Here is a 144,179-nt window from a genome sequence, read left to right on the forward strand (position 1 = left end):
CTTTTTATCACAGGAAAAGAAATCAGCCCTCGACAACATAACCGACAGAAAAACATTTTTTTGAAAAAATCCCTAAGCCCCGGGGTCACAATTTCAGCAAAAATCTGACTTTCGGCAATTCACTCAAAAATGGGGCCAAATGGTTGCAAATGCTCCCCTGAAAAGTTTGGCGGTCAAAACAGAAGGCTTTTTATCACAGGACAGAAAATCCTTAAACGTCAGAAAAACATTTTTATGAAAAAATCCCTAAGCCCCGGGGTCACAATTTCAGCAAAAATCTGACTTTCGGCAATTCACTCAAAAATGGGGCCAAATGGTTGTAAATGCTCCTCTGAAAAGTTTTGCGGTTGAGACAGAAGGCTTTTTATCTCAGGAAAAGAAATCAGTCCTCGACAACTTAACCGGCAGAAAATCATTTTTTTGAAAAAATCCCTAAGGCCCGGGCTCACAATTTCAGCAAAAATCTGACTTTCGGCAATTCACTCAAGAATGGCGCCAAATGGTTGCAAATGCTCCCCTGAGACGTTTGGCGGTCGAAACAGAAGGCTTTTTATCACAGGAAAAGTAATCAGCCCTTGACAACTTAACCGGCAGAAAAACATTTTTTTGAAAAGATTCCTAAGCCCCGGGGTCACAATTTCTGCAAAAATCTGACTTTCGGCAATTCACTCAAGAATGGTGCCAAACGGTTGCAAATGCTCCCCTGAAAGGTTTGGCGGTCGAAACAGAAGGCTTTTTATCACAGGAAAAGTACTCAACCCTTGACAACTTAACCGGCAGAAAAACATTTTTTTGAAAAAATCCCTAAGCCCCGGGCTCACAATTTCAGCAAAAATCTGACTTTCGGCAATTCACTCAAAAATGGGGACAAATGGTTGCAAATGCTCCCCTGAAAAGTTTGGCTGTCAAAACAGAAGGCTTTTTATCACAGGACAGAAAATCCTTAAACGTCAGAAAAACATTTTTATCAAAAAATCCCTAAGCCCCGGGGTCACATTTTGAGCAAAAATCAGACTTTCGGCAATTCACTCAAAAATGGTGCCAAATGGTTGCAAATGCTACCCTGAAAAGTTTGGCGGTCAAAACAGAAGGCTTTTGATCACAGGACAGAAAATCCTTAACCGGCAGGAAAAAAAAATTTTGAAAAAATCCCTAAGCCCCGGGGTCCCAATTTCAGCAAAAATCTGACTTTCGGCAATTCACTCAAGAATGGTGCCAAATGGTTGCAAATGCTCCGCTGAGGTGTTTGGCGGTCGAAACAGAAGGCTTTTTATCACAGGAAAAGAAATCAGCCCTCGACAACATAACCGACAGAAAAACATTTTTTTGAAAAAATCCCTAAGCCCCGGGGTCACAATTTCAGCAAAAATCTGACTTTCGGCAATTCACTCAAAAATGGGGCCAAATGGTTGCAAATGCTCCCCTGAAAAGTTTGGCGGTCAAAACAGAAGGCTTTTTATCACAGGACAGAAAATCCTTAAACGTCAGAAAAACATTTTTATGAAAAAATCCCTAAGCCCCGGGGTCACAATTTCAGCAAAAATCTGACTTTCGGCAATTCACTCAAAAATGGTGCCAAATGGTTGCAAATGCTCCCCTGAGAGGTTTGGGGGTCGAAACAGAAGGCTTTTTATCTCAGGAAAAGAAATCAGTCCTCGACAACTTAACCGGCAGAAAATCATTTTTTTGAAAAAATCCCTAAGCCCCGGGGTCAAAATTTCAGCAAAAATCTGACTTTCGGCAATTCACTCAAAAATGGTGCCAAATGGTTGCAAATGCTACCCTGAAAAGTTTGGCGGTCAAAACAGAAGGCTTTTGATCACAGGACAGAAAATCCTTAACCGGCAGGGAAAAAAAAATTTGAAAAAATCCCTAAGCCCCGGGGTCCCAATTTCAGCAAAAATCTGACTTTCGGCAATTCACTCAAGAATGGTGCCAAACGGTTGCAAATGCTCCCCTGAGAGGTTTGGGGGTCGAAACAGAAGGCTTTTTATCACAGGAAAAGAAATCAGCCCTTGACAACATAACCGGCAGAAAAACATTTTTTTGAAAAAATCCCTAAGCCCCGGGGTCACAATTTCAGCAAAAATCTGACTTTCGGCAATTCACTCAAGAATGGTGCCAAATGGTTGCAAATGCTCCCCTGAGACGTTTGGCGGTCGAAACAGAAGGCTTTTTATCACAGGAAAAGTAATCAGCCCTTGACAACTTAACCGGCAGAAAAACATTTTTTTGAAAAGATTCCTAAGCCCCGGGGTCACAATTTCAGCAAAAATCTGACTTTCGGCAATTCACTCAAGAATGGTGCCAAACGGTTGCAAATGCTCCCCTGAAAGGTTTGGCGGTCGAAACAGAAGGCTTTTTATCACAGGAAAAGTACTCAACCCTTGACAACTTAACCGGCAGAAAAACATTTTTTTGAAAAAATCCCTAAGCCCCGAGGTCACAATTTCAGCAAAAATCTGACTTTCGGCAATTCACTCAAAAATGGGGCCAAATGGTTGCAAATGCTCCCCTGAAAAGTTTGGCGGTCAAAACAGAAGGCTTTTTATCACAGGACAGAAAATCCTTAAACGTCAGAAAAACATTTTTATGAAAAAATCCCTAAGCCCCGGGGTCACATTTTCAGCAAAAATCTGACTTTCAGCAATGCACTCAAAAATGGTGCCAAATGGTTGCAAATGCTACCCTGAAAAGTTTGGCGGTCAAAACAGAAGGCTTTTGATCACAGGACAGAAAATCCTTAACCGGCAGGAAAAAAAAAATTTGAAAAAATCCCTAAGCCCCGGGCTCACAATTTCAGCAAAAATCTGACTTTCGGCAATTCACTCAAGAATGGTGCCAAACGGTTGCAAATGCTCCCCTGAGAGGTTTGGGTGTCGAAACAGAGGGCTTTTTATCACAGGAAAAGAAATCAGCCCTTGACAACATAACCGGCAGAAAAACATTTTTTTGAAAAAATCCCCAAGCCCCGGGGTCACAATTTCAGCAAAAATCTGACTTTCGGCAATTCACTCAAGAATGGTGCCAAATGGTTGCAAATGCTCCCCTGAGACATTTGGCGGTCGAAACAGAAGGCTTTTTATCACAGGAAAAGTAATCAGCCCTTGACAACTTAACCGGCAGAAAAACATTTTTTTGAAAAGATTCCTAAGCCCCGGGGTCACAATTTCAGCAAAAATCTGACTTTCGGCAATTCACTCAAGAATGGTGCCAAACGGTTGCAAATGCTCCCCTGAAAGGTTTGGCGGTCGAAACAGAAGGCTTTTTATCACAGGAAAAGTACTCAACCCTTGACAACTTAACCGGCAGAAAAACATTTTTTTGAAAAAATCCCTAAGCCCCAGGGTCACAATTTCAGCAAAAATCTGACTTTCGGCAATTCACTCAAAAATGGGGCCAAATGGTTGCAAATGCTCCCCTGAAAAGTTTGGCGGTCAAAACAGAAGGCTATTTATCACAGGACAGAAAATCCTTAAACGTCAGAAAAACATTTTTATGAAAAAATCCCTAAGCCCCGGGGTCACATTTTCAGCAAAAATCTGACTTTCGGCAATTCACTCAAGAATGGTGCCAAACGGTTGCAAATGCTCCCCTGAGATGTTTGGCGGTCGAAACAGAAGGCTTTTTATCACAGGAAAAGAAATCAGCCCTCGACAACATAACCGACAGAAAAACATTTTTTTGAAAAAATCCCTAAGCCCCGGGGTCACAATTTCAGCAAAAATCTGACTTTCGGCAATTCACTCAAAAATGGGGCCAAATGGTTGCAAATGCTCCCCTGAAAAGTTTGGCGGTCAAAACAGAAGGCTTTTTATCACAGGACAGAAAATCCTTAAACGTCAGAAAAACATTTTTATGAAAAAATCCCTAAGCCCCGGGGTCACAATTTCAGCAAAAATCTGACTTTCGGCAATTCACTCAAAAATGGGGCCAAATGGTTGTAAATGCTCCTCTGAAAAGTTTTGCGGTTGAGACAGAAGGCTTTTTATCTCAGGAAAAGAAATCAGTCCTCGACAACTTAACCGGCAGAAAATCATTTTTTTGAAAAAATCCCTAAGCCCCGGGCTCACAATTTCAGCAAAAATCTGACTTTCGGCAATTCACTCAAGAATGGCGCCAAATGGTTGCAAATGCTCCCCTGAGACGTTTGGCGGTCGAAACAGAAGGCTTTTTATCACAGGAAAAGTAATCAGCCCTTGACAACTTAACCGGCAGAAAAACATTTTTTTGAAAAGATTCCTAAGCCCCGGGGTCACAATTTCTGCAAAAATCTGACTTTCGGCAATTCACTCAAGAATGGTGCCAAACGGTTGCAAATGCTCCCCTGAAAGGTTTGGCGGTCGAAACAGAAGGCTTTTTATCACAGGAAAAGTACTCAACCCTTGACAACTTAACCGGCAGAAAAACATTTTTTTGAAAAAATCCCTAAGCCCCGGGCTCACAATTTCAGCAAAAATCTGACTTTCGGCAATTCACTCAAAAATGGGGACAAATGGTTGCAAATGCTCCCCTGAAAAGTTTGGCTGTCAAAACAGAAGGCTTTTTATCACAGGACAGAAAATCCTTAAACGTCAGAAAAACATTTTTATCAAAAAATCCCTAAGCCCCGGGGTCACATTTTCAGCAAAAATCAGACTTTCGGCAATTCACTCAAAAATGGTGCCAAATGGTTGCAAATGCTACCCTGAAAAGTTTGGCGGTCAAAACAGAAGGCTTTTGATCACAGGACAGAAAATCCTTAACCGGCAGGAAAAAAAAATTTTGAAAAAATCCCTAAGCCCCGGGGTCCCAATTTCAGCAAAAATCTGACTTTCGGCAATTCACTCAAGAATGGTGCCAAACGGTTGCAAATGCTCCCCTGAGAGGTTTGGGGGTCGAAACAAAGGGCTTTTTATCACAGGAAAAGAAATCAGCCCTTGACAACATAACCGGCAGAAAAACATTTTTTTGAAAAAATCCCTAAGCCCCGGGGTCACAATTTCAGCAAAAATCTGACTTTCGGCAATTCACTCAAGAATGGTGCCAAATGGTTGCAAATGCTCCCCTGAGACGTTTGGCGGTCGAAACAGAAGGCTTTTTATCACAGGAAAAGTAATCAGCCCTTGACAACTTAACCGGCAGAAAAACATTTTTTTGAAAAGATTCCTAAGCCCCGGGGTCACAATTTCTGCAAAAATCTGACTTTCGGCAATTCAATCAAGAATGGTGCCAAACGGTTGCAAATGCTCCCCTGAAAGGTTTGGCGGTCGAAACAGAAGGCTTTTTATCACAGGAAAAGTACTCAACCCTTGACAACTTAACCGGCAGAAAAACATTTTTTTGAAAAAATCCCTAAGCCCCGGGGTCACAATTTCAGCAAAAATCTGACTTTCGGCAATTCACTCACAAATGGGGCCAAATGGTTGCAAATGCTCCCCTGAAAAGTTTGGCGGTCAAAACAGAAGGCTTTTTATCACAGGACAGAAAATCCTTAAACGTCAGAAAAACATTTTTATGAAAAAATCCCTAAGCCCCGGGGTCACATTTTCAGCAAAAATCTGACTTTCGGCAATTCACTCAAGAATGGTGCCAAACGGTTGCAAATGCTCCCCTGAGATGTTTGGCGGTCGAAACAGAAGGCTTTTTATCACAGGAAAAGAAATCAGCCCTCGACAACATAACCGACAGAAAAACATTTTTTTGAAAAAATCCCTAAGCCCCGGGGTCACAATTTCAGCAAAAATCTGACTTTCGGCAATTCACTCAAAAATGGTGCCTAATGGTTGCAAATGCTCCCCTGAGAGGTTTGGGGGTCGAAAAAGAAGGCTTTTTATCTCAGGAAAAGAAATCAGTCCTCGACAACTTAACCGGCAGAAAATCATTTTTTTGAAAAAATCCCTAAGCCCCGGGCTCACAATTTCAGCAAAAATCTGACTTTCAGCAATTCACTCAAGAATGGTGCCAAATGGTTGCAAATGCTCCCCTGAGACGTTTGGCGGTCGAAACAGAAGGCTTTTTATCACAGTAAAAGTAATCAGCCCTTGAGAACTTAACCGGCAGGAAAAAAAAATTGGAAAAAATCCCTAAGCCCCGGGGTCACAATTTCAGCAAAAATCTGACTTTCGGCAATTCACTCAAGAATGGGGCCAAACGGTTGCAAATGCTCCCCTGAGATGTTTGGCGGTCGAAACAGAAGGCTTTTTATCACAGGAGAAGAAATCAGCCCTCGACAACTTAACCGGCAGAAAAAGATTTTTTTGAAAAAATCCCTAAGCCCCGGGGTCACAATTTCAGCAAAAATCTGACTTTCGGCAATTCACTCAAAAATGGTGCCAAATGGTTGCAAATGCTCCCCTGAAAAGTTTGGCGGTCAAAACAGATGGCTTTTTATCACAGGACAGAAAATCCTTAAACGTCAGAAAAACATTTTTATGAAAAAATCCCTAAGTCCCGCGGGGGGTCACAATTTCAGCAAAAATCTGACTTTCGGCAATTCACTCAGAAATGGTACCAAATGGTTGCAAATGCTCCCCTGAGAGGTTTGGGGGTCGAAACAGAAGGCTTGTTATCACAGGAAAAGTACTCAACCCTTGACAACTTAACCGGCAGAAAAACATTTTTTTGAAAAGATTCCTAAGCCCCAGGGGTCACAATTTCAGCAAAAATCTGACTTTCGGCAATTCACTCAAGAATGGTGCCAAACGGTTGCAAATGCTCCCCTGAAAGGTTTGGAGGTCGAAACAGAAGGCTTTTTCTCACAGGAAAAGTACACAACCCTTGACAACTTAACCGGCAGAAAAACATTTTTTTGAAAAGATTCCTAAGCCCCAGGGTCACAATTTCACAAAAATCTGACTTTCGTCAATTCACTCAAAAATGGTGCCAAACGGTTGTAAATGCTCCTCTGAAAAGTTTTGCGGTTGAGACAGAAGGCTTTTTATCACAGGACAGAAAATCCTTAACCGGCAGGGAAATTTTTTTTTGAAAAAATCCCTAAGCCCCGGGGTCCCAATTTCAGCAAAAATCTGACTTTCGGCAATTCACTCAAGAATGGGGCCAAACGGTTGCAAATGCTCCCCTGAGAGGTTTGGGGGTCGAAACAGAAGGCTTTTTATCACAGGAAAAGTAATCAGCCCTTGACAACTTAACCGGCAGAAAAACATTTTTTTGAAAAGATTCCTAAGCCCCGGGGTCACAATTTCAGCAAAAATCTGACTTTCGGCAATTCACTCAAGAATGGTGCCAAATGGTTGCAAATGCTCCCCTGAGACGTTTGGCGGTCGAAACAGAAGGCTTTTTATCACAGGAAAAGTAATCAGCCCTTGACAACTTAACCGGCAGGGAAAAAAAATTTGAAAAAATCCCTAAGCCCCGGGGTCACAATTTCAGCAAAAATCTGACTTCGGCAATTCACTGAAGAATGGGGCCAAACGGTTGCAAATGCTCCCCTGAGATGTTTGGCGGTCGAAACAGAAGGCTTTTTATCACAGGAGAAGAAATCAGCCCTCGACAACTTAACCGGCAGAAAAAGATTTTTTTGAAAAAATCCCTAAGCCCCGGGGTCACAATTTCAGCAAAAATCTGACTTTCGGCAATTCACTCAAAAATGGTGCCAAATGGTTGCAAATGCTCCCCTGAAAAGTTTGGCGGTCAAAACAGATGGCTTTTTATCACAGGACAGAAAATCCTTAAACGTCAGAAAAACATTTTTATGAAAAAATCCCTAAGTCCCGCGGGGGGTCACAATTTCAGCAAAAATCTGACTTTCGGCAATTCACTCAGAAATGGTACCAAATGGTTGCAAATGCTCCCCTGAGAGGTTTGGGGGTCGAAACAGAAGGCTTGTTATCACAGGAAAAGTACTCAACCCTTGACAACTTAACCGGCAGAAAAACATTTTTTTGAAAAGATTCCTAAGCCCCAGGGGTCACAATTTCAGCAAAAATCTGACTTTCGGCAATTCACTCAAGAATGGTGCCAAACGGTTGCAAATGCTCCCCTGAAAGGTTTGGAGGTCGAAACAGAAGGCTTTTTCTCACAGGAAAAGTACACAACCCTTGACAACTTAACCGGCAGAAAAACATTTTTTTGAAAAGATTCCTAAGCCCCAGGGTCACAATTTCACAAAAATCTGACTTTCGTCAATTCACTCAAAAATGGTGCCAAACGGTTGTAAATGCTCCTCTGAAAAGTTTTGCGGTTGAGACAGAAGGCTTTTTATCACAGGACAGAAAATCCTTAACCGGCAGGGAAAATTTTTTTTGAAAAAATCCCTAAGCCCCGGGGTCACAATTTCAGCAAAAATCTGACTTTCGGCAATTCACTCAAGAATGGGGCCAAACGGTTGCAAATGCTCCCCTGAGATGTTTGGCGGTCGAAACAGAAGGCTTTTTATCACAGGAAAAGAAATCAGCCCTCGACAACATAACCGACAGAAAAACATTTTTTTGAAAAAATCCCTAAGCCCCGGGGTCCCAATTTCAGCAAAAATCTGACTTTCGGCAATTCACTCAAGAATGGTGCCAAACGGTTGCAAATGCTCCCCTGAGAGGTTTGGCGGTCGAAACAGAAGGCTTTTTATCACAGGAAAAGTAATCAGCTCTTGACAACATAACCGGCAGAAAAACATTTTTTTGAAAAAATCCCTAAGCCCCGGGGTCACAATTTCACAAAAATCTGACTTTCGGCAATTCACTCAAGAATGGTGCCAAACGGTTGTATATGCTCCGCTGAAAAGTTTTGCGGTTGAGACAGAAGGCTTTTTATCACAGGACAGAAAATCCTTAAGCGGCAAGGGGGCAAAAATTTGAAAAAATCCCTAAGCCCCATGGTCCCAATTTCAGGAAAAATCTGACTTTCGGCAATTCACTCAAGAATGGTGCCAAATGGTTGCAAATGCTCCCCTGAGATGTTTGGCGGTCGAAACAGAAGGCTTTTTATCACAGGAAAAGTAATCAGCCCTTGACAACTTAACCGGCAGAAAAACATTTTTTTGAAAAGATTCCTAAGCCCCAGGATCACAATTTCACAAAAATCTGACTTTCGGCAATTCACTCAAAAATGATGCCAAACGGTTGCAAATGCTCCCCTGAAAAGTTTGGCGGTCAAAACAGAAGGCTTTTTATCACAGGACAGAAAATCCTTAAACGTCAGAAAAACATTTTTATGAAAAAATCCCTAAGCCCCGGGGTCACAATTTCAGCAAAAATCTGACTTTCGGCAATTCACTCAAGAATGGTGCCAAACGGTTGCAAATGCTCCCCTGAGATGTTTGGCGCTCGAAACAGAAGGCTTTTTATCACAGGAAAAGAAATCACCCCTCGACAACATAACCGACAGAAAAACATTTTTTTGAAAAAATCCCTAAGCCCCGGGGTCACAATTTCAGCAAAAATCTGACTTTCGGCAATTCACTCAAAAATGGGGCCAAATGGTTGCAAATGCTCCCCTGAAAAGTTTGGCGGTCAAAACAGAAGGCTTTTTATCACAGGACAGAAAATCCTTAAACGTCAGAAAAACATTTTTTTGAAAAAATCCCTAAGCCCCGGGGTCACAATTTCAGCAAAAATCTGACTTTCGGCAATTCACTCAAGAATGGTGCCAAACAATTGTAAATTCTCCTCTGAGATGTTTGGCTGTCAAAACAGAAGGCTTTTTATCACAGGAAAAGTACTCAGCCCTTGACAACTTAACCGGCAGAAAAACCTTTTTTTGAAAAAAATCCCTAAGCCCCGGGGTCACAATTTCACAAAAATCTGACTTTCGGCAATTCACTCAAAAATGGTGCCAAACGGTTGTATATACTCCGCTGAAAAGTTTTGCGGTTGAGACAGAAGGCTTTTTATCACAGGACAGAAAATCCTTAACTGGCAAGGGGGCAAAAATTTGAAAAAATCCCTAAGCCCCGGGGTCCCAATTTCAGGAAAAATCTGACTTTCGGCAATTCACTCAAGAATGGTGCCAAATGGTTGCAAATGCTCCCCTGAGATGTTTGGCGGTCGAAACAGAAGGCTTTTTATCACAGGAAAAGTAATCAGCCCTTGACAACTTAACCGGCAGAAAAACATTTTTTTGAAAAGATTCCTAAGCCCCGGGGTCACAATTTCTGCAAAAATCTGACTTTCGGCAATTCACTCAAGAATGGTGCCAAACGGTTGCAAATGCTCCCCTGAAAGGTTTGGCGGTCGAAACAGAAGGCTTTTTATCACAGGAAAAGTACTCAACCCTTGACAACTTAACCGGCAGAAAAACCTTTTTTTGAAAAAATCCCTCAGCCCCGGGGGTCACAATTTCACAAAAATCTGACTTTCGGCAATTCACTCAAAAATGGTGCCAAACGGTTGTAAATGCTCCTCTGAAAAGTTTTGCGGTTGAGACAGAAGGTTTTTTATCACAGGACAGAAAATCCTTAACCGGCAGGGAAAAAAAATTTGAAAAAATCCCTATGCCCCGGGGTCCCAGTTTCAGCAAAAATCTGACTTTCGGCAATACACTCAAGAATAGTGCCAAACGGTTGCAAATGCTCCCCTGAGATGTTTGGGGGTCGAAACAGAAGGCTTTTTATCACAGGAAAAGAAATCAGCCCTTGACAACATAACCGGCAGAAAAACATTTTTTTGAAAAAATCCCTAAGCCCCGGGGTCACAATTTCAGCAAAAATCTGACTTTCGGCAATTCACTCAAGAATGGTGCCAAACGGTTGCAAATGCTCCCCTGAGATGTTTGGCGGTCGAAACAGAAGGCTTTTTATCACAGGAAAAGAAATCAGCCCTCGACAACATAACCGACAGAAAAACATTTTTTTGAAAAAATCCCTAAGCCCCGGGGTCCCAATTTCAGCAAAAATCTGACTTTCGGCAATTCACTCAAGAATGGTGCCAAACGGTTGCAAATGCTCCCCTGAGAGGTTTGGCGGTCGAAACAGAAGGCTTTTTATCACAGGAAAAGTAATCAGCTCTTGACAACATAACCGGCAGAAAAACATTTTTTTGAAAAAATCCCTAAGCCCCGGGGTCACAATTTCAGCAAAAATCTGACTTTCAGCAATTCACTCAAAAATGATGCCAAACGGTTGCAAATGCTCCCCCCTGAAAAGTTTGGCGGTCAAAACAGAAGGCTTTTTATCACAGGACAGAAAATCCTTAAACGTCAGAAAAACATTTTTATGAAAAAATCCCTAAGCCCCGGGGTCCCAGTTTCAGCAAAAATCTGACTTTCGCCAATTCACTCAAGAATGGTGCCAAACGGTTGCAAATGCTCCCCTGAGATGTTTGGGGGTCGAAACAGAAGGCTTTTTATCACAGGAAAAGAAATCAGCCCTTGACAACATAACCGGCAGAAAAACATTTTTTTGAAAAAATCCCTAAGCCCCGAGGTCACAATTTCAGCAAAAATCTGACTTTCGGCAATTCACTCAAAAATGGTGCCTAATGGTTGCAAATGCTCCCCTGAGATGTTTGGCGGTCGAAACAGAAGGCTTTTTATCACAGGAAAAGTACTCAGCCCTTGACAACTTAACCGGCAGAAAAACCTTTTTTTGAAAAAATCCCTAAACCCCGGGGTCACAATTTCACAAAAATCTGGCTTTCGGCAATTCACTCTAAAATGGTGCCAAACGGTTGTATATGCTCCGCTGAAAAGTTTTGCGGTTGAGACAGAAGGCTTTTTGTCACAGGACAGAAAATCCTTAACCGGCAAGGGGGCAAAAATTTGAAAAAATCCCTAAGCCCCGGGGTCCCAATTTCAGGAAAAATCTGACTTTCGGCAATTCACTCAAGAATGGTGCCAAATGGTTGCAAATGCTCCCCTGAGATGTTTGGCGGTCGAAACAGAAGGCTTTTTATCACAGGAAAAGTAATCAGCCCTTGACAACTTAACCGGCAGAAAAACATTTTTTTGAAAAGATTCCTAAGCCCCGGGGTCACAATTTCTGCAAAAATCTGACTTTCGGCAATTCACTCAAGAATGGTGCCAAACGGTTGCAAATGCTCCCCTGAAAGGTTTGGCGGTCGAAACAGAAGGCTTTTTATCACAGGAAAAGTACTCAACCCTTGACAACTTAACCGGCAGAAAAACCTTTTTTTGAAAAAATCCCTAAGCCCCGGGGTCACAATTTCACAAAAATCTGACTTTCTGCAATTCACTCAAAAATGGTGCCAAACGGTTGTAAATGCTCCTCTGAAAAGTTTTGCGGTAGAGACAGAAGGCTTTTTATCACAGGACAGAAAATCCTTAACCGGCAGGAAAAAAAAAATTGAAAAAATCCCTAAGCCCCGGGGTCCCAGTTTCAGCAAAAATCTGACTTTCGGCAATTCACTCAAGAATGGTGCCAAACGGTTGCAAATGCTCCCCTGAGATGTTTGGGGGTCGAAACAGAAGGCTTTTTATCACAGGAAAAGAAATCAGCCCTTGACAACATAACCGGCAGAAAAACATTTTTTTGAAAAAATCCCTAAGCCCCGGGGTCACAATTTCAGCAAAAATCTGACTTTCGGCAATTCACTCAAGAATGGGGCCAAACGGTTGCAAATGCTCCCCTGAGATGTTTGGCGGTCGAAACAGAAGGCTTTTTATCACAGGAAAAGAAATCAGCCCTCGACAACATAACCGACAGAAAAAAATTTTTTTGGAAAAATCCCTAAGCCCCGGGGTTCCAATTTCAGCAAAAATCTGACTTTCGGCAATTCACTCAAGAATGGTGCCAAACGGTTGCAAATGCTCCCCTGAGAGGTTTGGCGGTCGAAACAGAAGGCTTTTTATCACAGGAAAAGTAATCAGCTCCTGATAACATAACCGGCAGAAAAACATTTTTTTGAAAAAATCCCTAAGCCCCGGGGTCACAATTTCAGCAAAAATCTGACTTTCGGCAATTCACTCAAAAATGATGCCAAACGGTTGCAAATGCTCCCCTGAAAAGTTTGGCGGTCAAAACAGAAGGCTTTTTATCACAGGACAGAAAATCCTTAAACGTCAGAAAAACATTTTTATGAAAAAATCCCTAAGCCCCGGGGTCACAATTTCAGCAAAAATCTGACTTTCGGCAATTCACTCAAGAATGGTGCCAAACGGTTGCAAATGCTCCCCTGAGATGTTTGGCGGTCGAAACAGAAGGCTTTTTATCACAGGAAAAGAATTCAGCCCTCGACAACATAACCGACAGAAAAACATTTTTTTGAAAAAATCCCTAAGCCCCGGGGTCACAATTTCAGCAAAAATCTGACTTTCGGCAATTCACTCAAGAATGGTGCCAAACGGTTGCAAATGCTCCCCTGAAAGGTTTGGCGGTCGAAACAGAAGGCTTTTTATCACAGGAAAAGTACTCAACCCTTGACAACTTAACCGGCAGAAAAACCTTTTTTTGAAAAAATCCCTAAGCCCCGGGGTCACAATTTCACAAAAATCTGACTTTCTGCAATTCACTCAAAAATGGTGCCAAACGGTTGTAAATGCTCCTCTGAAAAGTTTTGCGGTAGAGACAGAAGGCTTTTTATCACAGGACAGAAAATCCTTAACCGGCAGGAAAAAAAAAATTGAAAAAATCCCTAAGCCCCGGGGTCCCAGTTTCAGCAAAAATCTGACTTTCGGCAATTCACTCAAGAATGGTGCCAAACGGTTGCAAATGCTCCCCTGAGATGTTTGGGGGTCGAAACAGAAGGCTTTTTATCACAGGAAAAGAAATCAGCCCTTGACAACATAACCGGCAGAAAAACATTTTTTTGAAAAAATCCCTAAGCCCCGGGGTCACAATTTCAGCAAAAATCTGACTTTCGGCAATTCACTCAAGAATGGGGCCAAACGGTTGCAAATGCTCCCCTGAGATGTTTGGGGGTCGAAACAGAAGGCTTTTTATCACAGGAAAAGAAATCAGCCCTTGACAACATAACCGGCAGAAAAACTTTTTTTTGAAAAAATCCCTAAGCCCCGGGGTCACAATTTCAGCAAAAACCTGACTTTCGGCAATTCACTCAAGAATGGTGCCAAACGGTTGCAAATGCTCCCCTGAGATGTTTGGCGGTCGAAACAGAAGGCTTTTTATCACAGGAAAAGTAATCAGCTCCTGATAACATAACCGGCAGAAAAACATTTTTTTGAAAATATCCCTAAGCCCCGGGGTCACAATTTCAGCAAAAATCTGACTTTCGGCAATTCACTCAAAAATGATGCCAAACGGTTGCAAATGCTCCCCTGAAAAGTTTGGCGGTCAAAACAGAAGGCTTTTTATCACAGGACAGAAAATCCTTAAACGTCAGAAAAACATTTTTATGAAAAAATCCCTAAGCCCCGGGGTCACAATTTCAGCAAAAATCTGACTTTCGGCAATTCACTCAAGAATGGTGCCAAACGGTTGCAAATGCTCCCCTGAGATGTTTGGCGGTCGAAACAGAAGGCTTTTTATCACAGGAAAAGAAATCAGCCCTCGACAACATAACCGACAGAAAAACATTTTTTTGAAAAAATCCCTAAGCCCCGGGGTCACAATTTCAGCAAAAATCTGACTTTCGGCAATTCACTCAAAAATGGGGCCAAATGGTTGCAAATGCTCCCCTGAAAAGTTTGGCGGTCAAAACAGAAGGCTTTTTATCACAGGACAGAAAATCCTTAAACGTCAGAAAAACATTTTTATGAAAAAATCCCTAAGCCCCGGGGTCCCAATTTCAGCAAAAATCTGACTTTCGGCAATTCACTCAAGAATGGTGCCAAACGGTTGCAAATGCTCCCCTGAGAGGTTTGGCGGTCGAAACAGAAGGCTTTTTATCACAGGAAAAGAAATCAGCCCTCGACAACATAACCGGCAGAAAAACATTTTTTTGAAAAAATCCCTAAGCCCCGGGGTCCCAATTTCAGCAAAAATCTGACTTTCGGCAATTCACTCAAGAATGGTGCCAAACGGTTGCAAATGCTCCCCTGAGAGGTTTGGCGGTCGAAACAGAAGGCTTTTTATCACAGGAAAAGTAATCAGCTCTTGACAACATAACCGGCAGAAAAACATTTTTTTGAAAAAATCCCTAAGCCCCGGGGTCACAATTTCACAAAAATCTGACTTTCGGCAATTCACTCAAAAATGGTGCCAAACGGTTGTAAATGCTCCTCTGAAAAGTTTTGCGGTAGAGACAGAAGGCTTTTTATCACAGGAAAAGTAATCAGCTCCTGATAACATAACCGGCAGAAAAACATTTTTTTGAAAAAATCCCTAAGCCCCGGGGTCACAATTTCAGCAAAAATCTGACTTTCGGCAATTCACTCAAAAATGATGCCAAACGGTTGCAAATGCTCCCCTGAAAAGTTTGGCGGTCAAAACAGAAGGCTTTTTATCACAGGACAGAAAATCCTTAAACGTCAGAAAAACATTTTTATGAAAAAATCCCTAAGCCCCGGGGTCACAATTTCAGCAAAAATCTGACTTTCGGCAATTCACTCAAGAATGGTGCCAAACGGTTGCAAATGCTCCCCTGAGATGTTTGGCGGTCGAAACAGAAGGCTTTTTATCACAGGAAAAGAATTCAGCCCTCGACAACATAACCGACAGAAAAACATTTTTTTGAAAAAATCCCTAAGCCCCGGGGTCACAATTTCAGCAAAAATCTGACTTTCGGCAATTCACTCAAAAATGGGGCCAAATGGTTGCAAATGCTCCCCTGAAAAGTTTGGCGGTCAAAACAGAAGGCTTTTTATCACAGGACAGAAAATCCTTAAACGTCAGAAAAACATTTTTATGAAAAAAATCCCTAAGCCCCGGGGTCCCAATTTCAGCAAAAATCTGACTTTCGGCAATTCACTCAAGAATGGTGCCAAACGGTTGCAAATGCTCCCCTGAGAGGTTTGGCGGTCGAAACAGAAGGCTTTTTATCACAGGAAAAGAAATCAGCCCTCGACAACATAACCGACAGAAAAACATTTTTTTGAAAAAATCCCTAAGCCCCGGGGTCCCAATTTCAGCAAAAATCTGACTTTCGGCAATTCACTCAAGAATGGTGCCAAACGGTTGCAAATGCTCCCCTGAGAGGTTTGGCGGTCGAAACAGAAGGCTTTTTATCACAGGAAAAGTAATCAGCTCTTGACAACATAACCGGCAGAAAAACATTTTTTTGAAAAAATCCCTAAGCCCCGGGGTCACAATTTCACAAAAATCTGACTTTCGGCAATTCACTCAAAAATGGTGCCAAACGGTTGTAAATGCTCCTCTGAAAAGTTTTGCGGTAGAGACAGAAGGCTTTTTATCACAGGACAGAAAATCCTTAACCGGCAGGAAAAAAAAAATTGAAAAAATCCCTAAGCCCCGGAGTCCCAGTTTCAGCAAAAATCTGACTTTCGGCAATTCACTCAAGAATGGTGCCAAACGGTTGCAAATGCTCCCCTGAGATGTTTGGGGGTCGAAACAGAAGGCTTTTTATCACAGAAAAAGAAATCAGCCCTCGACAACATAACCGACAGAAAAACATTTTTTTGAAAAAATCCCTAAGCCCCGGGGTCACAATTTCAGCAAAAATCTGACTTTCGGCAATTCACTCAAGAATGGTGCCAAACGGTTGCAAATGCTCCCCTGAAAGGTTTGGCGGTCGAAACAGAAGGCTTTTTATCACAGGAAAAGTACTCAACCCTTGACAACTTAACTGGCAGAAAAACATTTTTTTGAAAAGATTCCTAAGCCCCAGGGTCACAATTTCACAAAAATCTGACTTTCGGCAATTCACTCAAAAATGATGCCAAACGGTTGCAAATGCTCCCCTGAAAGGTTTGGCGGTCAAAACAGAAGGCTTTTTATCACAGGACAGAAAATCCTTAAACGTCAGAAAAACATTTTTTTGAAAAAATCCCTAAGCCCCGGGGTCACAATTTCAGCAAAAATCTGACTTTCGGCAATTCACTCAAAAATGGGGCCAAATGGTTGCAAATGCTCCCCTGAAAAGTTTGGCGGTCAAAACAGAAGGCTTTTTATCACAGGACAGAAAATCCTTAAACGTCAGAAAAACATTTTTATGAAAAAATCCCTAAGCCCCGGGGTCCCAATTTCAGCAAAAATCTGACTTTCGGCAATTCACTCAAGAATGGTGCCAAACGGTTGCAAATGCTCCCCTGAGATGTTTGGCGGTCGAAACAGAAGGCTTTTTATCACAGGAAAAGTACTCAACCCTTGACAACTTAACCGGCAGAAAAACCTTTTTTTGAAAAAATCCCTAAGCCCCGGGGTCACAATTTCACAAAAATCTGACTTTCGGCAATTCACTCAAAAATGGTGCCAAACGGTTGTAAATGCTCCTCTGAAAAGTTTTGCGGTTGAGACAGAAGGCTTTTTATCACAGGACAGAAAATCCTTAACCGGCAGGAAAAAAAAATTTGAAAAAATCCCTAAGCCCCGGGGTCCCAGTTTCAGCAAAAATCTGACTTGCGGCAATTCACTCAAGAATGGTGCCAAACGGTTGCAAATGCTCCCCTGAGATGTTTGGGGGTCGAAACAGAAGGCTTTTTATCACAGGAAAAGAAATCAGCCCTTGACAACATAACCGGCAGAAAAACTTTTTTTTGAAAAAATCCCTAAGCCCCGGGGTCACAATTTCAGCAAAAACCTGACTTTCGGCAATTCACTCAAGAATGGTGCCAAACGGTTGCAAATGCTCCCCTGAGATGTTTGGCGGTCGAAACAGAAGGCTTTTTATCACAGGAAAATTAATCAGCCCTTGACAACTTAACTGGCAGAAAAACATTTTTTTGAAAAGATTCCTAAGCCCCGGGGTCACAATTTCAGCAAAAATCTAACTTTCGGCAATTCACTCAAGAATGGTGCCAAACGGTTGCAAATGCTCCCCTGAAAGGTTTGGCGGTCGAAACAGAAGGCTTTTTATCACAGGAAAAGTACTCAACCCTTGACAACTTAACCGGCAGAAAAACCTTTTTTTGAAAAAATCCCTAAGCCCCGGGGTCCCAGTTTCAGCAAAAATCTGACTTTCGGCAATTCACTCAAGAATGGTGCCAAACGGTTGCAAATGCTCCCCTGAGATGTTTGGGGGTCGAAACAGAAGGCTTTTTATCACAGGAAAAGAAATCAGCCCTTGAGAACATAACCGGCAGAAAAACATTTTATTGAAAAAATCCCTAAGCCCCGGGGTCACAATTTCAGCAAAAATCTGACTTTCGGCAATTCACTCAAGAATGGGGCCAAACGGTTGCAAATGCTCCCCTGAGATATTTGGCGGTCGAAACAGAAGGCTTTTTATCACAGGAAAAGAAATCAGCCCTCGACAACATAACCGACAGAAAAACATTTTTTTGAAAAAATCCCTAAGCCCCGGGGTCCCAATTTCAGCAAAAATCTGACTTTCGGAAATTCACTCAAGAATGGTGCCAAACGGTTGCAAATGCTCCCCTGAAAGGTTTGGCGGTCGAAACAGAAGGCTTTTTATCACAGGAAAAGTACTCAACCCTTGACAACTTAACTGGCAGAAAAACATTTTTTTGAAAAGATTCCTAAGCCCCAGGGTCACAATTTCACAAAAATCTGACTTTCGGCAATTCACTCAAAAATGATGCCAAACGGTTGCAAATGCTCCCCTGAAAGGTTTGGCGGTCAAAACAGAAGGCTTTTTATCACAGGACAGAAAATCCTTAAACGTCAGAAAAACATTTTTTTGAAAAAATCCCTAAGCCCCGGGGTCACAATTTCAGCAAAAATCTGACTTTCGGCAATTCACTCAAAAATGGGGCCAAATGGTTGCAAATGCTCCCCTGAAAAGTTTGGCGGTCAAAACAGAAGGCTTTTTATCACAGGACAGAAAATCCTTAAACGTCAGAAAAACATTTTTATGAAAAAATCCCTAAGCCCCGGGGTCCCAATTTCAGCAAAAATCTGACTTTCGGCAATTCACTCAAGAATGGTGCCAAACGGTTGCAAATGCTCCCCTGAGATGTTTGGCGGTCGAAACAGAAGGCTTTTTATCACAGGAAAAGTACTCAACCCTTGACAACTTAACCGGCAGAAAAACCTTTTTTTGAAAAAATCCCTAAGCCCCGGGGTCACAATTTCACAAAAATCTGACTTTCGGCAATTCACTCAAAAATGGTGCCAAACGGTTGTAAATGCTCCTCTGAAAAGTTTTGCGGTTGAGACAGAAGGCTTTTTATCACAGGACAGAAAATCCTTAACCGGCAGGAAAAATTTTTTTGAAAAAATCCCTAAGCCCCGGGGTCCCAGTTTCAGCAAAAATCTGACTTTCGGCAATTCACTCAAGAATGGTGCCAAACGGTTGCAAATGCTCCCCTGAGATGTTTGGGGGTCGAAACAGAAGGCTTTTTATCACAGGAAAAGAAATCAGCCCTTGACAACATAACCGGCAGAAAAACTTTTTTTTGAAAAAATCCCTAAGCCCCGGGGTCACAATTTCAGCAAAAACCTGACTTTCGGCAATTCACTCAAGAATGGTGCCAAACGGTTGCAAATGCTCCCCTGAGATGTTTGGCGGTCGAAACAGAAGGCTTTTTATCACAGGAAAATTAATCAGCCCTTGACAACTTAACTGGCAGAAAAACATTTTTTTGAAAAGATTCCTAAGCCCCGGGGTCACAATTTCAGCAAAAATCTAACTTTCGGCAATTCACTCAAGAATGGTGCCAAACGGTTGCAAATGCTCCCCTGAAAGGTTTGGCGGTCGAAACAGAAGGCTTTTTATCACAGGAAAAGTACTCAACCCTTGACAACTTAACCGGCAGAAAAACCTTTTTTTGAAAAAATCCCTAAGCCCCGGGGTCACAATTTCACAAAAATCTGACTTTCAGCAATTCACTCAACAATGGTGCCAAACGGTTGCAAATGCTCCCCTGAAAAGTTTGGCGGTCAAAACAGAAGGCTTTTTATCACAGGACAGAAAATCCTTAACCGGCAGGAAAAAAAAATTTGAAAAAATCCCTAAGCCCCAGGGTCACGATTTCAGCAAAAATCTGACTTTCGGCAATTCACTCAAAAATGGTGCCAAATGGTTGCAAACGCTCCCGTGAGGTGTTTGGCGGTCGAAACAGAAGGCTTTTTATCACAGTACGGAAAATCCTTAACCGGAAGAATTTTTTTTTAAAAAAAAAAACCCTAAGCCCCGGGGTCACAATTTCAGCAAAAATCTGACTTTCGGCAATTCACTCAAGAATGGTGCCAAACGGTTCCAAATGCTCCCCTGAGATGTTTGGCGGTCGAAACAGAAGGCTTTTTATCACAGGAAAAGTAATCAGCCCTTGACAACTTAACCGGCAGAAAAACATTTTTTTGAAAAAATCCCTAAGCCCCGGGGTCACAATTTCACAAAAATCTGACTTTCGGCAATTCACTCAAAAATGGTGCCAAACGGTTGAAATGCTCCCCTGAGGTGTTTGGCGGTCAAAGCAGACGGCTTTTTATCACAGGAAAAGTAATCAGCCCTTGACAACTTAACCGGCAGAAATACATTTTTTTGAAAAAAACCCTAAGCCCAAGGGTCACAATTTCAGCAAAAATCTGACTTTCGGCAATTCACTCAAGAATGGTACCAAACGGTTGCAAATTCTCCCCTGAGAGGTTGGGGGTCGAAACAGAAGGCTTTTTATCTCAGGAAAAGAAATCAGCCCTCGACAACTTAACCGGCAGAAAATCATTTTTTTGAAACAACCCCAAAGCCCCGGGGTCACAATTTCAGCAAAAATCTGACTTTCGGCAATTCACTCAAAAATGGGGCCAAATGGTTGCAAATGCTCCCCTGAAAAGTTTGGCGGTCAAAACAGAAGGCTTTTTATCACAGGACAGAAAATCCTTAAACGTCAGAAAAACATTTTAATGAAAAAATCCCTAAGCCCCGGGGTCACAATTTCAGCAAAAATCTGACTTTCGGCAATTCACTCAAGAATGGTGCCAAACAATTGCAAATTCTCCTCTGAGATGTTTGGCTGTCAAAACAGAAGGCTTTTTATCACAGGAAAAGTACTCAGCCCTTGACAACTTAACCGGCAGAAAAACCTTTTTTTGAACAAATCCCTAAGCCCCGGGGTCACAATTTCACAAAAATCTGACTTTCGGCAATTCACTCAAAAATGGTGCCAAACGGTTGTATATGCTCCGCTGAAAAGTTTTGCGGTTGAGACAGAAGGCTTTTTATCACAGGACAGAAAATCCTTAACCGGCAGGGGGAAAAGATTTGAAAAAATCCCTAAGCCCCGGGGTCCCAATTTCAGCAAAAATCTGACTTTCGGCAATTCACTCAAGAATGGTGCCAAACGGTTGCAAATGCTCCCCTGAAAGGTTTGGCGGTCGAAACAGAAGGCTTTTTATCACAGGAAAAGTACTCAACCCTTGACAACTTAACCGGCAGAAAAACATTTTTTTGAAAAGATTCCTAAGCCCCGGGGTCACAATTTCAGCAAAAATCTGACTTTCGGCAATTCACTCAAAAATGGTGCCAAACGGTTGCAAATGCTCCCCTGAAAAGTTTGGCGGTCAAAACAGAAGGCTTTTTATCACAGGACAGAAAATCCTTAACCGGCAGGAAAAAAAAAATTCAAAAAAAATCCCTAAGCCCCGGGGTCACAATTTCAGCAAAAATCTGACTTTCGGCAATTCACTCAAGAATGGTGCTAAACGGTTGCAAATGCTCCCCTGAGATGTTTGGCGGTCGAAACAGAAGGCTTTTTATCACAGGAAAAGAAATCAGCCCTCGACAACATAACCGACAGAAAAACATTTTTATGAAAAAATCCCTAAGCCCCGGGGTCACAATTTCAGCAAAAATCTGACTTTCGGCATTTCACTCAAAAATGGTGCCAAATGGTTGCAAATGCTCCTCTGAAAAGTTTTGCCGTAGAGACAGAAGGCTTTTTATGACAGTACAGAAAATCCTTAACCGGAAGAATTTTTTTTAAAAAAAAAAATCCCTAAGCCCCGGGGTCACAATTTCAGCAAAAATCTGACTTTCGGCAATTCACTCAAGAATGGTGCCAAACGGTTGCAAATGCTCCCCTGAGATGTTTGGCGGTCGAAACAGAAGGCTTTTTATCACAGGAAAAGTAATCAGCCCTTGACAACTTAACCGGCAGAAAAACATTTTTTTGAAAAAATCCCTAAGCCCCGGGGTCACAATTTCACAAAAATCTGACTTTCGGCAATTCACTCAAAAATGGTGCCAAACGGTTGAAATGCTCCCCTGAGGTGTTTGGCGGTCGAAACAGAAGGCTTTTTATCACAGAAAAAGAAATCAGCCCGCGACAACTAAACTGGCAGAAAAAGATTTTTTTGAAAAAATCCCTAAGCCCCGAGGTCACAATTTCACCAAAAATCTGACTTTCGGCATTTGACTCAAAAATGGTGACAAACGGATGCAAATGCTTCCCTGAGATGTTTGGCTGTCGAAACAGAAGGCTTTTTATCACAGGAAAAGAAATCAGCCCATGACAACATAACCGGCAGAAATACATTTTTTTGAAAAAAACCCTAAGCCCAAGGGTCACAATTTCAGCAAAAATCTGACTTTCGGCAATTCACTCAAGAATGGTGCCAAACGGTTGCAAATGCTTCCCTGAGAGGTTTGGGGGTTTAAACAGAAGGCTTTTTATCTCAGGAAAAGAAATCAGCCCTCGACAACTTAACCGGCAGAAAATCATTTTTTTGAAACAACCCCAAAGCCCCGGGGTCACAATTTCAGCAAAAATCGGGACTTCCGGGTCGGCGCCATCGCCGAATGGCGGACTCCCTCAGAGCTCCGGAGGGAGCCGGCTTGGCAGGGGCTGGGTCCTACCGCACCGGCGATGCGGGGACCCTTAAAAACCACGGCCAGAGGAGGCCGTGGACATGGAGACTCGGCTGGCACCGTTAGCGCTCTCCCGACTCGTGAAGGAGCCTTTTTAAAGGCTACGGATCGGGTGCCGGGGAGAAGTGTGGTGCTTTGAGTTCTCTGCTATCCCTGCCGAGCGCAGCCGCATGCCATCCGGCGTAGAGCGCCGACTTCTTCTATTGAAAATTTGGCTCTAAAGAAGAACCCGTGAGTAATTGGAATATGGACTAAAAAAAAAAGGGGATAAATTTTTAAAATTCGGAACGAACGGGGGAGGCGGAAAAAAGGAAGTCAGCCCACCCCTAAATTGTAGAAGAGCCAAAACAAAGGACTGGACAACTAAGATCGAGTGTAACCTTATCTCGCTGAATTAGCAACTTCGCGAGGGAAAATTATAAGATTGAGCTGGAGGAGAAAAGTGGAATTGTTTTTTTTTAAAAAAAAAAGCAACCTCCCCCCCCCCCCCGGAATCCCTGGAGCGATTCGTGAAACTGCCTGGAGAAAAGCGATGGAGGCTTTGACAGCTGTCAAAGAGCTGTCAAAAATGAAGATTAAAATAGAGACTATGTTATGAGGACTTTGCCGGTTATATTTGTTACAAATTGAATATAAACTGTTTCAAATATCGGCTAACAAGCTACTTGGACTGGTGGATGTGATTCTGGAAGGGAGCTTTGCTACTGTAATCCATCTAGAGGAGCCGAGGAATATTGCATGTGTTTTTGACAGGAAACTTGAACAGTTGAATGGAACTTTTAATCTCCTGGGAAACTGCAGGAATGGAACATTATTTTGTCTACAGAGGTCTATACACTACAGGAAACAATGGAACTATTTGTTGGAAAATGAAAGGAACATGATGCAATGCTTTGCTCCATGAATAACAAGCCTCTGCAGAGACACTAGAAACTTTTGGAAAAAGAACATTTCTGTGGGAGAACAGAGAAACAAAAAGGAGGAGAATGATTGACAAGAACAAGGAAATAACAAGAACTGGACAGAACTGGGAGAGGGAACATTTGGGATATCCAGGTTTGACAAGCTTATGGAAACAAAATTGGAGTTTTTACTCCTGGATATAAAAACCTGGATAGAAGAAATGGGCCCCTTTTTTGATAGACTCCTTCTATGATTGGACACCCGTAATTAATGACTGGCAAAGAATCTGAGGGACATAGTGTAATGTGGGAACTCCAGGAAGATATTAGAAGTAGAGGGATAGGTGAAACGCAAAGGGGAAAGAGGGGAGGGAAAGTTGGAATCCAAAGGCTGTAAAATTATTACTCATATTTATTTTATTTCCATCTGTACTATGTTTGAAAGGGGGGAACTCGTGGAAGGGAATAGATCGATCTTAGGGGATGGGAATTTGCATAAATTGGGTTACTGATGATGAGTGTAATTTGGGGATAAGAACTTGTTGAATTTAATTGCCTATTTGGAAGATTTGGAACACAAGAGGGGGTAGGGAGGGGAAGTCCTAGTTATTGGCAAAAAGTTTATAAATTGGATTTAATTTGTTTTAATTTGTTTTAATTTGGAAAACCTTAATAAAAATTATTATAAAAAAAAAACAATTTCAGCAAAAATCTGACTTTCAGCAATTCACTCAAAAATGGTGCCAAATGGTTGCAAATGCTCCCCTGAGATGTTTGGCAGTCGAAACAGAAGGCTTTTTATCACAGGAAAAGAAATCAGCCCGCGACAACTTAACCGGCAGAAAATCATTTTTTTGAAAAAATCCCTAAGCCCCGGGGTCACAATTTCAGCAAAAATCTGACTTTCGGCAATTCACTCAAGAATGGTGCCAAACGGTTGCAAATGCTCCCCTGAGAGGTTTGGGGGTCGAAACAGAAGGCTTTTTATCTCAGGAAAAGAAATCAGCCCTCGACAACTTAACCGGCAGAAAATCAATTTTTTGAAAAAATCCCAAAGCCCCGGGGTCACAATTTCAGCAAAAATCTGACTTTCAGCAATTCACTCAAAAATGGTGCCAAATGGTTGCAAATGCTCCCCTGAGATGTTTGGCGGTCGAAACAGAAGGCTTTTTATCACAGGAAAAGAAATCAGCCCTTGACAACATAAACGGCACTAAAACATTTTTTTGAAAAAATCCCTAAGCCCCGGGGTCACAATTTCAGCAAAAATCTGACTTTCGGCAATTCACTCAAGAATGGTGCCAAACGGATGCAAATGCTTCCCTGAGATGTTTGGCTGTCGAAACAGAAGGCTTTTTATCACAGGATAAGAAATCAGCCCGCGACAACTAAACTGGCAGAAAAAGATTTTTTTGAAAAAATCCCTAAGCCCCGAGGACACAATTTCAGCAAAAATCTGACTTTCGGCATTTGACTCAAAAATGGTGACAAACGGATGTAAATGCTTCCCTGAGATGTTTGGCTGTCGAAACAGAAGGCTTTTTATCACAGGAAAAGAAATCAGCCCTTGACAACATAACCTGCAGAAAAACATTTTTTTGAAAAAAATCCCTAAGCCCCGGGGTCACAATTTCAGCAAAAATCTGACTTTCGGCAATTCACTCAAGAATGGTGCCAAACGGTTGCAAATGCTCCCCTGAGAGGTTTGGGGGTCAAAACAGAAGGCTTTTTATCACAGGAAAAGAAATCAGCCCTTGACAACTTATCCGGCAGAAAAACATTCTTTTGAAAAAATTCGTAAGCCCCGGGGTCACAATTTCAGCAAAAATCTGACTTTCGGCAATTCACTCAAGAATGGTGCCAAACGGTTGCAAATGCTCCCCTGAGATGTTTGGCGGTCGAAATAGAAGGCTTTTTATCACAGGAAAAGTAATCAGCCCTTGACAACTTAACCGGCAGAAAAACCTTTTTTTGAAAAAATCCCTAAGCCCCGGGGTCACAATTTCACAAAAATCTGACTTTCGGCAATTCACTCAAAAATGGTGCCAAACGGTTGAAATGCTCCCCTGAGGTGTTTGGCGGTCGAAACAGAAGGCTTTTTATCACAGGAAAAGAAATCAGCCCGCGACAACTAAACTGGCAGAAAAAGATTTTGTGAAAAAATCCCAAGGCCCGGGGTCACAATTTCATCAAAAATCTGACTTTCGGGAATTGACTCAAAAATGGTGCCAAACGGTTGCAAATGCTCCCCTGAGATGTTTGGCGGTCGAAACAGAAGGCTTTTTATCACAAAAAAGTAATCAGGCATTGACAGCTTAACCGGCAGAAAAACATTTTTTTGAAAAAATCCGGGTCACAATTTCAGCAAAAATCTGACTTTTGGCAATTCAATCAAAAATGGTGCCAAACGGTTGCAAATGCTTCCCTGAGATGTTTCGCTGTCGAAACAGAAGGCTTTCTATCACAGGAAAAGAAATCAGCTCTTGACAACATAACCGGCAGAAAAACATTTTTTTGAAAAAATCCCTAAGCCCCAGGGTCACAATTTCAACAAAAATCTGACTTTCGGCAATTCACTCAAAATGGTGCCAAACGGTTGCAAATGCTCCCCTGAAAGGTTTGGCGGTCGAAACAGAAGGTATTTTATCACAGGAAAAGAAATCAGCCCTTGACAACTTAACCGGCAGAAAAACATTTTTATGAAAAAATCCCCAAGCCCCAGGGTCACAATTTCAGCAAAAATCTGACTTTCGGCATTTCACTCAAAAATGGTGCCAAATGGTTGCAAATGCTCCTCTGAAAAGTTTTGCGGTAGAGACAGAAGGCTTTTTATCACAGGACAGAAAATCCTTAACCGGAAGAAATTTTTTTTTAAAAAAAAATCCCTAAGCCCCGGGGGTCACAATTTCAGCAAAAATCTGACTTTCGGCAATTGACTCAAAAATGGTGACAAACGGATGCAAATGCTTCCCTGAGAGGTTTGGGGGTCGAAACACAAGGCTTTTTATCACAGGGAAAGAAATCAGCCCTTGACAACATAACCTGCAGAAAAACATTTTTTTGAAAAAATCCCTAAGCCCCGAGGTCACAATTTCAGCAAAAATCTGACTTTCGGCAATTCATTGAAAAATGGTGCCAAACGGTTGCAAATGCTCCCCTGAAAGGTTTGGCGGTCGAAACAGAAGGTATTTTATCACAGGAAAAGAAATCAGCCCTTGACAACTTAACCGGCAGAAAAAGATTTTTTGAAAAAATCCCTAAGCCCCGGGGTCACAATTTCATCAAAAATCTGACTTTCGGCAATTGACTCAAAAATGGTCACAAACGGATGCAAATGCTTCCCTGAGATGTTTGGCTATCGAAACAGAAGGCTTTTTATCACAGGAAAAGTAATCAGCCCTTGACAACTTAACCGGCAGAAAATCATTTTTTTGAAAAAATCCCTAAGCCCCGGGGTCACAATTTCAGCAAAAATCTGACTTTCGGCAATTCACTCAAGAATGGTGCCAAACTGTTGCAAATGCTCCCCTGAGAGGTTTGGGGGTCAAAACAGAAGGCTTTTTATCACAGGAAAAGAAATCAGCCCTTGACAACTTATCCGGCAGAAAAACATTCTTTTGAAAAAATTCGTAAGCCCCGGGGTCACAATTTCAGCAAGAATCTGACTTTCGGCAATTCACTCAAGAATGGTGCCAAACGGTTGCAAATGCTCCCCTGAGATGTTTGGCGGTCGAAATAGAAGGCTTTTTATCACAGGAAAAGTAATCAGCCCTTGACAACTTAACCGGCAGAAAAACCTTTTTTTGAAAAAATCCCTAAGCCCCGGGGTCACAATTTCACAAAAATCTGACTTTCGGCAATTCACTCAAAAATGGTGCCAAACGGTTGAAATGCTCCCCTGAGGTGTTTGGCGGTCGAAACAGAAGGCTTTTTATCACAGGAAAGGAAATCAGCCCGCGACAACTAAACTGGCAGAAAAAGATTTTTTGAAAAAATCCCTAGGCCCGGGGTCACAATTTCATCAAAAATCTGACTTTCGGGAATTGACTCAAAAATGGTGCCAAACGGTTGCAAATGCTCCCCTGAGATGTTTGGCGGTCGAAACAGAAGGCTTTTTATCACAGAAAAAGTAATCAGGCATTGACAGCTTAACCGGCAGAAAAACATTTTTTTGAAAAAATCCGGGTCACAATTTCAGCAAAAATCTGACTTTTGGCAATTCAATCAAAAATGGTGCCAAACGGTTGCAAATGCTTCCCTGAGATGTTTCGCTGTCGAAACAGAAGGCTTTCTATCACAGGAAAAGAAATCAGCTCTTGACAACATAACCGGCAGAAAAACATTTTTTTGAAAAAATCCCTAAGCCCCAGGGTCACAATTTCAACAAAAATCTGACTTTCGGCAATTCACTCAAAATGGTGCAAAACGGTTGCAAATGCTCCCCTGAAAGGTTTGGCGGTCGAAACAGAAGGTATTTTATCACAGGAAAAGAAATCAGCCCTTGACAACTTAACCGGCAGAAAAACATTTTTAGGAAAAAATCCCTAAGCCCCGGGGTCACAATTTCAGCAAAAATCTGACTTTCGGCATTTCACTCAAAAATGGTGCCAAATGGTTGCAAATGCTCCTCTGAAAAGTTTTGCGGTAGAGACAGAAGGCTTTTTATCACAGGACAGAAAATCCTTAACCGGAAGAAATTTTTTAAAAAAAAAAAATCCCTAAGCCCCGGGGGTCACAATTTCAGCAAAAATCTGACTTTCGGCAATTGACTCAAAAATGGTGCCAAACGGTTGCAAATGCTCCCCTGAGAGGTTTAGGTGTCGAAACACAAGGCTTTTTATCACAGGGAAAGAAATCAGCCCTTGACAACATAACCTGCAGAAAAACATTTTTTTGAAAAAATCCCTAAGCCCCGAGGTCACAATTTCAGCAAAAATCTGACTTTCGGCAATTCATTCAAAAATGGTGCCAAACGGTTGCAAATGCTCCCCTGAAAGGTTTGGCGGTCGAAACAGAAGGTATTTTATCACAGGAAAAGAAATCAGCCCTTGACAACTTATCCGGCAGAAAAACATTCTTTTGAAAAAATTCGTAAGCCCCGGGGTCACAATTTCATCAAAAATCTGACTTTCGGCAATTGACTCAAAAATGGTCACAAACGGATGCAAATGCTTCCCTGAGATGTTTGGCTATCGAAACAGAAGGCTTTTTATCACAGGAAAAGTAATCAGCCCTTGACAACTTAACCGGCAGAAAAACATTTTTTTGAAAAAATCCCTAAGCCCAAGGGTCACAATTTCAGCAAAAATCTGACTTTCGGCAATTCGCTCAAGAATGGTGCCAAACGGTTGGAAATGCTCCCCTGAGATGTTTGGCGGTCGAAAAAGAAGGCTTTTTATCACAGGAAAAGTAATCAGCCCTTGACAACTTAACCGGCAGAAAAACCTTTTTTTGAAAAAATCCCAAAGCCCCAGGGTCACAATTTCAGCAAAAATCTGACTTACGGCAATTCACTCAAGAATGGTGCCAAACGGTTGGAAATGCTCCCCTGAGATGTTTGGCGGTAGAAACAGAAGGCTTTTTATCACAGGAAAAGAAATCAGCCCGCGACAACTAAACTGGCAGAAAAAGATTTTTTTGAAAAAATCCCAAAGCCCCGAGGTCACAATTTCAGCAAAAATCTGACTTTCGGCATTTGACTCAAAAATGGTGACAAACGGATGTAAATGCTTCCCTGAGATGTTTGGCTGTCGAAACAGAAGGCTTTTTATCACAGGAAAAGAAATCAGCCCTTGACAACATAACCTGCAGAAAAACATTTTTTTGAAAAAAATCCCTAAGCCCCGGGGTCACAATTTCAGCAAAAATCTGACTTTCGGCAATTCACTCAAGAATGGTGCCAAACGGTTGCAAATGCTCCCCTGAGAGGTTTGGGGGTCAAAACAGAAGGCTTTTTATCACAGGAAAAGAAATCAGACCTTGACAACTTATCCGGCAGAAAAACATTCTTTTGAAAAAATTCGTAAGCCCCGGGGTCACAATTTCAGCAAAAATCTGACTTTCGGCAATTCACTCAAGAATGGTGCCAAACGGTTGCAAATGCTCCCCTGAGATGTTTGGCGGTCGAAACAGAAGGTATTTTATCACAGGAAAAGAAATCAGCCCTTGACAACTTATCCGGCAGAAAAACATTCTTTTGAAAAAATTCGTAAGCCCCGGGGTCACAATTTCATCAAAAATCTGACTTTCGGCAATTGACTCAAAAATGGTCACAAACGGATGCAAATGCTTCCCTGAGATGTTTGGCTATCGAAACAGAAGGCTTTTTATCACAGGAAAAGTAATCAGCCCTTGACAACTTAACCGGCAGAAAAATATTTTTTTGAAAAAATCCCTAAGCCCAAGGGTCACAATTTCAGCAAAAATCTGACTTTCGGCAATTCGCTCAAGAATGGTGCCAAACGGTTGGAAATGCTCCCCTGAGATGTTTGGCGGTCGAAAAAGAAGGCTTTTTATCACAGGAAAAGTAATCAGCCCTTGACAACTTAACCGGCAGAAAAACCTTTTTTTGAAAAAATCCCAAAGCCCCAGGGTCACAATTTCAGCAAAAATCTGACTTACGGCAATTCACTCAAGAATGGTGCCAAACGGTTGGAAATGCTCCCCTGAGATGTTTGGCGGTAGAAACAGAAGGCTTTTTATCACAGGAAAAGAAATCAGCCCGCGACAACTAAACTGGCAGAAAAAGATTTTTTTGAAAAAATCCCAAAGCCCCGAGGTCACAATTTCAGCAAAAATCTGACTTTCGGCATTTGACTCAAAAATGGTGACAAACGGATGTAAATGCTTCCCTGAGATGTTTGGCTGTCGAAACAGAAGGCTTTTTATCACAGGAAAAGAAATCAGCCCTTGACAACATAACCTGCAGAAAAACATTTTTTTGAAAAAAATCCCTAAGCCCCGGGGTCACAATTTCAGCAAAAATCTGACTTTCGGCAATTCACTCAAGAATGGTGCCAAACGGTTGCAAATGCTCCCCTGAGAGGTTTGGGGGTCAAAACAGAAGGCTTTTTATCACAGGAAAAGAAATCAGACCTTGACAACTTATCCGGCAGAAAAACATTCTTTTGAAAAAATTCGTAAGCCCCGGGGTCACAATTTCAGCAAAAATCTGACTTTCGGCAATTCACTCAAGAATGGTGCCAAACGGTTGCAAATGCTCCCCTGAGATGTTTGGCGGTCGAAATAGAAGGCTTTTTATCACAGGAAAAGTAATCAGCCCTTGACAACTTAACCGGCAGAAAAACCTTTTTTTGAAAAAATCCCTAAGCCCCGGGGTCACAATTTCACAAAAATCTGACTTTCGGCAATTCACTCAAAAATGGTGCCAAACGGTTGAAATGCTCCCCTGAGGTGTTTGGCGGTCGAAACAGAAGGCTTTTTATCACAGGAAAAGAAATCAGCCCGCGACCACTAAACTGGCAGAAAAAGATTTTGTGAAAAAATCCCTAGGCCCGGGGTCACAATTTCATCAAAAATCTGACTTTCGGGAATTGACTCAAAAATGGTGCCAAACGGTTGCAAATGCTCCCCTGAGATGTTTGGCGGTCGAAACAGAAGGCTTTTTATCACAGAAAAAGTAATCAGGCATTGACAGCTTAACCGGCAGAAAAACATTTTTTTGAAAAAATCCGGGTCACAATTTCAGCAAAAATCTGACTTTTGGCAATTCAATCAAAAATGGTGCCAAACGGTTGCAAATGCTTCCCTGAGATGTTTCGCTGTCGAAACAGAAGGCTTTCTATCACAGGAAAAGAAATCAGCTCTTGACAACATAACCGGCAGAAAAACATTTTTTTGAAAAAATCCCTAAGCCCCAGGGTCACAATTTCAACAAAAATCTGACTTTCGGCAATTCACTCAAAATGGTGCCAAACGGTTGCAAATGCTCCCCTGAAAGGTTTGGCGGTCGAAACAGAAGGTATTTTATCACAGGAAAAGGAATCAGCCCTTGACAACTTAACCGGCAGAAAAACATTTTTATGAAAAAATCCCTAAGCCCCAGGGTCACAATTTCAGCAAAAATCTGACTTTCGGCATTTCACTCAAAAATGGTGCCAAATGGTTGCAAATGCTCCTCTGAAAAGTTTTGCGGTAGAGACAGAAGGCTTTTTATCACAGGACAGAAAATCCTTAACCGGAAGAAATTTTTTTTAAAAAAAAAATCCCTAAGCCCCGGGGGTCACAATTTCAGCAAAAATCTGACTTTCGGCAATTGACTCAAAAATGGTGACAAACGGATGCAAATGCTTCCCTGAGAGGTTTGGGGGTCGAAACACAAGGCTTTTTATCACAGGGAAAGAAATCAGCCCTTGACAACATAACCTGCAGAAAAACATTTTTTTGAAAAAATCCCTAAGCCCCGAGGTCACAATTTCAGCAAAAATCTGACTTTCGGCAATTCATTGAAAAATGGTGCCAAACGGTTGCAAATGCTCCCCTGAAAGGTTTGGCGGTCGAAACAGAAGGTATTTTATCACAGGAAAAGAAATTAGCCCTTGACAACTTAACCGGCAGAAAAAGATTTTTTGAAAAAATCCCTAAGCCCCGGGGTCACAATTTCATCAAAAATCTGACTTTCGGCAATTGACTCAAAAATGGTCACAAACGGATGCAAATGCTTCCCTGAGATGTTTGGCTATCGAAACAGAAGGCTTTTTATCACAGGAAAAGTAATCAGCCCTTGACAACTTAACCGGCAGAAAATCATTTTTTTGAAAAAATCACTAAGCCCCGGGGTCACAATTTCAGCAAAAATCTGACTTTCGGCAATTCACTCAAGAATGGTCCCAAACTGTTGCAAATGCTCCCCTTAGAGGTTTGGGGGTCAAAACAGAAGGCTTTTTATGACAGGAAAAGAAATCAGCCCTTGACAACTTATCCGGCAGAAAAACATTCTTTTGAAAAAATTCGTAAGCCCCGGGGTCACAATTTCAGCAAGAATCTGACTTTCGGCAATTCACTCAAGAATGGTGCCAAACGGTTGCAAATGCTCCCCTGAGATGTTTGGCGGTCGAAACAGAAGGCTTTTTATCACAGGAAAAGTAATCAGCCCTTGACAACTTAACCGGCAGAAAAACCTTTTTTTGAAAAAATCCCTAAGCCCCGGGGTCACAATTTCACAAAAATCTGACTTTCGGCAATTCACTCAAAAATGGTGCCAAACGGTTGAAATGCTCCCCTGAGGTGTTTGGCGGTCGAAACAGAAGGCTTTTTATCACAGGAAAGGAAATCAGCCCGCGACCACTAAACTGGCAGAAAAAGATTTTTTGAAAAAATCCCTAGGCCCGGGGTCACAATTTCATCAAAAATCTGACTTTCGGGAATTGACTCAAAAATGGTGCCAAACGGTTGCAAATGCTCCCCTGAGATGTTTGGCGGTCGAAACAGAAGGCTTTTTATCACAGAAAAAGTAATCAGGCATTGACAGCTTAACCGGCAGAAAAACATTTTTTTGAAAAAATCCGGGTCACAATTTCAGCAAAAATCTGACTTTTGGCAATTCAATCAAAAATGGTGCCAAACGGTTGCAAATGCTTCCCTGAGATGTTTCGCTGTCGAAACAGAAGGCTTTCTATCACAGGAAAAGAAATCAGCTCTTGACAACATAACCGGCAGAAAAACATTTTTTTGAAAAAATCCCTAAGCCCCAGGGTCACAATTTCAACAAAAATCTGACTTTCGGCAATTCACTCAAAATGGTGCAAAACGGTTGCAAATGCTCCCCTGAAAGGTTTGGCGGTCGAAACAGAAGGTATTTTATCACAGGAAAAGAAATCAGCCCTTGACAACTTAACCGGCAGAAAAACATTTTTAGGAAAAAATCCCTAAGCCCCGGGGTCACAATTTCAGCAAAAATCTGACTTTCGGCATTTCACTCAAAAATGGTGCCAAATGGTTGCAAATGCTCCTCTGAAAAGTTTTGCGGTAGAGACAGAAGGCTTTTTATCACAGGACAGAAAATCCTTAACCGGAAGAAATTTTTTTTAAAAAAAAAATCCCTAAGCCCCGGGGGTCACAATTTCAGCAAAAATCTGACTTTCGGCAATTGACTCAAAAATGGTGCCAAACGGTTGCAAATGCTCCCCTGAGAGGTTTAGGTGTCGAAACACAAGGCTTTTTATCACAGGGAAAGAAATCAGCCCTTGACAACATAACCTGCAGAAAAACATTTTTTTGAAAAAATCCCTAAGCCCCGAGGTCACAATTTCAGCAAAAATCTGACTTTCGGCAATTCATTCAAAAATGGTGCCAAACGGTTGCAAATGCTCCCCTGAAAGGTTTGGCGGTCGAAACAGAAGGTATTTTATCACAGGAAAAGAAATCAGCCCTTGACAACTTATCCGGCAGATAAACATTCTTTTGAAAAAATTCGTAAGCCCCGGGGTCACAATTTCATCAAAAATCTGACTTTCGGCAATTGACTCAAAAATGGTCACAAACGGATGCAAATGCTTCCCTGAGATGTTTGGCTATCGAAACAGAAGGCTTTTTATCACAGGAAAAGTAATCAGCCCTTGACAACTTAACCGGCAGAAAAACATTTTTTTGAAAAAATCCCTAAGCCCAAGGGTCACAATTTCAGCAAAAATCTGACTTTCGGCAATTCGCTCAAGAATGGTGCCAAACGGTTGGAAATGCTCCCGAGATGTTTGGCGGTCGAAAAAGAAGGCTTTTTATCACAGGAAAAGTAATCAGCCCTTGACAACTTAACCGGCAGAAAAACCTTTTTTTGAAAAAATCCCAAAGCCCCAGGGTCACAATTTCAGCAAAAATCTGACTTTCGGCATTTGACTCAAAAATGGTGACAAACGGATGCAAATGCTTCCCTGAGATGTTTGGCTGTCGAAACAGAAGGCTTTTTATCACAGGAAAAGAAATCAGCCCTTGTCAACTTAACCTGCAGAAAAACATTTTTTTGAAAAAAATTCCTAAGTCCCGGGGTCACAATTTCAGCAAAAATCTGACTTTCGGCAATTCACTCAAGAATGGTGCCAAACGGTTGCAAATGCTCCCCTGAGAGGTTTGGGGGTCAAAACAGAAGGCTTTTTATCACAGGAAAAGAAATCAGCCCTTGACAACTTATCCGGCAGAAAAACATTCTTTTGAAAAAATTCGTAAGCCCCGGGGTCACAATTTCAGCAAAAATCTGACTTTCGGCAATTCACTCAAGAATGGTGCCAAACGGTTGAAATGCTCCCCTGAGGTGTTTGGCGGTCGAAACAGAAGGCTTTTTATCACAGGAAAAGAAATCAGCCCGCGACAACTAAACTGGCAGAAAAAGATTTTTTAAAAAATCCCTAGGCCCGGGGTCACAATTTCATCAAAAATCTGACTTTCGGCAATTGACTCAAAAATGATGCCAAACGGTTGCAAATGCTCCCCTGAGATGTTTGGCGGTCGAAACAGAAGGCTTTCTATCACAGGAAAAGAAATCAGCTCTTGACAACATAACCGGCAGAAAAACATTTTTTTGAAAAAATCCCTAAGCCCCAGGGTCACAATTTCAACAAAAATCTGACTTTCGGCAATTCACTCAAAATAGTGCCAAACGGTTGCAAATGCTCCCCTGAAAGGTTTGGTGGTCGAAACAGAAGGTATTTTATCACAGGAAAAAAATCAGCCCTTAACAACTTAACCGGCATAAAAACATTTTGATTAAAAAATCCCTAAGCCCCGGGGTCACAATTTCAGCAAAAATCTGACTTTCGGCATTTCACTCAAAAATGGTGCCAAATGGTTGCAAATGATCCTCTGAAAAGTTTTGCGGTAGAGACAGAAGGCTTTTTATCACAGGACAGAAAATCCTTAACCGGAAGAAATTTTTTTTAAAAAAAAAACCCTAAGCCCCGGGGGTCACAATTTCAGCAAAAATCTGACTTTCGGCAATTGACTCAAAAATGGTGACAAACGGATGCAAATGCTTCCCTGAGAGGTTTGGGGGTCGAAACACAAGGCTTTTTATCACAGGGAAAGAAATCAGCCCTTGACAACATAACCTGCAGAAAAACATTTTTTTGAAAAAATCCCTAAGCCCCGAGGTCACAATTTCAGCAAAAATCTGACTTTTGGCAATTGACTCAAAAATGGTGACAAACGGATGCAAATGCTTCCCTGAGATGTTTGGCTATCGAAACAGAAGGCTTTTTATCACAGGAAAAGTAATCAGCCCTTGACAACTTAACCGGCAGAAAAACTTTTTTTTGAAAAAATCCGGGTCACAATTTCAACAAAAATCTGACTTTCGGCAATTCACTCAAAAATGGTGCCAAACGGTTGCAAATGCTCCCCTGAAAGGTTTGGCGGTCGAAACAGAAGGTATTTTATCACAGGAAAAGAAATCAGCCCTTGACAACTTAACCGGCAGAAAAAGATTTTTTTGAAAAAATCCCTAAGCCCCAGGGTCACAATTTCAGCAAAAATCTGACTTTCGGCAATTGACTCAAAAATGGTTACAAACGGATGCAAATGCTTCCCTGAGATGTTTGGCTGTTGAAACAGAAGGCTTTTTCTCACAGGAAAAGTAATCAGCCCTAGACAACTTAACCGGCAGAAAAACATTTTTTTGAAAAAATCCGGGTCACAATTTCAGCAAAAATCTGACTTTCGGCAATTCAATCAAAAATGGTGCCAAACGGTTGCAAATGCTTCCCTGAGATGTTTCGCTGTCGAAACAGAAGGCTTTCTATCACAGGAAACGAAATCAGCTCTTGACAACATAACCGGCAGAAAAACATTTTTTTGAAAAAATCCCTAAGCCCCAGGGTCACAATTTCAGCAAAAATCTGACTTTCGGCATTTGACTCAAAAATGGTGACAAACGGATGCAAATGCTTCCCTGAGATGTTTGGCTGTCGAAACAGAAGGCTTTTTATCACAGGAAAAGAAATCAGCCCTTGACAACTTAACCTGCAGAAAAACATTTTTTTGAAAAAAATCCCTAAGCCCCGGGGTCACAATTTCAGCAAAAATCTGACTTTCGGCAATTCACTAAAGAATGGTGCCAAATGGTTGCAAATGCTCCCCTGAGAGGTTTGGGAGTCAAAACAGAAGGCTTTTTATCACAGGAAAAGAAATCAGCCCTTGACAACTTATCCGGCAGAAAAACATTCTTTTGAAAAAATTCGTAAGCCCCGGGGTCACAATTTCAGCAAAAATCTGACTTTCGGCAATTCACTCAAGAATGGTGCCAAACGGTTGAAATGCTCCCCTGAGGTGTTTAGCGGTCGAAACAGAAGGCTTTTTATCACAGGAAAAGAAATCAGCCCGCGACAACTAAACTGGCAAAAAAAGATTTTTTAAAAAATCCCTAGGCCCGGGGTCACAATTTCAGCAAAAATCTGACTTTTGGCAATTCAATCAAAAATGGTGCCAAACGGTTGCAAATGCTTCCCTGAGATGTTTCGCTGTCGAAACAGAAGGCTTTCTATCACAGGAAACGAAATCAGCTCTTGACAACATAACCGGCAGAAAAACATTTTTTTGAAAAAATCCCTAAGCCCCAGGGTCACAATTTCAACAAAAATCTGACTTTCGGCAATTCACTCAAAATAGTGCCAAACGGTTGCAAATGCTCCCCTGAAAGGTTTGGCGGTCAAAACAGAAGGTATTTTATCACAGGAAAAGAAATCAGCCCTTGACAACTTAACCGGCAGAAAATCATTTTGATTAAAAAATCCCTAAGCCCCGGGGTCACAATTTCAGCAAAAATCTGACTTTCGGCAATTGACTCAAAAATGGTTACAAACGGATGCAAATGCTTCCCTGAGATGTTTGGCTGTTGAAACAGAAGGCTTTTTCTAACAGGAAAAGTAATCAGCCATTGACAACTTAACCGGCAGAAAAACATTTTTTTGAAAAAATCCGGGTCACAATTTCAGCAAAAATCTGACTTTTGGCAATTCACTCAAGAATGGTGCCAAACGGTTGCAAATGCTCCCCTGAGATGTTTGGCTGTCGAAACAGAAGGCTTTTTATCACAGGAAAAGAAATCAGCCCTTGACAACTTAACCTGCAGAAAAATATTTTTTTGAAAAAAATTCCTAAGCCCCGGGGTCACAATTTCAGCAAAAATCTGACTTTTGGCAATTCACTCAAGAATGGTGCCAAACGGTTGCAAATACTCCCCTGAGATGTTTGGCAGTAGAAACAGAAGGTTTTTTATCACAGGAAAAGAAATCAGCCCTTGACAACTTATCCGGCAGAAAAACATTCTTTTGAAAAAATTCGTAAGCCCCGGGATCACAATTTCAGCAAAAATCTGACTTTCGGCAATTCACTCAAGAATGGTGCCAAACGGTTGCAAATGCTCCCCTGAGATGTTTGGCGGTCGAAACAGAAGGTATTTTATCACAGGAAAAGAAATCTGCCCTGGACAACTTAACCGGCAGAAAAAGATTTTTTGAAAAAATCCCTAAGCCCCGGGGTCACAATTTCATCAAAAATCTGACTTTCGGCAATTGACTCAAAAATGGTGACAAACGGATGCAAATGCTCCCCTGAGATGTTTGGGTATCGAAACAGAAGGCTTTTTATCACAGGAAAAGTAATCAGCCCTTGACAACTTAACCGGCAGAAAAAGATTTTTTTGAAAAAATCCCTAAGCCCCAGGGTCACAATTTCAGCAAAAATCTGACTTTCGGCAATTGACTCAAAAATGGTGACAAACGGATGCAAATGCTTCCCTGAGATGTTTGGCTGTTGAAACAGAAGACTTTTTCTCACAGGAAAAGTAATCAGCCCTTGACAACTTAACCGGCAGAAAAACATTTTTTTGAAAAAATCCGGGTCACAATTTCAGCAAAAATCTGACTTTCGGCAATTGACTCAAAAATGGTGACAAACGGATGCAAATGCTTCCCTGAGATCTTTGGCTGTTGAAACAGAAGGCTTTTTCTCAAAGGAAAAGTAATCAGCCCTTGACAACTTAACCGGCAGAAAAACATTTTTTTGAAAAAATCCGGGTCACAATTTCAGCAAAAATCTGACTTTCGGCAATTCACTCAAGAGTGGTGCCAAACGGTTGCAAATGCTCCTCTGAGATGTTTGGCGTTCGAAACAGAAGGCTTTTTATCACAGGAAAAGTAATCAGCCCTTGACAACTTAACCGGCAGAAAAACCTTTTTTTGAAAAAAATCCCTAAGACCCGGGGTCACAATTTCAGCAAAAATCTGACTTTCGGCAATTCACTCAAAAATGGTGCCAAATGGTTGCAATTGCTCCCCTGAAAAGTTTGGCGGTCAAAACAGAAGGCTTTTTATCACAGGACAGAAAATCCTTAAACGTCAGAAAAACATTTTAATGAAAAAAATCCCTAAGCCCCGGGGTCACAATTTCATCAAAAATATGACTTTCGTCAATTCACTCAAAAATGGTGCCAAATGATTGCAAATGCTTCCCTGAGATGTTTGGCTGTGGAAAAAGAAGGCTTTATATCACAGGACAGAAAATCCTTAACCGGCAGAAAAAGATTTTTTGAAAAAATCCCTAAGAACCGGGGTCAAAATTTCATCAAAAATCTGACTTTCGGCAATTCACTCAAAAAGGGTGCCAAACTGTTGCAAATGCTCCCCTGAGAGGTTTGGCGGTCGAAACAGAAGGCTTTTTCTAACAGGACAGAAAATCCTTAACCGGCAGAAAAAGATTTTTTTGAAAAAATCCCAAAGCCCCGGGGGTCACAATTTCAGCAAAAATCTGAGTTTCGGCAATTCACTCAAAAATGGTGCCAAATGGTTGCAAATGCTCCGCTGAAAGGTTTGGCGGTCGAAGCAGAAGGTATTTTATCACAGGAAAAGAAATCAGCCCTTGACAACATAACCGGCAGAAAAACCTTTTTTTGAAAAAATCCCTAAGAACCGGGGTCAAAATTTCATCAAAAATCTGACTTTCGGCAATTCACTCAAAAAGGGTGCCAAACTCTTGCAAATGCTCCCCTGAGAGGTTTGGCGGTCGAAACAGAAGGCTTTTTCTAACAGGACAGAAAATCCTTAACCGGCAGAAAAAGATTTTTTTGAAAAAATCCAAAAGCCCCGGGGGTCACAATTTCAGCAAAAATCTGAGTTTTGGCAATTCACTCAAAAATGGTGCCAAATGGTTGCAAATGCTCCGCTGAAAGGTTTGGCGGTCGAAGCAGAAGGTATTTTATCAAGGAAAAGAAATCAGCCCTTGACAACATAACCGGCAGAAAAACATTTTTATGAAAGAATCCCTAAGCCCCGGGGTCACAATTTCAGCAAAAATCTGACTTTCGGCAATTCACTCAAAAATGGTGCCAAATGGTTGCAAATGCTCCCCTGAGATGTTTGGCTGTCGAAACAGAAGGCTTTTTATCACAGGACAGAAAATCCTTAACTGGCAGGAAAAGATTTTTGTGAAAAAATCCCTAAGCCCCGGGGTCACAATTTCAGCAAAAATCTGACTTTCGGCAATTGACTCAAAAATGGTGACAAACGGCTGCAAATGCTTCCCTGAGAGGTTTGGGGGTCGAAACACAAGGCTTTTTATCACAGGGAAAGAAATCAGCCCTTGACAACATAACCTGCAGAAAAACATTTTTTTGAAAAAATCCCTAAGCCCCGAGGTCACAATTTCAGCAAAAATCTGACTTTCGGCAATTCATTCAAAAATGGTGCCAAACGGTTGCAAATGCTCCCCTGAAAGGTTTGGCGGTCGAAACAGAAGGTATTTTATCACAGGAAAAGAAATCTGCCCTTGACAACTTAACCGGCAGAAAAAGATTTTTTGAAAAAATCCCTAAGCCCCGGGGTCACAATTTCATCAAAAATCTGACTTTCGGCAATTGACTCAAAAATGGTGACAAACGGATGCAAATGCTTCCCTGAGATGTTTGGCTATCGAAACAGAAGGCTTTTTATCACAGGAAAAGTAATCAGCCCTTGACAACTTAACCGGCAGAAAAACATTTTTTTGAAAAAATCCCTAAGCCCAAGGGTCACAATTTCAGCAAAAATCTGACTTTCGGCAATTCGCTCAAGAATGGTGCCAAACGATTGGAAATGCTCCCCTGAGATGTTTGGCGGTCGAAAAAGAAGGCTTTTTATCACAGGATAAGTAATCAGCACTTGACAACTTAACCGGCAGAAAAACCTTTTTTTGAAAAAATCCCTAAGCCCCAGGGTCACAATTTCAGCAAAAATCTGACTTACGGCAATTCACTCAAGAATGGTGCCAAACGGTTGGAAATGCTCCCCTGAGATGTTTGGCGGTCGAAACAGAAGGCTTTTTATCACAGGAAAAGTAATCAGCCCTTGTCAACTTAAGGCAGAAAAACCTTTTTTTGAAAAAATCCCTAAGCCCCAGGGTCACAATTTCAGCAAAAATCTGACTTTCGGCAATTGACTCAAAAATGGTGACAAACGGATGCAAATGCTTCCCTGAGATGTTTGGCTGTTGAAACAGAAGACTTTTTCTCACAGGAAAAGTAATCAGCCCTTGACAACTTAACCGGCAGAAAAACATTTTTTTGAAAAAATCCGGGTCACAATTTCAGCAAAAATCTGACTTTCGGCAATTCACTCAAAAATGGTGCCAAACGGTTGCAAATGCTCCCCTGAAAGGTTTGGCGGTCGAAACAGAAGGTATTTTATCACAGGAAAAGAAATCAGCCCTTGACAACTTAACCGGCAGAAAAAGATTTTTTTGAAAAAATCCCTAAGCCCCAGGGTCACAATTTCAGCAAAAATCTGACTTTCGGCAATTGACTCAAAAATGGTGACAAACGGATGCAAATGCTTCCCTGAGATCTTTGGCTGTTGAAACAGAAGGCTTTTTCTCAAAGGAAAAGTAATCAGCCCTTGACAACTTAACCGGCAGAAAAACATTTTTTTGAAAAAATCCGGGTCACAATTTCAGCAAAAATCTGACTTTCGGCAATTCACTCAAGAGTGGTGCCAAACGGTTGCAAATGCTCCTCTGAGATGTTTGGCGTTCGAAACAGAAGGCTTTTTATCACAGGAAAAGTAATCAGCCCTTGACAACTTAACCGGCAGAAAAACCTTTTTTTGAAAAAAATCCCTAAGACCCGGGGTCACAATTTCAGCAAAAATCTGACTTTCGGCAATTCACTCAAAAATGGTGCCAAATGGTTGCAAATGCTCCCCTGAAAAGTTTGGCGGTCAAAACAGAAGGCTTTTTATCACAGGACAGAAAATCCTTAAACGTCAGAAAAACATTTTTATGAAAAAAATCCCGAAGCCCCGGGGTCACAATTTCATCAAAAATATGACTTTCGTCAATTCACTCAAAAATGGTGCCAAATGATTGCAAATGCTTCCCTGAGATGTTTGGCTGTGGAAAAAGAAGGCTTTATATCACAGGACAGAAAATCCTTAACCGGCAGAAAAAGATTTTTTGAAAAAATCCCTAAGAACCGGGGTCAAAATTTCATCAAAAATCTGACTTTCGGCAATTCACTCAAAAAGGGTGCCAAACTGTTGCAAATGCTCCCCTGAGAGGTTTGGCGGTCGAAACAGAAGGCTTTTTCTAACAGGACAGAAAATCCTTAACCGGCAGAAAAAGATTTTTTTGAAAAAATCCCAAAGCCCCGGGGGTCACAATTTCAGCAAAAATCTGAGTTTCGGCAATTCACTCAAAAATGGTGCCAAATGGTTGCAAATGCTCCGCTGAAAGGTTTGGCGGTCGAAGCAGAAGGTATTTTATCACAGGAAAAGAAATCAGCCCTTGACAACATAACCGGCAGAAAAACCTTTTTTTGAAAAAATCCCTAAGAACCGGGGTCAAAATTTCATCAAAAATCTGACTTTCGGCAATTCACTCAAAAAGGGTGCCAAACTCTTGCAAATGCTCCCCTGAGAGGTTTGGCGGTCGAAACAGAAGGCTTTTTCTAACAGGACAGAAAATCCTTAACCGGCAGAAAAAGATTTTTTTGAAAAAATCCAAAAGCCCCGGGGGTCACAATTTCAGCAAAAATCTGAGTTTTGGCAATTCACTCAAAAATGGTGCCAAATGGTTGCAAATGCTCCGCTGAAAGGTTTGGCGGTCGAAGCAGAAGGTATTTTATCAAGGAAAAGAAATCAGCCCTTGACAACATAACCGGCAGAAAAACATTTTTATGAAAGAATCCCTAAGCCCCGGGGTCACAATTTCAGCAAAAATCTGACTTTCGGCAATTCACTCAAAAATGGTGCCAAATGGTTGCAAATGCTCCCCTGAGATGTTTGGCTGTCGAAACAGAAGGCTTTTTATCACAGGACAGAAAATCCTTAACTGGCAGGAAAAGATTTTTGTGAAAAAATCCCTAAGCCCCGGGGTCACAATTTCAGCAAAAATCTGACTTTCGGCATTTCACTCAAAAATGGTGCCAAATGGTTGCAAATGCTCCTCTGAAAAGTTTTGCGGTAGAGACAGAAGGCTTTTTATCACAGGACAGAAAATCCTTAACCGGAAGAATATTTTTTTTTAAAAAAAATCCCTAAGCCCCGGGGGTCACAATTTCAGCAAAAATCTGACTTTCGGCAATTGACTCAAAAATGGTGACAAACGGCTGCAAATGCTTCCCTGAGAGGTTTGGGGGTCGAAACACAAGGCTTTTTATCACAGGGAAAGAAATCAGCCCTTGACAACATAACCTGCAGAAAAACATTTTTTTGAAAAAATCCCTAAGCCCCGAGGTCACAATTTCAGCAAAAATCTGACTTTCGGCAATTCATTCAAAAATGGTGCCAAACGGTTGCAAATGCTCCCCTGAAAGGTTTGGCGGTCGAAACAGAAGGTATTTTATCACAGGAAAAGAAATCTGCCCTTGACAACTTAACCGGCAGAAAAAGATTTTTTGAAAAAATCCCTAAGCCCCGGGGTCACAATTTCATCAAAAATCTGACTTTCGGCAATTGACTCAAAAATGGTGACAAACGGATGCAAATGCTTCCCTGAGATGTTTGGCTATCGAAACAGAAGGCTTTTTATCACAGGAAAAGTAATCAGCCCTTGACAACTTAACCGGCAGAAAAACATTTTTTTGAAAAAATCCCTAAGCCCAAGGGTCACAATTTCAGCAAAAATCTGACTTTCGGCAATTCGCTCAAGAATGGTGCCAAACGATTGGAAATGCTCCCCTGAGATGTTTGGCGGTCGAAAAAGAAGGCTTTTTATCACAGGATAAGTAATCAGCACTTGACAACTTAACCGGCAGAAAAACCTTTTTTTGAAAAAATCCCTAAGCCCCAGGGTCACAATTTCAGCAAAAATCTGACTTACGGCAATTCACTCAAGAATGGTGCCAAACGGTTGGAAATGCTCCCCTGAGATGTTTGGCGGTCGAAACAGAAGGTTTTTTATCACAGGAAAAGTAATCAGCCCTTGTCAACTTAAGGCAGAAAAACCTTTTTTTGAAAAAATCCCTAAGCCCCAGGGTCACAATTTCAGCAAAAATCTGACTTTCGGCAATTGACTCAAAAATGGTGACAAACGGATGCAAATGCTTCCCTGAGATGTTTGGCTGTTGAAACAGAAGACTTTTTCTCACAGGAAAAGTAATCAGCCCTTGACAACTTAACCGGCAGAAAAACATTTTTTTGAAAAAATCCGGGTCACAATTTCAGCAAAAATCTGACTTTCGGCAATTCACTCAAAAATGGTGCCAAACGGTTGCAAATGCTCCCCTGAAAGGTTTGGCGGTCGAAACAGAAGGTATTTTATCACAGGAAAAGAAATCAGCCCTTGACAACTTAACCGGCAGAAAAAGATTTTTTTGAAAAAATCCCTAAGCCCCAGGGTCACAATTTCAGCAAAAATCTGACTTTCGGCAATTGACTCAAAAATGGTGACAAACGGATGCAAATGCTTCCCTGAGATCTTTGGCTGTTGAAACAGAAGGCTTTTTCTCAAAGGAAAAGTAATCAGCCCTTGACAACTTAACCGGCAGAAAAACATTTTTTTGAAAAAATCCGGGTCACAATTTCAGCAAAAATCTGACTTTCGGCAATTCACTCAAGAATGGTGCCAAACGGTTGCAAATGCTCCTCTGAGATGTTTGGCGTTCGAAACAGAAGGCTTTTTATCACAGGAAAAGTAATCAGCCCTTGACAACTTAACCGGCAGAAAAACCTTTTTTTGAAAAAAATCCCTAAGACCCGGGGTCACAATTTCAGCAAAAATCTGACTTTCGGCAATTCACTCAAAAATGGTGCCAAATGGTTGCAAATGCTCCCCTGAAAAGTTTGGCGGTCAAAACAGAAGGCTTTTTATCACAGGACAGAAAATCCTTAAACGTCAGAAAAACATTTTTATGAAAAAAATCCCGAAGCCCCGGGGTCACAATTTCATCAAAAATATGACTTTCGTCAATTCACTCAAAAATGGTGCCAAATGATTGCAAATGCTTCCCTGAGATGTTTGGCTGTGGAAAAAGAAGGCTTTATATCACAGGACAGAAAATCCTTAACCGGCAGAAAAAGATTTTTTGAAAAAATCCCTAAGAACCGGGGTCAAAATTTCATCAAAAATCTGACTTTCGGCAATTCACTCAAAAAGGGTGCCAAAGTGTTGCAAATGCTCCCCTGAGAGGTTTGGCGGTCGAAACAGAAGGCTTTTTCTAACAGGACAGAAAATCCTTAACCGGCAGAAAAAGATTTTTTTGAAAAAATCCCAAAGCCCCGGGGGTCACAATTTCAGCAAAAATCTGAGTTTCGGCAATTCACTCAAAAATGGTGCCAAATGGTTGCAAATGCTCCGCTTAAAGGTTTGGCGGTCGAAGCAGAAGGTATTTTATCACAGGAAAAGAAATCAGCCCTTGACAACTTAACCGGCAGAAAAACATTTTTATGAAAAAATCCCTACCTGGGGTCACAATTTCAGCAAAAATCTGACTTTTGGCAATTCACTCAAAAATGGTGCCAAATGGTTGCAAATGCTCCCCTGAGATGTTTGGGGGTCGAAACAGAAGGCTTTTTATCACAGGACAGAAAATCCTTAAACGGCAGAAAAAATTTTTTTGAAAAAATCCCTAAGCCCCGGGGTCACAATTTCAGCAAAAATCTGCCTTTCGGCAATTCACTCAAAAATGGTGCCAAATGGTTGCAAATGCTCCCCTGAGATGTTTGGCGGTCGAAACAGAAGGCTTTTTATCACAGGAAAAGAAATCAGCCCGCGACAACTAAACTGGCAGAAAAAGATTTTTTTGAAAAAATCCCTAAGCCCCGGGGTCACAATTTCACCAAAAATCTGACTTTCGGCAATTGACTCAAAAATGGTGACAAACGGATGCAAATGCTTCCCTGAGATGTTTGGCTGTCGAAACAGAAGGCTTTTTATCACAGGAAAAGAAATCAGCCCTTGACAACTTAACCGGCAGAAAAACCTTTTTTTGAAAAAATCCCTAAGCCCCAGGGTCACAATTTCAGCAAAAATCTGACTTTCGGCAATTGACTCAAAAATGGTGACAAACGGATGCAAATGCTTCCCTGAGATGTTTGGCTGTTGAAACAGAAGACTTTTTCTCACAGGAAAAGTAATCAGCCCTTGACAACTTAACCGGCAGAAAAACATTTTTTTGAAAAAATCCGGGTCACAATTTCAGCAAAAATCTGACTTTCGGCAATTCACTCAAAAATGGTGCCAAACGGTTGCAAATGCTCCCCTGAAAGGTTTGGCGGTCGAAACAGAAGGTATTTTATCACAGGAAAAGAAATCAGCCCTTGACAACTTAATCGGCAGAAAAAGATTTTTTTGAAAAAATCCCTAAGCCCCAGGGTCACAATTTCAGCAAAAATCTGACTTTCGGCAATTGATTCAAAAATGGTGACAAACGGATGCAAATGCTTCCCTGAGATCTTTGGCTGTTGAAACAGAAGGCTTTATATCACAGGACAGAAAATCCTTAACCGGCAGAAAAAGATTTTTTGAAAAAATCCCTAAGCCCCGGGGTCACAATTTCACCAAAAATCTGACTTTCGGCAATTGACTCAAAAATGGTGACAAACGGATGCAAATGCTTCCCTGAGATGTTTGGCTGTCGAAACAGAAGGCTTTTTATCACAGGAAAAGTAATCAGCCCTTGACAACTTAACCGGCAGAAAAACATTTTTTTGAAAAAATCCGGGTCACAATTTCAGCAAAAATCTGACTTTCGGCAATTCACTCAAGAATGGTGCCAAACGGTTGCAAATGCTCCTCTGAGATGTTTGGCGTTCGAAACAGAAGGCTTTTTATCACAGGAAAAGTAATCAGCCCTTGACAACTTAACCGGCAGAAAAACCTTTTTTTGAAAAAAATCCCTAAGACCCGGGGTCACAATTTCAGCAAAAATCTGACTTTCGGCAATTAACTCAAAAATGGTGCCAAATGGTGGCAAATGCTCCCCTGAAAAGTTTGGCGGTCAAAACAGAAGGCTTTTTATCACAAGACAGAAAATCCTTAAACGTCAGAAAAACATTTCTATGAAAAAAATCCCTAAGCCCCGGGGTCACAATTTCATCAAAAATATGACTTTCGTCAATTCACTCAAAAATGGTGCCAAATGATTGCAAATGCTTCCCTGAGATGTTTGGCTGTGGAAAAAGAAGGCTTTATATCACAGGACAGAAAATCCTTAACCGGCAGAAAAAGATTTTTTGAAAAAATCCCTAAGAACCGGGGTCAAAATTTCATCAAAAATCTGACTTTCGGCAATTCACTCAAAAAGGGTGCCAAACTGTTGCAAATGCTCCCCTGAGAGGTTTGGCGGTCGAAACAGAAGGCTTTTTCTAACAGGACAGAAAATCCTTAACCGGCAGAAAAAGATTTTTTTGAAAAAATCCCAAAGCCCCGGGGGTCACAATTTCAGCAAAAATCTGAGTTTCGGCAATTCACTCAAAAATGGTGCCAAATGGTTGCAAATGCTCCGCTGAAAGGTTTGGCGGTCGAAGCAGAAGGTATTTTATCACAGGAAAAGAAATCAGCCCTTGACAACATAACCGGCAGAAAAACCTTTTTTTGAAAAAATCCCTAAGAACCGGGGTCAAAATTTCATCAAAAATCTGACTTTCGGCAATTCACTCAAAAAGGGTGCCAAACTCTTGCAAATGCTCCCCTGAGAGGTTTGGCGGTCGAAACAGAAGGCTTTTTCTAACAGGACAGAAAATCCTTAACCGGCAGAAAAAGATTTTTTTGAAAAAATCCAAAAGCCCCGGGGGTCACAATTTCAGCAAAAATCTGAGTTTTGGCAATTCACTCAAAAATGGTGCCAAATGGTTGCAAATGCTCCGCTGAAAGGTTTGGCGGTCGAAGCAGAAGGTATTTTATCAAGGAAAAGAAATCAGCCCTTGACAACATAACCGGCAGAAAAACATTTTTATGAAAGAATCCCTAAGCCCCGGGGTCACAATTTCAGCAAAAATCTGACTTTCGGCAATTCACTCAAAAATGGTGCCAAATGGTTGCAAATGCTCCCCTGAGATGTTTGGCTGTCGAAACAGAAGGCTTTTTATCACAGGACAGAAAATCCTTAACTGGCAGGAAAAGATTTTTGTGAAAAAATCCCTAAGCCCCGGGGTCACAATTTCAGCAAAAATCTGACTTTCGGCATTTCACTCAAAAATGGTGCCAAATGGTTGCAAATGCTCCTCTGAAAAGTTTTGCGGTAGAGACAGAAGGCTTTTTATCACAGGACAGAAAATCCTTAACCGGAAGAATATTTTTTTTAAAAAAAATCCCTAAGCCCCGGGGGTCACAATTTCAGCAAAAATCTGACTTTCGGCAATTGACTCAAAAATGGTGACAAACGGCTGCAAATGCTTCCCTGAGAGGTTTGGGGGTCGAAACACAAGGCTTTTTATCACAGGGAAAGAAATCAGCCCTTGACAACATAACCTGCAGAAAAACATTTTTTTGAAAAAATCCCTAAGCCCCGAGGTCACAATTTCAGCAAAAATCTGACTTTCGGCAATTCATTCAAAAATGGTGCCAAACGGTTGCAAATGCTCCCCTGAAAGGTTTGGCGGTCGAAACAGAAGGTATTTTATCACAGGAAAAGAAATCTGCCCTTGACAACTTAACCGGCAGAAAAAGATTTTTTGAAAAAATCCCTAAGCCCCGGGGTCACAATTTCATCAAAAATCTGACTTTCGGCAATTGACTCAAAAATGGTGACAAACGGATGCAAATGCTTCCCTGAGATGTTTGGCTATCGAAACAGAAGGCTTTTTATCACAGGAAAAGTAATCAGCCCTTGACAACTTAACCGGCAGAAAAACATTTTTTTGAAAAAATCCCTAAGCCCAAGGGTCACAATTTCAGCAAAAATCTGACTTTCGGCAATTCGCTCAAGAATGGTGCCAAACGATTGGAAATGCTCCCCTGAGATGTTTGGCGGTCGAAAAAGAAGGCTTTTTATCACAGGATAAGTAATCAGCACTTGACAACTTAACCGGCAGAAAAACCTTTTTTTGAAAAAATCCCTAAGCCCCAGGGTCACAATTTCAGCAAAAATCTGACTTACGGCAATTCACTCAAGAATGGTGCCAAACGGTTGGAAATGCTCCCCTGAGATGTTTGGCGGTCGAAACAGAAGGCTTTTTATCACAGGAAAAGTAATCAGCCCTTGTCAACTTAAGGCAGAAAAACCTTTTTTTGAAAAAATCCCTAAGCCCCAGGGTCACAATTTCAGCAAAAATCTGACTTTCGGCAATTGACTCAAAAATGGTGACAAACGGATGCAAATGCTTCCCTGAGATGTTTGGCTGTTGAAACAGAAGACTTTTTCTCACAGGAAAAGTAATCAGCCCTTGACAACTTAACCGGCAGAAAAACATTTTTTTGAAAAAATCCGGGTCACAATTTCAGCAAAAATCTGACTTTCGGCAATTCACTCAAAAATGGTGCCAAACGGTTGCAAATGCTCCCCTGAAAGGTTTGGCGGTCGAAACAGAAGGTATTTTATCACAGGAAAAGAAATCAGCCCTTGACAACTTAACCGGCAGAAAAAGATTTTTTTGAAAAAATCCCTAAGCCCCAGGGTCACAATTTCAGCAAAAATCTGACTTTCGGCAATTGACTCAAAAATGGTGACAAACGGATGCAAATGCTTCCCTGAGATCTTTGGCTGTTGAAACAGAAGGCTTTTTCTCAAAGGAAAAGTAATCAGCCCTTGACAACTTAACCGGCAGAAAAACATTTTTTTGAAAAAATCCGGGTCACAATTTCAGCAAAAATCTGACTTTCGGCAATTCACTCAAGAATGGTGCCAAACGGTTGCAAATGCTCCTCTGAGATGTTTGGCGTTCGAAACAGAAGGCTTTTTATCACAGGAAAAGCAATCAGCCCTTGACAACTTAACCGGCAGAAAAACCTTTTTTTGAAAAAAATCCCTAAGACCCGGGGTCACAATTTCAGCAAAAATCTGACTTTCGGCAATTCACTCAAAAATGGTGCCAAATGGTTGCAAATGCTCCCCTGAAAAGTTTGGCGGTCAAAACAGAAGGCTTTTTATCACAGGACAGAAAATCCTTAAACGTCAGAAAAACATTTTTATGAAAAAAATCCCGAAGCCCCGGGGTCACAATTTCATCAAAAATATGACTTTCGTCAATTCACTCAAAAATGGTGCCAAATGATTGCAAATGCTTCCCTGAGATGTTTGGCTGTGGAAAAAGAAGGCTTTATATCACAGGACAGAAAATCCTTAACCGGCAGAAAAAGATTTTTTGAAAAAATCCCTAAGAACCGGGGTCAAAATTTCATCAAAAATCTGACTTTCGGCAATTCACTCAAAAAGGGTGCCAAACTGTTGCAAATGCTCCCCTGAGAGGTTTGGCGGTCGAAACAGAAGGCTTTTTCTAACAGGACAGAAAATCCTTAACCGGCAGAAAAAGATTTTTTTGAAAAAATCCCAAAGCCCCGGGGGTCACAATTTCAGCAAAAATCTGAGTTTCGGCAATTCACTCAAAAATGGTGCCAAATGGTTGCAAATGCTCCGCTGAAAGGTTTGGCGGTCGAAGCAGAAGGTATTTTATCACAGGAAAAGAAATCAGCCCTTGACAACTTAACCGGCAGAAAAACATTTTTCTGAAAAAATCCCTACCTGGGGTCACAATTTCAGCAAAAATCTGACTTTTGGCAATTCACTCAAAAATGGTGCCAAATGGTTGCAAATGCTCCCCTGAGATGTTTGGGGGTCGAAACAGAAGGCTTTTTATCACAGGACAGAAAATCCTTAAACGGCAGAAAATTTTTTTTTGAAAAAATCCCTAAGCCCCGGGGTCACAATTTCAGCAAAAATCTGCCTTTCGGCAATTCACTCAAAAATGGTGCCAAATGGTTGCAAATGCTCCCCTGAGATGTTTGGCGGTCGAAACAGAAGGCTTTTTATCACAGGAAAAGAAATCAGCCCGCGACAACTAAACTGGCAGAAAAAGATTTTTTTGAAAAAATCCCTAAGCCCCGGGGTCACAATTTCACCAAAAATCTGACTTTCGGCAATTGACTCAAAAATGGTGACAAACGGATGCAAATGCTTCCCTGAGATGTTTGGCTGTCGAAACAGAAGGCTTTTTATCACAGGAAAAAGAAATCAGCCCTTGACAACTTAACCGGCAGAAAAACCTTTTTTTGAAAAAATCCCTAAGCCCCAGGGTCACAATTTCAGCAAAAATCTGACTTTCGGCAATTGACTCAAAAATGGTGACAAACGGATGCAAATGCTTCCCTGAGATGTTTGGCTGTTGAAACAGAAGACTTTTTCTCACAGGAAAAGTAATCAGCCCTTGACAACTTAACCGGCAGAAAAACATTTTTTTGAAAAAATCCGGGTCACAATTTCAGCAAAAATCTGACTTTCGGCAATTCACTCAAAAATGGTGCCAAACGGTTGCAAATGCTCCCCTGAAAGGTTTGGCGGTCGAAACAGAAGGTATTTTATCACAGGAAAAGAAATCAGCCCTTGACAACTTAATCGGCAGAAAAAGATTTTTTTGAAAAAATCCCTAAGCCCCAGGGTCACAATTTCAGCAAAAATCTGACTTTCGGCAATTGATTCAAAAATGGTGACAAACGGAGGCAAATGCTTCCCTGAGATCTTTGGCTGTTGAAACAGAAGGCTTTATATCACAGGACAGAAAATCCTTAACCGGCAGAAAAAGATTTTTTGAAAAAATCCCTAAGCCCCGGGGTCACAATTTCACCAAAAATCTGACTTTCGGCAATTGACTCAAAAATGGTGACAAACGGATGCAAATGCTTCCCTGAGATGTTTGGCTGTCGAAACAGAAGGCTTTTTATCACAGGAAAAGTAATCAGCCCTTGACAACTTAACCGGCAGAAAAACATTTTTTTGAAAAAATCCGGGTCACAATTTCAGCAAAAATCTGACTTTCGGCAATTCACTCAAGAATGGTGCCAAACGGTTGCAAATGCTCCTCTGAGATGTTTGGCGTTCGAAACAGAAGGCTTTTTATCACAGGAAAAGTAATCAGCCCTTGACAACTTAACCGGCAGAAAAACCTTTTTTTGAAAAAAATCCCTAAGACCCGGGGTCACAATTTCAGCAAAAATCTGACTTTCGGCAATTAACTCAAAAATGGTGCCAAATGGTTGCAAATGCTCCCCTGAAAAGTTTGGCGGTCAAAACAGAAGGCTTTTTATCACAAGACAGAAAATCCTTAAACGTCAGAAAAACATTTCTATGAAAAAAATCCCTAAGCCCCGGGGTCACAATTTCATCAAAAATATGACTTTCGTCAATTCACTCAAAAATGGTGCCAAATGATTGCAAATGCTTCCCTGAGATGTTTGGCTGTGGAAAAAGAAGGCTTTATATCACAGGACAGAAAATCCTTAACCGGCAGAAAAAGATTTTTTGAAAAAATCCCTAAGAACCGGGGTCAAAATTTCATCAAAAATCTGACTTTCGGCAATTCACTCAAAAAGGGTGCCAAACTGTTGCAAATGCTCCCCTGAGAGGTTTGGCGGTCGAAACAGAAGGCTTTTTCTAACAGGACAGAAAATCCTTAACCGGCAGAAAAAGATTTTTTTGAAAAAATCCCAAAGCCCCGGGGGTCACAATTTCAGCAAAAATCTGAGTTTCGGCAATTCACTCAAAAATGGTGCCAAATGGTTGCAAATGCTCCGCTGAAAGGTTTGGCGGTCGAAGCAGAAGGTATTTTATCACAGGAAAAGAAATCAGCCCTTGACAACATAACCGGCAGAAAAACCTTTTTTTGAAAAAATCCCTAAGAACCGGGGTCAAAATTTCATCAAAAATCTGACTTTCGGCAATTCACTCAAAAAGGGTGCCAAACTCTTGCAAATGCTCCCCTGAGAGGTTTGGCGGTCGAAACAGAAGGCTTTTTCTAACAGGACAGAAAATCCTTAACCGGCAGAAAAAGATTTTTTTGAAAAAATCCAAAAGCCCCGGGGGTCACAATTTCAGCAAAAATCTGAGTTTTGGCAATTCACTCAAAAATGGTGCCAAATGGTTGCAAATGCTCCGCTGAAAGGTTTGGCGGTCGAAGCAGAAGGTATTTTATCAAGGAAAAGAAATCAGCCCTTGACAACATAACCGGCAGAAAAACATTTTTATGAAAGAATCCCTAAGCCCCGGGGTCACAATTTCAGCAAAAATCTGACTTTCGGCAATTCACTCAAAAATGGTGCCAAATGGTTGCAAATGCTCCCCTGAGATGTTTGGCTGTCGAAACAGAAGGCTTTTTATCACAGGACAGAAAATCCTTAACTGGCAGGAAAAGATTTTTGTGAAAAAATCCCTAAGCCCCGGGGTCACAATTTCAGCAAAAATCTGACTTTCGGCATTTCACTCAAAAATGGTGCCAAATGGTTGCAAATGCTCCTCTGAAAAGTTTTGCGGTAGAGACAGAAGGCTTTTTATCACAGGACAGAAAATCCTTAACCGGAAGAATATTTTTTTTAAAAAAAATCCCTAAGCCCCGGGGGTCACAATTTCAGCAAAAATCTGACTTTCGGCAATTGACTCAAAAATGGTGACAAACGGCTGCAAATGCTTCCCTGAGAGGTTTGGGGGTCGAAACACAAGGCTTTTTATCACAGGGAAAGAAATCAGCCCTTGACAACATAACCTGCAGAAAAACATTTTTTTGAAAAAATCCCTAAGCCCCGAGGTCACAATTTCAGCAAAAATCTGACTTTCGGCAATTCATTCAAAAATGGTGCCAAACGGTTGCAAATGCTCCCCTGAAAGGTTTGGCGGTCGAAACAGAAGGTATTTTATCACAGGAAAAGAAATCTGCCCTTGACAACTTAACCGGCAGAAAAAGATTTTTTGAAAAAATCCCTAAGCCCCGGGGTCACAATTTCATCAAAAATCTGACTTTCGGCAATTGACTCAAAAATGGTGACAAACGGATGCAAATGCTTCCCTGAGATGTTTGGCTATCGAAACAGAAGGCTTTTTATCACAGGAAAAGTAATCAGCCCTTGACAACTTAACCGGCAGAAAAACATTTTTTTGAAAAAATCCCTAAGCCCAAGGGTCACAATTTCAGCAAAAATCTGACTTTCGGCAATTCGCTCAAGAATGGTGCCAAACGATTGGAAATGCTCCCCTGAGATGTTTGGCGGTCGAAAAAGAAGGCTTTTTATCACAGGATAAGTAATCAGCACTTGACAACTTAACCGGCAGAAAAACCTTTTTTTGAAAAAATCCCTAAGCCCCAGGGTCACAATTTCAGCAAAAATCTGACTTACGGCAATTCACTCAAGAATGGTGCCAAACGGTTGGAAATGCTCCCCTGAGATGTTTGGCGGTCGAAACAGAAGGCTTTTTATCACAGGAAAAGTAATCAGCCCTTGTCAACTTAAGGCAGAAAAACCTTTTTTTGAAAAAATCCCTAAGCCCCAGGGTCACAATTTCAGCAAAAATCTGACTTTCGGCAATTGACTCAAAAATGGTGACAAACGGATGCAAATGCTTCCCTGAGATGTTTGGCTGTTGAAACAGAAGACTTTTTCTCACAGGAAAAGTAATCAGCCCTTGACAACTTAACCGGCAGAAAAACATTTTTTTGAAAAAATCCGGGTCACAATTTCAGCAAAAATCTGAGTTTTGGCAATTCACTCAAAAATGGTGCCAAATGGTTGCAAATGCTCCGCTGAAAGGTTTGGCGGTCGAAGCAGAAGGTATTTTATCAAGGAAAAGAAATCAGCCCTTGACAACATAACCGGCAGAAAAACATTTTTATGAAAGAATCCCTAAGCCCCGGGGTCACAATTTCAGCAAAAATCTGACTTTCGGCAATTCACTCAAAAATGGTGCCAAATGGTTGCAAATGCTCCCCTGAGATGTTTGGCTGTCGAAACAGAAGGCTTTTTATCACAGGACAGAAAATCCTTAACTGGCAGGAAAAGATTTTTGTGAAAAAATCCCTAAGCCCCGGGGTCACAATTTCAGCAAAAATCTGACTTTCGGCATTTCACTCAAAAATGGTGCCAAATGGTTGCAAATGCTCCTCTGAAAAGTTTTGCGGTAGAGACAGAAGGCTTTTTATCACAGGACAGAAAATCCTTAACCGGAAGAATATTTTTTTTAAAAAAAATCCCTAAGCCCCGGGGGTCACAATTTCAGCAAAAATCTGACTTTCGGCAATTGACTCAAAAATGGTGACAAACGGCTGCAAATGCTTCCCTGAGAGGTTTGGGGGTCGAAACACAAGGCTTTTTATCACAGGGAAAGAAATCAGCCCTTGACAACATAACCTGCAGAAAAACATTTTTTTGAAAAAATCCCTAAGCCCCGAGGTCACAATTTCAGCAAAAATCTGACTTTCGGCAATTCATTCAAAAATGGTGCCAAACGGTTGCAAATGCTCCCCTGAAAGGTTTGGCGGTCGAAACAGAAGGTATTTTATCACAGGAAAAGAAATCTGCCCTTGACAACTTAACCGGCAGAAAAAGATTTTTTGAAAAAATCCCTAAGCCCCGGGGTCACAATTTCATCAAAAATCTGACTTTCGGCAATTGACTCAAAAATGGTGACAAACGGATGCAAATGCTTCCCTGAGATGTTTGGCTATCGAAACAGAAGGCTTTTTATCACAGGAAAAGTAATCAGCCCTTGACAACTTAACCGGCAGAAAAACATTTTTTTGAAAAAATCCCTAAGCCCAAGGGTCACAATTTCAGCAAAAATCTGACTTTCGGCAATTCGCTCAAGAATGGTGCCAAACGATTGGAAATGCTCCCCTGAGATGTTTGGCGGTCGAAAAAGAAGGCTTTTTATCACAGGATAAGTAATCAGCACTTGACAACTTAACCGGCAGAAAAACCTTTTTTTGAAAAAATCCCTAAGCCCCAGGGTCACAATTTCAGCAAAAATCTGACTTACGGCAATTCACTCAAGAATGGTGCCAAACGGTTGGAAATGCTCCCCTGAGATGTTTGGCGGTCGAAACAGAAGGCTTTTTATCACAGGAAAAGTAATCAGCCCTTGTCAACTTAAGGCAGAAAAACCTTTTTTTGAAAAAATCCCTAAGCCCCAGGGTCACAATTTCAGCAAAAATCTGACTTTCGGCAATTGACTCAAAAATGGTGACAAACGGATGCAAATGCTTCCCTGAGATGTTTGGCTGTTGAAACAGAAGACTTTTTCTCACAGGAAAAGTAATCAGCCCTTGACAACTTAACCGGCAGAAAAACATTTTTTTGAAAAAATCCGGGTCACAATTTCAGCAAAAATCTGACTTTCGGCAATTCACTCAAAAATGGTGCCAAACGGTTGCAAATGCTCCCCTGAAAGGTTTGGCGGTCGAAACAGAAGGTATTTTATCACAGGAAAAGAAATCAGCCCTTGACAACTTAACCGGCAGAAAAACATTTTTATGAAAGAATCCCTAAGCCCCGGGGTCACAATTTCAGCAAAAATCTGACTTTCGGCAATTCACTCAAAAATGGTGCCAAATGGTTGCAAATGCTCCCCTGAGATGTTTGGCTGTCGAAACAGAAGGCTTTTTATCACAGGACAGAAAATCCTTAACTGGCAGGAAAAGATTTTTGTGAAAAAATCCCTAAGCCCCGGGGTCACAATTTCAGCAAAAATCTGACTTTCGGCATTTCACTCAAAAATGGTGCCAAATGGTTGCAAATGCTCCTCTGAAAAGTTTTGCGGTAGAGACAGAAGGCTTTTTATCACAGGACAGAAAATCCTTAACCGGAAGAATATTTTTTTTAAAAAAAATCCCTAAGCCCCGGGGGTCACAATTTCAGCAAAAATCTGACTTTCGGCAATTGACTCAAAAATGGTGACAAACGGCTGCAAATGCTTCCCTGAGAAGTTTGGGGGTCGAAACACAAGGCTTTTTATCACAGGGAAAGAAATCAGCCCTTGACAACATAACCTGCAGAAAAACATTTTTTTGAAAAAATCCCTAAGCCCCGAGGTCACAATTTCAGCAAAAATCTGACTTTCGGCAATTCATTCAAAAATGGTGCCAAACGGTTGCAAATGCTTCCCTGAGATGTTTGGCGGTCGAAACAGAAGGTATTTTATCACAGGAAAAGTAATCAGCCCTTGACAACTTAACCGGCAGAAAAAGATTTTTTGAAAAAATCCCTAAGCCCAAGGGTCACAATTTCAGCAAAAATCTGACTTTCGGCAATTCGCTCAAGAATGGTGCCAAACGATTGGAAATGCTCCCCTGAGATGTTTGGCGGTCGAAAAAGAAGGCTTTTTATCACAGGATAAGTAATCAGCACTTGACAACTTAACCGGCAGAAAAACCTTTTTTTGAAAAAATCCCTAAGCCCCAGGGTCACAATTTCAGCAAAAATCTGACTTACGGCAATTCACTCAAGAATGGTGCCAAACGGTTGGAAATGCTCCCCTGAGATGTTTGGCGGTCGAAACAGAAGGCTTTTTATCACAGGAAAAGTAATCAGCCCTTGTCAACTTAAGGCAGAAAAACGTTTTTTGAAAAAATCCCTAAGCCCCAGGGTCACAATTTCAGCAAAAATCTGACTTTCGGCAATTGACTCAAAAATGGTGACAAACGGATGCAAATGCTTCCCTGAGATGTTTGGCTGTTGAAACAGAAGACTTTTTCTCACAGGAAAAGTAATCAGCCCTTGACAACTTAACCGGCAGAAAAACATTTTTTTGAAAAAATCCGGGTCACAATTTCAGCAAAAATCTGACTTTCGGCAATTCACTCAAAAATGGTGCCAAACGGTTGCAAATGCTCCCCTGAAAGGTTTGGCGGTCGAAACAGAAGGTATTTTATCACAGGAAAAGAAATCAGCCCTTGACAACTTAACCGGCAGAAAAAGATTTTTTTGAAAAAATCCCTAAGCCCCAGGGTCACAATTTCAGCAAAAATCTGACTTTCGGCAATTGACTCAAAAATGGTGACAAACGGATGCAAATGCTTCCCTGAGATCTTTGGCTGTTGAAACAGAAGGCTTTTTCTCAAAGGAAAAGTAATCAGCCCTTGACAACTTAACCGGCAGAAAAACATTTTTTTGAAAAAATCCGGGTCACAATTTCAGCAAAAATCTGACTTTCGGCAATTCACTCAAGAATGGTGCCAAACGGTTGCAAATGCTCCTCTGAGATGTTTGGCGTTCGAAACAGAAGGCTTTTTATAACAGGAAAAGTAATCAGCCCTTGACAACTTAACCGGCAGAAAAACCTTTTTTTGAAAAAAATCCCTAAGACCCGGGGTCACAATTTCAGCAAAAATCTGACTTTCGGCAATTCACTCAAAAATGGTGCCAAATGGTTGCAAATGCTCCCCTGAAAAGTTTGGCGGTCAAAACAGAAGGCTTTTTATCACAGGACAGAAAATCCTTAAACGTCAGAAAAACATTTTTATGAAAAAAATCCCGAAGCCCCGGGGTCACAATTTCATCAAAAATATGACTTTCGTCAATTCACTCAAAAATGGTGCCAAATGATTGCAAATGCTTCCCTGAGATGTTTGGCTGTGGAAAAAGAAGGCTTTATATCACAGGACAGAAAATCCTTAACCGGCAGAAAAAGATTTTTTGAAAAAATCCCTAAGAACCGGGGTCAAAATTTCATCAAAAATCTGACTTTCGGCAATTCACTCAAAAAGGGTGCCAAACTGTTGCAAATGCTCCCCTGAGAGGTTTGGCGGTCGAAACAGAAGGCTTTTTCTAACAGGACAGAAAATCCTTAACCGGCAGAAAAAGATTTTTTTGAAAAAATCCCAAAGCCCCGGGGGTCACAATTTCAGCAAAAATCTGAGTTTCGGCAATTCACTCAAAAATGGTGCCAAATGGTTGCAAATGCTCCGCTGAAAGGTTTGGCGGTCGAAGCAGAAGGTATTTTATCACAGGAAAAGAAATCAGCCCTTGACAACTTAACCGGCAGAAAAACATTTTTATGAAAAAATCCCTACCTGGGGTCACAATTTCAGCAAAAATCTGACTTTTGGCAATTCACTCAAAAATGGTGCCAAATGGTTGCAAATGCTCCCCTGAGATGTTTGGGGGTCGAAACAGAAGGCTTTTTATCACAGGACAGAAAATCCTTAAACGTCAGAAAAAATTTTTTTGAAAAAATCCCTAAGCCCCGGGGTCACAATTTCAGCAAAAATCTGCCTTTCGGCAATTCACTCAAAAATGGTGCCAAATGGTTGCAAATGCTCCCCTGAGATGTTTGGCGGTCGAAACAGAAGGCTTTTTATCACAGGAAAAGAAATCAGCCCGCGACAACTAAACTGGCAGAAAAAGATTTTTTTGAAAAAATCCCTAAGCCCCGGGGTCACAATTTCACCAAAAATCTGACTTTCGGCAATTGACTCAAAAATGGTGACAAACGGATGCAAATGCTTCCCTGAGATGTTTGGCTGTCGAAACAGAAGGCTTTTTATCACAGGAAAAGAAATCAGCCCTTGACAACTTAACCGGCAGAAAAACCTTTTTTTGAAAAAATCCCTAAGCCCCAGGGTCACAATTTCAGCAAAAATCTGACTTTCGGCAATTGACTCAAAAATGGTGACAAACGGATGCAAATGCTTCCCTGAGATGTTTGGCTGTTGAAACAGAAGACTTTTTCTCACAGGAAAAGTAATCAGCCCTTGACAACTTAACCGGCAGAAAAACATTTTTTTGAAAAAATCCGGGTCACAATTTCAGCAAAAATCTGACTTTCGGCAATTCACTCAAAAATGGTGCCAAACGGTTGCAAATGCTCCCCTGAAAGGTTTGGCGGTCGAAACAGAAGGTATTTTATCACAGGAAAAGAAATCAGCCCTTGACAACTTAATCGGCAGAAAAAGATTTTTTTGAAAAAATCCCTAAGCCCCAGGGTCACAATTTCAGCAAAAATCTGACTTTCGGCAATTGATTCAAAAATGGTGACAAACGGATGCAAATGCTTCCCTGAGATGTTTGGCTGTTGAAACAGAAGGCTTTATATCACAGGACAGAAAATCCTTAACCGGCAGAAAAAGATTTTTTGAAAAAATCCCTAAGCCCCGGGGTCACAATTTCACCAAAAATCTGACTTTCGGCAATTGACTCAAAAATGGTGACAAACGGATGCAAATGCTTCCCTGAGATGTTTGGCTGTCGAAACAGAAGGCTTTTTATCACAGGAAAAGTAATCAGCCCTTGACAACTTAACCGGCAGAAAAACATTTTTTTGAAAAAATCCGGGTCACAATTTCAGCAAAAATCTGACTTTCGGCAATTCACTCAAGAATGGTGCCAAACGGTTGCAAATGCTCCTCTGAGATGTTTGGCGTTCGAAACAGAAGGCTTTTTATCACAGGAAAAGTAATCAGCCCTTGACAACTTAACCGGCAGAAAAACCTTTTTTTGAAAAAAATCCCTAAGACCCGGGGTCACAATTTCAGCAAAAATCTGACTTTCGGCAATTAACTCAAAAATGGTGCCAAATGGTTGCAAATGCTCCCCTGAAAAGTTTGGCGGTCAAAACAGAAGGCTTTTTATCACAAGACAGAAAATCCTTAAACGTCAGAAAAACATTTCTATGAAAAAAATCCCTAAGCCCCGGGGTCACAATTTCATCAAAAATATGACTTTCGTCAATTCACTCAAAAATGGTGCCAAATGATTGCAAATGCTTCCCTGAGATGTTTGGCTGTGGAAAAAGAAGGCTTTATATCACAGGACAGAAAATCCTTAACCGGCAGAAAAAGATTTTTTGAAAAAATCCCTAAGAACCGGGGTCAAAATTTCATCAAAAATCTGACTTTCGGCAATTCACTCAAAAAGGGTGCCAAACTGTTGCAAATGCTCCCCTGAGAGGTTTGGCGGTCGAAACAGAAGGCTTTTTCTAACAGGACAGAAAATCCTTAACCGGCAGAAAAAGATTTTTTTGAAAAAATCCCAAAGCCCCGGGGGTCACAATTTCAGCAAAAATCTGAGTTTCGGCAATTCACTCAAAAATGGTGCCAAATGGTTGCAAATGCTCCGCTGAAAGGTTTGGCGGTCGAAGCAGAAGGTATTTTATCACAGGAAAAGAAATCAGCCCGTGACAACTTAACCGGCAGAAAAACATTTTTATGAAAAAATCCCTACCTGGGGTCACAATTTCAGCAAAAATCTGACTTTCGGCAATTCACTCAAAAATGGTGCCAAATGGTTGCAAATGCTCCCCTGAGATGTTTGGCTGTCGAAACAGAAGGCTTTTTATGACAGGACAGAAAATCCTTAACTGGCAGGAAAAGATTTTTGTGAAAAAATCCCTAAGCCCCGGGGTCACAATTTCATCAAAAATCTGACTTTTGGCAATTCACTCAAAAATGGTGCCAAATGGTTGCAAATGCTCCCCTGAGATGTTTGGGGGTCGAAACAGAATGCTTTTTATCACAGGACAGAAAATCCTTAAACGGCAGAAAAATTTTTTTTGAAAAAATCCCTAAGCCCCGGGGTCACAATTTCAGCAAAAATCTGCCTTTCGGCAATTCACTCAAAAATGGTGCCAAATGGTTGCAAATGCTCCCCTGAGATGTTTGGCGGTCGAAACAGAAGGCTTTTTATCACAGGAAAAGAAATCAGCCCGCGACAACTAAACTGGCAGAAAAAGATTTTTTTGAAAAAATCCCTAAGCCCCGGGGTCACAATTTCACCAAAAATCTGACTTTCGGCAATTGACTCAAAAATGGTGACAAACGGATGCAAATGCTTCCCTGAGATGTTTGGCTGTCGAAACAGAAGGCTTTTTATCACAGGAAAAGAAATCAGCCCTTGACAACTTAACTGGCAGAAAAACATTTTTTTGAAAAAATCCCTACCTGGGGTCACAATTTCAGCAAAAATCTGACTTTCGGCAATTCACTCAAAAATGGTGCCAAATGGTTGCAAATGCTCCCCTGAGATGTTTGGCTGTCGAAACAGAAGGCTTTTTATCACAGGACAGAAAATCCTTAACTGGCAGGAAAAGATTTTTGTGAAAAAATCCCTAAGCCCCGGGGTCACAATTTCATCAAAAATCTGACTTTTGGCAATTCACTCAAAAATGGTGCCAAATGGTTGCAAATGCTCCCCTGAGATGTTTGGGGGTCGAAACAGAATGCTTTTTATCACAGGACAGAAAATCCTTAAACGGCAGAAAATTTTTTTTTGAAAAAATCCCTAAGCCCCGGGGTCACAATTTCAGCAAAAATCTGCCTTTCGGCAATTCACTCAAAAATGGTGCCAAATGGTTGCAAATGCTCCCCTGAGATGTTTGGCGGTCGAAACAGAAGGCTTTTTATCACAGGAAAAGAAATCAGCCCGCGACAACTAAACTGGCAGAAAAAGATTTTTTTGAAAAAATCCCTAAGCCCCGGGGTCACAATTTCACCAAAAATCTGACTTTCGGCAATTGACTCAAAAATGGTGACAAACGGATGCAAATGCTTCCCTGAGATGTTTGGCTGTCGAAACAGAAGGCTTTTTATCACAGGAAAAGAAATCAGCCCTTGACAACTTAACCGGCAGAAAAACATTTTTTTGAAAAAATCCCTAAGCCCAAGGGTCACAATTTCAGCAAAAATCTGACTTTCGGCAATTCACTCAAAAATGGTGCCAAACGGTTGCAAATGCTCCCCTGAAAGGTTTGGCGGTCGAAACAGAAGGTATTTTATCACAGGAAAAGAAATCAGCCCTTGACAACTTAACCGGCAGAAAAACCTTTTTTTGAAAAAATCCCTAAGCCCCGGGGTCACAATTTCACAAAAATCTGACTTTCGGCAATTCACTCAAAAATGGTGCCAAACGGTTGCAAATGCTCCCCTGAAAAGTTTGGCGGTCAAAACAGAAGGCTTTTTATCACAGGACAGAAAATCCTTAAACGTCAGAAAAACATTTTTATGAAAAAAATCCCTAAGCCCCGGGGTCACAATTTCATCAAAAATATGACTTTCGTCAATTCACTCAAAAATGGTGCCAAATGATTGCAAATGCTTCCCTGAGATGTTTGGCTGTGGAAAAAGAAGGCTTTATATCACAGGACAGAAAATCCTTAACCGGCAGAAAAAGATTTTTTGAAAAAATCCCTAAGAACCGGGGTCAAAATTTCATCAAAAATCTGACTTTCGGCAATTCACTCAAAAAGGGTGCCAAACTGTTGCAAATGCTCCCCTGAGAGGTTTGGCGGTCGAAACAGAAGGCTTTTTCTAACAGGACAGAAAATCCTTAACCGGCAGAAAAAGATTTTTTTGAAAAAATCCCAAAGCCCCGGGGGTCACAATTTCAGCAAAAATCTGAGTTTCGGCAATTCACTCAAAAATGGTGCCAAATGGTTGCAAATGCTCCGCTGAAAGGTTTGGCGGTCGAAGCAGAAGGTATTTTATCACAGGAAAAGAAATCAGCCCTTGACAACTTAACCGGCAGAAAAACATTTTTATGAAAAAATCCCTACCTGGGGTCACAATTTCAGCAAAAATCTGACTTTCGGCAATTCACTCAAAAATGGTGCCAAATGGTTGAAATGCTCCCCTGAGATGTTTGGCTGTCGAAACAGAAGGCTTTTTATCACAGGACAGAAAATCCTTAACTGGCAGGAAAAGATTTTTGTGAAAAAATCCCTAAGCCCCGGGGTCACAATTTCATCAAAAATCTGACTTTTGGCAATTCACTCAAAAATGGTGCCAAATGGTTGCAAATGCTCCCCTGAGATGTTTGGGGGTCGAAACAGAATGCTTTTTATCACAGGACAGAAAATCCTTAAACGGCAGAAAATTTTTTTTTGAAAAAATCCCTAAGCCCCGGGGTCACAATTTCAGCAAAAATCTGCCTTTCGGCAATTCACTCAAAAATGGTGCCAAATGGTTGCAAATGCTCCCCTGAGATGTTTGGCGGTCGAAACAGAAGGCTTTTTATCACAGGAAAAGAAATCAGCCCGCGACAACTAAACTGGCAGAAAAAGATTTTTTTGAAAAAATCCCTAAGCCCCGGGGTCACAATTTCAGCAAAAATATGACTTTCGGCAATTCACTCAAAAATGGTGCCAATCGGTTGCAAATGCTCCCCTGAAAGGTTTGGCGGTCGAAACAGAAGGTATTTTATCACAGGAAAAGAAATCAGCCCTTGACAACTTAACCGGCAGAAAAACCTTTTTTTGAAAAAATCCCTAAGCCCCGGGGTAACAATTTCACAAAAATCTGACTTTCGGCAATTCACTCAAAAATGGTGCCAAACGGTTGCAAATGCTCCTCTGAAAAGTTTTGCGGTTGAGACAGAAGGCTTTTTATCACAGGACAGAAAATCCTTAACCGGCAGAAAAAAAAAATTTGAAAAAATCCCTAAGCCCCGGGGTCACAATTTCAGCAAAAATCTGACTTTCGGCAATTCACTCAAGAATGGTGCCAAACGGTTGCAAATGCTCCCCTGAGAGGTTTGGGGGTCGAAAGAGAAGGCTTTTTATCACAGGAAAAGAAATCAGCCCTTGACAACATAACCAGCAGAAAAACATTTTTTTGAAAAAATCCCTAAGACCCGGGGTCACAATTTCAGCAAAAATCTGACTTTCGGCAATTGACTCAAAAATGGTGCGAAACGGTTGAAATGCTCCCCTGAGATGTTTGGCGGTCGAAACAGAAGGCTTTTTATCACAGGAAAAGTAATCAGCCCTTGACAACTTAACCGGCAGAAAAACATTTTTTTGAAAAAATCCGGGTCACAATTTCAGCAAAAATCTGACTTTCGGCAATTCATTCAAAAATGGTGCCAAACGGTTGCAAATGCTTCCCTGAGATGTTTCGCTGTTGAAACAGAAGGCTTTCTATCACAGGAAAAGAAATTAGCTCTTGACAACATAACCGGCAGAAAAAGATTTTTTTGAAAAAATCCCTAAGCCCCGGGGTCACAATTTCAGCAAAAATCTGACCTTCGGCAATTGACTCAAAAATGGTGACAAACGGATGCAAATGCTTCCCTGAGATGTTTGGCTGTTGAAACAGAAGGCTTTTTATCTCAGGAAAAGAAATCAGCCCTCGACAACTTAACCGGCAGAAAATCATTTTTTTGAAAAAATCCCAAAGCCCCGGGGTCACAATTTCAGCAAAAATCTGACTTTCAGCAATTCACTCAAAAATGGTGCCAAATGGTTGCAAATGCTCCCCTGAGAGGTTTGGCGGTCGAAACAGAAGGCTTTTTATCACAGGACAGAAAATCCTTAACTGGCAGGAAAAGATTTTTGTGAAAAGATCCCTAAGCCCCGGGGTCACAATTTCATCAAAAATCTGACTTTCGGCAATTCACTCAAGAATGGTGCCAAACGGTTGCAAAGGCTTTTTATCACAGGAAAAGAAATCAGCCCTTGACAACTTATCCGGCAGAAAATCATTTTTTTGAAAAAATCCCTAAGCCCCGGGGTCACAATTTCAGCAAAAATCTGACTTTCGGCAATTCACTCAAAAATGGTGCCAAATGGTTGCAAATGCTCCCCTGAGATGTTTGGCGGTGGAAACAGAAGGCTTTTTATCACAGGAAAAGAAATCAGCCCGCGACAACTAAACTGGCAGAAAAAGATTTTTTTGAAAAAATCCCTAAGCCCCGGGGTCACAATTTCACCAAAAATCTGACTTTCGGCAATTGACTCAAAAATGGTGACAAACGGATGCAAATGCTTCCCTGAGATGTTTGGCTGTCGAAACAGAAGGCTTTTTATCACAGGAAAAGAAATCAGCCCTTGACAACTTAACCGGCAGAAAAACATTTTTTTGAAAAAATCCCTAAGCCCCGGGGTCACAATTTCAGCAAAAATCTGACTTTCGGCAATTCACTCAAAAATGGTGCCAAATGGTTGCAAATGCTCCCCTGAGATGTTTGGCGGTCGAAACAGAAGGCTTTTTATCACAGGAAAAGAAATCAGCCCGCGACAACTAAACTGGCAGAAAAAGATTTTTTTGAAAAAATCCCTAAGCCCCGGGGTCACAATTTCACCAAAAATCTGACTTTCGGCAATTGACTCAAAAATGGTGACAAACGGATGCAAATGCTTCCCTGAGATGTTTGGCTGTCGAAACAGAAGGCTTTTTATCACAGGAAAAGAAATCAGCCCTTGACAACTTAACCGGCAGAAAAACATTTTTTTGAAAAAATCCCTAAGCCCAAGGGTCACAATTTCAGCAAAAATCTGACTTTCGGCAATTCACTCAAAAATGGTGCCAAACGGTTGCAAATGGTCCCCTGAAAGGTTTGGCGGTCGAAACAGAAGGTATTTTATCACAGGAAAAGAAATCAGCCCTTGACAACTTAACCGGCAGAAAAACCTTTTTTTGAAAAAATCCCTAAGCCCCGGGGTCACAATTTCACAAAAATCTGACTTTCGGCAATTCACTCAAAAATGGTGCCAAACGGTTGCAAATGCTCCTCTGAAAAGTTTTGCGGTTGCGACAGAAGGCTTCTTATCACAGGACAGAAAATCCTTAACCGGCAGGAAAAAAAAATTTGAAAAAATCCCTAAGCCCCGGGGTCACAATTTCAGCAAAAATCTGACTTTCGGCAATTCACTCAAGAATGGTGCCAAACGGTTGCAAATGCTCCCCTGAGATGTTTGGCGGTCGAAACAGAAGGCTTTTTATCACAGGAAAAGTAATCAGCCCTTGACAACTTAACCGGCAGAAAAACATTTTTTTGAAAAAATCCGGGTCACAATTTCAGCAAAAATCTGACTTTCGGCAATTCACTAAAAATGGTGCCAAACGGTTGAAAATGCTCCCCTGAAAGGTTTGGCGGTCGAAACAGAAGGTATTTTATCAAAGGAAAAGAAATCAGCCCTTGACAACTTAACCGGCAGAAAAACCTTTTTTTGAAAAAATCCCTAAGGCCCAGGGTCACAATTTCAGCAAAAATCTGACTTACGGCAATTCACTCAAGAATGGTGCCAAACGGTTGGAAATGCTCCCCTGAGATGTTTGGCGGTCGAAACAGAAGGCTTTTTATCACAGGAAAAGTAATCAGCCCTTGTCAACTTAACCGGCAGAAAAACCTTTTTTTGAAAAAATCCCTAAGCCCAAGGGTCACAATTTCAGCAAAAATCTGACTTTCGGCAATTGACTCAAAAATGGTGACAAACGGATGCAAATGCTTCCCTGAGATGTTTGGCTGTTGAAACAGAAGACTTTTTCTCACAGGAAAAGTAATCAGCCCTTGACAACTTAACCGGCAGAAAAACATTTTTTTGAAAAAATCCGGGTCACAATTTCAGCAAAAATCTGACTTTCGGCAATTCACTCAAAAATGGTGCCAAACGGTTGCAAATGCTCCCCTGAAAGGTTTGGCGGTCGAAACAGAAGGTATTTTATCACAGGAAAAGAAATCAGCCCTTGACAACTTAACCGGCAGAAAAAGATTTTTTTGAAAAAATCCCTAAGCCCCAGGGTCACAATTTCAGCAAAAATCTGACTTTCGGCAATTGACTCAAAAATGGTGACAAACGGATGCAAATGCTTCCCTGAGATCTTTGGCTGTTGAAACAGAAGGCTTTTTCTCAAAGGAAAAGTAATCAGCCCTTGACAACTTAACCGGCAGAAAAACATTTTTTTGAAAAAATCCGGGTCACAATTCCAGCAAAAATCTGACTTTCGGCAATTCACTCAAGAATGGTGCCAAACGGTTGCAAATGCTCCTCTGAGATGTTTGGCGTTCGAAACAGAAGGCTTTTTATCACAGGAAAAGTAATCAGCCCTTGACAACTTAACCGGCAGAAAAACCTTTTTTTGAAAAAAATCCCTAAGACCCGGGGTCACAATTTCAGCAAAAATCTGACTTTCGGCAATTCACTCAAGAATGGTGCCAAACGGTTGCAAATGCTCCTCTGAGATGTTTGGCGTTCGAAACAGAAGGCTTTTTATCACAGGAAAAGTAATCAGCCCTTGACAACTTAACCGGCAGAAAAACCTTTTTTTGAAAAAAATCCCTAAGACCCGGGGTCACAATTTCAGCAAAAATCTGACTTTCGGCAATTCACTCAAAAATGGTGCCAAATGGTTGCAAATGCTCCCCTGAAAAGTTTGGCGGTCAAAACAGAAGGCTTTTTATCACAGGACAGAAAATCCTTAAACGTCAGAAAAACATTTTTATGAAAAAAATCCCTAAGCCCCGGGGTCACAATTTCATCAAAAATATGACTTTCGTCAATTCACTCAAAAATGGTGCCAAATGATTGCAAATGCTTCCCTGAGATGTTTGGCTGTGGAAAAAGAAGGCTTTATATCACAGGACAGAAAATCCTTAACCGGCAGAAAAAGATTTTTTGAAAAAATCCCTAAGAACCGGGGTCAAAATTTCATCAAAAATCTGACTTTCGGCAATTCACTCAAAAAGGGTGCCAAACTGTTGCAAATGCTCCCCTGAGAGGTTTGGCGGTCGAAACAGAAGGCTTTTTCTAACAGGACAGAAAATCCTTAACCGGCAGAAAAAGATTTTTTTGAAAAAATCCCAAAGCCCCGGGGGTCACAATTTCAGCAAAAATCTGAGTTTCGGCAATTCACTCAAAAATGGTGCCAAATGGTTGCAAATGCTCCGCTGAAAGGTTTGGCGGTCGAAGCAGAAGGTATTTTATCACAGGAAAAGAAATCAGCCCTTGACAACATAACCGGCAGAAAAACATTTTTATGAAAAAATCCCTAAGCCCCGGGGTCACAATTTCAGCAAAAATCTGACTTTCGGCAATTCACTCAAAAATGGTGCCAAATGGTTGCAAATGCTCCCCTGAGATGTTTGGCTGTCGAAACAGAAGGCTTTTTATCACAGGACAGAAAATCCTTAACTGGCAGGAAAAGATTTTTGTGAAAAAATCCCTAAGCCCCGGGGTCACAATTTCAGCAAAAATCTGACTTTCGGCATTTCACTCAAAAATGGTGCCAAATGGTTGCAAATGCTCCTCTGAAAAGTTTTGCGGTAGAGACAGAAGGCTTTTTATCACAGGACAGAAAATCCTTAACCGGAAGAATTTTTTTTAAAAAAAAAAATCCCTAAGCCCCGGGGGTCACAATTTCAGCAAAAATCTGACTTTCGGCAATTGACTCAAAAATGGTGACAAACGGATGCAAATGCTTCCCTGAGAGGTTTGGGGGTCGAAACACAAGGCTTTTTATCACAGGGAAAGAAATCAGCCCTTGACAACATAACCTGCAGAAAAACATTTTTTTGAAAAAATCCCTAAGCCCAAGGGTCACAATTTCAGCAAAAATCTGACTTTCGGCAATTGACTCAAAAATGGTGACAAACGGATGCAAATGCTTCCCTGAGATGTTTGGCTGTTGAAACAGAAGACATTTTCTCACAGGAAAAGTAATCAGCCCTTGACAACTTAACCGGCAGAAAAACATTTTTTTGAAAAAATCCGGGTCACAATTTCAGCAAAAATCTGACTTTCGGCAATTCACTCAAAAATGGTGCCAAACGGTTGCAAATGCTCCCCTGAAAGGTTTGGCGGTCGAAACAGAAGGTATTTTATCACAGGAAAAGAAATCAGCCCTTGACAACTTAACCGGCAGAAAAAGATTTTTTTGAAAAAATCCCTAAGCCCCAGGGTCACAATTTCAGCAAAAATCTGACTTTCGGCAATTGACTCAAAAATGGTGACAAACGGATGCAAATGCTTCCCTGAGATCTTTGGCTGTTGAAACAGAAGGTTTTTCTCAAAGGAAAAGTAATCAGCCCTTGACAACTTAACCGGCAGAAAAACATTTTTTTGAAAAAATCCGGGTCACAATTTCAGCAAAAATCTGACTTTCGGCAATTCACTCAAGAATGGTGCCAAACGGTTGCAAATGCTCCTCTGAGATGTTTGGCGTTCGAAACAGAAGGCTTTTTATCACAGGAAAAGTAATCAGCCCTTGACAACTTAACCGGCAGAAAAACCTTTTTTTGAAAAAAATCCCTAAGACCCGGGGTCACAATTTCAGCAAAAATCTGACTTTCGGCAATTCACTCAAAAATGGTGCCAAATGGTTGCAAATGCTCCCCTGAAAAGTTTGGCGGTCAAAACAGAAGGCTTTTTATCACAGGACAGAAAATCCTTAAACGTCAGAAAAACATTTTAATGAAAAAAATCCCTAAGCCCCGGGGTCACAATTTCATCAAAAAGATGACTTTCGTCAATTCACTCAAAAATGGTGCCAAATGATTGCAAATGCTTCCCTGAGATGTTTGGCTGTGGAAAAAGAAGGCTTTATATCACAGGACAGAAAATCCTTAACTGGCAGGAAAAGATTTTTGTGAAAAAATCCCTAAGCCCCGGGGTCACAATTTCATCAAAAATCTGACTTTTGGCAATTCACTCAAAAATGGTGCCAAATGGTTGCAAATGCTCCCCTGAGATGTTTGGGGGTCGAAACAGAATGCTTTTTATCACAGGACAGAAAATCCTTAAACGGCAGAAAAATTTTTTTTGAAAAAATCCCTAAGCCCCGGGGTCACAATTTCAGCAAAAATCTGCCTTTCGGCAATTCACTCAAAAATGGTGCCAAATGGTTGCAAATGCTCCCCTGAGATGTTTGGCGGTCGAAACAGAAGGCTTTTTATCACAGGAAAAGAAATCAGCCCGCGACAACTAAACTGGCAGAAAAAGATTTTTTTGAAAAAATCCCTAAGCCCCGGGGTCACAATTTCACCAAAAATCTGACTTTCGGCAATTGACTCAAAAATGGTGACAAACGGATGCAAATGCTTCCCTGAGATGTTTGGCTGTCGAAACAGAAGGCTTTTTATCACAGGAAAAGAAATCAGCCCTTGACAACTTAACTGGCAGAAAAACATTTTTTTGAAAAAATCCCTAAGCCCCGGGGTCACAATTTCAGCAAAAATCTGACTTTCGGCAATTCACTCAAAAATGGTGCCAAACGGTTGCAAATGCTCCCCTGAAAGGTTTGGCGGTCGAAACAGAAGGTATTTTATCACAGGAAAAGAAATCAGCCCTTGACAACTTAACCGGCAGAAAAACCTTTTTTTGAAAAAATCCCTAAGCCCCGGGGTAACAATTTCACAAAAATCTGACTTTCGGCAATTCACTCAAAAATGGTGCCAAACGGTTGCAAATGCTCCTCTGAAAAGTTTTGCGGTTGAGACAGAAGGCTTTTTATCACAGGACAGAAAATCCTTAACCGGCAGAAAAAAAAAATTTGAAAAAATCCCTAAGCCCCGGGGTCACAATTTCAGCAAAAATCTGACTTTCGGCAATTCACTCAAGAATGGTGCCAAACGGTTGCAAATGCTCCCCTGAGAGGTTTGGGGGTCGAAAGAGAAGGCTTTTTATCACAGGAAAAGAAATCAGCCCTTGACAACATAACCAGCAGAAAAACATTTTTTTGAAAAAATCCCTAAGACCCGGGGTCACAATTTCAGCAAAAATCTGACTTTCGGCAATTGACTCAAAAATGGTGCCAAACGGTTGAAATGCTCCCCTGAGATGTTTGGCGGTCAAAACAGAAGGCTTTTTATCACAGGAAAAGTAATCAGCCCTTGACAACTTAACCGGCAGAAAAACATTTTTTTGAAAAAATCCGGGTCACAATTTCAGCAAAAATCTGACTTTCGGCAATTCATTCAAAAATGGTGCCAAACGGTTGCAAATGCTTCCCTGAGATGTTTCGCTGTTGAAACAGAAGGCTTTCTATCACAGGAAAAGAAATCAGCTCTTGACAACATAACCGGCAGAAAAAGATTTTTTTGAAAAAATCCCTAAGCCACAGGGTCACAATTTCAGCAAAAATCTGACTTTCGGCAATTCACTAAAAATGGTGCCAAACGGTTGCAAATGCTCCCCTGAAAGGTTTGGCGGTCGAAACAGAAGGTATTTTATCACAGGAAAAAAAATCAGCCCTTGACAACTTAACCGGCAGAAAAACATTTTTATGAAAAAAACCCTAAGCCCCGGGGTCACAATTTCAGCAAAAATCTGACTTTGGGCAATTGACTCAAAAATGGTGCCAAATGGTAGCAAATGCTCCCCTGAAAAGTTTGGCGGTCAAAACAGAAGGCTTTTTATCAGAGGACAGAAAATCCTTAAACGGCAGAAAAAGATTTTTTTGTAAAAAAATCCCTAAGCCCCGGGGTCACAATTTCAGCAAAAATATGACTTTCGGCAATTCACTCAAAAATGGTGGCAAACGGTTGGAAATGCTCCCCTGAGATGTTTGGCGGTCAAAACAGACGGCTTTTTATCACAGGAAAAGTAATCAGCCCTTGACAACTTAACCGGCAGAAAAACATTTTTTTGAAAAAATCCCTAAGCCCAAGGGTTACAATTTCAGCAAAAATCTGACTGTCGGCAATTCAATCAAGAATGGTGCCAAAAGGTTGCAAATGCTCCCCTGAGATGTTTGGAGGTCGAAACAGAAGGCTTTTTATCACAGGAAAAGTAATCAGCCCTTGACAACTTAACCGGCAGAAAAACCTTTTTTTGAAAAAATCCCTAAGCCCCGGGGTCACAATTTCAGCAAAAATCTGACCTTCGGCAATTGACTCAAAAATGGTGACAAACGGATGCAAATGCTTCCCTGAGATGCTTGGCTGTTGAAACAGAAGGCTTTTTATCTCAGGAAAAGAAATCAGCCCTCGACAACTTAACCGGCAGAAAATCATTTTTTTGAAAAAATCCCAAAGCCCCGGGGTCACAATTTCAGCAAAAATCTGACTTTCAGCAATTCACTCAAAAATGGTGCCAAATGGTTGCAAATGCTCCCCTGAGAGGTTTGGCGGTCGAAACAGAAGGCTTTTTATCACAGGACAGAAAATCCTTAACTGGCAGGAAAAGATTTTTGTGAAAAGATCCCTAAGCCCCGGGGTCACAATTTCATCAAAAATCTGACTTTCGGCAATTCACTCAAGAATGGTGCCAAACGGTTGCAAAGGCTTTTTATCACAGGAAAAGAAATCAGCCCTTGACAACTTAACCGGCAGAAAAACCTTTTTTTGAAAAAATCCCTAAGCCCCGGGGTCACAATTTCACAAAAATCTGACTTTCGGCAATTCACTCAAAAATGGTGCCAAACGGTTGCAAATGCTCCTCTGAAAAGTTTTGCGGTTGCGACAGAAGGCTTCTTATCACAGGACAGAAAATCCTTAACCGGCAGGAAAAAAAAATTTGAAAAAATCCCTAAGCCCCGGGGTCACAATTTCAGCAAAAATCTGACTTTCGGCAATTCACTCAAGAATGGTGCCAAACGGTTGCAAATGCTCCCCTGAGATGTTTGGCGGTCGAAACAGAAGGCTTTTTATCACAGGAAAAGTAATCAGCCCTTGACAACTTAACCGGCAGAAAAACATTTTTTTGAAAAAATCCGGGTCACAATTTCAGCAAAAATCTGACTTTCGGCAATTCACTAAAAATGGTGCCAAACGGTTGCAAATGCTCCCCTGAAAGGTTTGGCGGTCGAAACAGAAGGTATTTTATCAAAGGAAAAGAAATCAGCCCTTGACAACTTAACCGGCAGAAAAACCTTTTTTTGAAAAAATCCCTAAGCCCCAGGGTCACAATTTCAGCAAAAATCTGACTTACGGCAATTCACTCAAGAATGGTGCCAAATGGTTGCAAATGGTCCGCTGAAAGGTTTGGCGGTCGAAGCAGAAGGTATTTTATCACAGGAAAAGAAATCAGCCCTTGACAACATAACCGGCAGAAAAACATTTTTATGAAAAAATCCCTAAGCCCCGGGGTCACAATTTCAGCAAAAATCTGACTTTCGGCAATTCACTCAAAAATGGTGCCAAATGGTTGCAAATGCTCCCCTGAGATGTTTGGCTGTCGAAACAGAAGGCTTTTTATCACAGGACAGAAAATCCTTAACTGGCAGGAAAAGATTTTTGTGAAAAAATCCCTAAGCCCCGGGGTCACAATTTCAGCAAAAATCTGACTTTCGGCATTTCACTCAAAAATGGTGCCAAATGGTTGCAAATGCTCCTCTGAAAAGTTTTGCGGTAGAGACAGAAGGCTTTTTATCACAGGACAGAAAATCCTTAACCGGAAGAATTTTTTTTTTAAAAAAAAATCCCTAAGCCCCGGGGGTCACAATTTCAGCAAAAATCTGACTTTAGGCAATTGACTCAAAAATGGTGACAAACGGATGCAAATGCTTCCCTGAGAGGTTTGGGGGTCGAAACACAAGGCTTTTTATCACAGGGAAAGAAATCAGCCCTTGACAACATAACCTGCAGAAAAACATTTTTTTGAAAAAATCCCTAAGCCCAAGGGTCACAATTTCAGCAAAAATCTGACTTTCGGCAATTGACTCAAAAATGGTGACAAACGGATGCAAATGCTTCCCTGAGATGTTTGGCTGTTGAAACAGAAGACTTTTTCTCACAGGAAAAGTAATCAGCCCTTGACAACTTAACCGGCAGAAAAACATTTTTTTGAAAAAATCCGGGTCACAATTTCAGCAAAAATCTGACTTTCGGCAATTCACAGAAAAATGGTGCCAAACGGTTGCAAATGCTCCCCTGAAAGGTTTGGCGGTCGAAACAGAAGGTATTTTATCACAGGAAAAGAAATCAGCCCTTGACAACTTAACCGGCAGAAAAAGATTTTTTTGAAAAAATCCCTAAGCCCCAGGGTCACAATTTCAGCAAAAATCTGACTTTCGGCAATTGACTCAAAAATGGTGACAAACGGATGCAAATGCTTCCCTGAGAGGTTTGGGGGTCGAAACACAAGGCTTTTTATCACAGGGAAAGAAATCAGCCCTTGACAACATAACCTGCAGAAAAACATTTTTTTGAAAAAATCCCTAAGCCCAAGGGTCACAATTTCAGCAAAAATCTGACTTTCGGCAATTGACTCAAAAATGGTGACAAACGGATGCAAATGCTTCCCTGAGATGTTTGGCTGTTGAAACAGAAGACTTTTTCTCACAGGAAAAGTAATCAGCCCTTGACAACTTAACCGGCAGAAAAACATTTTTTTGAAAAAATCCGGGTCACAATTTCAGCAAAAATCTGACTTTCGGCAATTCACTCAAAAATGGTGCCAAACGGTTGCAAATGCTCCCCTGAAAGGTTTGGCGGTCGAAACAGAAGGTATTTTATCACAGGAAAAGAAATCAGCCCTTGACAACTTAACCGGCAGAAAAAGATTTTTTTGAAAAAATCCCTAAGCCCCAGGGTCACAATTTCAGCAAAAATCTGACTTTCGGCAATTGACTCAAAAATGGTGACAAACGGATGCAAATGCTTCCCTGAGATCTTTGGCTGTTGAAACAGAAGGCTTTTTCTCAAAGGAAAAGTAATCAGCCCTTGACAACTTAACCGGCAGAAAAACATTTTTTTGAAAAAATCCGGGTCACAATTTCAGCAAAAATCTGACTTTCGGCAATTCACTCAAGAATGGTGCCAAACGGTTGCAAATGCTCCTCTGAGATGTTTGGCGTTCGAAACAGAAGGCTTTTTATCACAGGAAAAGTAATCAGCCCTTGACAACTTAACCGGCAGAAAAACCTTTTTTTGAAAAAAATCCCTAAGACCCGGGGTCACAATTTCAGCAAAAATCTGACTTTCGGCAATTCACTCAAAAATGGTGCCAAATGGTTGCAAATGCTCCCCTGAAAAGTTTGGCGGTCAAAACAGAAGGCTTTTTATCACAGGACAGAAAATCCTTAAACGTCAGAAAAACATTTTTATGAAAAAAATCCCTAAGCCCCGGGGTCACAATTTCATCAAAAATATGACTTTCGTCAATTCACTCAAAAATGGTGCCAAATGATTGCAAATGCTTCCCTGAGATGTTTGGCTGTGGAAAAAGAAGGCTTTATATCACAGGACAGAAAATCCTTAACCGGCAGAAAAAGATTTTTTGAAAAAATCCCTAAGAACCGGGGTCAAAATTTCATCAAAAATCTGACTTTCGGCAATTCACTCAAAAAGGGTGCCAAACTGTTGCAAATGCTCCCCTGAGAGGTTTGGCGGTCGAAACAGAAGGCTTTTTCTAACAGGACAGAAAATCCTTAACCGGCAGAAAAAGATTTTTTTGAAAAAATCCCAAAGCCCCGGGGGTCACAATTTCAGCAAAAATCTGAGTTTCGGCAATTCCCTCAAAAATGGTGCCAAATGGTTGCAAATACTCCCCTGAAAGGTTTGGCGGTCGAAACAGAAGGTATTTTATCAAAGGAAAAGAAATCAGCCCTTGACAACTTAACCGGCAGAAAAACCTTTTTTTGAAAAAATCCCTAAGCCCCAGGGTCACAATTTCAGCAAAAATCTGACTTACGGCAATTCACTCAAGAATGGTGCCAAACGGATGGAAATGCTCCCCTGAGATGTTTGGCGGTCGAAACAGAAGGCTTTTTATCACAGGAAAAGTAATCAGCCCTTGTCAACTTAACCGGCAGAAAAACCTTTTTTTGAAAAAATCCCTAAGCCCCAGGGTCACAATTTCAGCAAAAATCTGACTTTCGGCAATTGACTCAAAAATGGTGACAAACGGATGCAAATGCTTCCCTGAGATGTTTGGCTGTTGAAACAGAAGACTTTTTCTCACAGGAAAAGTAATCAGCCCTTGACAACTTAACCGGCAGAAAAACATTTTTTTGAAAAAATCCGGGTCACAATTTCAGCAAAAATCTGACTTTCGGCAATTGACTCAAAAATGGTGCCAAACGGTTGCAAATGCTCCCCTGAAAGGTTTGGCGGTCGAAACAGAAGGTATTTTATCACAGGAAAAGAAATCAGCCCTTGACAACTTAACCGGCAGAAAAAGATTTTTTTGAAAAAATCCCTAAGCCCCAGGGTCACAATTTCAGCAAAAATCTGACTTTCGGCAATTGACTCAAAAATGGTGACAAACGGATGCAAATGCTTCCCTGAGATCTTTGGCTGTTGAAACAGAAGGCTTTTTCTCAAAGGAAAAGTAATCATCCCTTGACAACTTAACCGGCAGAAAAACATTTTTTTGAAAAAATCCGGGTCACAATTTCAGCAAAAATCTGACTTTCGGCAATTGACTCAAGAATGGTGCCAAACGGTTGCAAATGCTCCTCTGAGATGTTTGGCGTTCGAAACAGAAGGCTTTTTATCACAGGAAAAGTAATCAGCCCTTGACAACTTAACCGGCAGAAAAACCTTTTTTTGAAAAAAATCCCTAAGACCCGGGGTCACAATTTCAGCAAAAATCTGACTTTCGGCAATTCACTCAAGAATGGTGCCAAACGGTTGCAAATGCTCCTCTGAGATGTTTGGCGTTCGAAACAGAAGGCTTTTTATCACAGGAAAAGTAATCAGCCCTTGACAACTTAACCGGCAGAAAAACCTTTTTTTGAAAAAAATCCCTAAGACCCGGGGTCACAATTTCAGCAAAAATCTGACTTTCGGCAATTCACTCAAAAATGGTGCCAAATGGTTGCAAATGCTCCCCTGAAAAGTTTGGCGGTCAAAACAGAAGGCTTTTTATCACAGGACAGAAAATCCTTAAACGTCAGAAAAACATTTTAATGAAAAAAATCCCTAAGCCCCGGGGTCACAATTTCATCAAAAATATGACTTTCGTCAATTCACTCAAAAATGGTGCCAAATGATTGCAAATGCTTCCCTGAGATGTTTGGCTGTGGAAAAAGAAGGCTTTATATCACAGGACAGAAAATCCTTAACCGGCAGAAAAAGATTTTTTGAAAAAATCCCTAAGAACCGGGGTCAAAATTTCATCAAAAATCTGACTTTCGGCAATTCACTCAAAAAGGGTGACAAACTGTTGCAAATGCTCCCCTGAGAGGTTTGGCGGTCGAAACAGAAGGCTTTTTCTAACAGGACAGAAAATCCTTAACCGGCAGAAAAAGATTTTTTTGAAAAAATCCCAAAGCCCCGGGGGTCACAATTTCAGCAAAAATCTGAGTTTCGGCAATTCACTCAAAAATGGTGCCAAATGGTTGCAAATGCTCCGCTGAAAGGTTTGGCGGTCGAAGCAGAAGGTATTTTATCACAGGAAAAGAAATCAGCCCTTGACAACTTAACCGGCAGAAAAACATTTTTATGAAAAAATCCCTACCTGGGGTCACAATTTCAGCAAAAATCTGACTTTCGGCAATTCACTCAAAAATGGTGCCAAATGGTTGCAAATGCTCCCCTGAGATGTTTGGCTGTCGAAACAGAAGGCTTTTTATCACAGGACAGAAAATCCTTAACTGGCAGGAAAAGATTTTTGTGAAAAAATCCCTAAGCCCCGGGGTCACAATTTCATCAAAAATCTGACTTTTGGCAATTCACTCAAAAATGGTGCCAAATGGTTGCAAATGCTCCCCTGAGATGTTTGGGGGTCGAAACAGAATGCTTTTTATCACAGGACAGAAAATCCTTAAACGGCAGAAATTTTTTTTTGAAAAAATCCCTAAGCCCCGGGGTCACAATTTCAGCAAAAATCTGCCTTTCGGCAATTCACTCAAAAATGGTGCCAAATGGTTGCAAATGCTCCCCTGAGATGTTTGGCGGTCGAAACAGAAGGCTTTTTATCACAGGAAAAGAAATCAGCCCTTGACAACTAAACTGGCAGAAAAAGATTTTTTTGAAAAAATCCCTAAGCCCCGGGGTCACAATTTCACCAAAAATCTGACTTTCGGCAATTGACTCAAAAATGGTGACAAACGGATGCAAATGCTTCCCTGAGATGTTTGGCAGTCGAAACAGAAGGCTTTTTATCACAGGAAAAGAAATCAGCCCTTGACAACTTAACCGGCAGAAAAACCTTTTTTTGAAAAAATCCGGGTCACAATTTCAGCAAAAATCTGACTTTCGGCAATTCACTCAAAAATGGTGCCAAACGGTTGCAAATGCTCCCCTGAAAGGTTTGGCGGTCGAAACAGAAGGTATTTTATCACAGGAAAAGAAATCAGCCCTTGACAACTTAACCGGCAGAAAAAGATTTTTTTGAAAAAATCCCTAAGCCCCAGGGTCACAATTTCAGCAAAAATCTGACTTTCGGCAATTGACTCAAAAATGGTGACAAACGGATGCAAATGCTTCCCTGAGATCTTTGGCTGTTGAAACAGAAGGCTTTTTCTCAAAGGAAAAGTAATCAGCCCTTGACAACTTAACCGGCAGAAAAACATTTTTTTGAAAAAATCCGGGTCACAATTTCAGCAAAAATCTGACTTTCGGCAATTCACTCAAGAATGGTGCCAAACGGTTGCAAATGCTCCTCTGAGATGTTTGGCGTTCGAAACAGAAGGCTTTTTCTCACAGGAAAAGTAATCAGCCCTTGACAACTTAACCGGCAGAAAAACCTTTTTTTGAAAAAAATCCCTAAGACCCGGGGTCACAATTTCAGCAAAAATCTGACTTTCGGCAATTCACTCAAAAATGGTGCCAAATGGTTGCAAATGCTCCCCTGAAAAGTTTGGCGGTCAAAACAGAAGGCTTTTTATCACAGGACAGAAAATCCTTAAACGTCAGAAAAACATTTTTATGAAAAAAATCCCTAAGCCCCGGGGTCACAATTTCATCAAAAATATGACTTTCGTCAATTCACTCAAAAATGGTGCCAAATGATTGCAAATGCTTCCCTGAGATGTTTGGCTGTGGAAAAAGAAGGCTTTATATCACAGGACAGAAAATCCTTAACCGGCAGAAAAAGATTTTTTGAAAAAATCTCTAAGAACCGGGGTCAAAATTTCATCAAAAATCTGACTTTCGGCAATTCACTCAAAAAGGGTGCCAAACTGTTGCAAATGCTCCCCTGAGAGGTTTGGCGGTCGAAACAGAAGGCTTTTTCTAACAGGACAGAAAATCCTTAACCGGCAGAAAAAGATTTTTTTGAAAAAATCCCAAAGCCCCGGGGGTCACAATTTCAGCAAAAATCTGAGTTTCGGCAATTCACTCAAAAATGGTGCCAAATGGTTGCAAATGCTCCGCTGAAAGGTTTGGCGGTCGAAGCAGAAGGTATTTTATCACAGGAAAAGAAATCAGCCCTTGACAACTTAACCGGCAGAAAAACATTTTTATGAAAAAATCCCTACCTTGGGGTCACAATTTCAGCAAAAATCTGACTTTCGGCAATTCACTCAAAAATGGTGCCAAATGGTTGCAAATGCTCCCCTGAGATGTTTGGCTGTCGAAACAGAAGGCTTTTTATCACAGGACAGAAAATCCTTAACTGGCAGGAAAAGATTTTTGTGAAAAAATCCCTAAGCCCCGGGGTCACAATTTCATCAAAAATCTGACTTTTGGCAATTCACTCAAAAATGGTGCCAAATGGTTGCAAATGCTCCCCTGAGATGTTTGGGGGTCGAAACAGAATGCTTTTTATCACAGGACAGAAAATCCTTAAACGGCAGAAAATTTTTTTTTGAAAAAATCCCTAAGCCCCGGGGTCACAATTTCAGCAAAAATCTGCCTTTCGGCAATTCACTCAAAAATGGTGCCAAATGGTTGCAAATGCTCCCCTGAGATGTTTGGCGGTCGAAACAGAAGGCTTTTTATCACAGGAAAAGAAATCAGCCCGCGACAACTAAACTGGCAGAAAAAGATTTTTTTGAAAAAATCCCTAAGCCCCGGGGTCACAATTTCACCAAAAATCTGACTTTCGGCAATTGACTCAAAAATGGTGACAAACGGATGCAAATGCTTCCCTGAGATGTTTGGCTGTCGAAACAGAAGGCTTTTTATCACAGGAAAAGAAATCAGCCCTTGACAACTTAACCGGCAGAAAAACCTTTTTTTGAAAAAATCCCTAAGCCCCAGGGTCACAATTTCAGCAAAAATCTGACTTTCGGCAATTGACTCAAAAATGGTGACAAACGGATGCAAATGCTTCCCTGAGATGTTTGGCTGTTGAAACAGAAGACTTTTTCTCACAGGAAAAGTAATCAGCCCTTGACAACTTAACCGGCAGAAAAACATTTTTTTGAAAAAATCCGGGTCACAATTTCAGCAAAAATCTGACTTTCGGCAATTCACTCAAAAATGGTGCCAAACGGTTGCAAATGCTCCCCTGAAAGGTTTGGCGGTCGAAACAGAAGGTATTTTATCACAGGAAAAGAAATCAGCCCTTGACAACTTAATCGGCAGAAAAAGATTTTTTTGAAAAAATCCCTAAGCCCCAGGGTCACAATTTCAGCAAAAATCTGACTTTCGGCAATTGACTCAAAAATGGTGACAAACGGATGCAAATGCTTCCCTGAGATCTTTGGCTGTTGAAACAGAAGGCTTTATATCACAGGACAGAAAATCCTTAACCGGCAGAAAAAGATTTTTTGAAAAAATCCCTAAGCCCCGGGGTCACAATTTCACCAAAAATCTGACTTTCGGCAATTGACTCAAAAATGGTGACAAACGGATGCAAATGCTTCCCTGAGATGTTTGGCTGTCGAAACAGAAGGCTTTTTATCACAGGAAAAGTAATCAGCCCTTGACAACTTAACCGGCAGAAAAACATTTTTTTGAAAAAATCCGGGTCACAATTTCAGCAAAAATCTGACTTTCGGCAATTCACTCAAGAATGGTGCCAAACGGTTGCAAATGCTCCTCTGAGATGTTTGGCGTTCGAAACAGAAGGCTTTTTATCACAGGAAAAGTAATCAGCCCTTGACAACTTAACCGGCAGAAAAACCTTTTTTTGAAAAAAATCCCTAAGACCCGGGGTCACAATTTCAGCAAAAATCTGACTTTCGGCAATTCACTCAAAAATGGTGCCAAATGGTTGCAAATGCTCCCCTGAAAAGTTTGGCGGTCAAAACAGAAGGCTTTTTATCACAGGACAGAAAATCCTTAAAACTCAGAAAAACATTTTTATGAAAAAAATCCCTAAGCCCCGGGGTCACAATTTCATCAAAAATATGACTTTCGTCAATTCACTCAAAAATGGTGCCAAATGATTGCAAATGCTTCCCTGAGATGTTTGGCTGTGGAAAAAGAAGGCTTTATATCACAGGACAGAAAATCCTTAACCGGCAGAAAAAGATTTTTTGAAAAAATCCCTAAGAACCGGGGTCAAAATTTCATCAAAAATCTGACTTTCGGCAATTCACTCAAAAAGGGTGCCAAACTGTTGCAAATGCTCCCCTGAGAGGTTTGGCGGTCGAAACAGAAGGCTTTTTCTAACAGGACAGAAAATCCTTAACCGGCAGAAAAAGATTTTTTTGAAAAAATCCCAAAGCCCCGGGGGTCACAATTTCAGCAAAAATCTGAGTTTCGGCAATTCCCTCAAAAATGGTGCCAAATGGTTGCAAATACTCCCCTGAAAGGTTTGGCGGTCGAAACAGAAGGTATTTTATCAAAGGAAAAGAAATCAGCCCTTGACAACTTAACCGGCAGAAAAACCTTTTTTTGAAAAAATCCCTAAGCCCCAGGGTCACAATTTCAGCAAAAATCTGACTTACGGCAATTCACTCAAGAATGGTGCCAAACGGATGGAAATGCTCCCCTGAGATGTTTGGCGGTCGAAACAGAAGGCTTTTTATCACAGGAAAAGTAATCAGCCCTTGTCAACTTAACCGGCAGAAAAACCTTTTTTTGAAAAAATCCCTAAGCCCCAGGGTCACAATTTCAGCAAAAATCTGACTTTCGGCAATTGACTCAAAAATGGTGACAAACGGATGCAAATGCTTCCCTGAGATGTTTGGCTGTTGAAACAGAAGACTTTTTCTCACAGGAAAAGTAATCAGCCCTTGACAACTTAACCGGCAGAAAAACATTTTTTTGAAAAAATCCGGGTCACAATTTCAGCAAAAATCTGACTTTCGGCAATTGACTCAAAAATGGTGCCAAACGGTTGCAAATGCTCCCCTGAAAGGTTTGGCGGTCGAAACAGAAGGTATTTTATCACAGGAAAAGAAATCAGCCCTTGACAACTTAACCGGCAGAAAAAGATTTTTTTGAAAAAATCCCTAAGCCCCAGGGTCACAATTTCAGCAAAAATCTGACTTTCGGCAATTGACTCAAAAATGGTGACAAACGGATGCAAATGCTTCCCTGAGATCTTTGGCTGTTGAAACAGAAGGCTTTTTCTCAAAGGAAAAGTAATCAGCCCTTGACAACTTAACCGGCAGAAAAACATTTTTTTGAAAAAATCCGGGTCACAATTTCAGCAAAAATCTGACTTTCGGCAATTGACTCAAGAATGGTGCCAAACGGTTGCAAATGCTCCTCTGAGATGTTTGGCGTTCGAAACAGAAGGCTTTTTATCACAGGAAAAGTAATCAGCCCTTGACAACTTAACCGGCAGAAAAACCTTTTTTTGAAAAAAATCCCTAAGACCCGGGGTCACAATTTCAGCAAAAATCTGACTTTCGGCAATTCACTCAAGAATGGTGCCAAACGGTTGCAAATGCTCCTCTGAGATGTTTGGCGTTCGAAACAGAAGGCTTTTTATCACAGGAAAAGTAATCAGCCCTTGACAACTTAACCGGCAGAAAAACCTTTTTTTGAAAAAAATCCCTAAGACCCGGGGTCACAATTTCAGCAAAAATCTGACTTTCGGCAATTCACTCAAAAATGGTGCCAAATGGTTGCAAATGCTCCCCTGAAAAGTTTGGCGGTCAAAACAGAAGGCTTTTTATCACAGGACAGAAAATCCTTAAACGTCAGAAAAACATTTTAATGAAAAAAATCCCTAAGCCCCGGGGTCACAATTTCATCAAAAATATGACTTTCGTCAATTCACTCAAAAATGGTGCCAAATGATTGCAAATGCTTCCCTGAGATGTTTGGCTGTGGAAAAAGAAGGCTTTATATCACAGGACAGAAAATCCTTAACCGGCAGAAAAAGATTTTTTGAAAAAATCCCTAAGAACCGGGGTCAAAATTTCATCAAAAATCTGACTTTCGGCAATTCACTCAAAAAGGGTGACAAACTGTTGCAAATGCTCCCCTGAGAGGTTTGGCGGTCGAAACAGAAGGCTTTTTCTAACAGGACAGAAAATCCTTAACCGGCAGAAAAAGATTTTTTTGAAAAAATCCCAAAGCCCCGGGGGTCACAATTTCAGCAAAAATCTGAGTTTCGGCAATTCACTCAAAAATGGTGCCAAATGGTTGCAAATGCTCCGCTGAAAGGTTTGGCGGTCGAAGCAGAAGGTATTTTATCACAGGAAAAGAAATCAGCCCTTGACAACTTAACCGGCAGAAAAACATTTTTATGAAAAAATCCCTACCTGGGGTCACAATTTCAGCAAAAATCTGACTTTCGGCAATTCACTCAAAAATGGTGCCAAATGGTTGCAAATGCTCCCCTGAGATGTTTGGCTGTCGAAACAGAAGGCTTTTTATCACAGGACAGAAAATCCTTAACTGGCAGGAAAAGATTTTTGTGAAAAAATCCCTAAGCCCCGGGGTCACAATTTCATCAAAAATCTGACTTTTGGCAATTCACTCAAAAATGGTGCCAAATGGTTGCAAATGCTCCCCTGAGATGTTTGGGGGTCGAAACAGAATGCTTTTTATCACAGGACAGAAAATCCTTAAACGGCAGAAAATTTTTTTTTGAAAAAATCCCTAAGCCCCGGGGTCACAATTTCAGCAAAAATCTGCCTTTCGGCAATTCACTCAAAAATGGTGCCAAATGGTTGCAAATGCTCCCCTGAGATGTTTGGCGGTCGAAACAGAAGGCTTTTTATCACAGGAAAAGAAATCAGCCCTTGACAACTAAACTGGCAGAAAAAGATTTTTTTGAAAAAATCCCTAAGCCCCGGGGTCACAATTTCACCAAAAATCTGACTTTCGGCAATTGACTCAAAAATGGTGACAAACGGATGCAAATGCTTCCCTGAGATGTTTGGCAGTCGAAACAGAAGGCTTTTTATCACAGGAAAAGAAATCAGCCCTTGACAACTTAACCGGCAGAAAAACCTTTTTTTGAAAAAATCCGGGTCACAATTTCAGCAAAAATCTGACTTTCGGCAATTCACTCAAAAATGGTGCCAAACGGTTGCAAATGCTCCCCTGAAAGGTTTGGCGGTCGAAACAGAAGGTATTTTATCACAGGAAAAGAAATCAGCCCTTGACAACTTAACCGGCAGAAAAAGATTTTTTTGAAAAAATCCCTAAGCCCCAGGGTCACAATTTCAGCAAAAATCTGACTTTCGGCAATTGACTCAAAAATGGTGACAAACGGATGCAAATGCTTCCCTGAGATCTTTGGCTGTTGAAACAGAAGGCTTTTTCTCAAAGGAAAAGTAATCAGCCCTTGACAACTTAACCGGCAGAAAAACATTTTTTTGAAAAAATCCGGGTCACAATTTCAGCAAAAATCTGACTTTCGGCAATTCACTCAAGAATGGTGCCAAACGGTTGCAAATGCTCCTCTGAGATGTTTGGCGTTCGAAACAGAAGGCTTTTTATCACAGGAAAAGTAATCAGCCCTTGACAACTTAACCGGCAGAAAAACCTTTTTTTGAAAAAAATCCCTAAGACCCGGGGTCACAATTTCAGCAAAAATCTGACTTTCGGCAATTCACTCAAAAATGGTGCCAAATGGTTGCAAATGCTCCCCTGAAAAGTTTGGCGGTCAAAACAGAAGGCTTTTTATCACAGGACAGAAAATCCTTAAACGTCAGAAAAACATTTTTATGAAAAAAATCCCTAAGCCCCGGGGTCACAATTTCATCAAAAATATGACTTTCGTCAATTCACTCAAAAATGGTGCCAAATGATTGCAAATGCTTCCCTGAGATGTTTGGCTGTGGAAAAAGAAGGCTTTATATCACAGGACAGAAAATCCTTAACCGGCAGAAAAAGATTTTTTGAAAAAATCCCTAAGAACCGGGGTCAAAATTTCATCAAAAATCTGACTTTCGGCAATTCACTCAAAAAGGGTGCCAAACTGTTGCAAATGCTCCCCTGAGAGGTTTGGCGGTCGAAACAGAAGGCTTTTTCTAACAGGACAGAAAATCCTTAACCGGCAGAAAAAGATTTTTTTGAAAAAATCCCAAAGCCCCGGGGGTCACAATTTCAGCAAAAATCTGAGTTTCGGCAATTCACTCAAAAATGGTGCCAAATGGTTGCAAATGCTCCGCTGAAAGGTTTGGCGGTCGAAGCAGAAGGTATTTTATCACAGGAAAAGAAATCAGCCCTTGACAACTTAACCGGCAGAAAAACATTTTTATGAAAAAATCCCTACCTGGGGTCACAATTTCAGCAAAAATCTGACTTTCGGCAATTCACTCAAAAATGGTGCCAAATGGTTGCAAATGCTCCCCTGAGATGTTTGGCTGTCGAAACAGAAGGCTTTTTATCACAGGACAGAAAATCCTTAACTGGCAGGAAAAGATTTTTGTGAAAAAATCCCTAAGCCCCGGGGTCACAATTTCATCAAAAATCTGACTTTTGGCAATTCACTCAAAAATGGTGCCAAATGGTTGCAAATGCTCCCCTGAGATGTTTGGGGGTCGAAACAGAATGCTTTTTATCACAGGACAGAAAATCCTTAAACGGCAGAAAATTTTTTTTTGAAAAAATCCCTAAGCCCCGGGGTCACAATTACAGCAAAAATCTGCCTTTCGGCAATTCACTCAAAAATGGTGCCAAATGGTTGCAAATGCTCCCCTGAGATGTTTGGCGGTCGAAACAGAAGGCTTTTTATCACAGGAAAAGAAATCAGCCCGCGACAACTAAACTGGCAGAAAAAGATTTTTTTGAAAAAATCCCTAAGCCCCGGGGTCACAATTTCACCAAAAATCTGACTTTCGGCAATTGACTCAAAAATGGTGACAAACGGATGCAAATGCTTCCCTGAGATGTTTGGCTGTCGAAACAGAAGGCTTTTTATCACAGGAAAAGAAATCAGCCCTTGACAACTTAACCGGCAGAAAAACCTTTTTTTGAAAAAATCCCTAAGCCCCAGGGTCACAATTTCAGCAAAAATCTGACTTTCGGCAATTGACTCAAAAATGGTGACAAACGGATGCAAATGCTTCCCTGAGATGTTTGGCTGTTGAAACAGAAGACTTTTTCTCACAGGAAAAGTAATCAGCCCTTGACAACTTAACCGGCAGAAAAACATTTTTTTGAAAAAATCCGGGTCACAATTTCAGCAAAAATCTGACTTTCGGCAATTCACTCAAAAATGGTGCCAAACGGTTGCAAATGCTCCCCTGAAAGGTTTGGCGGTCGAAACAGAAGGTATTTTATCACAGGAAAAGAAATCAGCCCTTGACAACTTAATCGGCAGAAAAAGATTTTTTTGAAAAAATCCCTAAGCCCCAGGGTCACAATTTCAGCAAAAATCTGACTTTCGGCAATTGACTCAAAAATGGTGACAAACGGATGCAAATGCTTCCCTGAGATCTTTGGCTGTTGAAACAGAAGGCTTTATATCACAGGACAGAAAATCCTTAACCGGCAGAAAAAGATTTTTTGAAAAAATCCCTAAGCCCCGGGGTCACAATTTCACCAAAAATCTGACTTTCGGCAATTGACTCAAAAATGGTGACAAACGGATGCAAATGCTTCCCTGAGATGTTTGGCTGTCGAAACAGAAGGCTTTTTATCACAGGAAAAGTAATCAGCCCTTGACAACTTAACCGGCAGAAAAACATTTTTTTGAAAAAATCCGGGTCACAATTTCACCAAAAATCTGACTTTCGGCAATTCACTCAAGAATGGTGCCAAACGGTTGCAAATGCTCCTCTGAGATGTTTGGCGTTCGAAACAGAAGGCTTTTTATCACAGGAAAAGTAATCAGCCCTTGACAACTTAACCGGCAGAAAAACCTTTTTTTGAAAAAAATCCCTAAGACCCGGGGTCACAATTTCAGCAAAAATCTGACTTTCGGCAATTCACTCAAAAATGGTGCCAAATGGTTGCAAATGCTCCCCTGAAAAGTTTGGCGGTCAAAACAGAAGGCTTTTTATCACAGGACAGAAAATCCTTAAAACTCAGAAAAACATTTTTATGAAAAAAATCCCTAAGCCCCGGGGTCACAATTTCATCAAAAATATGACTTTCGTCAATTCACTCAAAAATGGTGCCAAATGATTGCAAATGCTTCCCTGAGATGTTTGGCTGTGGAAAAAGAAGGCTTTATATCACAGGACAGAAAATCCTTAACCGGCAGAAAAAGATTTTTTGAAAAAATCCCTAAGAACCGGGGTCAAAATTTCATCAAAAATCTGACTTTCGGCAATTCACTCAAAAAGGGTGCCAAACTGTTGCAAATGCTCCCCTGAGAGGTTTGGCGGTCGAAACAGAAGGCTTTTTCTAACAGGACAGAAAATCCTTAACCGGCAGAAAAAGATTTTTTTGAAAAAATCCCAAAGCCCCGGGGTCACAATTTCAGCAAAAATCTGCCTTTCGGCAATTCACTCAAAAATGGTGCCAAATGGTTGCAAATGCTCCCCTGAGATGTTTGGCGGTCGAAACAGAAGGCTTTTTATCACAGGAAAAGAAATCAGCCCGCGACAACTAAACTGGCAGAAAAAGATTTTTTTGAAAAAATCCCTAAGCCCCGGGGTCACAATTTCACCAAAAATCTGACTTTCGGCAATTGACTCAAAAATGGTGACAAACGGATGCAAATGCTTCCCTGAGATGTTTGGCTGTCGAAACAGAAGGCTTTTTATCACAGGAAAAGAAATCAGCCCTTGACAACTTAACCGGCAGAAAAACCTTTTTTTGAAAAAATCCCTAAGCCCCAGGGTCACAATTTCAGCAAAAATCTGACTTTCGGCAATTGACTCAAAAATGGTGACAAACGGATGCAAATGCTTCCCTGAGATGCTTGGCTGTTGAAACAGAAGACTTTTTCTCACAGGAAAAGTAATCAGCCCTTGACAACTTAACCGGCAGAAAAACATTTTTTTGAAAAAATCCGGGTCACAATTTCATCAAAAATCTGACTTTCGGCAATTCACTCAAAAATGGTGCCAAACGGTTGCAAATGCTCCCCTGAAAGGTTTGGCGGTCGAAACAGAAGGTATTTTATCACAGGAAAAGAAATCAGCCCTTGACAACTTAATCGGCAGAAAAAGATTTTTTTGAAAAAATCCCTAAGCCCCAGGGTCACAATTTCAGCAAAAATCTGACTTTCGGCAATTGACTCAAAAATGGTGACAAACGGATGCAAATGCTTCCCTGAGATCTTTGGCTGTTGAAACAGAAGGCTTTATATCACAGGACAGAAAATCCTTAACCGACAGAAAAAGATTTTTTGAAAAAATCCCTAAGCCCCGGGGTCACAATTTCACCAAAAATCTGACTTTCGGCAATTGACTCAAAAATGGTGACAAACGGATGCAAATGCTTCCCTGAGATGTTTGGCTGTCGAAACAGAAGGCTTTTTATCACAGGAAAAGTAATCAGCCCTTGACAACTTAACCGGCAGAAAAACATTTTTTTGAAAAAATCCGGGTCACAATTTCAGCAAAAATCTGACTTTCGGCAATTCACTCAAGAATGGTGCCAAACGGTTGCAAATGCTCCTCTGAGATGTTTGGCGTTCGAAACAGAAGGCTTTTTATCACAGGAAAAGTAATCAGCCCTTGACAACTTAACCGGCAGAAAAACCTTTTTTTGAAAAAAATCCCTAAGACCCGGGGTCACAATTTCAGCAAAAATCTGACTTTCGGCAATTCACTCAAAAATGGTGCCAAATGGTTGCAAATGCTCCCCTGAAAAGTTTGGCGGTCAAAACAGAAGGCTTTTTATCACAGGACAGAAAATCCTTAAACGTCAGAAAAACATTTTTATGAAAAAAATCCCTAAGCCCCGGGGTCACAATTTCATCAAAAATATGACTTTCGTCAATTCACTCAAAAATGGTGCCAAATGATTGCAAATGCTTCCCTGAGATGTTTGGCTGTGGAAAAAGAAGGCTTTATATCACAGGACAGAAAATCCGTAACCGGCAGAAAAAGATTTTTTGAAAAAATCCCTAAGAACCGGGGTCAAAATTTCATCAAAAATCTGACTTTCGGCAATTCACTCAAAAAGGGTGCCAAACTGTTGCAAATGCTCCCCTGAGAGGTTTGGCGGTCGAAACAGAAGGCTTTTTCTAACAGGACAGAAAATCCTTAACCGGCAGAAAAAGATTTTTTTGAAAAAATCCCAAAGCCCCGGGGGTCACAATTTCAGCAAAAATCTGAGTTTCGGCAATTCACTCAAAAATGGTGCCAAATGGTTGCAAATGCTCCGCTGAAAGGTTTGGCGGTCGAAGCAGAAGGTATTTTATCACAGGAAAAGAAATCAGCCCTTGACAACTTAACCGGCAGAAAAACATTTTTATGAAAAAATCCCTACCTGGGGTCACAATTTCAGCAAAAATCTGACTTTCGGCAATTCACTCAAAAATGGTGCCAAATGGTTGCAAATGCTCCCCTGAGATGTTTGGCTGTCGAAACAGAAGGCTTTTTATCACAGGACAGAAAATCCTTAACTGGCAGGAAAAGATTTTTGTGAAAAAATCCCTAAGCCCCGGGGTCACAATTTCATCAAAAATCTGACTTTTGGCAATTCACTCAAAAATGGTGCCAAATGGTTGCAAATGCTCCCCTGAGATGTTTGGCGGTCGAAACAGAAGGCTTTTTATCACAGGACAGAAAATCCTTAAACGGCAGAAAATTTTTTTTTGAAAAAATCCCTAAGCCCCGGGGTCACAATTTCAGCAAAAATCTGCCTTTCGGCAATTCACTCAAAAATGGTGCCAAATGGTTGCAAATGCTCCCCTGAGATGTTTGGCGGTCGAAACAGAAGGCTTTTTATCACAGGAAAAGAAATCAGCCCTTGACAACTAAACTGGCAGAAAAAGATTTTTTTGAAAAAATCCCTAAGCCCCGGGGTCACAATTTCACCAAAAATCTGACTTTCGGCAATTGACTCAAAAATGGTGACAAACGGATGCAAATGCTTCCCTGAGATGTTTGGCAGTCGAAACAGAAGGCTTTTTATCACAGGAAAAGAAATCAGCCCTTGACAACTTAACCGGCAGAAAAACCTTTTTTTGAAAAAATCCGGGTCACAATTTCAGCAAAAATCTGACTTTCGGCAATTCACTCAAAAATGGTGCCAAACGGTTGCAAATGCTCCCCTGAAAGGTTTGGCGGTCGAAACAGAAGGTATTTTATCACAGGAAAAGAAATCAGCCCTTGACAACTTAACCGGCAGAAAAAGATTTTTTTGAAAAAATCCCTAAGCCCCAGGGTCACAATTTCAGCAAAAATCTGACTTTCGGCAATTGACTCAAAAATGGTGACAAACGGATGCAAATGCTTCCCTGAGATCTTTGGCTGTTGAAACAGAAGGCTTTTTCTCAAAGGAAAAGTAATCAGCCCTTGACAACTTAACCGGCAGAAAAACATTTTTTTGAAAAAATCCGGGTCACAATTTCAGCAAAAATCTGACTTTCGGCAATTCACTCAAGAATGGTGCCAAACGGTTGCAAATGCTCCTCTGAGATGTTTGGCGTTCGAAACAGAAGGCTTTTTATCACAGGAAAAGTAATCAGCCCTTGACAACTTAACCGGCAGAAAAACCTTTTTTTGAAAAAAATCCCTAAGACCCGGGGTCACAATTTCAGCAAAAATCTGACTTTCGGCAATTCACTCAAAAATGGTGCCAAATGGTTGCAAATGCTCCCCTGAAAAGTTTGGCGGTCAAAACAGAAGGCTTTTTATCACAGGACAGAAAATCCTTAAAACTCAGAAAAACATTTTTATGAAAAAAATCCCTAAGCCCCGGGGTCACAATTTCATCAAAAATATGACTTTCGTCAATTCACTCAAAAATGGTGCCAAATGATTGCAAATGCTTCCCTGAGATGTTTGGCTGTGGAAAAAGAAGGCTTTATATCACAGGACAGAAAATCCTTAACCGGCAGAAAAAGATTTTTTGAAAAAATCCCTAAGAACCGGGGTCAAAATTTCATCAAAAATCTGACTTTCGGCAATTCACTCAAAAAGGGTGCCAAACTGTTGCAAATGCTCCCCTGAGAGGTTTGGCGGTCGAAACAGAAGGCTTTTTCTAACAGGACAGAAAATCCTTAACCGGCAGAAAAAGATTTTTTTGAAAAAATCCCAAAGCCCCGGGGTCACAATTTCAGCAAAAATCTGCCTTTCGGCAATTCACTCAAAAATGGTGCCAAATGGTTGCAAATGCTCCCCTGAGATGTTTGGCGGTCGAAACAGAAGGCTTTTTATCACAGGAAAAGAAATCAGCCCGCGACAACTAAACTGGCAGAAAAAGATTTTTTTGAAAAAATCCCTAAGCCCCGGGGTCACAATTTCACCAAAAATCTGACTTTCGGCAATTGACTCAAAAATGGTGACAAACGGATGCAAATGCTTCCCTGAGATGTTTGGCTGTCGAAACAGAAGGCTTTTTATCACAGGAAAAGAAATCAGCCCTTGACAACTTAACCGGCAGAAAAACCTTTTTTTGAAAAAATCCCTAAGCCCCAGGGTCACAATTTCAGCAAAAATCTGACTTTCGGCAATTGACTCAAAAATGGTGACAAACGGATGCAAATGCTTCCCTGAGATGTTTGGCTGTTGAAACAGAAGACTTTTTCTCACAGGAAAAGTAATCAGCCCTTGACAACTTAACCGGCAGAAAAACATTTTTTTGAAAAAATCCGGGTCACAATTTCAGCAAAAATCTGACTTTCGGCAATTCACTCAAAAATGGTGCCAAACGGTTGCAAATGCTCCCCTGAAAGGTTTGGCGGTCGAAACAGAAGGTATTTTATCACAGGAAAAGAAATCAGCCCTTGACAACTTAATCGGCAGAAAAAGATTTTTTTGAAAAAATCCCTAAGCCCCAGGGTCACAATTTCAGCAAAAATCTGACTTTCGGCAATTGACTCAAAAATGGTGACAAACGGATGCAAATGCTTCCCTGAGATCTTTGGCTGTTGAAACAGAAGGCTTTATATCACAGGACAGAAAATCCTTAACCGGCAGAAAAAGATTTTTTGAAAAAATCCCTAAGCCCCGGGGTCACAATTTCACCAAAAATCTGACTTTCGGCAATTGACTCAAAAATGGTGACAAACGGATGCAAATGCTTCCCTGAGATCTTTGGCTGTTGAAACAGAAGGCTTTTTCTCAAAGGAAAAGTAATCAGCCCTTGACAACTTAACCGGCAGAAAAACATTTTTTTGAAAAAATCCGGGTCACAATTTCAGCAAAAATCTGACTTTCGGCAATTCACTCAAGAATGGTGCCAAACGGTTGCAAATGCTCCTCTGAGATGTTTGGCGTTCGAAACAGAAGGCTTTTTATCACAGGAAAAGTAATCAGCCCTTGACAACTTAACCGGCAGAAAAACCTTTTTTTGAAAAAAATCCCTAAGACCCGGGGTCACAATTTCAGCAAAAATCTGACTTTCGGCAATTCACTCAAAAATGGTGCCAAATGGTTGCAAATGCTCCCCTGAAAAGTTTGGCGGTCAAAACAGAAGGCTTTTTATCACAGGACAGAAAATCCTTAAACGTCAGAAAAACATTTTTATGAAAAAAATCCCTAAGCCCCGGGGTCACAATTTCATCAAAAATATGACTTTCGTCAATTCACTCAAAAATGGTGCCAAATGATTGCAAATGCTTCCCTGAGATGTTTGGCTGTGGAAAAAGAAGGCTTTATATCACAGGACAGAAAATCCTTAACCGGCAGAAAAAGATTTTTTGAAAAAATCCCTAAGAACCGGGGTCAAAATTTCATCAAAAATCTGACTTTCGGCAATTCACTCAAAAAGGGTGCCAAACTGTTGCAAATGCTCCCCTGAGAGGTTTGGCGGTCGAAACAGAAGGCTTTTTCTAACAGGACAGAAAATCCTTAACCGGCAGAAAAAGATTTTTTTGAAAAAATCCCAAAGCCCCGGGGTCACAATTTCAGCAAAAATCTGCCTTTCGGCAATTCACTCAAAAATGGTGCCAAATGGTTGCAAATGCTCCCCTGAGATGTTTGGCGGTCGAAACAGAAGGCTTTTTATCACAGGAAAAGAAATCAGCCCGCGACAACTAAACTGGCAGAAAAAGATTTTTTTGAAAAAATCCCTAAGCCCCGGGGTCACAATTTCACCAAAAATCTGACTTTCGGCAATTGACTCAAAAATGGTGACAAACGGATGCAAATGCTTCCCTGAGATGTTTGGCTGTCGAAACAGAAGGCTTTTTATCACAGGAAAAGAAATCAGCCCTTGACAACTTAACCGGCAGAAAAACCTTTTTTTGAAAAAATCCCTAAGCCCCAGGGTCACAATTTCAGCAAAAATCTGACTTTCGGCAATTGACTCAAAAATGGTGACAAACGGATGCAAATGCTTCCCTGAGATGTTTGGCTGTTGAAACAGAAGACTTTTTCTCACAGGAAAAGTAATCAGCCCTTGACAACTTAACCGGCAGAAAAACATTTTTTTGAAAAAATCCGGGTCACAATTTCAGCAAAAATCTGACTTTCGGCAATTCACTCAAAAATGGTGCCAAACGGTTGCAAATGCTCCCCTGAAAGGTTTGGCGGTCGAAACAGAAGGTATTTTATCACAGGAAAAGAAATCAGCCCTTGACAACTTAATCGGCAGAAAAAGATTTTTTTGAAAAAATCCCTAAGCCCCAGGGTCACAATTTCAGCAAAAATCTGACTTTCGGCAATTGACTCAAAAATGGTGACAAACGGATGCAAATGCTTCCCTGAGATCTTTGGCTGTTGAAACAGAAGGCTTTATATCACAGGACAGAAAATCCTTAACCGGCAGAAAAAGATTTTTTGAAAAAATCCCTAAGCCCCGGGGTCACAATTTCACCAAAAATCTGACTTTCGGCAATTGACTCAAAAATGGTGACAAACGGATGCAAATGCTTCCCTGAGATGTTTGGCTGTCGAAACAGAAGGCTTTTTATCACAGGAAAAGTAATCAGCCCTTGACAACTTAACCGGCAGAAAAACATTTTTTTGAAAAAATCCGGGTCACAATTTCAGCAAAAATCTGACTTTCGGCAATTCACTCAAGAATGGTGCCAAACGGTTGCAAATGCTCCTCTGAGATGTTTGGCGTTCGAAACAGAAGGCTTTTTATCACAGGAAAAGTAATCAGCCCTTGACAACTTAACCGGCAGAAAAACCTTTTTTTGAAAAAAATCTCTAAGACCCGGGGTCACAATTTCAGCAAAAATCTGACTTTCGGCAATTCACTCAAAAATGGTGCCAAATGGTTGCAAATGCTCCCCTGAAAAGTTTGGCGGTCAAAACAGAAGGCTTTTTATCACAGGACAGAAAATCCTTAAACGTCAGAAAAACATTTTTATGAAAAAAATCCCTAAGCCCCGGGGTCACAATTTCATCAAAAATATGACTTTCGTCAATTCACTCAAAAATGGTGCCAAATGATTGCAAATGCTTCCCTGAGATGTTTGGCTGTGGAAAAAGAAGGCTTTATATCACAGGACAGAAAATCCTTAACCGGCAGAAAAAGATTTTTTGAAAAAATCCCTAAGAACCGGGGTCAAAATTTCATCAAAAATCTGACTTTCGGCAATTCACTCAAAAAGGGTGCCAAACTGTTCCAAATGCTCCCCTGAGAGGTTTGGCGGTCGAAACAGAAGGCTTTTTCTAACAGGACAGAAAATCCTTAACCGGCAGAAAAAGATTTTTTTGAAAAAATCCCAAAGCCCCGGGGGTCACAATTTCAGCAAAAATCTGAGTTTCGGCAATTCACTCAAAAATGGTGCCAAATGGTTGCAAATGCTCCGCTGAAAGGTTTGGCGGTCGAAGCAGAAGGTATTTTATCACAGGAAAAGAAATCAGCCCTTGACAACTTAACCGGCAGAAAAACATTTTTATGAAAAAATCCCTACCTGGGGTCACAATTTCAGCAAAAATCTGACTTTCGGCAATTCACTCAAAAATGGTGCCAAATGGTTGCAAATGCTCCCCTGAGATGTTTGGCGGTCGAAACAGAAGGCTTTTTATCACAGGAAAAGTAATCAGACCTTGACAACTTAACCGGCAGAAAAACATTTTTTTGAAAAAATCCCTAAGCCCAAGGGTCACAATTTCAGCAAAAATCTGACTTTCGGCAATTCACTCAAGAATGGTGCCAAACGGTTGCAAATGCTCCCCTGAGATGTTTGGCGGTCGAAACAGAAGGCTTTTTATCACAGGAAAAGTAATCAGCCCTTGACAACTTAACCGGCAGAAAAACATTTTTTTGAAAAAATCCGGGTCACAATTTCAGCAAAAATCTGACTTTCGGCAATTGACTCAAAAATGGTGACAAACGGATGCAAATGCTTCCCTGAGATCTTTGGCTGTTGAAACAGAAGGCTTTATATCACAGGACAGAAAATCCTTAACCGGCAGAAAAAGATTTTTTGAAAAAATCCCTAAGCCCCGGGGTCACAATTTCACCAAAAATCTGACTTTCGGCAATTGACTCAAAAATGGTGACAAACGGATGCAAATGCTTCCCTGAGATGTTTGGCTGTCGAAACAGAAGGCTTTTTATCACAGGAAAAGTAATCAGCCCTTGACAACTTAACCGGCAGAAAAACATTTTTTTGAAAAAATCCGGGTCACAATTTCAGCAAAAATCTGACTTTCGGCAATTCACTCAAGAATGGTGCCAAACGGTTGCAAATGCTCCTCTGAGATGTTTGGCGTTCGAAACAGAAGGCTTTTTATCACAGGAAAAGTAATCAGCCCTTGACAACTTAACCGGCAGAAAAACCTTTTTTTGAAAAAAATCCCTAAGACCCGGGGTCACAATTTCAGCAAAAATGTGACTTTCGGCAATTCACTCAAAAATGGTGCCAAATGGTTGCAAATGCTCCCCTGAAAAGTTTGGCGGTCAAAACAGAAGGCTTTTTATCACAGGACAGAAAATCCTTAAACGTCAGAAAAACATTTTTATGAAAAAAATCCCTAAGCCCCGGGGTCACAATTTCATCAAAAATATGACTTTTGTCAATTCACTCAAAAATGGTGCCAAATGATTGCAAATGCTTCCCTGAGATGTTTGGCTGTGGAAAAAGAAGGCTTTATATCACAGGACAGAAAATCCTTAACCGGCAGAAAAAGATTTTTTGAAAAAATCCCTAAGAACCGGGGTCAAAATTTCATCAAAAATCTGACTTTCGGCAATTCACTCAAAAAGGGTGCCAAACTGTTGCAAATGCTCCCCTGAGAGGTTTGGCGGTCGAAACAGAAGGCTTTTTCTAACAGGACAGAAAATCCTTAACCGGCAGAAAAAGATTTTTTTGAAAAAATCCCAAAGCCCCGGGGGTCACAATTTCAGCAAAAATCTGAGTTTCGGCAATTCACTCAAAAATGGTGCCAAATGGTTGCAAATGCTCCGCTGAAAGGTTTGGCGGTCGAAGCAGAAGGTATTTTATCACAGGAAAAGAAATCAGCCCTTGACAACTTAACCGGCAGAAAAACATTTTTATGAAAAAATCCCTACCTGGGGTCACAATTTCAGCAAAAATCTGACTTTCGGCAATTCACTCAAAAATGGTGCCAAATGGTTGCAAATGCTCCCCTGAGATGTTTGGCTGTCGAAACAGAAGGCTTTTTATCACAGGACAGAAAATCCTTAACTGGCAGGAAAAGATTTTTGTGAAAAAATCCCTAAGCCCCGGGGTCACAATTTCATCAAAAATCTGACTTTTGGCAATTCACTCAGAAATGGTGCCAAATGGTTGCAAATGCTCCCCTGAGATGTTTGGGGGTCGAAACAGAATGCTTTTTATCACAGGACAGAAAATCCTTAAACGGCAGAAAATTTTTTTTTGAAAAAATCCCTAAGCCCCGGGGTCACAATTTCAGCAAAAATCTGCCTTTCGGCAATTCACTCAAAAATGGTGCCAAATGGTTGCAAATGCTCCCCTGAGATGTTTGGCGGTCGAAACAGAAGGCTTTTTATCACAGGAAAAGAAATCAGCCCTTGACAACTTAACCGGCAGAAAAACCTTTTTTTGAAAAAATCCCTAAGCCCCAGGGTCACAATTTCAGCAAAAATCTGACTTTCGGCAATTGACTCAAAAATGGTGACAAACGGATGCAAATGCTTCCCTGAGATGTTTGGCTGTTGAAACAGAAGACTTTTTCTCACAGGAAAAGTAATCAGCCCTTGACAACTTAACCGGCAGAAAAACATTTTTTTGAAAAAATCCGGGTCACAATTTCAGCAAAAATCTGACTTTCGGCAATTCACTCAAAAATGGTGCCAAACGGTTGCAAATGCTCCCCTGAAAGGTTTGGCGGTCGAAACAGAAGGTATTTTATCACAGGAAAAGAAATCAGCCCTTGACAACTTAATCGGCAGAAAAAGATTTTTTTGAAAAAATCCCTAAGCCCCAGGGTCACAATTTCAGCAAAAATCTGACTTTCGGCAATTGACTCAAAAATGGTGACAAACGGATGCAAATGCTTCCCTGAGATCTTTGGCTGTTGAAACAGAAGGCTTTATATCACAGGACAGAAAATCCTTAACCGGCAGAAAAAGATTTTTTGAAAAAATCCCTAAGCCCCGGGGTCACAATTTCACCAAAAATCTGACTTTCGGCAATTGACTCAAAAATGGTGACAAACGGATGCAAATGCTTCCCTGAGATGTTTGGCTGTCGAAACAGAAGGCTTTTTCTCAAAGGAAAAGTAATCAGCCCTTGACAACTTAACCGGCAGAAAAACATTTTTTTGAAAAAATCCGGGTCACAATTTCAGCAAAAATCTGACTTTCGGCAATTCACTCAAGAATGGTGCCAAACGGTTGCAAATGCTCCTCTGAGATGTTTGGCGTTCGAAACAGAAGGCTTTTTATCACAGGAAAAGTAATCAGCCCTTGACAACTTAACCGGCAGAAAAACCTTTTTTTGAAAAAAATCTCTAAGACCCGGGGTCACAATTTCAGCAAAAATCTGACTTTCGGCAATTCACTCAAAAATGGTGCCAAATGGTTGCAAATGCTCCCCTGAAAAGTTTGGCGGTCAAAACAGAAGGCTTTTTATCACAGGACAGAAAATCCTTAAACGTCATAAAAACATTTTTATGAAAAAAATCCCTAAGCCCCGGGGTCACAATTTCATCAAAAATATGACTTTCGTCAATTCACTCAAAAATGGTGCCAAATGATTGCAAATGCTTCCCTGAGATGTTTGGCTGTGGAAAAAGAAGGCTTTATATCACAGGACAGAAAATCCTTAACCGGCAGAAAAAGATTTTTTGAAAAAATCCCTAAGAACCGGGGTCAAAATTTCATCAAAAATCTGACTTTCGGCAATTCACTCAAAAAGGGTGCCAAACTGTTGCAAATGCTCCCCTGAGAGGTTTGGCGGTCGAAACAGAAGGCTTTTTCTAACAGGACAGAAAATCCTTAACCGGCAGAAAAAGATTTTTTTGAAAAAATCCCAAAGCCCCGGGGGTCACAATTTCAGCAAAAATCTGAGTTTCGGCAATTCACTCAAAAATGGTGCCAAATGGTTGCAAATGCTCCGCTGAAAGGTTTGGCGGTCGAAGCAGAAGGTATTTTATCACAGGAAAAGAAATCAGCCCTTGACAACTTAACCGGCAGAAAAACATTTTTATGAAAAAATCCCTACCTGGGGTCACAATTTCAGCAAAAATCTGACTTTCGGCAATTCACTCAAAAATGGTGCCAAATGGTTGCAAATGCTCCCCTGAGATGTTTGGCGGTCGAAACAGAAGGCTTTTTATCACAGGAAAAGAAATCAGCCCGCGACAACTAAACTGGCAGAAAAAGATTTTTTTGAAAAAATCCCTAAGCCCCGGGGTCACAATTTCACCAAAAATCTGACTTTCGGCAATTGACTCAAAAATGGTGACAAACGGATGCAAATGCTTCCCTGAGATGTTTGGCTGTCGAAACAGAAGGCTTTTTATCACAGGAAAAGAAATCAGCCCTTGACAACTTAACCGGCAGAAAAACCTTTTTTTGAAAAAATCCGGGTCACAATTTCAGCAAAAATCTGACTTTCGGCAATTCACTCAAAAATGGTGCCAAACGGTTGCAAATGCTCCCCTGAAAGGTTTGGCGGTCGAAACAGAAGGTATTTTATCACAGGAAAAGAAATCAGCCCTTGACAACTTAACCGGCAGAAAAAGATTTTTTTGAAAAAATCCCTAAGCCCCAGGGTCACAATTTCAGCAAAAATCTGACTTTCGGCAATTGACTCAAAAATGGTGACAAACGGATGCAAATGCTTCCCTGAGATCTTTGGCTGTTGAAACAGAAGGCTTTTTCTCAAAGGAAAAGTAATCAGCCCTTGACAACTTAACCGGCAGAAAAACATTTTTTTGAAAAAATCCGGGTCACAATTTCAGCAAAAATCTGACTTTCGGCAATTCACTCAAAAATGGTGCCAAACGGTTGCAAATGCTCCCCTGAAAGGTTTGGCGGTCGAAACAGAAGGTATTTTATCACAGGAAAAGAAATCAGCCCTTGACAACTTAATCGGCAGAAAAAGATTTTTTTGAAAAAATCCCTAAGCCCCAGGGTCACAATTTCAGCAAAAATCTGACTTTCGGCAATTGACTCAAAAATGGTGACAAACGGATGCAAATGCTTCCCTGAGATCTTTGGCTGTTGAAACAGAAGGCTTTATATCACAGGACAGAAAATCCTTAACCGGCAGAAAAAGATTTTTTGAAAAAATCCCTAAGCCCCGGGGTCACAATTTCACCAAAAATCTGACTTTCGGCAATTGACTCAAAAATGGTGACAAACGGATGCAAATGCTTCCCTGAGATGTTTGGCTGTCGAAACAGAAGGCTTTTTATCACAGGAAAAGTAATCAGCCCTTGACAACTTAACCGGCAGAAAAACATTTTTTTGAAAAAATCCGGGTCACAATTTCAGCAAAAATCTGACTTTCGGCAATTCACTCAAGAATGGTGCCAAACGGTTGCAAATGCTCCTCTGAGATGTTTGGCGTTCGAAACAGAAGGCTTTTTATCACAGGAAAAGTAATCAGCCCTTGACAACTTAACCGGCAGAAAAACCTTTTTTTGAAAAAAATCCCTAAGACCCGGGGTCACAATTTCAGCAAAAATGTGACTTTCGGCAATTCACTCAAAAATGGTGCCAAATGGTTGCAAATGCTCCCCTGAAAAGTTTGGCGGTCAAAACAGAAGGCTTTTTATCACAGGACAGAAAATCCTTAAACGTCAGAAAAACATTTTTATGAAAAAAATCCCTAAGCCCCGGGGTCACAATTTCATCAAAAATATGACTTTTGTCAATTCACTCAAAAATGGTGCCAAATGATTGCAAATGCTTCCCTGAGATGTTTGGCTGTGGAAAAAGAAGGCTTTATATCACAGGACAGAAAATCCTTAACCGGCAGAAAAAGATTTTTTGAAAAAATCCCTAAGAACCGGGGTCAAAATTTCATCAAAAATCTGACTTTCGGCAATTCACTCAAAAAGGGTGCCAAACTGTTGCAAATGCTCCCCTGAGAGGTTTGGCGGTCGAAACAGAAGGCTTTTTCTAACAGGACAGAAAATCCTTAACCGGCAGAAAAAGATTTTTTTGAAAAAATCCCAAAGCCCCGGGGGTCACAATTTCAGCAAAAATCTGAGTTTCGGCAATTCACTCAAAAATGGTGCCAAATGGTTGCAAATGCTCCGCTGAAAGGTTTGGCGGTCGAAGCAGAAGGTATTTTATCACAGGAAAAGAAATCAGCCCTTGACAACTTAACCGGCAGAAAAACATTTTTATGAAAAAATCCCTACCTGGGGTCACAATTTCAGCAAAAATCTGACTTTCGGCAATTCACTCAAAAATGGTGCCAAATGGTTGCAAATGCTCCCCTGAGATGTTTGGCTGTCGAAACAGAAGGCTTTTTATCACAGGACAGAAAATCCTTAACTGGCAGGAAAAGATTTTTGTGAAAAAATCCCTAAGCCCCGGGGTCACAATTTCATCAAAAATCTGACTTTTGGCAATTCACTCAGAAATGGTGCCAAATGGTTGCAAATGCTCCCCTGAGATGTTTGGGGGTCGAAACAGAATGCTTTTTATCACAGGACAGAAAATCCTTAAACGGCAGAAAAATTTTTTTTGAAAAAATCCCTAAGCCCCGGGGTCACAATTTCAGCAAAAATCTGCCTTTCGGCAATTCACTCAAAAATGGTGCCAAATGGTTGCAAATGCTCCCCTGAGATGTTTGGCGGTCGAAACAGAAGGCTTTTTATCACAGGAAAAGAAATCAGCCCTTGACAACTTAACCGGCAGAAAAACCTTTTTTTGAAAAAATCCCTAAGCCCCAGGGTCACAATTTCAGCAAAAATCTGACTTTCGGCAATTGACTCAAAAATGGTGACAAACGGATGCAAATGCTTCCCTGAGATGTTTGGCTGTTGAAACAGAAGACTTTTTCTCACAGGAAAAGTAATCAGCCCTTGACAACTTAACCGGCAGAAAAACATTTTTTTGAAAAAATCCGGGTCACAATTTCAGCAAAAATCTGACTTTCGGCAATTCACTCAAAAATGGTGCCAAACGGTTGCAAATGCTCCCCTGAAAGGTTTGGCGGTCGAAACAGAAGGTATTTTATCACAGGAAAAGAAATCAGCCCTTGACAACTTAATCGGCAGAAAAAGATTTTTTTGAAAAAATCCCTAAGCCCCAGGGTCACAATTTCAGCAAAAATCTGACTTTCGGCAATTGACTCAAAAATGGTGACAAACGGATGCAAATGCTTCCCTGAGATCTTTGGCTGTTGAAACAGAAGGCTTTATATCACAGGACAGAAAATCCTTAACCGGCAGAAAAAGATTTTTTGAAAAAATCCCTAAGCCCCGGGGTCACAATTTCACCAAAAATCTGACTTTCGGCAATTGACTCAAAAATGGTGACAAACGGATGCAAATGCTTCCCTGAGATGTTTGGCTGTCGAAACAGAAGGCTTTTTATCACAGGAAAAGAAATCAGCCCTTGACAACTTAACCGGCAGAAAAACCTTTTTTTGAAAAAATCCGGGTCACAATTTCAGCAAAAATCTGACTTTCGGCAATTCACTCAAGAATGGTGCCAAACGGTTGCAAATGCTCCTCTGAGATGTTTGGCGTTCGAAACAGAAGGCTTTTTATCACAGGAAAAGTAATCAGCCCTTGACAACTTAACCGGCAGAAAAACATTTTTTTGAAAAAAATCCCTAAGACCCGGGGTCACAATTTCAGCAAAAATGTGACTTTCGGCAATTCACTCAAAAATGGTGCCAAATGGTTGCAAATGCTCCCCTGAAAAGTTTGGCGGTCAAAACAGAAGGCTTTTTATCACAGGACAGAAAATCCTTAAACGTCAGAAAAACATTTTTATGAAAAAAATCCCTAAGCCCCGGGGTCACAATTTCATCAAAAATATGACTTTCGTCAATTCACTCAAAAATGGTGCCAAATGATTGCAAATGCTTCCCTGAGATGTTTGGCTGTGGAAAAAGAAGGCTTTATATCACAGGACAGAAAATCCTTAACCGGCAGAAAAAGATTTTTTGAAAAAATCCCTAAGAACCGGGGTCAAAATTTCATCAAAAATCTGACTTTCGGCAATTCACTCAAAAAGGGTGCCAAACTGTTGCAAATGCTCCCCTGAGAGGTTTGGCGGTCGAAACAGAAGGCTTTTTCTAACAGGACAGAAAATCCTTAACCGGCAGAAAAACATTTTTTTGAAAAAATCCGGGTCACAATTTCAGCAAAAATCTGAGTTTCGGCAATTCACTCAAAAATGGTGCCAAATGGTTGCAAATGCTCCGCTGAAAGGTTTGGCAGTCGAAGCAGAAGGTATTTTATCACAGGAAAAGAAATCAGCCCTTGACAACTTAACCGGCAGAAAAACATTTTTATGAAAAAATCCCTACCTGGGGTCACAATTTCAGCAAAAATCTGACTTTCGGCAATTCACTCAAAAATGGTGCCAAATGGTTGCAAATGCTCCCCTGAGATGTTTGGCTGTCGAAACAGAAGGCTTTTTATCACAGGACAGAAAATCCTTAACTGGCAGGAAAAGATTTTTGTGAAAAAATCCCTAAGCCCCGGGGTCACAATTTCATCAAAAATCTGACTTTTGGCAATTCACTCAAAAATGGTGCCAAATGGTTGCAAATGCTCCCCTGAGATGTTTGGGGGTCGAAACAGAATGCTTTTTATCACAGGACAGAAAATCCTTAAACGGCAGAAAAAGATTTTTTTGAAAAAATCCCTAAGCCCCAGGGTCACAATTTCAGCAAAAATCTGCCTTTCGGCAATTCACTCAAAAATGGTGCCAAATGGTTGCAAATGCTCCCCTGAGATGTTTGGCGGTCGAAACAGAAGGCTTTTTATCACAGGAAAAGAAATCAGCCCTTGACAACTAAACTGGCAGAAAAAGATTTTTTTGAAAAAATCCCTAAGCCCCGGGGTCACAATTTCACCAAAAATCTGACTTTCGGCAATTGACTCAAAAATGGTGACAAACGGATGCAAATGCTTCCCTGAGATGTTTGGCTGTCGAAACAGAAGGCTTTTTATCACAGGAAAAGAAATCAGCCCTTGACAACTTAACCGGCAGAAAAACCTTTTTTTGAAAAAATCCCTAAGCCCCAGGGTCACAATTTCAGCAAAAATCTGACTTTCGGCAATTGACTCAAAAATGGTGACAAACGGATGCAAATGCTTCCCTGAGATGTTTGGCTGTTGAAACAGAAGACTTTTTCTGACAGGAAAAGTAATCAGCCCTTGACAACTTAACCGGCAGAAAAACATTTTTTTGAAAAAATCCGGGTCACAATTTCAGCAAAAATCTGACTTTCGGCAATTCACTCAAAAATGGTGCCAAACGGTTGCAAATGCTCCCCTGAAAGGTTTGGCGGTCGAAACAGAAGGTATTTTATCACAGGAAAAGAAATCAGCCCTTGACAACTTAATCGGCAGAAAAAGATTTTTTTGAAAAAATCCCTAAGCCCCAGGGTCACAATTTCAGCAAAAATCTGACTTTCGGCAATTGACTCAAAAATGGTGACAAACGGATGCAAATGCTTCCCTGAGATCTTTGGCTGTTGAAACAGAAGGCTTTATATCACAGGACAGAAAATCCTTAACCGGCAGAAAAAGATTTTTTGAAAAAATCCCTAAGCCCCGGGGTCACAATTTCACCAAAAATCTGACTTTCGGCAATTGACTCAAAAATGGTGACAAACGGATGCAAATGCTTCCCTGAGATGTTTGGCTGTCGAAACAGAAGGCTTTTTATCACAGGAAAAGTAATCAGCCCTTGACAACTTAACCGGCAGAAAAACATTTTTTTGAAAAAATCCGGGTCACAATTTCAGCAAAAATCTGACTTTCGGCAATTCACTCAAGAATGGTGCCAAACGGTTGCAAATGCTCCTCTGAGATGTTTGGCGTTCGAAACAGAAGGCTTTTTATCACAGGAAAAGTAATCAGCCCTTGACAACTTAACCGGCAGAAAAACCTTTTTTTGAAAAAAATCCCTAAGACCCGGGGTCACAATTTCAGCAAAAATCTGACTTTCGGCAATTCACTCAAAAATGGTGCCAAATGGTTGCAAATGCTCCCCTGAAAAGTTTGGCGGTCAAAACAGAAGGCTTTTTATCACAGGACAGAAAATCCTTAAACGTCAGAAAAACATTTTTATGAAAAAAATCCCTAAGCCCCGGGGTCACAATTTCATCAAAAATATGACTTTCGTCAATTCACTCAAAAATGGTGCCAAATGATTGCAAATGCTTCCCTGAGATGTTTGGCTGTGGAAAAAGAAGGCTTTATATCACAGGACAGAAAATCCTTAACCGGCAGAAAAAGATTTTTTGAAAAAATCCCTAAGAACCGGGGTCAAAATTTCATCAAAAATCTGACTTTCGGCAATTCACTCAAAAAGGGTGCCAAACTGTTGCAAATGCTCCCCTGAGAGGTTTGGCGGTCGAAACAGAAGGCTTTTTCTAACAGGACAGAAAATCCTTAACCGGCAGAAAAACATTTTTTTGAAAAAATCCGGGTCACAATTTCAGCAAAAATCTGAGTTTCGGCAATTCACTCAAAAATGGTGCCAAATGGTTGCAAATGCTCCGCTGAAAGGTTTGGCAGTCGATGCAGAAGGTATTTTATCACAGGAAAAGAAATCAGCCCTTGACAACTTAACCGGCAGAAAAACATTTTTATGAAAAAATCCCTACCTGGGGTCACAATTTCAGCAAAAATCTGACTTTCGGCAATTCACTCAAAAATGGTGCCAAATGGTTGCAAATGCTCCCCTGAGATGTTTGGCTGTCGAAACAGAAGGCTTTTTATCACAGGACAGAAAATCCTTAACTGGCAGGAAAAGATTTTTGTGAAAAAATCCCTAAGCCCCGGGGTCACAATTTCATCAAAAATCTGACTTTTGGCAATTCACTCAGAAATGGTGCCAAATGGTTGCAAATGCTCCCCTGAGATGTTTGGGGGTCGAAACAGAATGCTTTTTATCACAGGACAGAAAATCCTTAAACGGCAGAAAAAATTTTTTTGAAAAAATCCCTAAGCCCCGGGGTCACAATTTCAGCAAAAATCTGCCTTTCGGCAATTCACTCAAAAATGGTGCCAAATGGTTGCAAATGCTCCCCTGAGATGTTTGGCGGTCGAAACAGAAGGCTTTTTATCACAGGAAAAGAAATCAGCCCTTGACAACTTAACCGGCAGAAAAACCTTTTTTTGAAAAAATCCCTAAGCCCCAGGGTCACAATTTCAGCAAAAATCTGACTTTCGGCAATTGACTCAAAAATGGTGACAAACGGATGCAAATGCTTCCCTGAGATGTTTGGCTGTTGAAACAGAAGACTTTTTCTCACAGGAAAAGTAATCAGCCCTTGACAACTTAACCGGCAGAAAAACATTTTTTTGAAAAAATCCGGGTCACAATTTCAGCAAAAATCTGACTTTCGGCAATTCACTCAAAAATGGTGCCAAACGGTTGCAAATGCTCCCCTGAAAGGTTTGGCGGTCGAAACAGAAGGTATTTTATCACAGGAAAAGAAATCAGCCCTTGACAACTTAATCGGCAGAAAAAGATTTTTTTGAAAAAATCCCTAAGCCCCAGGGTCACAATTTCAGCAAAAATCTGACTTTCGGCAATTGACTCAAAAATGGTGACAAACGGATGCAAATGCTTCCCTGAGATCTTTGGCTGTTGAAACAGAAGGCTTTATATCACAGGACAGAAAATCCTTAACCGGCAGAAAAAGATTTTTTGAAAAAATCCCTAAGCCCCGGGGTCACAATTTCACCAAAAATCTGACTTTCGGCAATTGACTCAAAAATGGTGACAAACGGATGCAAATGCTTCCCTGAGATGTTTGGCTGTCGAAACAGAAGGCTTTTTATCACAGGAAAAGAAATCAGCCCTTGACAACTTAACCGGCAGAAAAACCTTTTTTTGAAAAAATCCGGGTCACAATTTCAGCAAAAATCTGACTTTCGGCAATTCACTCAAGAATGGTGCCAAACGGTTGCAAATGCTCCTCTGAGATGTTTGGCGTTCGAAACAGAAGGCTTTTTATCACAGGAAAAGTAATCAGCCCTTGACAACTTAACCGGCAGAAAAACATTTTTTTGAAAAAAATCCCTAAGACCCGGGGTCACAATTTCAGCAAAAATGTGACTTTCGGCAATTCACTCAAAAATGGTGCCAAATGGTTGCAAATGCTCCTCTGAAAAGTTTGGCGGTCAAAACAGAAGGCTTTTTATCACAGGACAGAAAATCCTTAAACGTCAGAAAAACATTTTTATGAAAAAAATCCCTAAGCCCCGGGGTCACAATTTCATCAAAAATATGACTTTCGTCAATTCACTCAAAAATGGTGCCAAATGATTGCAAATGCTTCCCTGAGATGTTTGGCTGTGGAAAAAGAAGGCTTTATATCACAGGACAGAAAATCCTTAACCGGCAGAAAAAGATTTTTTGAAAAAATCCCTAAGAACCGGGGTCAAAATTTCATCAAAAATCTGACTTTCGGCAATTCACTCAAAAAGGGTGCCAAACTGTTGCAAATGCTCCCCTGAGAGGTTTGGCGGTCGAAACAGAAGGCTTTTTCTAACAGGACAGAAAATCCTTAACCGGCAGAAAAAGATTTTTTTGAAAAAATCCCTAAGCCCCAGGGTCACAATTTCAGCAAAAATCTGCCTTTCGGCAATTCACTCAAAAATGGTGCCAAATGGTTGCAAATGCTCCCCTGAGATGTTTGGCGGTCGAAACAGAAGGCTTTTTATCACAGGAAAAGAAATCAGCCCTTGACAACTAAACTGGCAGAAAAAGATTTTTTTGAAAAAATCCCTAAGCCCCGGGGTCACAATTTCACCAAAAATCTGACTTTCGGCAATTGACTCAAAAATGGTGACAAACGGATGCAAATGCTTCCCTGAGATGTTTGGCTGTCGAAACAGAAGGCTTTTTATCACAGGAAAAGAAATCAGCCCTTGACAACTTAACCGGCAGAAAAACCTTTTTTTGAAAAAATCCCTAAGCCCCAGGGTCACAATTTCAGCAAAAATCTGACTTTCGGCAATTGACTCAAAAATGGTGACAAACGGATGCAAATGCTTCCCTGAGATGTTTGGCTGTTGAAACAGAAGACTTTTTCTCACAGGAAAAGTAATCAGCCCTTGACAACTTAACCGGCAGAAAAACATTTTTTTGAAAAAATCCGGGTCACAATTTCAGCAAAAATCTGACTTTCGGCAATTCACTCAAAAATGGTGCCAAACGGTTGCAAATGCTCCCCTGAAAGGTTTGGCGGTCGAAACAGAAGGTATTTTATCACAGGAAAAGAAATCAGCCCTTGACAACTTAATCGGCAGAAAAAGATTTTTTTGAAAAAATCCCTAAGCCCCAGGGTCACAATTTCAGCAAAAATCTGACTTTCGGCAATTGACTCAAAAATGGTGACAAACGGATGCAAATGCTTCCCTGAGATCTTTGGCTGTTGAAACAGAAGGCTTTATATCACAGGACAGAAAATCCTTAACCGGCAGAAAAAGATTTTTTGAAAAAATCCCTAAGCCCCGGGGTCACAATTTCACCAAAAATCTGACTTTCGGCAATTGACTCAAAAATGGTGACAAACGGATGCAAATGCTTCCCTGAGATGTTTGGCTGTCGAAACAGAAGGCTTTTTATCACAGGAAAAGAAATCAGCCCTTGACAACTTAACCGGCAGAAAAACCTTTTTTTGAAAAAATCCCTAAGCCCCAGGGTCACAATTTCAGCAAAAATCTGACTTTCGGCAATTGACTCAAAAATGGTGACAAACGGATTCAAATGCTTCCCTGAGATATTTGGCTGTTGAAACAGAAGACTTTTTCTCACAGGAAAAGTAATCAGCCCTTGACAACTTAACCGGCAGAAAAACATTTTTTTGAAAAAATCCGGGTCACAATTTCAGCAAAAATCTGACTTTCGGCAATTCACTCAAGAATGGTGCCAAACGGTTGCAAATGCTCCTCTGAGATGTTTGGCGTTCGAAACAGAAGGCTTTTTATCACAGGAAAAGTAATCAGCCCTTGACAACTTAACCGGCAGAAAAACCTTTTTTTGAAAAAAATCCCTAAGACCCGGGGTCACAATTTCAGCAAAAATCTGACTTTCGGCAATTCACTCAAAAATGGTGCCAAATGGTTGCAAATGCTCCCCTGAAAAGTTTGGCGGTCAAAACAGAAGGCTTTTTATCACAGGACAGAAAATCCTTAAACGTCAGAAAAACATTTTTATGAAAAAAATCCCTAAGCCCCGGGGTCACAATTTCATCAAAAATATGACTTTCGTCAATTCACTCAAAAATGGTGCCAAATGATTGCAAATGCTTCCCTGAGATGTTTGGCTGTGGAAAAAGAAGGCTTTATATCACAGGACAGAAAATCCTTAACCGGCAGAAAAAGATTTTTTGAAAAAATCCCTAAGAACCGGGGTCAAAATTTCATCAAAAATCTGACTTTCGGCAATTCACTCAAAAAGGGTGCCAAACTGTTGCAAATGCTCCCCTGAGAGGTTTGGCGGTCGAAACAGAAGGCTTTTTCTAACAGGACAGAAAATCCTTAACCGGCAGAAAAACATTTTTTTGAAAAAATCCGGGTCACAATTTCAGCAAAAATCTGAGTTTCGGCAATTCACTCAAAAATGGTGCCAAATGGTTGCAAATGCTCCGCTGAAAGGTTTGGCAGTCGAAGCAGAAGGTATTTTATCACAGGAAAAGAAATCAGCCCTTGACAACTTAACCGGCAGAAAAACATTTTTATGAAAAAATCCCTACCTGGGGTCACAATTTCAGCAAAAATCTGACTTTCGGCAATTCACTCAAAAATGGTGCCAAATGGTTGCAAATGCTCCCCTGAGATGTTTGGCTGTCGAAACAGAAGGCTTTTTATCACAGGACAGAAAATCCTTAACTGGCAGGAAAAGATTTTTGTGAAAAAATCCCTAAACCCCGGGGTCACAATTTCATCAAAAATCTGACTTTTGGCAATTCACTCAAAAATGGTGCCAAATGGTTGCAAATGCTCCCCTGAGATGTTTGGGGGTCGAAACAGAATGCTTTTTATCACAGGACAGAAAATCCTTAAACGGCAGAAAAAGATTTTTTTGAAAAAATCCCTAAGCCCCGGGGTCACAATTTCAGCAAAAATCTGCCTTTCGGCAATTCACTCAAAAATGGTGCCAAATGGTTGCAAATGCTCCCCTGAGATGTTTGGCGGTCGAAACAGAAGGCTTTTTATCACAGGAAAAGAAATCAGCCCGCGACAACTAAACTGGCAGAAAAAGATTTTTTTGAAAAAATCCCTAAGCCCCGGGGTCACAATTTCACCAAAAATCTGACTTTCGGCAATTGACTCAAAAATGGTGACAAACGGATGCAAATGCTTCCCTGAGATGTTTGGCTGTCGAAACAGAAGGCTTTTTATCACAGGAAAAGAAATCAGCCCTTGACAACTTAACCGGCAGAAAAACCTTTTTTTGAAAAAATCCCTAAGCCCCAGGGTCACAATTTCAGCAAAAATCTGACTTTCGGCAATTGACTCAAAAATGGTGACAAACGGATGCAAATGCTTCCCTGAGATGTTTGGCTGTTGAAACAGAAGACTTTTTCTCACAGGAAAAGTAATCAGCCCTTGACAACTTAACCGGCAGAAAAACATTTTTTTGAAAAAATCCGGGTCACAATTTCAGCAAAAATCTGACTTTCGGCAATTCACTCAAAAATGGTGCCAAACGGTTGCAAATGCTCCCCTGAAAGGTTTGGCGGTCGAAACAGAAGGTATTTTATCACAGGAAAAGAAATCAGCCCTTGACAACTTAATCGGCAGAAAAAGATTTTTTTGAAAAAATCCCTAAGCCCCAGGGTCACAATTTCAGCAAAAATCTGACTTTCGGCAATTGACTCAAAAATGGTGACAAACGGATGCAAATGCTTCCCTGAGATCTTTGGCTGTTGAAACAGAAGGCTTTATATCACAGGACAGAAAATCCTTAACCGGCAGAAAAAGATTTTTTGAAAAAATCCCTAAGCCCCGGGGTCACAATTTCACCAAAAATCTGACTTTCGGCAATTGACTCAAAAATGGTGACAAACGGATGCAAATGCTTCCCTGAGATGTTTGGCTGTCGAAACAGAAGGCTTTTTATCACAGGAAAAGAAATCAGCCCTTGACAACTTAACCGGCAGAAAAACCTTTTTTTGAAAAAATCCCTAAGCCCCAGGGTCACAATTTCAGCAAAAATCTGACTTTCGGCAATTGACTCAAAAATGGTGACAAACGGATTCAAATGCTTCCCTGAGATGTTTGGCTGTTGAAACAGAAGACTTTTTCTCACAGGAAAAGTAATCAGCCCTTGACAACTTAACCGGCAGAAAAACATTTTTTTGAAAAAATCCGGGTCACAATTTCAGCAAAAATCTGACTTTCGGCAATTCACTCAAGAATGGTGCCAAACGGTTGCAAATGCTCCTCTGAGATGTTTGGCGTTCGAAACAGAAGGCTTTTTATCACAGGAAAAGTAATCAGCCCTTGACAACTTAACCGGCAGAAAAACCTTTTTTTGAAAAAAATCCCTAAGACCCGGGGTCACAATTTCAGCAAAAATCTGACTTTCGGCAATTCACTCAAAAATGGTGCCAAATGGTTGCAAATGCTCCCCTGAAAAGTTTGGCGGTCAAAACAGAAGGCTTTTTATCACAGGACAGAAAATCCTTAAACGTCATAAAAACATTTTTATGAAAAAAATCCCTAAGCCCCGGGGTCACAATTTCATCAAAAATATGACTTTCGTCAATTCACTCAAAAATGGTGCCAAATGATTGCAAATGCTTCCCTGAGATGTTTGGCTGTGGAAAAAGAAGGCTTTATATCACAGGACAGAAAATCCTTAACCGGCAGAAAAAGATTTTTTGAAAAAATCCCTAAGAACCGGGGTCAAAATTTCATCAAAAATCTAACTTTCGGCAATTCACTCAAAAAGGGTGCCAAACTGTTGCAAATGCTCCCCTGAGAGGTTTGGCGGTCGAAACAGAAGGCTTTTTCTAACAGGACAGAAAATCCTTAACCGGCAGAAAAAGATTTTTTTGAAAAAATCCCAAAGCCCCGGGGGTCACAATTTCAGCAAAAATCTGAGTTTCGGCAATTCACTCAAAAATGGTGCCAAATGGTTGCAAATGCTCCGCTGAAAGGTTTGGCGGTCGAAGCAGAAGGTATTTTATCACAGGAAAAGAAATCAGCCCTTGACAACTTAACCGGCAGAAAAACATTTTTATGAAAAAATCCCTACCTGGGGTCACAATTTCAGCAAAAATCTGACTTTCGGCAATTCACTCAAAAATGGTGCCAAATGGTTGCAAATGCTCCCCTGAGATGTTTGGCTGTCGAAACAGAAGGCTTTTTATCACAGGACAGAAAATCCTTAACTGGCAGGAAAAGATTTTTGTGAAAAAATCCCTAAGCCCCGGGGTCACAATTTCATCAAAAATCTGACTTTTGGCAATTCACTCAAAAATGGTGCCAAATGGTTGCAAATGCTCCCCTGAGATGTTTGGGGGTCGAAACAGAATGCTTTTTATCACAGGACAGAAAATCCTTAAACGGCAGAAAAAATTTTTTTGAAAAAATCCCTAAGCCCCGGGGTCACAATTTCAGCAAAAATCTGCCTTTCGGCAATTCACTCAAAAATGGTGCCAAATGGTTGCAAATGCTCCCCTGAGATGTTTGGCGGTCGAAACAGAAGGCTTTTTATCACAGGAAAAGAAATCAGCCCTTGACAACTAAACTGGCAGAAAAAGATTTTTTTGAAAAAATCCCTAAGCCCCGGGGTCACAATTTCACCAAAAATCTGACTTTCGGCAATTGACTCAAAAATGGTGACAAACGGATGCAAATGCTTCCCTGAGATGTTTGGCTGTCGAAACAGAAGGCTTTTTATCACAGGAAAAGAAATCAGCCCTTGACAACTTAACCGGCAGAAAAACCTTTTTTTGAAAAAATCCCTAAGCCCCAGGGTCACAATTTCAGCAAAAATCTGACTTTCGGCAATTGACTCAAAAATGGTGACAAACGGATGCAAATGCTTCCCTGAGATGTTTGGCTGTTGAAACAGAAGACTTTTTCTCACAGGAAAAGTAATCAGCCCTTGACAACTTAACCGGCAGAAAAACATTTTTTTGAAAAAATCCGGGTCACAATTTCAGCAAAAATCTGACTTTCGGCAATTCACTCAAAAATGGTGCCAAACGGTTGCAAATGCTCCCCTGAAAGGTTTGGCGGTCGAAACAGAAGGTATTTTATCACAGGAAAAGAAATCAGCCCTTGACAACTTAATCGGCAGAAAAAGATTTTTTTGAAAAAATCCCTAAGCCCCAGGGTCACAATTTCAGCAAAAATCTGACTTTCGGCAATTGACTCAAAAATGGTGACAAACGGTTGAAATGCTCCCCTGAGATGTTTGGCGGTCGAAACAGAAGGCTTTTTATCACAGGAAAAGTAATCAGCCCTTGACAACATAACAGGCAGAAAAAGATTTTTTTGAAAAAATCCCTAAGCCACGGAGTCACAATTTCAGCAAAAATCTGACTTTCGGCAATTCACTAAAAATGGTGCCAAACGGTTGCAAATGCTCCCCTAAAAGGTTTGGCGGTCGAAACAGAAGGTATTTTATCACAGGAAAAAAAATCAGCCCTTGACAACTTAACCGGCAGAAAAACATTTTTATGAAAAAAAACCCTAAGCCCCGGGGTCACAATTTCAGCAAAAATCTGACTTTGGGCAATTGACTCAAAAATGGTGCCAAATGGTAGCAAATGCTCCCCTGAAAGGTTTGGCGGTCAAAACAGAAGGCTTTTTATCAGAGGACAGAAAATCCTTAAACGGCAGAAAAAGATTTTTTTTGTAAAAAAATCCCTAAGCCCCGGGGTCACAATTTCAGCAAAAATATGACTTTCGGCAATTCACTCAAAAATGGTGGCAAACGGTTGGAAATGCTCCCCTGAGATGTTTGGCGGTCAAAACAGACGGCTTTTTATCACAGGAAAAGTAATCAGCCCTTGACAACTTAACCGGCAGAAAAACATTTTTTTGAAAAAATCCCTAAGCCCAAGGGTCACAATTTCAGCAAAAATCTGACTGTCGGCAATTCAATCAAGAATGGTGCCAAAAGGTTGCAAATGCTCCCCTGAGATGTTTGGCGGTCGAAACAGAAGGCTTTTTATCACAGGAAAAGTAATCAGCCCTTGACAACTTAACCGGCAGAAAAACCTTTTTTTGAAAAAATCCCTAAGCCCCAGGGTCACAATTTCAGCAAAAATCTGACTTTCGGCAATTGACTCAAAAATGGTGACAAACGGATGCAAATGCTTCCCTGAGATCTTTGGCTGTTGAAACAGAAGGCTTTATATCACAGGACAGAAAATCCTTAACCGGCAGAAAAAGATTTTTTGAAAAAATCCCTAAGCCCCGGGGTCACAATTTCACCAAAAATCTGACTTTCGGCAATTGACTCAAAAATGGTGACAAACGGATGCAAATGCTTCCCTGAGATGTTTGGCTGTCGAAACAGACGGCTTTTTATCACAGGAAAAGTAATCAGCCCTTGACAACTTAACCGGCAGAAAAACATTTTTTTGAAAAAATCCGGGTCACAATTTCAGCAAAAATCTGACTTTCGGCAATTCACTCAAGAATGGTGCCAAACGGTTGCAAATGCTCCTCTGAGATGTTTGGCGTTCGAAACAGAAGGGTTTTATCACAGGAAAAGTAATCAGCCCTTGACAACTTAACCGGCAGAAAAACCTTTTTTTGAAAAAAATCCCTAAGACCCGGGGTCACAATTTCAGCAAAAATCTGACTTTCGGCAATTCACTCAAAAATGGTGCCAAATGGTTGCAAATGCTCCCCTGAAAAGTTTGGCGGTCAAAACAGAAGGCTTTTTATCACAGGACAGAAAATCCTTAAACGTCAGAAAAACATTTTTATGAAAAAAATCCCTAAGCCCCGGGGTCACAATTTCATCAAAAATATGACTTTCGTCAATTCACTCAAAAATGGTGCCAAATGATTGCAAATGCTTCCCTGAGATGTTTGGCTGTGGAAAAAGAAGGCTTTATATCACAGGACAGAAAATCCTTAAGCGGCAGAAAAAGATTTTTTGAAAAAATCCCTAAGAACCGGGGTCAAAATTTCATCAAAAATCTGACTTTCGGCAATTCACTCAAAAAGGGTGCCAAACTGTTGCAAATGCTCCCCTGAGAGGTTTGGCGGTCGAAACAGAAGGCTTTTTCTAACAGGACAGAAAATCCTTAACCGGCAGAAAAAGATTTTTTTGAAAAAATCCCAAAGCCCCGGGGGTCACAATTTCAGCAAAAATCTGAGTTTCGGCAATTCACTCAAAAATGGTGCCAAATGGTTGCAAATGCTCCGCTGAAAGGTTTGGCGGTCGAAGCAGAAGGTATTTTATCACAGGAAAAGAAATCAGCCCGTGACAACTTAACCGGCAGAAAAACATTTTTATGAAAAAATCCCTACCTGGGGTCACAATTTCAGCAAAAATCTGACTTTCGGCATTCACTCAAAAATGGTGCCAAATGGTTGCAAATGCTCCCCTGAGATGTTTGGCTGTCGAAACAGAAGGCTTTTTATCACAGGACAGAAAATCCTTAACTGGCAGGAAAAGATTTTTGTGAAAAAATCCCTAAGCCCCGGGGTCACAATTTCATCAAAAATCTGACTTTCGGCAATTCACTCAAAAATGGTGCCAAATGGTTGCAAATACTCCCCTGAGATGTTTGGGGGTCGAAACAGAATGCTTTTTATCACAGGACAGAAAATCCTTAAACGGCAGAAAATTTTTTTTTGAAAAAATCCCTAAGCCCCGGAGTCACAATTTCAGCAAAAATCTGCCTTTCGGCAATTCACTCAAAAATGGTGCCAAATGGTTGCAAATGCTCCCCTGAGATGTTTGGCGGTCGAAACAGAAGGCTTTTTATCACAGGAAAAGAAATCAGCCCGCGACAACTTAACCGGCAGAAAAACCTTTTTTTGAAAAAATCCCTAAGCCCCGGGGTAACAATTTCACAAAAATCTGACTTTCGGCAATTCACTCAAAAATGGTGCCAAACGGTTGCAAATGCTCCTCTGAAAAGTTTTGCGGTTGAGACAGAAGGCTTTTTATCACAGGACAGAAAATCCTTAACCGGCAGAAAAAAAAAATTTGAAAAAATCCCTAAGCCCCGGGGTCACAATTTCAGCAAAAATCTGACTTTCGGCAATTCACTCAAAAATGGTGCCAAACGGTTGCAAATGCTTCCCTGAGATGTTTGGCTGTCGAAACAGAAGGCTTTTTATCACAGGAAAAGAAATCAGCCCTTGACAACTTAACCGGCAGAAAAACCTTTTTTTGAAAAAATCCCTAAGCCCCGGGGTAACAATTTCACAAAAATCTGACTTTCGGCAATTCACTCAAAAATGGTGCCAAACGGTTGCAAATGCTCCTCTGAAAAGTTTTGCGGTTGAGACAGAAGGCTTTTTATCACAGGACAGAAAATCCTTAACCGGCAGGAAAAAAAATTTTGAAAAAATCCCTAAGCCCCGGGGTCACAATTTCAGCAAAAATCTGACTTTCAGCAATTCACTCAAGAATGGTGCCAAACGGTTGCAAATGCTCCCCTGAGAGGTTTGGGGGTCGAAAGAGAAGGCTTTTTATCACAGGAAAAGAAATCAGCCCTTGACAACATAACCAGCAGAAAAACATTTTTTTGAAAAAATCCCTAAGACCCGGGGTCACAATTTCAGCAAAAATCTGACTTTCGGCAATTGACTCAAAAATGGTGCCAAACGGTTGAAATGCTCCCCTGAGATGTTTGGCGGTCGAAACAGAAGGCTTTTTATCACAGGAAAAGTAATCAGCCCTTGACAACTTAACCGGCAGAAAAACATTTTTTTGAAAAAATCCGGGTCACAATTTCAGCAAAAATCTGACTTTCGGCAATTCATTCAAAAATGGTGCCAAACGGTTGCAAATGCTTCCCTGAGATGTTTTGCTGTTGAAACAGAAGGCTTTCTATCACAGGAAAAGAAATCAGCTCTTGACAACATAACCGGCAGAAAAAGATTTTTTTGAAAAAATCCCTAAGCCACGGGGTCACAATTTCAGCAAAAATCTGACTTTCGGCAATTCACTAAAAATGGTGCCAAACGGTTGCAAATGCTTCCCTGAGATGTTTCGCTGTTGAAACAGAAGGCTTTCTATCACAGGAAAAGAAATCAGCTCTTGACAACATAACCGGCAGAAAAAGATTTTTTTGAAAAAATCCCTAAGCCACGGGGTCACAATTTCAGCAAAAATCTGACTTTCGGCAATTCACTAAAAATGGTGCCAAACGGTTGCAAATGCTCCCCTGAAAGGTTTGGCGGTCGAAACAGAAGGTATTTTATCACAGGAAAAAAAATCAGCCCTTGACAACTTAACCGGCAGAAAAACATTTTTATGAAAAAAACCCTAAGCCCCGGGGTCACAATTTCAGCAAAAATCTGACTTTGGGCAATTGACTCAAAAATGGTGCCAAATGGTAGCAAATGCTCCCCTGAAAAGTTTGGCGGTCAAAACAGAAGGCTTTTTATCAGAGGACAGAAAATCCTTAAACGGCAGAAAAAGATTTTTTTGTAAAAAAATCCCTAAGCCCCGGGGTCACAATTTCAGCAAAAATATGACTTTCGGCAATTCACTCAAAAATGGTGGCAAACGGTTGGAAATGCTCCCCTGAGATGTTTGGCGGTCAAAACAGACGGCTTTTTATCACAGGAAAAGTAATCAGCCCTTGACAACTTAACCGGCAGAAAAACATTTTTTTGAAAAAATCCCTAAGCCCAAGGGTCACAATTTCAGCAAAAATCTGACTGTCGGCAATTCAATCAAGAATGGTGCCAAAAGGTTGCAAATGCTCCCCTGAGATGTTTGGCGGTCGAAACAGAAGGCTTTTTATCACAGGAAAAGTAATCAGCCCTTGACAACTTAACCGGCAGAAAAACCTTTTTTTGAAAAAATCCCTAAGCCCCAGGGTCACAATTTCAGCAAAAATCTGACTTTCGGCAATTGACTCAAAAATGGTGACAAACGGATGCAAATGCTTCCCTGAGATGTTTGGCTGTTGAAACAGAAGACTTTTTCTCACAGGAAAAGTAATCAGCCCTTGACAACTTAACCAGCAGAAAAACATTTTTTTGAAAAAATCCGGGTCACAATTTCAGCAAAAATCTGACTTTCGGCAATTCACTCAAGAATGGTGCCAAACGGTTGCAAATGCTCCCCTGAAAGGTTTGGCGGTCGAAACAGAAGGTATTTTATCACAGGAAAAGAAATCAGCCCTTGACAACTTAATCGGCAGAAAAAGATTTTTTTGAAAAAATCCCTAAGCCCCAGGGTCACAATTTCAGCAAAAATCTGACTTTCGGCAATTGACTCAAAAATGGTGACAAACGGATGCAAATGCTTCCCTGAGATCTTTGGCTGTTGAAACAGAAGGCTTTATATCACAGGACAGAAAATCCTTAACCGGCAGAAAAAGATTTTTTGAAAAAATCCCTAAGCCCCGGGGTCACAATTTCACCAAAAATCTGACTTTCGGCAATTGACTCAAAAATGGTGACAAACGGATGCAAATGCTTCCCTGAGATGTTTGGCTGTCGAAACAGAAGGCTTTTTATCACAGGAAAAGTAATCAGCCCTTGACAACTTAACCGGCAGAAAAACATTTTTTTGAAAAAATCCGGGTCACAATTTCAGCAAAAATCTGACTTTCGGCAATTCACTCAAGAATGGTGCCAAACGGTTGCAAATGCTCCTCTGAGATGTTTGGCGTTCGAAACAGAAGGCTTTTTATCACAGGAAAAGTAATCAGCCCTTGACAACTTAACCGGCAGAAAAACCTTTTTTTGAAAAAAATCCCTAAGACCCGGGGTCACAATTTCAGCAAAAATCTGACTTTCGGCAATTCACTCAAAAATGGTGCCAAATGGTTGCAAATGCTCCCCTGAAAAGTTTGGCGGTCAAAACAGAAGGCTTTTTATCACAGGACAGAAAATCCTTAAACGTCAGAAAAACATTTTTATGAAAAAAATCCCTAAGCCCCGGGGTCACAATTTCATCAAAAATATGACTTTCGTCAATTCACTCAAAAATGGTGCCAAATGATTGCAAATGCTTCCCTGAGATGTTTGGCTGTGGAAAAAGAAGGCTTTATATCACAGGACAGAAAATCCTTAAGCGGCAGAAAAAGATTTTTTGAAAAAATCCCTAAGAACCGGGGTCAAAATTTCATCAAAAATCTGACTTTCGGCAATTCACTCAAAAAGGGTGCCAAACTGTTGCAAATGCTCCCCTGAGAGGTTTGGCGGTCGAAACAGAAGGCTTTTTCTAACAGGACAGAAAATCCTTAACCGGCAGAAAAAGATTTTTTTGAAAAAATCCCAAAGCCCCGGGGGTCACAATTTCAGCAAAAATCTGAGTTTCGGCAATTCACTCAAAAATGGTGCCAAATGGTTGAAATGCTCCGCTGAAAGGTTTGGCGGTCGAAGCAGAAGGTATTTTATCACAGGAAAAGAAATCAGCCCGTGACAACTTAACCGGCAGAAAAACATTTTTATGAAAAAATCCCTACCTGGGGTCACAATTTCAGCAAAAATCTGACTTTCGGCATTCACTCAAAAATGGTGCCAAATGGTTGCAAATGCTCCCCTGAGATGTTTGGCTGTCGAAACAGAAGGCTTTTTATCACAGGACAGAAAATCCTTAACTGGCAGGAAAAGATTTTTGTGAAAAAATCCCTAAGCCCCGGGGTCACAATTTCATCAAAAATCTGACTTTTGGCAATTCACTCAAAAATGGTGCCAAATGGTTGCAAATGCTCCCCTGAGATGTTTGGGGGTCGAAACAGAATGCTTTTTATCACAGGACAGAAAATCCTTAAACGGCAGAAAATTTTTTTTTGAAAAAATCCCTAAGCCCCGGGGTAACAATTTCACAAAAATCTGACTTTCGGCAATTCACTCAAAAATGGTGCCAAACGGTTGCAAATGCTCCTCTGAAAAGTTTTGCGGTTGAGACAGAAGGCTTTTTATCACAGGACAGAAAATCCTTAACCGGCAGAAAAAAAAAATTTGAAAAAATCCCTAAGCCCCGGGGTCACAATTTCAGCAAAAATCTGACTTTCGGCAATTCACTCAAAAATGGTGCCAAACGGTTGCAAATGCTCCCCTGAAAGGTTTGGCGGTCGAAACAGAAGGTATTTTATCACAGGAAAAGAAATCAGCCCTTGACAACTTAACCGGCAGAAAAACCTTTTTTTGAAAAAATCCCTAAGCCCCGGGGTAACAATTTCACAAAAATCTGACTTTCGGCAATTCACTCAAAAATGGTGCCAAACGGTTGCAAATGCTCCTCTGAAAAGTTTTGTGGTTGAGACAGAAGGCTTTTTATCACAGGACAGAAAATCCTTAACCGGCAGGAAAAAAAAATTTGAAAAAATCCCTAAGCCCCGGGGTCACAATTTCAGCAAAAATCTGACTTTCGGCAATTCACTCAAGAATGGTGCCAAACGGTTGCAAATGCTCCCCTGAGAGGTTTGGGGGTCGAAAGAGAAGGCTTTTTATCACAGGAAAAGAAATCAGCCCTTGACAACATAACCAGCAGAAAAACATTTTTTTGAAAAAATCCCTAAGACCCGGGGTCACAATTTCAGCAAAAATCTGACTTTCGGCAATTGACTCAAAAATGGTGCCAAACGGTTGAAATGCTCCCTTGAGATGTTTGGCGGTCGAAACAGAAGGCTTTTTATCACAGGAAAAGTAATCAGCCCTTGACAACTTAACCGGCAGAAAAACATTTTTTTGAAAAAATCCGGGTCACAATTTCAGCAAAAATCTGACTTTCGGCAATTCATTCAAAAATGGTGCCAAACAGTTGCAAATGCTTCCCTGAGCTGTTTCGCTGTTGAAACAGAAGGCTTTCTATCACAGGAAAAGAAATCAGCTCTTGACAACATAACCGGCAGAAAAAGATTTTTTTGAAAAAATCCCTAAGCCACGGGGTCACAATTTCAGCAAAAATCTGACTTTCGGCAATTCACTAAAAATGGTGCCAAACGGTTGCAAATGCTCCCCTGAAAGGTTTGGCGGTCGAAACAGAAGGTATTTTATCACAGGAAAAAAAATCAGCCCTTGACAACTTAACCGGCAGAAAAAGATTTTTATGAAAAAAACCCTAAGCCCCGGGGTCACAATTTCAGCAAAAATCTGACTTTGGGCAATTGACTCAAAAATGGTGCCAAATGGTAGCAAATGCTCCCCTGAAAAGTTTGGCGGTCAAAACAGAAGGCTTTTTATCAGAGGACAGAAAATCCTTAAACGGCAGAAAAAGATTTTTTTGTAAAAAAATCCCTAAGCCCCGGGGTCACAATTTCAGCAAAAATATGACTTTCGGCAATTCACTCAAAAATGGTGGCAAACGGTTGGAAATGCTCCCCTGAGATGTTTGGCGGTCAAAACAGACGGCTTTTTATCACAGGAAAAGTAATCAGCCCTTGACAACTTAACCGGCAGAAAAACATTTTTTTGAAAAAATCCCTAAGCCCAAGGGTCACAATTTCAGCAAAAATCTGACTGTCGGCAATTCAATCAAGAATGGTGCCAAAAGGTTGCAAATGCTCCCCTGAGATGTTTGGCGGTCGAAACAGAAGGCTTTTTATCACAGGAAAAGTAATCAGCCCTTGACAACTTAACCGGCAGAAAAACCTTTTTTTGAAAAAATCCCTAAGCCCCAGGGTCACAATTTCAGCAAAAATCTGACTTTCGGCAATTGACTCAAAAATGGTGACAAACGGATGCAAATGCTTCCCTGAGATGTTTGGCTGTTGAAACAGAAGACTTTTTCTCACAGGAAAAGTAATCAGCCCTTGACAACTTAACCGGCAGAAAAACATTTTTTTGAAAAAATCCGGGTCACAATTTCAGCAAAAATCTGACTTTCGGCAATTCACTCAAAAATGGTGCCAAACGGTTGCAAATGCTCCCCTGAAAGGTTTGGCGGTCGAAACAGAAGGTATTTTATCACAGGAAAAGAAATCAGCCCTTGACAACTTAATCGGCAGAAAAAGATTTTTTTGAAAAAATCCCTAAGCCCCAGGGTCACAATTTCAGCAAAAATCTGACTTTCGGCAATTGACTCAAAAATGGTGACAAACGGATGCAAATGCTTCCCTGAGATCTTTGGCTGTTGAAACAGAAGGCTTTATATCACAGGACAGAAAATCCTTAACCGGCAGAAAAAGATTTTTTGAAAAAATCCCTAAGCCACGGGGTCACAATTTCACCAAAAATCTGACTTTCGGCAATTGACTCAAAAATGGTGACAAACGGATGCAAATGCTTCCCTGAGATGTTTGGCAGTCGTAACAGAAGGCTTTTTATCACAGGAAAAGTAATCAGCCCTTGACAACTTAACCGGCAGAAAAACATTTTTTTGAAAAAATCCGGGTCACAATTTCAGCAAAAATCTGACTTTCGGCAATTCATTCAAAAATGGTGCCAAACGGTTGCAAATGCTTCCCTGAGATGTTTCGCTTTTGAAACAGAAGGCTTTCTATCACAGGAAAAGAAATCAGCTCTTGACAACATAACCGGCAGAAAAAGATTTTTTTGAAAAAAATCCCTAAGACCCGGGGTCACAATTTCAGCAAAAATCTGACTTTCGGCAATTCACTCAAAAATGGTGCCAAATGGTTGCAAATGCTCCCCTGAAAAGTTTGGCGGTCAAAACAGAAGGCTTTTTATCACAGGACAGAAAATCCTTAAACGTCAGAAAAACATTTTTATGAAAAAAATCCCTAAGCCCCGGGGTCACAATTTCATCAAAAATATGACTTTCGTCAATTCACTCAAAAATGGTGCCAAATGATTGCAAATGCTTCCCTGAGATGTTTGGCTGTGGAAAAAGAAGGCTTTATATCACAGGACAGAAAATCCTTAAGCGGCAGAAAAAGATTTTTTGAAAAAATCCCTAAGAACCGGGGTCAAAATTTCATCAAAAATCTGATTTTCGGCAATTCACTCAAAAAGGGTGCCAAACTGTTGCAAATGCTCCCCTGAGAGGTTTGGCGGTCGAAACAGAAGGCTTTTTCTAACAGGACAGAAAATCCTTAACCGGCAGAAAAAGATTTTTTTGAAAAAATCCCAAAGCCCCGGGGGTCACAATTTCAGCAAAAATCTGAGTTTCGGCAATTCACTCAAAAATGGTGCCAAATGGTTGCAAATCCTCCGCTGAAAGGTTTGGCGGTCGAAGCAGAAGGTATTTTATCACAGGAAAAGAAATCAGCCCGTGACAACTTAACCGGCAGAAAAACATTTTTATAAAAAAATCCCTACCTGGGGTCACAATTTCAGCAAAAATCTGACTTTCGGCATTCACTCAAAAATGGTGCCAAATGGTTGCAAATGCTCCCCTGAGATGTTTGGCTGTCGAAACAGAAGGCTTTTTATCACAGGACAGAAAATCCTTAACTGGCAGGAAAAGATTTTTGTGAAAAAATCCCTAAGCCCCGGGGTCACAATTTCATCAAAAATCTGACTTTTGGCAATTCACTCAAAAATGGTGCCAAATGGTTGCAAATGCTCCCCTGAGATGTTTGGGGGTCGAAACAGAATGCTTTTTATCACAGGACAGAAAATCCTTAAACGGCAGAAAATTTTTTTTTGAAAAAATCCCTAAGCCCCGGGGTCACAATTTCAGCAAAAATCTGCCTTTCGGCAATTCACTCAAAAATGGTGCCAAATGGTTGCAAATGCTCCCCTGAGATGTTTGGCGGTCGAAACAGAAGGCTTTTTATCACAGGAAAAGAAATCAGCCCGCGACAACTTAACCGGCAGAAAAACCTTTTTTTGAAAAAATCCCTAAGCCCCGGGGTAACAATTTCACAAAAATCTGACTTTCGGCAATTCACTCAAAAATGGTGCCAAACGGTTGCAAATGCTCCTCTGAAAAGTTTTGCGGTTGAGACAGAAGGCTTTTTATCACAGGACAGAAAATCCTTAACCGGCAGAAAAAAAAATTTGAAAAAATCCCTAAGCCCCGGGGTCACAATTTCAGCAAAAATCTGACTTTCGGCAATTCACTCAAAAATGGTGCCAAACGGTTGCAAATGCTCCCCTGAAAGGTTTGGCGGTCGAAACAGAAGATATTTTATCACAGGAAAAGAAATCAGCCCTTGACAACTTAACCGGCAGAAAAACCTTTTTTTGAAAAAATCCCTAAGCCCCGGGGTAACAATTTCACAAAAATCTGACTTTCGGCAATTCACTCAAAAATGGTGCCAAACGGTTGCAAATGCTCCTCTGAAAAGTTTTGCGGTTGAGACAGAAGGCTTTTTATCACAGGACAGAAAATCCTTAACCGGCAGGAAAAAAAAATTTGAAAAAATCCCTAAGCCCCGGGATCACAATTTCAGCAAAAATCTGACTTTCGGCAATTCACTCAAGAATGGTGCCAAACGGTTGCAAATGCTCCCCTGAGATGTTTGGCGGTCGAAACAGAAGGCTTTTTATCACAGGAAAAGTAATCAGCCCTTGACAACTTAACCGGCAGAAAAACATTTTTTTGAAAAAATCCCTAAGACCCGGGGTCACAATTTCAGCAAAAATCTGACTTTCGGCAATTGACTCAAAAATGGTGCCAAACGGTTGAAATGCTCCCCTGAGATGTTTGGCGGTCGAAACAGAAGGCTTTTTATCACAGGAAAAGTAATCAGCCCTTGACAACTTAACCGGCAGAAAAACATTTTTTTGAAAAAATCCGGGTCACAATTTCAGCAAAAATCTGACTTTCGGCAATTCACTCAAGAATGGTGCCAAACGGTTGCAAATGCTCCTCTGAGATGTTTGGCGTTCGAAACAGAAGGCTTTTTATCACAGGAAAAGTAATCAGCCCTTGACAACTTAACCGGCAGAAAAACCTTTTTTTGAAAAAAATCCCTAAGACCCGGGGTCACAATTTCAGCAAAAATCTGACTTTCGGCAATTCACTCAAAAATGGTGCCAAATGGTTGCAAATGCTCCCCTGAAAAGTTTGGCGGTCAAAACAGAAGGCTTTTTATCACAGGACAGAAAATCCTTAAACGTCAGAAAAACATTTTTATGAAAAAAATCCCTAAGCCCCGGGGTCACAATTTCATCAAAAATATGACTTTCGTCAATTCACTCAAAAATGGTGCCAAATGATTGCAAATGCTTCCCTGAGATGTTTGGCTGTGGAAAAAGAAGGCTTTATATCACAGGACAGAAAATCCTTAAGCGGCAGAAAAAGATTTTTTGAAAAAATCCCTAAGAACCGGGGTCAAAATTTCATCAAAAATCTGACTTTCGGCAATTCACTCAAAAAGGGTGCCAAACTGTTGCAAATGCTCCCCTGAGAGGTTTGGCGGTCGAAACAGAAGGCTTTTTCTAACAGGACAGAAAATCCTTAACCGGCAGAAAAAGATTTTTTTGAAAAAATCCCAAAGCCCCGGGGGTCACAATTTCAGCAAAAATCTGAGTTTCGGCAATTCACTCAAAAATGGTGCCAAATGGTTGAAATGCTCCGCTGAAAGGTTTGGCGGTCGAAGCAGAAGGTATTTTATCACAGGAAAAGAAATCAGCCCGTGACAACTTAACCGGCAGAAAAACATTTTTATGAAAAAATCCCTACCTGGGGTCACAATTTCAGCAAAAATCTGACTTTCGGCATTCACTCAAAAATGGTGCCAAATGGTTGCAAATGCTCCCCTGAGATGTTTGGCTGTCGAAACAGAAGGCTTTTTATCACAGGACAGAAAATCCTTAACTGGCAGGAAAAGATTTTTGTGAAAAAATCCCTAAGCCCCGGGGTCACAATTTCATCAAAAATCTGACTTTTGGCAATTCACTCAAAAATGGTGCCAAATGGTTGCAAATGCTCCCCTGAGATGTTTGGGGGTCGAAACAGAATGCTTTTTATCACAGGACAGAAAATCCTTAAACGGCAGAAAAATTTTTTTTGAAAAAATCCCTAAGCCCCGGGGTAACAATTTCACAAAAATCTGACTTTCGGCAATTCACTCAAAAATGGTGCCAAACGGTTGCAAATGCTCCTCTGAAAAGTTTTGCGGTTGAGACAGAAGGCTTTTTATCACAGGACAGAAAATCCTTAACCGGCAGAAAAAAAAAATTTGAAAAAATCCCTAAGCCCCGGGGTCACAATTTCAGCAAAAATCTGACTTTCGGCAATTCACTCAAAAATGGTGCCAAACGGTTGCAAATGCTCCCCTGAAAGGTTTGGCGGTCGAAACAGAAGGTATTTTATCACAGGAAAAGAAATCAGCCCTTGACAACTTAACCGGCAGAAAAACCTTTTTTTGAAAAAATCCCTAAGCCCCGGGGTAACAATTTCACAAAAATCTGACTTTCGGCAATTCACTCAAAAATGGTGCCAAACGGTTGCAAATGCTCCTCTGAAAAGTTTTGTGGTTGAGACAGAAGGCTTTTTATCACAGGACAGAAAATCCTTAACCGGCAGGAAAAAAAAATTTGAAAAAATCCCTAAGCCCCGGGGTCACAATTTCAGCAAAAATCTGACTTTCGGCAATTCACTCAAGAATGGTGCCAAACGGTTGCAAATGCTCCCCTGAGAGGTTTGGGGGTCGAAAGAGAAGGCTTTTTATCACAGGAAAAGAAATCAGCCCTTGACAACATAACCAGCAGAAAAACATTTTTTTGAAAAAATCCCTAAGACCCGGGGTCACAATTTCAGCAAAAATCTGACTTTCGGCAATTGACTCAAAAATGGTGCCAAACGGTTGAAATGCTCCCTTGAGATGTTTGGCGGTCGAAACAGAAGGCTTTTTATCACAGGAAAAGTAATCAGCCCTTGACAACTTAACCGGCAGAAAAACATTTTTTTGAAAAAATCCGGGTCACAATTTCAGCAAAAATCTGACTTTCGGCAATTCATTCAAAAATGGTGCCAAACAGTTGCAAATGCTTCCCTGAGATGTTTCGCTGTTGAAACAGAAGGCTTTCTATCACAGGAAAAGAAATCAGCTCTTGACAACATAACCGGCAGAAAAAGATTTTTTTGAAAAAATCCCTAAGCCACGGGGTCACAATTTCAGCAAAAATCTGACTTTCGGCAATTCACTAAAAATGGTGCCAAACGGTTGCAAATGCTCCCCTGAAAGGTTTGGCGGTCGAAACAGAAGGTATTTTATCACAGGAAAAAAAATCAGCCCTTGACAACTTAACCGGCAGAAAAAGATTTTTATGAAAAAAACCCTAAGCCCCGGGGTCACAATTTCAGCAAAAATCTGACTTTGGGCAATTGACTCAAAAATGGTGCCAAATGGTAGCAAATGCTCCCCTGAAAAGTTTGGCGGTCAAAACAGAAGGCTTTTTATCAGAGGACAGAAAATCCTTAAACGGCAGAAAAAGATTTTTTTGTAAAAAAATCCCTAAGCCCCGGGGTCACAATTTCAGCAAAAATATGACTTTCGGCAATTCACTCAAAAATGGTGGCAAACGGTTGGAAATGCTCCCCTGAGATGTTTGGCGGTCAAAACAGACGGCTTTTTATCACAGGAAAAGTAATCAGCCCTTGACAACTTAACCGGCAGAAAAACATTTTTTTGAAAAAATCCCTAAGCCCAAGGGTCACAATTTCAGCAAAAATCTGACTGTCGGCAATTCAATCAAGAATGGTGCCAAAAGGTTGCAAATGCTCCCCTGAGATGTTTGGCGGTCGAAACAGAAGGCTTTTTATCACAGGAAAAGTAATCAGCCCTTGACAACTTAACCGGCAGAAAAACCTTTTTTTGAAAAAATCCCTAAGCCCCAGGGTCACAATTTCAGCAAAAATCTGACTTTCGGCAATTGACTCAAAAATGGTGACAAACGGATGCAAATGCTTCCCTGAGATGTTTGGCTGTTGAAACAGAAGACTTTTTCTCACAGGAAAAGTAATCAGCCCTTGACAACTTAACCGGCAGAAAAACATTTTTTTGAAAAAATCCGGGTCACAATTTCAGCAAAAATCTGACTTTCGGCAATTCACTCAAAAATGGTGCCAAACGGTTGCAAATGCTCCCCTGAAAGGTTTGGCGGTCGAAACAGAAGGTATTTTATCACAGGAAAAGAAATCAGCCCTTGACAACTTAATCGGCAGAAAAAGATTTTTTTGAAAAAATCCCTAAGCCCCAGGGTCACAATTTCAGCAAAAATCTGACTTTCGGCAATTGACTCAAAAATGGTGACAAACGGATGCAAATGCTTCCCTGAGATCTTTGGCTGTTGAAACAGAAGGCTTTATATCACAGGACAGAAAATCCTTAACCGGCAGAAAAAGATTTTTTGAAAAAATCCCTAAGCCACGGGGTCACAATTTCACCAAAAATCTGACTTTCGGCAATTGACTCAAAAATGGTGACAAACGGATGCAAATGCTTCCCTGAGATGTTTGGCAGTCGTAACAGAAGGCTTTTTATCACAGGAAAAGTAATCAGCCCTTGACAACTTAACCGGCAGAAAAACATTTTTTTGAAAAAATCCGGGTCACAATTTCAGCAAAAATCTGACTTTCGGCAATTCATTCAAAAATGGTGCCAAACGGTTGCAAATGCTTCCCTGAGATGTTTCGCTTTTGAAACAGAAGGCTTTCTATCACAGGAAAAGAAATCAGCTCTTGACAACATAACCGGCAGAAAAAGATTTTTTTGAAAAAATCCCTAAGCCACGAGGTCACAATTTCAGCAAAAATCTGACTTTCGGCAATTCACTAAAAATGGTGCCAAACGGTTGCAAATGCTCCCCTGAAAGGTTTGGCGGTCGAAACAGAAGGTATTTTATCACAGGAAAAAAAATCAGCCCTTGACAACTTAACCGGCAGAAAAACATTTTTATGAAAAAATCCCTAAGCCCCGGGGTCACAATTTCAGCAAAAATCTGACTTTGGGCAATTGACTCAAAAATGGTGCCAAATGGTAGCAAATGCTCCCCTGAAAAGTTTGGCGGTCAAAACAGAAGGCTTTTTATCAGAGGACAGAAAATCCTTAAACGGCAGAAAAAGATTTTTTTGTAAAAAAATCCCTAAGCCCCGGGGTCACAATTTCAGCAAAAATATGACTTTCGGCAATTCACTCAAAAATGGTGGCAAACGGTTGGAAATGCTCCCATGAGATGTTTGGCGGTCAAAACAGACGGCTTTTTATCACAGGAAAAGTAATCAGCCCTTGACAACTTAACCGGCAGAAAAACATTTTTTTGAAAAAATCCCTAAGCCCAAGGGTCACAATTTCAGCAAAAATCTGACTGTCGGCAATTCAATCAAGAATGGTGCCAAAAGGTTGCAAATGCTCCCCTGAGATGTTTGGCGGTCGAAACAGAAGGCTTTTTATCACAGGAAAAGTAATCAGCCCTTGACAACTTAACCGGCAGAAAAACCTTTTTTTGAAAAAATCCCTAAGCCCCAGGGTCACAATTTCAGCAAAAATCTGACTTTCGGCAATTGACTCAAAAATGGTGACAAACGGATGCAAATGCTTCCCTGAGATGTTTGGCTGTTGAAACAGAAGACTTTTTCTCACAGGAAAAGTAATCAGCCCTTGACAACTTAACCGGCAGAAAAACATTTTTTTGAAAAAATCCAGGTCACAATTTCAGCAAAAATCTGACTTTCGGCAATTCACTCAAAAATGGTGCCAAACGGTTGCAAATGCTCCCCTGAAAGGTTTGGCGGTCGAAACAGAAGGTATTTTATCACAGGAAAAGAAATCAGCCCTTGACAACTTAATCGGCAGAAAAAGATTTTTTTGAAAAAATCCCTAAGCCCCAGGGTCACAATTTCAGCAAAAATCTGACTTTCGGCAATTGACTCAAAAATGGTGACAAACGGATGCAAATGCTTCCCTGAGATCTTTGGCTGTTGAAACAGAAGGCTTTATATCACAGGACAGAAAATCCTTAACCGGCAGAAAAAGATTTTTTGAAAAAATCCCTAAGCCCCGGGGTCACAATTTCACCAAAAATCTGACTTTCGGCAATTGACTCAAAAATGGTGACAAACGGATGCAAATGCTTCCCTGAGATGTTTGGCTGTCGAAACAGAAGGCTTTTTATCACAGGAAAAGTAATCAGCCCTTGACAACTTAACCGGCAGAAAAACATTTTTTTGAAAAAATCCGGGTCACAATTTCAGCAAAAATCTGACTTTCGGCAATTCACTCAAGAATGGTGCCAAACGGTTGCAAATGCTCCTCTGAGATGTTTGGCGTTCGAAACAGAAGGGTTTTATCACAGGAAAAGTAATCAGCCCTTGACAACTTAACCGGCAGAAAAACCTTTTTTTGAAAAAAATCCCTAAGACCCGGGGTCACAATTTCAGCAAAAATCTGACTTTCGGCAATTCACTCAAAAATGGTGCCAAATGGTTGCAAATGCTCCCCTGAAAAGTTTGGCGGTCAAAACAGAAGGCTTTTTATCACAGGACAGAAAATCCTTAAACGTCAGAAAAACATTTTTATGAAAAAAATCCCTAAGCCCCGGGGTCACAATTTCATCAAAAATATGACTTTCGTCAATTCACTCAAAAATGGTGCCAAATGATTGCAAATGCTTCCCTGAGATGTTTGGCTGTGGAAAAAGAAGGCTTTATATCACAGGACAGAAAATCCTTAAGCGGCAGAAAAAGATTTTTTGAAAAAATCCCTAAGAACCGGGGTCAAAATTTCATCAAAAATCTGATTTTCGGCAATTCACTCAAAAAGGGTGCCAAACTGTTGCAAATGCTCCCCTGAGAGGTTTGGCGGTCGAAACAGAAGGCTTTTTCTAACAGGACAGAAAATCCTTAACCGGCAGAAAAAGATTTTTTTGAAAAAATCCCAAAGCCCCGGGGGTCACAATTTCAGCAAAAATCTGAGTTTCGGCAATTCACTCAAAAATGGTGCCAAATGGTTGCAAATCCTCCGCTGAAAGGTTTGGCGGTCGAAGCAGAAGGTATTTTATCACAGGAAAAGAAATCAGCCCGTGACAACTTAACCGGCAGAAAAACATTTTTATAAAAAAATCCCTACCTGGGGTCACAATTTCAGCAAAAATCTGACTTTCGGCATTCACTCAAAAATGGTGCCAAATGGTTGCAAATGCTCCCCTGAGATGTTTGGCTGTCGAAACAGAAGGCTTTTTATCACAGGACAGAAAATCCTTAACTGGCAGGAAAAGATTTTTGTGAAAAAATCCCTAAGCCCCGGGGTCACAATTTCATCAAAAATCTGACTTTTGGCAATTCACTCAAAAATGGTGCCAAATGGTTGCAAATGCTCCCCTGAGATGTTTGGGGGTCGAAACAGAATGCTTTTTATCACAGGACAGAAAATCCTTAAACGGCAGAAAATTTTTTTTTGAAAAAATCCCTAAGCCCCGGGGTCACAATTTCAGCAAAAATCTGCCTTTCGGCAATTCACTCAAAAATGGTGCCAAATGGTTGCAAATGCTCCCCTGAGATGTTTGGCGGTCGAAACAGAAGGCTTTTTATCACAGGAAAAGAAATCAGCCCGCGACAACTTAACCGGCAGAAAAACCTTTTTTTGAAAAAATCCCTAAGCCCCGGGGTAACAATTTCACAAAAATCTGACTTTCGGCAATTCACTCAAAAATGGTGCCAAACGGTTGCAAATGCTCCTCTGAAAAGTTTTGCGGTTGAGACAGAAGGCTTTTTATCACAGGACAGAAAATCCTTAACCGGCAGAAAAAAAAATTTGAAAAAATCCCTAAGCCCCGGGGTCACAATTTCAGCAAAAATCTGACTTTCGGCAATTCACTCAAAAATGGTGCCAAACGGTTGCAAATGCTCCCCTGAAAGGTTTGGCGGTCGAAACAGAAGATATTTTATCACAGGAAAAGAAATCAGCCCTTGACAACTTAACCGGCAGAAAAACCTTTTTTTGAAAAAATCCCTAAGCCCCGGGGTAACAATTTCACAAAAATCTGACTTTCGGCAATTCACTCAAAAATGGTGCCAAACGGTTGCAAATGCTCCTCTGAAAAGTTTTGCGGTTGAGACAGAAGGCTTTTTATCACAGGACAGAAAATCCTTAACCGGCAGGAAAAAAAAATTTGAAAAAATCCCTAAGCCCCGGGATCACAATTTCAGCAAAAATCTGACTTTCGGCAATTCACTCAAGAATGGTGCCAAACGGTTGCAAATGCTCCCCTGAGATGTTTGGCGGTCGAAACAGAAGGCTTTTTATCACAGGAAAAGTAATCAGCCCTTGACAACTTAACCGGCAGAAAAACATTTTTTTGAAAAAATCCCTAAGACCCGGGGTCACAATTTCAGCAAAAATCTGACTTTCGGCAATTGACTCAAAAATGGTGCCAAACGGTTGAAATGCTCCCCTGAGATGTTTGGCGGTCGAAACAGAAGGCTTTTTATCACAGGAAAAGTAATCAGCCCTTGACAACTTAACCGGCAGAAAAACATTTTTTTGAAAAAATCCGGGTCACAATTTCAGCAAAAATCTGACTTTCGGCAATTCACTCAAGAATGGTGCCAAACGGTTGCAAATGCTCCTCTGAGATGTTTGGCGTTCGAAACAGAAGGCTTTTTATCACAGGAAAAGTAATCAGCCCTTGACAACTTAACCGGCAGAAAAACCTTTTTTTGAAAAAAATCCCTAAGACCCGGGGTCACAATTTCAGCAAAAATCTGACTTTCGGCAATTCACTCAAAAATGGTGCCAAATGGTTGCAAATGCTCCCCTGAAAAGTTTGGCGGTCAAAACAGAAGGCTTTTTATCACAGGACAGAAAATCCTTAAACGTCAGAAAAACATTTTTATGAAAAAAATCCCTAAGCCCCGGGGTCACAATTTCATCAAAAATATGACTTTCGTCAATTCACTCAAAAATGGTGCCAAATGATTGCAAATGCTTCCCTGAGATGTTTGGCTGTGGAAAAAGAAGGCTTTATATCACAGGACAGAAAATCCTTAAGCGGCAGAAAAAGATTTTTTGAAAAAATCCCTAAGAACCGGGGTCAAAATTTCATCAAAAATCTGACTTTCAGCAATTCACTCAAAAAGGGTGCCAAACTGTTGCAAATGCTCCCCTGAGAGGTTTGGCGGTCGAAACAGAAGGCTTTTTCTAACAGGACAGAAAATCCTTAACCGGCAGAAAAAGATTTTTTTGAAAAAATCCCAAAGCCCCGGGGGTCACAATTTCAGCAAAAATCTGAGTTTCGGCAATTCACTCAAAAATGGTGCCAAATGGTTGAAATGCTCCGCTGAAAGGTTTGGCGGTCGAAGCAGAAGGTATTTTATCACAGGAAAAGAAATCAGCCCGTGACAACTTAACCGGCAGAAAAACATTTTTATGAAAAAATCCCTACCTGGGGTCACAATTTCAGCAAAAATCTGACTTTCGGCATTCACTCAAAAATGGTGCCAAATGGTTGCAAATGCTCCCCTGAGATGTTTGGCTGTCGAAACAGAAGGCTTTTTATCACAGGACAGAAAATCCTTAACTGGCAGGAAAAGATTTTTGTGAAAAAATCCCTAAGCCCCGGGGTCACAATTTCATCAAAAATCTGACTTTTGGCAATTCACTCAAAAATGGTGCCAAATGGTTGCAAATGCTCCCCTGAGATGTTTGGGGGTCGAAACAGAATGCTTTTTATCACAGGACAGAAAATCCTTAAACGGCAGAAAAATTTTTTTTGAAAAAATCCCTAAGCCCCGGGGTAACAATTTCACAAAAATCTGACTTTCGGCAATTCACTCAAAAATGGTGCCAAACGGTTGCAAATGCTCCTCTGAAAAGTTTTGCGGTTGAGACAGAAGGCTTTTTATCACAGGACAGAAAATCCTTAACCGGCAGAAAAAAAAATTTTGAAAAAATCCCTAAGCCCCGGGGTCACAATTTCAGCAAAAATCTGACTTTCGGCAATTCACTCAAAAATGGTGCCAAACGGTTGCAAATGCTCCCCTGAAAGGTTTGGCGGTCGAAACAGAAGGTATTTTATCACAGGAAAAGAAATCAGCCCTTGACAACTTAACCGGCAGAAAAACCTTTTTTTGAAAAAATCCCTAAGCCCCGGGGTAACAATTTCACAAAAATCTGACTTTCGGCAATTCACTCAAAAATGGTGCCAAACGGTTGCAAATGCTCCTCTGAAAAGTTTTGTGGTTGAGACAGAAGGCTTTTTATCACAGGACAGAAAATCCTTAACCGGCAGGAAAAAAAAATTTGAAAAAATCCCTAAGCCCCGGGGTCACAATTTCAGCAAAAATCTGACTTTCGGCAATTCACTCAAGAATGGTGCCAAACGGTTGCAAATGCTCCCCTGAGAGGTTTGGGGGTCGAAAGAGAAGGCTTTTTATCACAGGAAAAGAAATCAGCCCTTGACAACATAACCAGCAGAAAAACATTTTTTTGAAAAAATCCCTAAGCCCCAGGGTCACAATTTCAGCAAAAATCTGACTTTCGGCAATTGACTCAAAAATGGTGACAAACGGATGCAAATGCTTCCCTGAGATCTTTGGCTGTTGAAACAGAAGGCTTTATATCACAGGACAGAAAATCCTTAACCGGCAGAAAAAGATTTTTTGAAAAAATCCCTAAGCCCCGGGGTCACAATTTCACCAAAAATCTGACTTTCGGCAATTGACTCAAAAATGGTGACAAACGGATGCAAATGCTTCCCTGAGATGTTTGGCAGTCGTAACAGAAGGCTTTTTATCACAGGAAAAGTAATCAGCCCTTGACAACTTAACCGGCAGAAAAACATTTTTTTGAAAAAATCCGGGTCACAATTTCAGCAAAAATCTGACTTTCGGCAATTCATTCAAAAATGGTGCCAAACGGTTGCAAATGCTTCCCTGAGATGTTTCGCTGTTGAAACAGAAGGCTTTCTATCACAGGAAAAGAAATCAGCTCTTGACAACATAACCGGCAGAAAAAGATTTTTTTGAAAAAATCCCTAAGCCACGGGGTCACAATTTCAGCAAAAATCTGACTTTCGGCAATTCACTAAAAATGGTGCCAAACGGTTGCAAATGCTCCCCTGAAAGGTTTGGCGGTCGAAACAGAAGGTATTTTATCACAGGAAAAAAAATCAGCCCTTGACAACTTAACCGGCAGAAAAACATTTTTATGAAAAAAACCCTAAGCCCCGGGGTCACAATTTCAGCAAAAATCTGACTTTGGGCAATTGACTCAAAAATGGTGCCAAATGGTAGCAAATGCTCCCCTGAAAAGTTTGGCGGTCAAAACAGAAGGCTTTTTATCAGAGGACAGAAAATCCTTAAACGGCAGAAAAAGATTTTTTTGTAAAAAAATCCCTAAGCCCCGGGGTCACAATTTCAGCAAAAATATGACTTTCGGCAATTCACTCAAAAATGGTGGCAAACGGTTGGAAATGCTCCCATGAGATGTTTGGCGGTCAAAACAGACGGCTTTTTATCACAGGAAAAGTAATCAGCCCTTGACAACTTAACCGGCAGAAAAACATTTTTTTGAAAAAATCCCTAAGCCCAAGGGTCACAATTTCAGCAAAAATCTGACTGTCGGCAATTCAATCAAGAATGGTGCCAAAAGGTTGCAAATGCTCCCCTGAGATGTTTGGCGGTCGAAACAGAAGGCTTTTTATCACAGGAAAAGTAATCAGCCCTTGACAACTTAACCGGCAGAAAAACCTTTTTTTGAAAAAATCCCTAAGCCCCAGGGTCACAATTTCAGCAAAAATCTGACTTTCGGCAATTGACTCAAAAATGGTGACAAACGGATGCAAATGCTTCCCTGAGATGTTTGGCTGTTGAAACAGAAGACTTTTTCTCACAGGAAAAGTAATCAGCCCTTGACAACTTAACCGGCAGAAAAACATTTTTTTGAAAAAATCCAGGTCACAATTTCAGCAAAAATCTGACTTTCGGCAATTCACTCAAAAATGGTGCCAAACGGTTGCAAATGCTCCCCTGAAAGGTTTGGCGGTCGAAACAGAAGGTATTTTATCACAGGAAAAGAAATCAGCCCTTGACAACTTAATCGGCAGAAAAAGATTTTTTTGAAAAAATCCCTAAGCCCCAGGGTCACAATTTCAGCAAAAATCTGACTTTCGGCAATTGACTCAAAAATGGTGACAAACGGATGCAAATGCTTCCCTGAGATCTTTGGCTGTTGAAACAGAAGGCTTTATATCACAGGACAGAAAATCCTTAACCGGCAGAAAAAGATTTTTTGAAAAAATCCCTAAGCCCCGGGGTCACAATTTCACCAAAAATCTGACTTTCGGCAATTGACTCAAAAATGGTGACAAACGGATGCAAATGCTTCCCTGAGATGTTTGGCTGTCGAAACAGAAGGCTTTTTATCACAGGAAAAGTAATCAGCCCTTGACAACTTAACCGGCAGAAAAACATTTTTTTGAAAAAATCCGGGTCACAATTTCAGCAAAAATCTGACTTTCGGCAATTCACTCAAGAATGGTGCCAAACGGTTGCAAATGCTCCTCTGAGATGTTTGGCGTTCGAAACAGAAGGGTTTTATCACAGGAAAAGTAATCAGCCCTTGACAACTTAACAGGCAGAAAAACCTTTTTTTGAAAAAAATCCCTAAGACCCGGGGTCACAATTTCAGCAAAAATCTGACTTTCGGCAATTCACTCAAAAATGGTGCCAAATGGTTGCAAATGCTCCCCTGAAAAGTTTGGCGGTCAAAACAGAAGGCTTTTTATCACAGGACAGAAAATCCTTAAACGTCAGAAAAACATTTTTATGAAAAAAATCCCTAAGCCCCGGGGTCACAATTTCATCAAAAATATGACTTTCGTCAATTCACTCAAAAATGGTGCCAAATGATTGCAAATGCTTCCCTGAGATGTTTGGCTGTGGAAAAAGAAGGCTTTATATCACAGGACAGAAAATCCTTAAGCGGCAGAAAAAGATTTTTTGAAAAAATCCCTAAGAACCGGGGTCAAAATTTCATCAAAAATCTGATTTTCGGCAATTCACTCAAAAAGGGTGCCAAACTGTTGCAAATGCTCCCCTGAGAGGTTTGGCGGTCGAAACAGAAGGCTTTTTCTAACAGGACAGAAAATCCTTAACCGGCAGAAAAAGATTTTTTTGAAAAAATCCCAAAGCCCCGGGGGTCACAATTTCAGCAAAAATCTGAGTTTCGGCAATTCACTCAAAAATGGTGCCAAATGGTTGCAAATCCTCCGCTGAAAGGTTTGGCGGTCGAAGCAGAAGGTATTTTATCACAGGAAAAGAAATCAGCCCGTGACAACTTAACCGGCAGAAAAACATTTTTATGAAAAAATCCCTACCTGGGGTCACAATTTCAGCAAAAATCTGACTTTCGGCATTCACTCAAAAATGGTGCCAAATGGTTGCAAATGCTCCCCTGAGATGTTTGGCTGTCGAAACAGAAGGCTTTTTATCACAGGACAGAAAATCCTTAACTGGCAGGAAAAGATTTTTGTGAAAAAATCCCTAAGCCCCGGGGTCACAATTTCATCAAAAATCTGACTTTTGGCAATTCACTCAAAAATGGTGCCAAATGGTTGCAAATGCTCCCCTGAGATGTTTGGGGGTCGAAACAGAATGCTTTTTATCACAGGACAGAAAATCCTTAAACGGCAGAAAAAAATTTTTTGAAAAAATCCCTAAGCCCCGGGGTCACAATTTCAGCAAAAATCTGCCTTTCGGCAATTCACTCAAAAATGGTGCCAAATGGTTGCAAATGCTCCCCTGAGATGTTTGGCGGTCGAAACAGAAGGCTTTTTATCACAGGAAAAGAAATCAGCCCGCGACAACTTAACCGGCAGAAAAACCTTTTTTTGAAAAAATCCCTAAGCCCCGGGGTAACAATTTCACAAAAATCTGACTTTCGGCAATTCACTCAAAAATGGTGCCAAACGGTTGCAAATGCTCCTCTGAAAAGTTTTGCGGTTGAGACAGAAGGCTTTTTATCACAGGACAGAAAATCCTTAACCGGCAGGAAAAAAAAAATTTGAAAAAATCCCTAAGCCCCGGGGTCACAATTTCAGCAAAAATCTGACTTTCGGCAATTCACTCAAAAATGGTGCCAAACGGTTGCAAATGCTCCCCTGAAAGGTTTGGCGGTCGAAACAGAAGATATTTTATCACAGGAAAAGAAATCAGCCCTTGACAACTTAACCGGCAGAAAAACCTTTTTTTGAAAAAATCCCTAAGCCCCGGGGTAACAATTTCACAAAAATCTGACTTTCGGCAATTCACTCAAAAATGGTGCCAAACGGTTGCAAATGCTCCTCTGAAAAGTTTTGCGGTTGAGACAGAAGGCTTTTTATCACAGGACAGAAAATCCTTAACCGGCAGGAAAAAAAAATTTGAAAAAATCCCTAAGCCCCGGGATCACAATTTCAGCAAAAATCTGACTTTCGGCAATTCACTCAAGAATGGTGCCAAACGGTTGCAAATGCTCCCCTGAGAGGTTTGGGGGTCGAAAGAGAAGGCTTTTTATCACAGGAAAAGAAATCAGCCCTTGACAACATAACCAGCAGAAAAACATTTTTTTGAAAAAATCCCTAAGACCCGGGGTCACAATTTCAGCAAAAATCTGACTTTCGGCAATTGACTCAAAAATGGTGCCAAACGGTTGAAATGCTCCCCTGAGATGTTTGGCGGTCGAAACAGAAGGCTTTTTATCACAGGAAAAGTAATCAGCCCTTGACAACTTAACCGGCAGAAAAACATTTTTTTGAAAAAATCCGGGTCACAATTTCAGCAAAAATCTGACTTTCGGCAATTCATTCAAAAATGGTGCCAAACGGTTGCAAATGCTTCCCTGAGATGTTTCGCTGTTGAAACAGAAGGCTTTCTATCACAGGAAAAGAAATCAGCTCTTGACAACATAACCGGCAGAAAAAGATTTTTTTGAAAAAATCCCTAAGCCACGGGGTCACAATTTCAGCAAAAATCTGACTTTCGGCAATTCACTAAAAATGGTGCCAAACGGTTGCAAATGCTCCCCTGAAAGGTTTGGCGGTCGAAACAGAAGGTATTTTATCACAGGAAAAAAAATCAGCCCTTGACAACTTAACCGGCAGAAAAACATTTTTATGAAAAAAACCCTAAGCCCCGGGGTCACAATTTCAGCAAAAATCTGACTTTGGGCAATTGACTCAAAAATGGTGCCAAATGGTAGCAAATGCTCCCCTGAAAAGTTTGGCCATCAAAACAGAAGGCTTTTTATCAGAGGACAGAAAATCCTTAAACGGCAGAAAAAGATTTTTTTGTAAAAAAATCCCTAAGCCCCGGGGTCACAATTTCAGCAAAAATATGACTTTCGGCAATTCACTCAAAAATGGTGGCAAACGGTTGGAAATGCTCCCCTGAGATGTTTGGCGGTCAAAACAGACGGCTTTTATCACAGGAAAAGTAATCAGCCCTTGACAACTTAACCGGCAGAAAAACATTTTTTTGAAAAAATCCCTAAGCCCAAGGGTCACAATTTCAGCAAAAATCTGACTGTCGGCAATTCAATCAAGAATGGTGTCAAAAGGTAGCAAATGCTCCCCTGAGATGTTTGGCGGTCGAAACAGAAGGCTTTTTATCACAGGAAAAGTAATCAGCCCTTGACAACTTAACCGGCAGAAAAACCTTTTTTTGAAAAAATCCCTAAGCCCCAGGGTCACAATTTCAGCAAAAATCTGACTTTCGGCAATTGACTCAAAAATGGTGACAAACGGATGCAAATGCTTCCCTGAGATGTTTGGCTGTTGAAACAGAAGACTTTTTCTCACAGGAAAAGTAATCAGCCCTTGACAACTTAACCGGCAGAAAAACATTTTTTTGAAAAAATCCGGGTCACAATTTCAGCAAAAATCTGACTTTCGGCAATTCACTCAAAAATGGTGCCAAACGGTTGCAAATGCTCCCCTGAAAGGTTTGACGGTCGAAACAGAAGGTATTTTATCACAGGAAAAGAAATCAGCCCTTGACAACTTAATCGGCAGAAAAAGATTTTTTTGAAAAAATCCCTAAGCCCCAGGGTCACAATTTCAGCAAAAATCTGACTTTCGGCAATTGACTCAAAAATGGTGACAAACGGATGCAAATGCTTCCCTGAGATCTTTGGCTGTTGAAACAGAAGCCTTTATATCACAGGACAGAAAATCCTTAACCGGCAGAAAAAGATTTTTTGAAAAAATCCCTAAGCCCCGGGGTCACAATTTCACCAAAAATCTGACTTTCGGCAATTGACTCAAAAATGGTGACAAACGGATGCAAATGCTTCCCTGAGATGTTTGGCGGTCGAAACAGAAGGCTTTTTATCACAGGAAAAGTAATCAGCCCTTGACAACTTAACCGGCAGAAAAACATTTTTTTGAAAAAATCCGGGTCACAATTTCAGCAAAAATCTGACTTTCGGCAATTCATTCAAAAATGGTGCCAAACGGTTGCAAATGCTTCCCTGAGATGTGTCGCTGTTGAAACAGAAGGCTTTCTATCACAGGAAAAGAAATCAGCTCTTGACAACATAACCGGCAGAAAAAGATTTTTTTGAAAAAATCCCTAAGCCACGGGGTCACAATTTCAGCAAAAATCTGACTTTCGGCAATTCACTAAAAATGGTGCCAAACGGTTGCAAATGCTACCCTGAAAGGTTTGGCGGTCGAAACAGAAGGTATTTTATCACAGGGAAAAAAATCAGCCCTTGACAACTTAACCGGCAGAAAAAGATTTTTATGAAAAAAACCCTAAGCCCCGGGGTCACAATTTCAGCAAAAATCTGACTTTGGGCAATTGACTCAAAAATGGTGCCAAATGGTAGCAAATGCTCCCCTGAAAAGTTTGGCGGTCAAAACAGAAGGCTTTTTATCAGAGGACAGAAAATCCTTAAACGGCAGAAAAAGATTTTTTTGTAAAAAAATCCCTAAGCCCCAGGGTCACAATTTCAGCAAAAATATGACTTTCGGCAATTCACTCAAAAATGGTGGCAAACGGTTGGAAATGCTCCCCTGAGATGTTTGGCGGTCAAAACAGACGGCTTTTTATCACAGGAAAAGTAATCAGCCCTTGACAACTTAACCGGCAGAAAAACATTTTTTTGAAAAAATCCCTAAGCCCAAGGGTCACAATTTCAGCAAAAATCTGACTGTCGGCAATTCAATCAAGAATGGTGCCAAAAGGTTGCAAATGCTCCCCTGAGATGTTTGGCGGTCGAAACAGAAGGCTTTTTATCACAGGAAAAGTAATCAGCCCTTGACAACTTAACCGGCAGAAAAACCTTTTTTTGAAAAAATCCCTAAGCCCCGGGGTCACAATTTCAGCAAAAATCTGACCTTCGGCAATTGACTGAAAAATGGTGACAAACGGATGCAAATGCTTCCCTGAGATGTTTGGCTGTTGAAACAGAAGGCTTTTTATCTCAGGAAAAGAAATCAGCCCTCGACAACTTAACCGGCAGAAAATCATTTTTTTGAAAAAATCCCAAAGCCCCGGGGTCAAAATTTCAGCAAAAATCTGACTTTCAGCAATTCACTCAAAAATGGTGCCAAATGGTTGCAAATGCTCCCCTGAGAGGTTTGGCGGTCGAAACAGAAGGCTTTTTATCACAGGACAGAAAATCCTTAACTGGCAGGAAAAGATTTTTGTGAAAAAATCCCTAAGCCCCGGGGTCACAATTTCATCAAAAATCTGACTTTCGGCAATTCACTCAAGAATGGTGCCAAACGGTTGCAAAGGCTTTTTATCACAGGAAAAGAAATCAGCCCTTGACAACTTATCCGGCAGAAAATCATTTTTTTGAAAAAATCCCTAAGCCCCGGGGTCACAATTTCAGCAAAAATCTGACTTTCGGCAATTCACTCAAAAATGGTTCCAAATGGTTGCAAATGCTCCCCTGAGATGTTTGGCGGTTGAAACAGAAGGCTTTTTATCACAGGAAAAGAAATCAGCCCGCGACAACTAAACTGGCAGAAAAAGATTTTTTTGAAAAAATCCCTAAGCCCCGGGGTCACAATTTCACCAAAAATCTGACTTTCGGCAATTGACTCAAAAATGGTGACAAACGGATGCAAATGCTTCCCTGAGATGTTTGGCTGTCGAAACAGAAGGCTTTTTATCACAGGAAAAGAAATCAGCCCTTGACAACTTAACCGGCAGAAAAACATTTTTTTGAAAAAACCCCTAAGCCCCGGGGTCACAATTTCAGCAAAAATCTGAATTTTGGCAATTCACTCAAAAATGGTGCCAAACGGTTGCAAATGCTCCCCTGAAAGGTTTGGCGGTCGAAACAGAAGGCTTTTTATCACAGGAAAAGTAATCAGACCTTGACAACTTAACCGGCAGAAAAACATTTTTTTGAAAAAATCCGGGTCACAATTTCAGCAAAAATCTGACTTTTGGCAATTCACTAAAAATGGTGCCAAACGGTTGCAAATGCTCCCCTGAAAGGTTTGGCGGTCGAAACAGAAGGTATTTTATCACAGGAAAAGAAATCAGCCCTTGAACACTTAACCGGCAGAAAAACATTTTTATGAAAAAATCCCTAAGCCCCGGGGTCACAATTTCAGCAAAAATCTGACTTTCGGCAATTGACTCAAAAATGGTGCCAAATGGTTGCAAATGCTCCCCTGAAAAGTTTGGCGGTCAAAACAGAAGGCTTTTTATCAGAGGACAGAAAATCCTTAAACGGCAGAAAAAGATTTTTTTGAAAAAAAATCCCTAAGCCCCGGCGTCACAATTTCAGCAAAAATATGACTTTCGGCAATTCACTCAAAAATGGTGGCAAACGGTTGGAAATGCTCCCCTGAGATGTTTGGCGGTCAAAACAGACGGCTTTTTATCACAGGAAAAGTAATCAGCCCTTGACAACTTAACCGGCAGAAAAACATTTTTTTGAAAAAATCCCTAAGCCCAAGGGTCACAATTTCAGCAAAAATCTGACTTTCGGCAATTCACTCAAGAATGGTGCCAAACGGTTGCAAATGCTCCCCTGAGATGTTTGGCGGTCGAAACAGAAGGCTTTTTATCACAGGAAAAGTAATCAGCCCTTGACAACTTAACCGGCAGAAAACCATTTTTTTGAAAAAATCCGGATCACAATTTGAGCAAAAATCTGACTTTCGGCAATTCAGTCAAGAATGGTGCCAAATCGATGCAAATGCTTCGCTGAGATGTTTGGCTGTCGAAACAGAAGGCTTTTTATCACAGGAAAAGTAATCAGCCCTTGACAACTTAACCGGCAGAAAAACATTTTTTTGAAAAAATCCCTAAGCCCCGGGGTCACAATTTCAGCAAAAATCTGACTTTCAGCAATTCACTCAAAAATGGTGCGAAATGGTTGCAAATGCTCCCCTGAGATGTTCGGCGGTCGAAACAGAAGGCTTTTTATCACAGGAAAAGAAATCAGCCCTTGACAACATAAACGGCAGAAAAACATTTTTTTGAAAAAATCCCTAAGCCCCGGGGTCACAATTTCAGCAAAAATATGACTTTCGGCAATTCACTCAAGAATGGTGCCAAATCGATGCAAATGCTTCGCTGAGATGTTTGGCTGTCGAAACAGAAGGCTTTTTATCACAGGAAAAGTAATCAGCCCTTGACAACTTAACCGGCAGAAAAACATTTTTTTGAAAAAATCCCTAAGCCCCGGGGTCACAATTTCAGCAAAAATCTGACTTTCAGCAATTCACTC

Source organism: Podarcis gaigeae (genome assembly GCF_964106915.1).
Source record: "Podarcis gaigeae genome assembly, chromosome: 8".
Lineage (NCBI taxonomy): Eukaryota > Metazoa > Chordata > Lepidosauria > Squamata > Lacertidae > Podarcis > Podarcis gaigeae.